At 44.0% G+C, this 139,528-nt stretch overlaps 8 protein-coding genes and 4 long non-coding RNA genes across 21 annotated transcripts in view; 5 read left to right on the forward strand and 7 right to left on the reverse strand.

Annotated features, from left to right (window-relative positions):
* Positions 1 to 297: 297 nt before the first annotated feature.
* LOC308597640 lies at positions 298 to 4,011 on the forward strand. Its single transcript, XR_014013092.1, has 3 exons — positions 298 to 437; positions 1,260 to 1,444; positions 3,761 to 4,011. It is a non-coding gene; the product is annotated as an uncharacterized lncRNA (long non-coding RNA).
* Positions 4,012 to 6,709: 2,698 nt separating this feature from the next.
* Positions 6,710 to 13,000, reverse strand: LOC308580408 (uncharacterized protein). Of its 2 annotated transcripts, none has more exons than XM_081181967.1 (5): positions 12,716 to 13,000; positions 10,371 to 10,491; positions 8,847 to 9,012; positions 7,481 to 7,674; positions 6,710 to 6,969 (listed from the first exon to the last, which is right to left on the reverse strand). In XM_081181967.1, the coding sequence occupies exons 3-5, from the start codon at positions 8,896 to 8,898 to the stop codon at positions 6,934 to 6,936; spliced, it is 282 nt and encodes a 93-aa protein (XP_081038093.1). In that variant the 5' UTR covers positions 8,899 to 9,012; positions 10,371 to 10,491; positions 12,716 to 13,000; the 3' UTR covers positions 6,710 to 6,933. The 2 variants fall into 2 exon arrangements, with proteins under 2 accessions (XP_081038093.1, XP_081038092.1); XM_081181966.1 differs by having other exon boundaries at positions 12,526 to 13,000.
* Positions 13,001 to 13,620: 620 nt separating this feature from the next.
* Positions 13,621 to 18,687, reverse strand: LOC308583245. The gene is made up of 3 exons (XR_014006141.1): positions 18,571 to 18,687; positions 16,552 to 16,739; positions 13,621 to 13,850 (listed from the first exon to the last, which is right to left on the reverse strand). It is a non-coding gene; the product is annotated as an uncharacterized lncRNA (long non-coding RNA).
* A 7,656-nt stretch (positions 18,688 to 26,343) lies between these two features.
* Positions 26,344 to 28,498, reverse strand: LOC308588324 (uteroglobin-like). Its single transcript, XM_081196803.1, has 3 exons — positions 28,363 to 28,498; positions 27,072 to 27,259; positions 26,344 to 26,611 (listed from the first exon to the last, which is right to left on the reverse strand). The coding sequence occupies exons 1-3, from the start codon at positions 28,415 to 28,417 to the stop codon at positions 26,567 to 26,569; spliced, it is 288 nt and encodes a 95-aa protein (XP_081052929.1). The 5' UTR covers positions 28,418 to 28,498; the 3' UTR covers positions 26,344 to 26,566.
* A 3,979-nt stretch (positions 28,499 to 32,477) lies between these two features.
* On the reverse strand, positions 32,478 to 37,053 carry LOC308593725 (secretoglobin family 1D member 2-like). The gene is made up of 3 exons (XM_081206311.1): positions 36,892 to 37,053; positions 33,971 to 34,161; positions 32,478 to 32,750 (listed from the first exon to the last, which is right to left on the reverse strand). Exons 1-3 carry the CDS (start codon positions 36,944 to 36,946, stop codon positions 32,703 to 32,705), a joined length of 294 nt encoding a protein of 97 aa, XP_081062437.1. The 5' UTR covers positions 36,947 to 37,053; the 3' UTR covers positions 32,478 to 32,702.
* On the forward strand, positions 34,168 to 53,917 carry NLRP6 (NLR family pyrin domain containing 6). 5 transcript variants are annotated; one of them, XM_081206271.1, is made up of 10 exons: positions 34,168 to 36,079; positions 40,623 to 40,738; positions 43,626 to 43,933; positions 44,408 to 44,449; positions 45,785 to 47,441; positions 48,229 to 48,315; positions 49,527 to 49,697; positions 50,201 to 50,371; positions 51,888 to 52,061; positions 53,385 to 53,917. In XM_081206271.1, exons 3-10 carry the CDS (start codon positions 43,648 to 43,650, stop codon positions 53,569 to 53,571), a joined length of 2,775 nt encoding a protein of 924 aa, XP_081062397.1. In that variant the 5' UTR covers positions 34,168 to 36,079; positions 40,623 to 40,738; positions 43,626 to 43,647; the 3' UTR covers positions 53,572 to 53,917. The 5 variants fall into 5 exon arrangements, 4 of the variants coding, with proteins under 4 accessions (XP_081062397.1, XP_081062398.1, XP_081062396.1 ...); XM_081206272.1 differs by having other exon boundaries at positions 40,634 to 40,738; XR_014011041.1 differs by lacking the exons at positions 34,168 to 36,079; positions 40,623 to 40,738 and adding an exon at positions 42,906 to 43,079 and having other exon boundaries at positions 50,305 to 50,371; positions 53,385 to 53,524.
* A 460-nt stretch (positions 53,918 to 54,377) lies between these two features.
* Positions 54,378 to 75,388, reverse strand: INCENP (inner centromere protein). The gene is made up of 17 exons (XM_081212191.1): positions 75,244 to 75,388; positions 72,771 to 72,878; positions 71,415 to 72,133; positions 70,225 to 70,261; positions 67,996 to 68,023; positions 67,353 to 67,443; positions 61,495 to 61,546; positions 60,911 to 61,022; positions 60,690 to 60,827; positions 58,687 to 58,796; positions 58,480 to 58,600; positions 58,022 to 58,144; positions 57,171 to 57,343; positions 56,570 to 56,684; positions 56,264 to 56,362; positions 55,144 to 55,294; positions 54,378 to 54,690 (listed from the first exon to the last, which is right to left on the reverse strand). The coding sequence occupies exons 1-17, from the start codon at positions 75,378 to 75,380 to the stop codon at positions 54,488 to 54,490; spliced, it is 2,517 nt and encodes an 838-aa protein (XP_081068317.1). The 5' UTR covers positions 75,381 to 75,388; the 3' UTR covers positions 54,378 to 54,487.
* Positions 75,389 to 78,770: 3,382 nt separating this feature from the next.
* Positions 78,771 to 99,401, forward strand: LOC308596870 (inner centromere protein B-like). Of its 2 annotated transcripts, XM_081212175.1 has the most exons (19): positions 78,771 to 79,353; positions 79,590 to 79,730; positions 80,794 to 80,907; positions 81,861 to 82,582; positions 83,155 to 83,203; positions 84,466 to 84,499; positions 85,482 to 85,599; positions 86,518 to 86,608; positions 87,696 to 87,822; positions 87,911 to 88,045; positions 88,728 to 88,739; positions 89,077 to 89,186; positions 89,566 to 89,686; positions 90,448 to 90,546; positions 91,438 to 91,523; positions 91,771 to 91,852; positions 92,473 to 92,577; positions 95,077 to 95,236; positions 99,074 to 99,401. In XM_081212175.1, the coding sequence occupies exons 1-19, from the start codon at positions 79,349 to 79,351 to the stop codon at positions 99,286 to 99,288; spliced, it is 2,526 nt and encodes an 841-aa protein (XP_081068301.1). In that variant the 5' UTR covers positions 78,771 to 79,348; the 3' UTR covers positions 99,289 to 99,401. The 2 variants fall into 2 exon arrangements, with proteins under 2 accessions (XP_081068301.1, XP_081068302.1); XM_081212176.1 differs by lacking the exon at positions 88,728 to 88,739.
* Positions 99,402 to 106,291: 6,890 nt separating this feature from the next.
* Positions 106,292 to 112,851, reverse strand: LOC308597150. The gene is made up of 2 exons (XR_014012854.1): positions 111,297 to 112,851; positions 106,292 to 106,917 (listed from the first exon to the last, which is right to left on the reverse strand). It is a non-coding gene; the product is annotated as an uncharacterized lncRNA (long non-coding RNA).
* A 121-nt stretch (positions 112,852 to 112,972) lies between these two features.
* Positions 112,973 to 119,269, forward strand: FTH1 (ferritin heavy chain 1). Its single transcript, XM_081212683.1, has 4 exons — positions 112,973 to 113,231; positions 116,461 to 116,607; positions 118,030 to 118,155; positions 118,939 to 119,269. The coding sequence occupies exons 1-4, from the start codon at positions 113,121 to 113,123 to the stop codon at positions 119,101 to 119,103; spliced, it is 549 nt and encodes a 182-aa protein (XP_081068809.1). The 5' UTR covers positions 112,973 to 113,120; the 3' UTR covers positions 119,104 to 119,269.
* A 128-nt stretch (positions 119,270 to 119,397) lies between these two features.
* BEST1 (bestrophin 1) overlaps positions 119,398 to 139,528 on the reverse strand; it is a 21,464-nt gene continuing 1,333 nt past the window's right edge. Inside the window, exons 1-10 of one of the 4 annotated variants that reach the window (XM_081212201.1) lie at positions 135,620 to 136,190; positions 135,313 to 135,475; positions 134,159 to 134,253; positions 132,989 to 133,222; positions 131,409 to 131,563; positions 130,071 to 130,148; positions 127,326 to 127,478; positions 126,252 to 126,332; positions 125,304 to 125,455; positions 119,398 to 123,740 (exon numbers count right to left, since the gene is read on the reverse strand). In XM_081212201.1, the coding sequence (XP_081068327.1) occupies positions 122,531 to 123,740; positions 125,304 to 125,455; positions 126,252 to 126,332; positions 127,326 to 127,478; positions 130,071 to 130,148; positions 131,409 to 131,563; positions 132,989 to 133,222; positions 134,159 to 134,253; positions 135,313 to 135,475; positions 135,620 to 135,635 (2,337 nt within the window). In that variant the 5' untranslated portion in view covers positions 135,636 to 136,190 and the 3' untranslated portion in view covers positions 119,398 to 122,530. The other 3 variants (XM_081212202.1, XM_081212203.1, XM_081212204.1) reach the window with 3 other exon arrangements.
* LOC308597165 lies at positions 135,337 to 139,068 on the forward strand. Its single transcript, XR_014012859.1, has 3 exons — positions 135,337 to 135,443; positions 137,166 to 137,389; positions 137,728 to 139,068. It is a non-coding gene; the product is annotated as an uncharacterized lncRNA (long non-coding RNA).

A 139,528-nucleotide genomic window follows, 5' to 3' on the forward strand; every position in this document is an offset into this window, starting at 1 on the left:
TGTTAAAATGGGCTTAGGAAAATTCCAACTTGTTCTATGCTGTGTGCAACTACATCTGGCCATGGCTGTTGCCAGTGCAAATGGCAGCCCTTGTGGCTGCTTGGTTTCCTCAAACTCTTCAACGTGCCATAGCTGCGGAGAACTGAACAGAGGCTTGCATATCTGAAACTGGCTGGAGGGCATATTTGCCTGTGCGTTCTTGCTAAGGAAATGCGCAAGGAAGACAAGCGCGAAGGAAGTCTGGTGACCTGCCATGCTCTGTTGAGGGAGGAGTCAGTCTTGTAGCCTCTTATATATCTCCTTCTTTCTCGGCTGTGCGCCTTAGGTTCCAAAGGAAGTCACAAAGCATTTCAGCTATTTCTAGGAAGCGGTCCTTGCTGCTATGAAGCCAACCCTTCTCTTTCTGCTCCTCATCCTGGCATGTAGCTGCAACTCTGGTAAGCATCCGTAATGCCATGTACGACTCTCTGCTTGAGAACACTGTTGAACAGGGTTTCTCAAGCCTTCGACCCCTCAAGTCCCACCTGACATGGCTGAAAATTACTGTCACAAAGTGGTGGTGCAGGGACAGAACCAGTCGCAAAACGGTGGCAGGGAGACGCAGAGCTTAGCATAACCGACTGGCAATCATGGACGCCATTCTCTACTGATATCTAATTGATCTTTGGACGTTGCTACATTTGCATTACACGCTGAAGGTCTCAGTTTCAGTCTCCAGCCCCTCTAGGCAGGGCTGGCAAAGACTCCTTGACTGAAATTCTGCAGAGCTACAGCCAGTCAGTGTAGACTGTGCTAAGTTAGTTAGTGGCTTGATTTGGTGTAACGCAGCTGCCTGTGTTCCTACTGAGATATTGCAACTCAGCCTCTGCCTTTTAGGCAGAATTTGCTGATTAGGAAGCTAGAAGCGGGAAAGGTTTTTTCTTTTATATTTCTCTCTTCTCATTCCCCGTTCCTGATAATATTCTACAGCCTTTTAAATGTGTTTGTGGGAGGTTTTGTTGTTTCTGTGTTAACTATTTATTTGTGCTTTTATCTAGTGTTTTTATCTTGTGAACTGCCCTGAGATCTTTTGAAGGACGGTATATAAATCTAACAAGGAATAAATAAAAATAATCAAGCCATACACTCTTCCCAGTTACTATTGTCATTATACATTTAAAACTCCAAAAATCTGAAATAAAATGTATGTGAAAAGTTATTTCTTAAATCGCCAGCTCTTTAGTGTTTTTGTTTTGTTTGTTTGTTTTGCTTTAATGCAGCTTTCTCCATCTGTGAGCCTGTCAAGTCTTTCGTAAAAACAGTGCTTTTTAAATCAGATGATGAAGTTGAGAAAGAAGTTTCTAAGCACACAGAGGACAGTGATGCCAAGAATGCTGTATTTAAATTGAAAGAATGTGTTGGCGAATTAAGCCTTTTGCAAAAAGCAACTCTGCTTCCTGTGGTGGTAATTATATTTTGCTACAACTATCTAGAAAATTAAGCTAAGTCATTTGTGGGGAGTGGGGGAGAAGGAGAAATAGTTTTGTTCCCACTCTCTACCATGGGAAGCTGAGATGGGGAGGGAGGCAGACAGACAGATGGAGGAGGAGGAGGAGGAGGAAGGGAGGCACAGCAGACACACCCTAACCTCGATGTTCATGGAGGAAGTCAGTGGTGGAGGGTGAAAGGCAACAAAAAGCAAATCTTTTGAGTTCGTGGTTCATTTTCTCTCCTGGCTTCAGAGGTGCTGATGCATCTCCTTGCCAAAGGTGGAAGGGATTTGGTGGTGGGGATGGGGAGTTACCGATATAGCTCCTTGCCAAGGGTGCAAGGGAGCCTAGGTACGCCTTTGCACGCATGCAAGCAATCCTTTAACTTTTAAAATCACATTTCTACCTTCATATTTCAGGTGGTGGACTACTTGTACAACATAATTGTGTATCTATGAGATAACTTGTTAAGCCAGAGGTTCCACTGTTGAATTAATTCAACTAAATAGTTTTAACTGGATTTCAGTAATAATAATAATAATAACAACAATAACAACAACAATAATATTTTTAATTTATATCCTACTCATCTGGCTGTAGGATACTCTGGGTGGCTTACAACATATAAAACACAACAAAATATCAAACATTAAAAAACAACTAAACATTTAACCAACAAAAATGAAGCAGAGCAACCAAAATTAGAACCATTTTAAACATTTTAGCCAGTTGCCCCAACCCAAGAGTTGTTCCAGCAGTGTCCCAGGGTGTTCAGGGTGAGTGTGGGCCCCACCCCCTAGGCCAGGTGAAAATGGGCCTTTCAGCAGGGAGCGGTCTGTTTTGAATAATTGTGCAATTAATTGTCACTGTTTTGAATTTTATTGCATTCTTATCTTCCTTAGTGGGCTGTGTGAACAACTATTCTGAATTATGCTTTTTATAGGGTAGGGGATGCTGGGAATGAGTTCATGGGACCTGGGTGGGTGTGTGACCCAAAAGTTTGATAACCACTGAGCTAAACAAAGATACCAATATTGAATTAATTATGACTGAAGGTTCTACCTCCGTCTAAGTCAATGGACAAAGTGTGCTCATGAGGTGTAACTAGAGTGGCCACCAGGTGAAAAACAGGGGAGTGGCTCCTGCTCCTGTAATAATTGTTTAGATGAAGGAATTCCAGCAGTTGTCACTTGCTACACCTGCAGAAATTCTACTACACAACTGTTAAAGGTACAGGAGTCCCGTCCTCTTTCCCAACTGACCAGCCTATTGACTCCCTTGTTTGGTAAAATGCCAGTGAATACCCACGAGTCTTTGGGTCATATCTAAGCTGCTGTTCAGCCCGTCCAGAAGACTTCCACTTGTGCAGCAAAACTTCCCCCTTCCCTCCTGTCCCCTGTAGTCCACCACGCACGTGAAAATCTTCTCCAGAGGATTGGAGGATCCTTCAGAAGAGATTTTGAGAGTGGGCTGGGAGGGGGAGGGGAAGCCCTGCTGCACAAACAGAATTCCATTGAAAAGTAACAGGTGGGTATCAGTGTGAGTAGTATTCTGGTTTCTAGTATATAAAGAAGAGGCACGGTGCTCCTATAACACTCAGATCATTTTTTAAAAAATGATATTTATTAAAATTTCAGAGAAAAGAATTACATAAAAACAAGAAATACAAAAATAAAAGACAAAAGTAAAAATACAAGAAAAATATAAAATACAAAATACAGAATAAAAAACTACAAACACTTAAAAAGGGAAAGAAAAAAGAAAAAAATGAATCAATCTTTCCATGCCTTACATTCATATCCTTGTTTCCCTGACCTCCTCATACCTCCCTTTTTTGTGTTCCACTTCAATTAGTTAATTCAGCAATTTCTTTCCCTCTTTATTTTCTCCTATTCCTTTAACTTAATATAATATAACTTTAAATTTTCACCTGTTATCAATCCATTTTTACATACACCTTTATAGCATTACTGCTTAAACCACTTAACTTCATTCTAACATCATTCTAACATTCATTAATTTTACAATATTTCTGTAGATAATCTTTAAATTTCTTCCAATCTTCTTTCACCAACTCTTCTCCCTGGTCTCGGATTCTGCCAGTCATTTCTGCCAATTCCATGTAGTCCATCACCTTCATCTGCCACTATACCACTCAGATCAAGGCTAGCACCAGTATAGTAAGGATGTAAAAACTTAATCATCTTTCCAGACAATATATAGCCCATATTGTTAGGTTGGGATGACACTGGCACTTTATGCTGACCTTTCATCTGTTCTTTCAATTTCAGAGGAAAGTGATGAAGAACTGCGACTCAATCCAGTAGCTTCAGTTTTCAAAAGAAATCTACAGCAACGCTACAGGTCAACAGCCAGACAAAGCCAATTGCAAGTCGCATCACTTCCTTCTCGCTGATCAAGAAGCCCCATCTTTCCTTTAGAGTGCATCCATCATGATCTACAAAACTTGAAGAAACCTCCTATAATATTTCTAAATCACTCAGACTCCCTGTTTCATTAAACTCATTGCCTTGCATTCAAACTCTGCTTTGTGTATTCTTGATGGCAAGTGCTCTTTGCTCACCAGCTGATCTGCTGGGAAGGGCACAAACATTTTGGTTGCAAAGCTGACTTCGTAGCAGTCACTTGGGTGTTTGTAATATGCCACACTACATGGCTGGTGATATTTGTAAAAGTTTCATCTTCAATCTGAAATAATTCTGCAGATCATTGGCCCAATGCAAGGGGTTATACTAACTAACCCAACACAAAGAAGTCAAAATAGAACAGAATAGTTGCTGGACTTCCCTAATTTCAGGGGCAAGATAAATTCACTTACCACCTGGTTTTGCAATATGTGAAACAGCTTCACTTCATGTGTTGTAAAATGTAGGAGTAATTAGAAACACGTGGAGATTATAATTTGTGATATGCTATAGTACAGAGTCAGAGGTGTCCTCGGGTTTCCGGTAAAAACAGACACTATTGCTAATGGAACTTAGCCACCTTATTTTGATATAAAATACTGTTACACACTACCCTAGTCTTCACAGATTCCAGGGTTCCAGGCACTTACCCAGGGCTGTGTTTGCACTGGGCAGATCAAGGCACAGAGACGGCAAGTGTCTTTAAGAAATATGGTTTAATGACACCTATTTACAACCTGAGCCTAGGATGGAGGAGTACACAGCATTACATCTCCAGAGTTTCTCTCCTTGCTTCTCTCACAGCTTCAGCCATCTTGAGTCCAGAGCAGCCAGCCATCTTCCTCAGCCTCTGGGATGCAGCCAAGGCAGTTCTGCCTTTCAGCTCCTACATGAAGTTCTGACCCCTCCTTTCTCACCCCCCCCCCATGTCCCTGGAAAACGCAGCACCTCCCCTTCTGCCTCAGGCATTCCAAGCCCAGTTTTTAAAACCTGCCAATTCTCCTGTCTCTATCCACTTCTCAGAGCCACATGGTTCCCCAGGTGATTCCTGGCCAGGAAGCTGGTTTAGCCTGCATTTTTACACTGCATTTATACTATTATTAAAAACCTTAAAATAAATCAGAAAGTAAAGAAGCCCAATAAAAAAATAACTAACTTCAGCATAGAACACAACAACTAAAACAATTAAACCCAGCAAATCCAATCGATCAGGAGTCGCCAGCATGGTGCCCTCCAGATGTGCCCTCCAAGACAATTTGCTGCTTGAGGTGAAGCAGAAAATAGCAGCTCCCTGGGAACTGTATTTTGTTAAGGGTGCATAGATAGGGAATATTGGGCTCTGGGGACCAGATACAGCCATCCAAGCCTCCCTGTCGGTGCTCAGATCACCCACCTCCAGTTTTGCTTTGCAGCCTCCTTGAGGTTTTTGTTTTTTTACTGACTGAATGTGTCTTTGGATGGTGAGAAGGCAGGGTGATGGTGGGAGAGTGTGCATCTCCCCCCCCCCCCAAACATGCTTCATCTTTGCATTCCACAGAGTGGGCTGAACTAGGTTGTTTGCTATGCTCCCACTTTCTGTGCCAACCATGAGCTGCGCTGTAGAGGGTGCTGTTGCTTATGTAAGCAAACCAGAATGAATGCTTGATAAGCAGCTCATTTGCAGGATGCATAAGTCTGAATATTGTTATTAACTGTATTAGAGTTGTGCACCACATTCAGACAGAATCCTTTGATACAGCAATGCTAGTCCTTTGCCATTTATTGTTTTTATTGTATTTTATCCTGTGAGGTCTTAGGAAAAGCCACAGAGGCCTGTTCTTGTCTGTTTTTTGGTTAGACTAACTGATGCCATTTTGCTTCTGTAAAGAAACTGCCTGCTTTATAATTTCGGAGGGTGAGCCACAAATATGTGAAGACCAGATAACATTGCTAGGCAATTTTCCAGAAAACTTCCCTCTGCCAGGAAGCTTTTCCCTTCAAGGTCTCCAGGCAGGGTGTCCTGTTTTGATCAGCGCTAGGAACCTCAAAAGGGGAAAGGCAGGGGGGATGCCTATAAAAAGTCTGAACAAAGGCTATTTAGGCATGGCTTCACCACCACACTGGTGAGTGTGGCTCACCCGCTCTGTTTTACTCAGCTGAATAAACGAGTAATTATGGGACTCTGTCTATGGCATTTATTGGCCTTTCAGTGACCAAGGCAGCTTGGGCCCGATTAGCGGACCCCAACAATCCTTTAGTGTCCTTTTATCATCTGACCCATCTACTGCAATTATTAAGTTTGCAGATGACACCACCATAATGGGTTTAATAAGAGGTGGAGACGAATCGGCGTATAGAGGGGAGGTCCAAAAAATATCTACATGGTGCCTAGGGAACCACTTGCACCTTAATATCAGCAAGAATATCAGGCAGAAGATATAGAAGCATGATTAGTCGCACCAACAGGATAAAGAACAGCTTCTATCCGTGGGCTGTTAGGCTGCTGAATGAAAAGATAACAACAGGGCAACTGACTTTTGGGTTTGGTGGGTGTGCGTTAGTAAACGAGGGGAATTAAGACTAAGAGAGCTGAGTGGGGGGTGCTCATGTAATCTCACTGTATACAAGTTGTACAAGTGACAATAAACAATTTCATTTCATTTTATCTTTTGTTCTACCCTGCTTTGAGTTGGCGGTATATAAATATTTTTATAAATAAATATCAACAAAAATTAAATTCCCTTTCTAGAATTGTTCTCTAGATCCTTCAAGTAGTCTCTGGATTAACTGTGACATTTATCATACACACTGAAAAATGAATCTTCAGCACAGAAATGCAAATCACGGGTTTTAATAATGATTCAAGTAGGAATGATTGAAGAACATGGCAGGAGATTTCTCTAGCTTTTCTGCAGCATATGATTATTGCTTCAAAGGGAGGCAGGAGCTCCGACGTCAATGACAGGATCAAAGAAATAGAAGAATGGATCAATATTTTCCAGCAACCAATATCAGTAGTCAGCATGTGGAATTTGATTGACTTCTTCCATAGATCAGAATTACTTGTCGCTGCTGCATTTGTCAACCATCTTTTTCTGAAATGAAATGAAACAAATGTAAGTACAGGCGATAAAGGAAATGAGGAAGGTTGGGACTAGCTGGTTCTTGGCAAGCATTACTCAACAGCCTGCTTCCTGAACAGTAGAAGATCATGCCATGGTGAAAATGACTGAAAGTCAATAAAAGGCAACTTTGCCTTAATTCACTTGGCTCAACCATCAGAACAATTGGGCAGGTTTAGGGTTGGAAAAGATGGGTCTTCCTTACGATGACACAGGCCTGCTGCATGCATATTAAACTAGAGATATTACTGTATGACCTGAATTAGTCTCTGACATATGGAGAAGGCTCTGGTAATAATAGATGGCAGGACAAAGAATTTAGATCCTTTTTAGATCATCAGATATTAACTTGTGGCCTTTGATATGCATGCTAAAATAATGTTTTTAAATAGCAGACTGCAAATACAGTTTGATGGGATGAAAGACAAGGTATAATAAATACCCCAAAAACATGCAAGGAAAAAATGGCAAAATAGATAATTACCACAAGATCATATAACCCCTCTTTTTCCTTTTCTGTAAATTCATCCTGGGTACAACTTTGCACCTTCTGTGCATTGTTTATCCCATACTTTGAACGAGATACGTGTTTTTTAAGCTCCTCTTTTAAGTCATCCGCTGTTCCAGAAAGGAATGCAGTCACTGAATTCTGGACAGAAGGACATAGCTCAGAATAAACTGGGGGGAGGAGGAAACAAAACAAAAACAAAAACTGAATTTAGAATACTTTATACATGTTTTATTTAAACTCTTTATTGTCATCTTAGAAAAAAAAGAAATAATCACCTGATAGCTGGATGGAAATAATATGATTCAGCTGAGAGGGCCCAGCTCAGCTCCAGCTTGGATGCCCATTTCTCTGCAAGAAATCTCCACGGAAAAAGCACTTTCTTGTGCTGACACCACATGAGGATGGTTTGAATGTTGTTTCCTTACCATGTTTGTATGTCAGGGACACACAGCCCTGACCAGAGGGTGCTATGTTTCCTGGGCTCTGTAGATGCGGGGGGGGGGGGGATACGATACTTCCTCTGTGTAGCACTAACCAAAACTGGCCTTTTCACAGCCGAGTAATTTCTAAATTGGAGGCCATAAATATGACATCTTAACTTACCATAAAATTCACATGTCACTAGATCAAACTGAGTCCTGTTGTAGCCCACTTAAACTCACTGACTATCATCTTTAGTGATTTTTAGGGTGCCCAGGTTCAAAAAAAGGGACAGGGCTCTTGCACCTTTTAACAGCTGTGTAAAAGAGGAGATTTCTGCAGATGCACCTCCCATGCCAAACTATACCTGCTGAAATTTTAAAAGCTACAGGAACCTTGTCCTTATTATTTATTTATTTTTTGCATCTGGTTGCCAAATGCGGGGCAAATGCGGGGGGGGGGGGGGATGACTCATCAATCATGTATCGTTTCCAGACTGAAAGTGACAACAGCTAATACCGATTGCATCCAAATGACTGATTTTCATTCCAGATGTGGAACGAATAAGTGAACAGTGGCGATTTCTGCTTCCATTTCCATCAGAATTCTCCAGTATCCCTAATTGTGGCCTGTGCAATCTTAAAGAAAGCATACTGGGGAGAAAGCCCCATTGGGCACAACAGGACTTACTTTTGAGAAAGCCTGCTTTGCATTGTGCTGCACTTGAGTGGAGGCCCTGCGGAGCTGGTCCAGGACGTTTCATTGCCTAAAACGTCCAGCTCTTGGAGTTCATTTCACTGAGATTCTACTGTATTTCATTTACAAATGGCATCTCTGGAAATGTTATGCCATACTACTAAATGTTTGCTTCTTGAGTCTATTGAAACCAAGAGCCAGAAGTCTCAGTAGTGATGCTTACCTGTAGAGCAGTAGCATGCTAGGGCGATGAGCAGGATGAGTGTCAGCTTCATGATGGAGAAGAATTCTCAGATGGGTTGCAGCACACAGCAAAACTATCTGGGATCCTGAGCTGCGCAGCACAGGCATCTATATATATAGCTCTATGTGCCCACGAGCTGCTCCGCCTACAACACAACACATGCCCTTATTCACATTGTTCTCCTCCTCATTTCTGATCAAATCCAAAGGAGATGGAGAGCTGCTGCGTGCATTTAAAATTCAGCATGCACTGGGTTGGTTACTGCGGTGTGCCCTATTAGAGAGTTCCTTGAGGGGACAAAATCAAATTTTTGACTATTTGTATGCACTGAAGATGGGGGAAAGAGCCAGTCTGTCAGCAAACTGATACAGAATATCATCTACCTGAATTTTTGTGGCAGCTTTTAAAAGAAGAAAAAAATGCTGTGGAAATGGGGTGAACTAAACTTAAGGTTGGCGAGATGAAGAGACCAAGATCAATTCCTACAGCACAAGGAGGGTCAGGTGTGGCTTCCTACTGACCTATATGCAGAATGTACGTAGGATATAAGAAGACAAGAGAGCCAAGAGAGAGTTATGGCTGTACTCTTGAGTTTCGATGCATCAAATCCCTGCTGCCATATGAAGCTCACTGGGTAGCCCTGGGAAATCACTCTTTCTTGGTATAGCGTACTTCAAAGGGGTATTGTGAGGCTCGAGTGCCACACTGAGTTTCTGGGGACGAGAACGTAACAAAACAAAATCTCTCTCTCTCATGTGTTATACTTAATAGTCCCTGTGTGCAGCTGCTAAATCAATTACAAATACGCTCAGATTTTCATTCTGTGTCTTTGATTTGATTCCCGCACCCCAACCACTTTATAAATATACAGTAACCTTCCAAATGTGCATTCAATTATATGCAAATGAAATTGCAGGACAAAAGATCAGTGGCTGTAAGATTTTCAAGGTTATAGAGAGCAAATGGTTGATGGAGGCAAAAAGGAAAGGGCAAGTTGTTCCATGGTAAGGTAAATGCAAATGATCCATATAGCCTGAGGTTTTATAAACAGTCCAAACTATCTTGACTTTGCCAAGTATTGCTAATATGAATGTTGCTTTTAAATTCTTTAGGTCATTATGGGATTACCTAAATTGAAGGATGTGTATATATTGACATTTCTCCTTTGCGTATTGATTTATGCCCAGGCCTGTGTGTTTCCTCTTATTCATGTCCTAATGGAACGGATTTAGGGGAATGGCAACACTGGGGACACCACAACTATGATTTAGAATGGAGCACAAAAGGCAGAGGGTGCTGAATTTTGAAGTTGCGCAGGGCTCCACTGAAATTTGAGACCCCAAGCTCTGCCACTGATGGAACTACTTCATTGGATACCACCTATTGTCTTTGGGCTAGGCTATGAATTCTGCTTTGAATTCATGCACTCCCCCTAATTTTCCAGATCATCTTCATTCATTCATTTCATAAGCAGACAGTATAGACAATAATATCTTTACTAACCAGCTAGGTTTCTTCTGATTTCCTTCTCCTTTTCTTTCCTTGTTATTTTTTCCTTGTGTGGAGGAATGTACTATAACTTTCTGTGGACGAAAGGTCTGACAGGGGCAGAAAGATTCCTTAGCTAAAAACAAAGTGAAAAGGGCCAAAGATTTTAAAAAATAATAATCACGAGACTTACCATGAGAAGAAATCTGACCCATTTTAAAAGTGCTGTATACTATTGCGAGAGATCAAGAGCAGCTCACCTGGTTGGGTGGAGCTGCAACAACAACATTTGACAGAGGTAGCATCACTTCCATGTACTGGAAGGGGAAGGTGGTGGTGAGGTCAGGGCTGTGCAGAGCCAATCTAGTGCTTACGCTAATACGTCTGTGTGGCCTAGATGGAAAATGATCTGAGCCTGTGCAAGGCAACTTTGTGTGTTTGTTATTGAGTGTCTGAGGCAAATTTCACACCTTCGTGTGCTGTAGAAGAGGCGTGCTCACAAGCATACTATCAGATGAATTAATGGATTGATCAACCCTTAAAACCTTTTCAGGAGATCTTGTCAAGGATAAGGAACTTATGGCTCTCCAGATGTTTCTGGAATACAACATTCCTATCCCCTGGCTGTTGGTCATGCTAACTGATTAGATCAGTAATATACGAGGTGGATACAGCCACTTTACCCCAATGCTGCTGCTTGGAGGGTATTCCGCCTCTCTGGGGGTAGGCACTGCCTTTTTTATGTACTCTTATGAGAGATAGGCAGGCTGTTTGTACATCATCAAGAAGCAGAGCCAGCATGGCTTCTGCATGGCTTTCTGACGAAGCTATTAGATTTATTTTGGAGTGTCAACAATCATATAGATAGAACTGATCCAGTGATGTAGTGTACCTGGGCTTTCAAAAACCTTTAAAAGGGTACCTCATGAAAGTTTAGTAAGGTTAGCAGTCATGGAATAAGAGGAGAAGTCTTCTTGTGGGTCAGATATTGGTTAAGAAAACAGAGAACAGGAATCAATGGACAGTCCTCCAAATGGAGACATGTGGAAAGTGGAATCCCACAAGGATTGGTATTGGGACTTGTGATCTTTGGCTTGTTCGAAAGTGATCTAGAGTTAGGGGTAAGCAGTGAGGTAGCCAAGTTTGTGGAAGATAATAGATTCTTCAGAGTCATTAGCATGAAAAGATTTTGCAAAGGGCTCCAAAAAGCCCTCTCCAAATTAAGGGAATGGGCAGTAAATGGGAAATGCAATTCGGGGTAAACAAGTGTAAAGTGATGCATATTGTGGTGAAAAATAATCTTAATTTTACATATACACTCATAGGGTCTGAACTGGCAGTGACTGATCAGGACTGAGACCTTGGGGTAGTAGCTGAAGGAATATTTGACCCAGGGTGTAGCAGCTGTGGAAAGGGCAAATCCCATGCTGAAGATGTAAGAAAAACACTAGGGCCTAATTTGAATAGTAGGGTGCCAGGTATCTGGTGGGAGGGGCTTGTGTGTTCTGCTCCAGAATCAGCCCCTCCCTTCAGTGTGTTCTGTTAAGTTTCAGTTAGGAGGGACCAACTGTCTCTTCTTGTTTCGTGCCTCAAACTTGCCTCATGTCGTCGTATTTAGTTTCTTTCATTATGTTATCTTGTTACAGTTTTCTTTATTATTAAAGCTGAGTTTACATATACGCGAGCTTTATTTTTCTCAGTGAACAAGAAACTCTGCTGAGGAAAGGTGTGGAATGTCCTAAACTGCGTGATTCCCAGATATTGCCAGGAGGATTGATTTTCTTAATCACCCCCCCACCTCCACAACAGAAGATCCCTAGAAAAGGAATTTAAAACACCATTAGACAAATCTATCAAGAAGGTGGAGTAATTTCTTTGTGAGGAAATGCTGCAGAATTTTTGACTTTTTAGTTCAGAGAAAAAAGGTGATGTGACAGAAATTATGCGTGACATGGAGAAAGTGTTTTTCTGCTTCTTTCATAACATTAGAACTCATGGGCATCCAATGAAGCAGAATGCTGGAAGATTCAGGGCAGATAGTTAAACTATGGAACTTGATCCCTCAAGAGGCTGTGATGGCCACCAACTTGAATGGCTTTCCAAAAGGATTAGACAAATTCATGGGGGATGAGACCATCAGTGGCTACTAGCATTGATACCCTTGTCCTACCTTGGCAGCCAACATACATCTGAATCCCAGTTGCTGGGAGTTTCAGGTGAGCAGAGTTCTATTGTCCAACTTGCAGGCTTCCCATAGGCACCTGGTTGACCCCTGTGGGAACAGCAAGCTGGACTAGATGGGCCATTGGTCGGATACAGCAGGATCATCTTATATTCTTACGTTATGTTAAGAGTCCTACCAGGTTCAGAGAAGTGCAAGATGCTGCAGTAAGACTTCTTAAACAAGAGTGCAAGCCTTGTGGGACTAAACTGACTCCATTTTCCTGCAATATCCAATTACAGTGGTTTGGCAAGAAAGAAGGTCTAGAGATGGGGGGCTGCTTGGAGGAAGGAGTGCCCAGCACCTTAATAAAGTATATTTCCCAGAATTCTTTGGGAGAAGCCAGAACGGTTAAAGTGTTATGATAGTGCTATAATTGTATTGTGCAGATGAGGCCACTGACTAGAGTCACATGGTGCATTTGGCAGTCTTTGTTCCTTATTGAAATGTTTTGTTCATCATCCCTGGGCTAATCATATTGCCTGCAGAAAGGTCTTGTCTATATTGAAAAAGTGGACAAATGAATGGTTTCCTCCAGCTTAACCTTGTAATATAAGCTCCTGACTGTCTAGCACATGTCAGTATCATGAGTGTGTGAGTGCATTTAACTCACATTTGTGGGGTGTGTGTGCGTGTGTAGACATTTATTCACAGGTGAGCATATCAATTCTATCAGCTGCATTCCTGTTCCTGGGATCAGAGTTGGGGCCCATGAACTCTACCACCTGCTTCCATGACTTTCTGGAATCCATGTATCTGACTGACCATTATGGCACTTTGTCCCTAGTACTAGCCACTCTCCCCACCCCCACAAAAAAGATTTGGAAGTTAGGGAAGCCCAACTGCCTGTCTCTCAAACTAGCAACACAAGGGCCCTCTCTCTAAGTTGTAGAGAAGGGCTGGGCCAGCAACTCGCTGTTCAGAATATTCCTTGTTCTGCTCTAACATAGTCTCTGGCTGGCTCTAGCAAATCTCAAGAGATCAGTGCAAATGGCACACATTTAACAGCCTACAGGAATGAAACTTGAGCAAAGGAATGCAAGGCAGTAAGTTTAATAACAATTTGAATATGACTGATTGCAGAATAGGTTTTCTGTCGCATAATGATTATTGCCCCACAGGGAGCTTCTTTGAACAAGGGCAGTACAAGTGAAATAGAAGAATGGATCAATCATATGATATTTCAGGAATTGGTAGTCAGTTTGTGGAATCAGCGTAGCATCATCCAAAGATCAGTTCTTCCAGTCTTTTTTGCATTTGTGCATTAAGTTTTTCTGAAATGAAATGAAATCCGGGTGAGTACAGAGTGCTGAATGACAAAGAAGAAAGAAATCACAGCTGTGCAATGTAGCTCCAGTAACTTTATGTACATATTTTCATATACTCTTGTTCAACACTTAGGTATTTTTTATTATACAGAAGGGAAAGAGAGAAAGAGAGAAAGAGAGAAAGAGAGAAAGAAAGAAAGAAAGAAAGAAAGAAAGAAAGAAAGAAAGAAAGAAAGAAAAGAGGGCTGAAACAGTAGTAGGGTTAATCTGAAGGACCACCAAGGGCCGTACCACTGCCTTTCTCCTTGTCAGCAGGGCCTGCTGGTGAAGAATGTCTGGGAGATTAGAAAGGTAAAGTAAAGCTGGGAGAGGCACAGCTATTGGCCATGAGGCTTCAGGGATCCTTATGAATGAGGAGGAAGGGAAGGAAGGGGTAAGGTAGACAGGGCTTGAGGGAGTTCTAGTTGAGCCAACTCAAGGGTGTTGGAAGAAAAAGTATTTGTGTCTTGGATTTAAGCATCAGCCTGCTTCTCAAACAGTAGGAGGTTGCCTCATGGGGTGGTATATTTGCCTCCTTTCTGTACCTCGGTTCGCATGTATGGCATAGGCAACCTGCGTAATGACCGCTCTCCCATCAACCGGAGGGCGCCCTTTGCGTGGCCGCACGAGGTACCCTGATCCCTGAGACAATGGCAGAAGTTCCTGGTCCACCTCCCCACGTCACAGCCCTTTGAGGTTCCCACCAAACCTCAGTTCTAATAAACCTATCGGGGGGGGGAGGCGGAGCTCTTTGTGTAGTTAAAAGGGGTGGAGCCTATCTGACAGCACACAGTTGGCTCCAGAGCTTCACCCTCCCCACCCTCCCTTTGTTTAATGCTCTTTTATTACAGGTTAACTTCTTTTACAGGTATTCAGGCGCTGCTATGGTCTTAGGATAGTTGCTGTTAAGGGGCCGGGAAGGAATTTCCCTGCATTGGCAAGTTTCGCCTTCCCTGTAGCAGATGTCACAACTTTGGTGGTTTTAGGCCTTCGGTGGAATCCTTTAGTCTATCTTCCCTATGTGGGGGGAGGGCTTGAAGTGGTGATGCTCTCCCCCTGCGGCGGCGATCCCAGGGTTCCCTGTTAAAGGGCCATAAGCTGAAAAGTTGTGAGTGCACTTGCCAGTGTTGCAGTGGAATGGCGGTGGACACTGCGTAAAAAAATGTCTTCCAGAGCCAACCCACTTCCCAGACAGACCTGATTACCCGGATGTGCCCCAGATCCCCAGCTGGGGACTGGGAGGGATACATGCCCAATGCCTAAGCTAAGGTCTTCCTACATCTGAAAGTTTAAATAAAGTTGTGGCCAATTTAATCCCATAACACGTTGTCATGAGTCATTCATGAGTCATTCATGGCTCTTGGGGTCGGGGGTCTCTGCCTGGGCACGGAAACATTTATCTGGGATGAAAAGTGAATACAGATACATGTGCTGTGGATGTAAATTAGTATGTGGAGAGTGCTGGGGTCAGGCAACGTATTTAAAACCATTTTAGAGCATCAGATTTTGTCATATGACTTTCAATCTGCAGGGTAAAACACTCTCTTAAAACCAAAAGACTGTAATTTGTGGGATAGGTGAGAACATATACATTCCTTGGACAGAAGCCATTTGTAGACTACCTAAAAAACCATTGTAAAAATGTTAGAACTTTGGAGTAAGCTCAGCAGTTATAGTTTATACCGGGAAGTATTTGAATGTTTAAATAGTTAGAAAAAATAGAATATGCAGCAGGAAAGGGAAACTTTAGGGAACCATGGAAAGATGGATGGGAAGTCGATGAAATGGAATTATGGATTGATGTAATGTATCTCTCCCCCCTTCCCCCCTTCCTTTTCTTTCACTTTTTCTTTTATTTTTCAGTTCTGTATTTTGTACTCTTATAAATTCATCAATAAAAATGAAATTAAAAAATTAGATGGGGGGAACATATACATCCTGGGTTGGATTCAATTAACCCAGTGTGCTAGCAGAAGTCAGTTCACAGGCTCCCACTAGTGCAATATGACTCCCCTTCTACCCCCCAATCCCTTCTGGGGCGCCAGGAGAACCCCCAGAACAGCATGCAGCAGGAGGAGAGAGGAGATCATTCTGTTTGGCAATCACAATATCATATTCCTCCAGCGGCGTAGCGTGAGTTGTCAGCACCCGGGGCAACGCAAGTAATTTGCGCCCCCTAACCCGGGGCAAGGCAAGTAATTTGCGCCCCCCCAACCCCTAACCTGCGAGTTGCCGCTGGCGCTGCCGCGCAAACAACGCTGCTTGCCCAGAGGAGGATGGAGGCAGAAGCAGCCGCCGCCTGTGGCTGGGCTGAGGGGATGGCAGCGGCGGCAGGGTGCGGAGGCTGCCCGTGCCCGGCCAGGCGTCGGTGGCGGCGTCGGCGCTGCTGCAGCGGCTGCTCCTCCTGCGAGCAGTGAGCGGAGCGCAGCCACAGCAACGGCGGGGGGCGCGCGCGCTAGGGCGCAAGGCTGGCGGTGGCGGCGGGGAGCCCGGCGGAGGAAGGAACTTGTCCCTTCCCTCTGGACTCGCGCCCCCCCAGATGTTGCGCCCGGTGCGGTCGGCACCCTTGGCACCCCCCACGCTACGCCACTGTATTCCTCCCCCTGTCTCTTGTTATGAGTTAGCAACACAAAAAGCCAGCAAGAAAAAGGACAATGCTTAAAATTACCAGAAGTTTCAAGTATTCCGAACGTTTCTCATCCGAAAATGTTTCAATAAGATCTTTTACTTCCATTGCAGCTTGGATGCCATCTTCATTGTCAGAATAACGTTCAAGTTCTTCCATATAATCAGAATCTGTTCCGGAAAACTTTGCACCTAAAAATTTCTCCATAGGTTTGCATGTTTTGTGGGAATCTAGGAAGAAGGAAAATGAAAACCCAAACAGGCTGTTAAAAACACTTTAAATCTACACACACATACTCTTCTTTAGTATCATCTTAAAAAAGTAAATAAAAACTAAGTGATAACTGGCTGCAACCATGATAGCCCACTTCAGTCTGCCCTGCCCAGGATCCAGCTGGGATGCCAGAGAAGAAGACTGTGAGACAGAGGCACTTACACCAGCAGATGCTATGAGCTTGTCCACACTGGAGCAAAGCATAGATTTGCACTTTCCTGTTTCTTCATTATTGCAAGGTTTTTCAATCCTGGCCTCTTTGGGCTTTCCAAGGATTGGAAAAAAAAAACCCCACATTAAAAGGAGGAAAGATGTGGGACAACCCTGAAATGGAGAGAGTGTAATGTGGACACTCCTACATTAATGGACAGGCAGGCAGGTGCAAATCTGTGAAATGAGAGACAGGAGGAAGTGTTTCCATCATCTCCCTCCAGCCCACCTGGGAACAGTGGAGAGGCATGCTGGTTTTCTCAGCCTCTGCACCTACCAGATGAATAGAGAAGGCAGGATGGAAGTGAGCATGTGCTTTCAGGCAGTGGCACCCAATGCTCATGTCCACCCAGGTCTTTCTTGGGGAGAAGACTGAGTGGCCTCCATATGAAATTCAGCTGTGGGCTGGATCTGACTTATGGACAGGGCTTCCTTATCCTTCCCTCGCCCCCTCTGGCAAAGGAGCACCCAAGATTTACCAAGGGGCAAGATAGGCTTGACCCCTATCTTATGCTCTCAGAAGAAAGTAAGCTAGCTAGGCAAATCTCTTTTGAGAAATTTCTTTCACCAAACTAGAAGCAAGTCCTCTAACTTGGCTACTTGTTTAAGAATCAGATGTCTTGTTAATTCTTGCAAAAAATGATGTTTTGCTTGAATTAAAAGAATAGGTTATCATTTCTGCTCTTAATTTTAATGACTGTAAAAATGTACAGCTATTCTGATGATTCGTAATTTCCTAGATTGGAAGGAACTGCTTCTGAGCTCTATTAAAGTAGGCTAGATAGATACATTCATGGATACCCATGAACATCACTAGGCTAGTGAGTCAATATTCATGGTTATTATTTATTTAATTTTATTAATTTAATGACCAGCATTAAATACTACATTTTAAAGTTTACAATGCAAATAGGTAAAGGTAAAGGGACCCCTGACCATTAAGTCCAGTTGCAAATGACTCTGGAGTTGCAATGCTCATCTCGCTTTACTGGCCGAGGGAGAAGATGTTTGTCCGCAGACAGCTTCCGGGTCATGTGGCCAGCATGACTAAGCCGCTTCTGGCGAACCAGAACAGCGCACGGAAATGCCGTTTATCTTCCCGCCGGAGTGGTACCTATTTATCTACTTGCACTTTGACATGCTTTCGAACTGCTGGGTTGGCAGGAGCAGGGACCGAGCGACAGGAGCTCACCCCGTTGCGGGGATTTGAACCGCCGACCTTCTGATCGGCAAGCCCTAGGCTCTGTGGTTTAGAAGACAGCACCACCCGCATCCCTGGTATTGTGCTGATATTTCATTTACCCAAATATACTATGTTCACTGCAGACAGCATTAGGGGAGGGGGTTGCATCGGTCGAGGGTCCCCAAAGACCATCTTTTATCGTGGGCCCCTGGTTGCCACTGCAGCTACCTCAGGAGAGTATGCCTGAAGTGTCAGGTACGGGCATTCATGATTTTGCTAAAGTTCTCCTGCATCTCATTTGTAGATGCCATATCTGAAGACATTAGACTGGATTATTTTTGTTTCTTAAGGCAAAGAGCCATCATAGTGATAGTTACCAGAGGAGTGATGCTTACCATGGTGATGCGCATCCAAGGAGCAGCATGCCAGAGCAAGGAGCAGAAGGACAAGTGTCAGCTTCATGGTGGAGAAGAAATCCCAGTATGGGTTCCAATACGCAGCAAAACTGTTTGGGGTGTGTGTTTATTTATACACACAGAGGAGGTAGCAAGAACCACTCCGCCCACAACATGACACAGGAGCACACATGACCTTATTTACATTTCTCCTGGTATTTACTTACTTAATATATTTACTGATGGGGCAACCTAACCATGTTCTCTCATAAGTAAGTCCTACTGAATTCAGTGGTGCTTACTCCCAAGTCCCAGGTAAGTGGAGTTGGCATTGCAGCCATCCTTGCACATTTCTATACATAGCTGTCAATGTTCCCCTTTTTTAAAGGGAAATTCCCTTATTCCGAATAGGATTCCTCACAAGAAAAGGGAAAAGTTGACAGCTATGTTTCTATACTGCCCAATAACCAAAGTTCTCTGAGCATTTTACATTAAAAACTATCTTCTGTGGGAGAGAAAATATAGACGAGAGAGGAATTCTCTTACTGATTAGTGTCTCTTGGAACATTTCAGTCCTAGAATCAGATCTGAAGGAGATGGAGAGTGGCTTCACATATTGCAAAATTAGTGGCCAGAGTATGGGCTGCTGTGATGTGCCCTATAAGGGACTTCCTTGCAAGAGAGAAGCAGGTTTTTGACCACTTCTTTGAACTGCAGGGGCCTAGCCCAGGTCAGCTCCTTGTAGGACTATATGCACACTGTATACAGACCCTCCAAGTGTCCCTACATTCCAGGGACGTCCCTGATTTAGAGAAACTGATGCAGTTTCTGATTTGATCCCAGAATGTCCCACTTTTCCTTAGGATGTCCTTATTTTCATTGGAGAAATGTTGGGGGGGTATGGAGTTATTTGACTCCCGAGTCATCTGAAGGCAATCCTGTATAGGGATTTTAAAAAAATGTTTAATGTTTTATTATGTTTTTATATGTGTTGGAAGCTATCCAGAGTGGCTGGGGCAACCCAGTAAGATGTGTGGGGTATAAAAAGTAAAATTATAATGGAATGGGACATCCCTATTTTCACCAGATAAAAGTTGGAGGGTATGCTGTACATAAGAATTTTGAAAAAGTAAGGCAGCTGGAATATTGAGATTGGATGTGCAAAAATGCTATTGACATATGAAGCTCGCAGGACAGTCCTGGGGAAATCACCCTTTTGGCATAGCTAACCTATTGTGAAGCTAGAAAGTGGCTCTGAGTTACTTGGATGAAGGACAGGAGGCAAATGTGAAAAAACCCCTCACAACAGATCCCTTTCTGAAGTACAGTAATTCTACAAGGTGTGTAGCTGCTACCTCTATTTCAGATGCCCTGAGACTTGCACTCAGTGCCTTTAAAAATATGTATTTATTTAAGGGACAAAATATAACACATTTCAATTTACCAGGAACCATAAATTGTATACTTTAGTCATCAGGAATCATCCATTCCAAAGAGTTCCTTGTTGAAATAATATGTAAAAGAGAAGGAGCTACCACATTTACAGTTCTCTATAGTTATCCTTGCCTCACATTTCTGCTTACATTCTCAACATGCAGTACCAGTATTATTGGATTGAGTTCACTGTTCCAGTATGAAACAAATTTATACCAGATTTTCAGTTGATCATATTTACTGTACCTTCCCACAATTATTCACAGGCTATTTTGTTCCCTAGTATCCTGTGCCAGATTGTGTGTGTGTGTGTTCCCACCTCCCATCCAGTGCTTTGCTATTTATAATTGGTAAACGTTCCACTATTTTATAGCACGTTGGTATTATTATTATTTATTAAATTTCTATACCACCCTTTATCCTAAGATCACAGGGCAGTTTACAATATGAAAACACAAAAATGCATACCAGAACAACAACAACAAAACAATTACCCTCGCATACACAGATTGTTTAATTAGCCAAAGGCCTGGGAAAAGAGGAATGTTTTTGCTTGGTGCCTAAAGACATGTAACAAAGCTGCCAGTTGAGTCTCCCTGAGGAGAGCATTCCACAAACGGGGAGCCAACACAGAAAAGGCCTGTTCTTGTGTTGCCGCTTTTGGGCCACTCATAGAGGAGGTATGCGAAGGGTCTCAGATAATGACTGCAGGGTCTGGTCAGTTCATAAGTGGAGAGGAGGTCCTTGAGGTGGTACTACTTCTATGAAATTTCCTTTAAAAATAACTATGGGATTCAGATTGAAATTGTGGTTTGAAATTTCATCAAGGTTTCTTTTAATGTCAATCCAGAACACCCGTATTTTTTTTTTCCACTCTCCCACCCTCTCTTGGGTTAGATTTTCTCCAAAACTTTCTCTAAAGATAGCAATGTTCCAAATGTATAATGGGTGATTGGGTCATATTGCAAATGAAATTTGAAGGCAATGGAATATGCTTGAAAATAAACAAGTGGTGTGAAAAATCCTGCTGGATCAGGGAGCATTTTTTGTTAAGAATTGCAGGACACAATCATGGAATCTGCAAATATTAGTGACCAAAATATTTTCAAGGCATCCAAATAGCAGATGGTTGTTGTGCGGCAAGGAGGGTTGTAGGAAGGAAAAAGCGGCCTATTCCATAGCAGGCTAAATTCCAAATGACCAGTATAGCCTTGGGCTTTATTAACGGTCAAAAATGTCTTTGGCAGAGATCACTAATATAAATGCTACATCTAAATAATTTAGGTCATTAAGGGATTACCTACCATATAGGATCTCTTTGTATCTATTGACTTTTCTCATTTTGGGATTGATTTGGATTCAGGCATGTTTTCCCTTCTTCATGCTTGGATGGCATGCTTTGAAAACTAGTTGGCGATATCTCTGTGTTATTAAGGTTGTCAGTTGAATGAAGTACCTGTATTAGGAGTGGGCGTGGGGGGGGAGATAAAGGGTTATATCCAACGCTGCATGCATGGAGTTCTACTAGGGCTGCCAAATGTCCGGATTTCCCCGGACCTTACTGGGATTTCAAAGGTGGAATTGACATCTGAAAGGTGGCACTTGGTCCTGGATCTTAGGCAAGTCAATTGAAAATTCGCGTTTTTTCAGTGTTTGTGTAAAAAAGAAGAAGAAGAAGAAGTTCCTGGTTTTTCCTTTTGAAATATGGCAACCCAGGTTCTACTCACAGAGCTGGACTTCCCTTTCATTAATCTGTGCACCTTCAATATCTGCTCTAAAGGATCTTCCAACCCTCTGGAGCAGCTTATGATGGCGGTGGGCTGCAGGGGAGAGGAAAGCTTTGCTGTGCTAGTGGAACAGCAGCATTGGATAGGGACCAAAGCCCCTTCCTCAGCCATCTAACAATATGGCACCCTCAAGTGACCATCCAGCGCCCTTTCTGCTTCTGAGGAGGCCTGTTGCCCAGAGATGGCATTTTTTACCAAGTGACACACCATTGTCCCCATGTCTGGCAGCACATTGTGTCTTTCTTCTTTCTTTATTAAATTTCTATACTACCCTTCAGTTGCCAGTTTACTAATTTCACTTAAGAATTGCTACCCATGAAACATAGCTAGTGATTTAACAATCAAAACATATAAGCTGTGGAAATCCCTGACCACAGAAGCGAGTTTGGCATCTTTGCTATACATGCAAAGGTTCTGCTATCCAAACAATTGTTATACAAAACATTATTCAAACATGAGTTATTAGTACCCAAACCTCGCTATAACACCACAGATTCAGATATCCCAACAGCCAGACCCTTGTGTAGTATTGTAAACAAAAAGAAGTCTTAAGTTTTTTGTATGTCACAACTGTTTTGCCATAAACCATGGGGCGAGGGGCAGAAATTGGACAAATAAGAGAGCATGTATTCTTTCCTTGTTTGTCTTGTTTGTCTGTATTGTTTATGTTTTGTTGATGATCTTCTGATGTTTTGGAAGAATCGGGCTTTGTACCAAAGCACCCTTGCTCAGCTGAAGGAGCACTTTGACATGAAGGATCTTGGTGAAGTATCCAACTATCTTTCTCTGCAGGTGGAGAGGGGCCAAGCAGGTAATTTTCTGGTACACCAAACACAGAAAATTGCTGATGTATTAACCAGGTTGAATTTGGTTGATGCAAACCCAGCAGACACACCGATGGTGCCAGGTTACCAGGTAGATAGTACTGCTGAAGCATTTTCTGATACAACGCTGTACAGATGCATTCTAGGCAAGTTGAATTTCATTGCTAGATGCTCAAGACCTGACATAGCTGTAAGCACTAACCTGCTTAGCGGACATGCTAACAATCCTACTGTTCAGGATTGGAAAGCTCTGAAGCGCATAGCCCGCTATTTGAAAGGGACTTTGCACTACAGGCTGAGGTTCACCAGTCAGAAGACTGGAGGTCTTGAAATCTTTGCAGATGCTAGTTTTGGAAGTGACACCATGGATGGTACAAGCACTTCTGGAGTATGCTACATGTACAACCACTGTCTGTTTGACTGGCTGTGCAAAAAGCAGATGCCAGTAAGCCTAAATTCCTGTGAAGCAGAACTCAATGCTCTGTCATTTTCACTCATGGATTGTGAGCGGTTGATGCAACGGTTTAAGGACATCAGAGTTTCTGTGAAATGTCCTATACAAGTGTATCAAGACAATAGATCCTGTTTGGCTTTGCTGAACTCAAGAGAGTTGCAAGCAAAGAACCAAGTACTTGCAGATTAAGCTACATCGTGCAAGAGAGTGTATTCAGAAAGGACTCATTCAGGTGTCCTACATGCCAGGAAATGAAATTCCTGCTGATCTGTTGTCTAAGGTTGTTAACAGAGAACAACTTAAGGTTTACGTACAGAGGTTGCAATTGGGTTGAACCACAGGTACTACAGGTTACACAGAATGGGGGAGGATGTTAGGATATTTCCGTTCCACCTTAAAAGGGAGCAGGCTTTGTGAGTCACAGAGTCTGCGCATTTCCTGTTCACAGGAAGTTTATGCTTTTGTATATGCTTTTGTTTTCTCTCTGTGTCTGAACATCAGAGCAGGCAGTCATGTTTTTTTCTTTGTTCTGACCAACGCTGAATAAAGTTGTAAATATGCTCTCCTGAGTGCATCTTTCGCTGTGCGAACTCTGCTGATAGAGCGTGCACCAGCTCTGGAATGTGGCAAGCTATTTCTGAAGCTCGTGTCACTAATTGACTGATACTGTATCTACGGGAGATCGATGGATCGTCCGGAATTGACGTGGGGTAGTGATGGCCTTTGTCTCCCTGGCAGTATCCCAACATTCTTTCCTTGTTTGTCCAGAGAGTTTTCTCATTTCCCCCCATCATTTTGGGGTCAAAATTCCATAGTCACAAATGCATTAGAAATTTTCCTGTAGGAATAATTGGAAATCATTGACTTTTTAAGTGAAAGCTCACATAACAAATGACTTCCTAAGAACACTTTGTGTTTGGATAGCGGGATCTGCATGTACAATTTTTGATGAATGCTAACAACACATCTCTTTACCCTTTTGACATTTGATATGTATGTTTTCTGGGCTCACCCTATTCCTGCGACTGTGGTTTGATTTTAACTGTTTTTAATTATGAATTCTTAATTGTTGTGATTTTCTTCCTGTAGATATGTGCCTAACACCTTTGTTGTGTAGTTTCAGTCATATGCTGAAGACACATCAGTTTTCCTGACCTTTGATACTACACACACACACAGCTTTTTTTCTTTTTTTCTTTTTGTATTCACTGATATGGAGTACTGTCCCCAATTTTTTGCTGTTCACGGCAGCCATTTTGTACTGCCACCCACAGCATCTCATTTGTTACAACACACACACACAAATTTATTTATTTCACATGATTTAAATACGACTTGATTGTCATAAAACCGGAAAGTGTTTTTGACCCACCCTATTGAAGCGAGATGAGCACCACACCCCATAGTCGCCTTTGACGGGACCTAATCATCCAGGGGTCTTTTATTTTTACTTTTATTCTTGTGACTATTTTTAAAAAAACTGTGTTTAACATTATGTTTTTAGATTGTATCCTGGGACATTGTGATGAAGGGCTGGTCAGAAATCAAATAAATATGAATAATTACTACTTACTACTACTACTACAACAACAAAAATTTCAAATCCAATACAGATACAGATTGGGATAAAAAAATCTACTTCAGAGATTTAGGCTGGAGCTACACTGATTTGTAAAAATGCTTTAAAAAACCCTCATAATATAGCTCTCAATGCAATTTTACATTGACAACAGATCAGTGCTCTATGGTGCCCTCTGATGTCTCATTTTTATAATGCATTTTTAATGTTTTAACTGACCAGTGTACAGTGGTGCCCCGCAAGACGAATGCCTCGCAAGACGAAAAACTCACTAGACGAAAGAGTTTTCCGTTTTTTGAGTCGTTCCGCAAGACGAATTTCCCTATGGGCTTGCTTCGCAAGACGAAACGTCTTGCGAGTTCTTGCGAGTTTGTTTCCTTTTTCTTAAAGCCGCTAATAGCCGCTAAGCCGCTAATAGCCGTGCTTCGCAAGACGGAAAAACCGCAAGACGAAGAGACTCGCGGAACGGATTAATTTCGTCTTGCGAGGCACCACTGTATATTGGTCCTTATTAGAAAAGGAGGATCTTCAATCATCGCCAAAAAGACAGTAACTTAAACCTAAATTGTGGTTTTTGTGTGTGCGTTTTTTTGTAATATTGAATTTATTCTGTGTTTGTTAAAAGGTTGGCTTCTGCCATTTTTGAATTTATGGACACGCTTGTACTTTAATGTCTGTGTGGCTTGCTGAAATGGCCTCATGGCTCAAATGGGGAGACCTGGTGGGTATGCAGAAGCATATTGCCTCTGGTACAGAAGGTTTTGTTCAGCCAACATTAGTCACTATTGATTGCCTGCTGTCTAAATTAGTAACCGTCACTGCTTCATTTTCATCAATGAATTCCATTCTGTGAAGCAGTAGTTCTTGTCTTTTCTGAATCTTCTACCATTCTGCTTCATCAGATGACCCTAGTTCTGAAGGTGGGGGCTCTTCTTGCAAAAGACAAAGCCAGAGTTTGGAGTAGAGTTTTCAGGGCTGTGTTGTGAGCAATGCAGCAAGCAGAGAGAGAGCGCCATGCCAGATCTCTGCTTCGATCCAAGGCTGTCGCTATGGGAGAAACAAGTCCCTTTTGGGGTATTGATGCTGCGAATGCCTCCATCATAGGATCAGGCTGTATGTATGTGTAAATAAACCTTATAGCCTAAAGACACCGCAGTCTCCACTGTGCCTCATTCCAAAAAGGAAACACAAACCCTGGGTAAGTGCTTGGAACCCCTGGAATCTTGTACCGCTTGGAGATTGGGGTGGTGTGCAACAATATTCTCCTTTAACTCCAGTTCCCTGAACTGGACACAGTATTCCAGGCTGAGGTCTGACCGAAGCAAAATGCAGTGGTACCATGATTTATTGCAATTGGACACTACACTTCTGTTGATGCAGCCTAGAAATTTCATTGGCTTTTTTTAGCTGCCATATCACACAGCTGACTCTTGTGGTCTGTTAAAACCCCAAAGTCCTTTTCATATGTGCCTGAATGTTGCAGCAGACCTGCTCTGAATATTCAGAGAGGTATAATACAACTCCCCCACCTCTAACCAACATGGTATTCGTTAATATAGCAATGTTGAATCTTTAGTGATCCTTTATTGACAAAAGTTATGTCACCCTTCTAGAATTCTGGATCCCCAATGAAGTCTCTGGATTAACTGTGACAAAAGTTAATACACACTCAAAAATTAATCTTGAGCACAGAAATGCAAGGCAGAGAGTTTATTGATTATGAATGATTCAAGAACAACAGGTGAGATTTCTCTAGGTTCTCGATAATATTTGTTGAATACTATCCAGATTGAGAGAGAAATCTCAGGATGGAATAGTGACAGTACAGAAGAAGTAGAAGAATGGATCAATGAGTGTTGCTTTGCAGCAACTGATGCTAGTAGTCAGCCTGTGGAATCAGCTTGGATTCATCCATGGATCAATCCTCCTTCCAGCTTTCTTTGCATTTGGCCATTACATTTTTCTGAAATGAAATGAAATCCAGGTCAATACAGAGTGTTGCAGGACAAAGAAGCAGGGGATTATGGGTACACAGTGCAGCTGTGGTTACTTTTGGGTGATTCAGGTGTACTGGGAGCAGATGGCATGTAAGCAATTGAACGGGAGAAAAGTGGCTCATAGTTTAATTTAGGTCAGCTGGCCTGACCTGACTGGCTTGCTTGCTTCAAATTTTATTTATATTGTAACCATATTCGGGTACAACACCATAACAATTGAGATACAGTTCTCTGTGAGGAAGAAGGCAGGACAAGGTTTATGAGTGCTTTTTGGACCAGGATATTATATCTTATGACCTTTGATCTGTGTGTTAATATAACTTTTTTAAACAGAGAGGAAAACAAAGATTGATTGCAAATCCTGAATCTGCTTGTTGGCTTGTGCTGCAAAAAGCAAGAAAAGAAAATGGCAAAACTGATAATTACCGCCACTTTAAAGTAAGCAGGATTTTCCTCGCTTGACAGTTTATCTGCACACTTTTTTAGCTTCATTGAGGCTTCTACCCCATCGTCGTCCTCGGCATACTTTTCAGCTACCTCCTTAAATTCTTCATCTGATTTATTCAGCATTGCTTGCAGAAACTCGTCAACAGGTTCACACATATCAGCAGAAACTAGAAAAAAGCAAAAAAAGAAAAAGAAAGGATTTTTCAATAAATTAAATGAATGTTTAAAAACTCTTTACATAAAAAAACCTTGTGTGATAGCTGGCTAGAAGGAAAAGGACTCACCTGAGAATGCACTAGCTCTGATCTAAACTGGATGCCATTTACTCAGACTATATAATCCTAAATATTTACAAGGCACCAGGCCCCACTTCCCAGTTGTGTGGAACTACCAATATTTACAAGGCACCAGGCCCCACTTCCCAGTTGTGTGGAACTACCACCACAGACTTGGTTTGTTGTTGTTCATAATTCAAAAATATTAATAGTAACAATTTTGAAAGTTCTTCCCTTGAGATATTGTTGGGTTGCTGTTGTTTTTTAACCTGAGTTGGAGTGGTAAATGATACCTTCACAGACTCAAGGGTGGATGTTGTTCAAGGTTTGTTACATTATTTTGACCCATGAAGCAGGAAATCCCACAAGCCCCTCTCCAGTGCTTCCTTGGAGCCTAACTGTTCTTCCAAGCAGCTAGCAAATACTGAGCAACCTTCGCAAGCTGTTGGGCATCAGCACTTTGACTTACTGAGACTTAGTCAACAAAAGTGGTGAGTTTGCATCTCTGGGGATCAGTTTTCACCAAACGTTTCCTTCAGTACAGAAGCAATCCCTCACATTGACATAGCAAGTGATGCCTACCTGAGGCTGGCAATGACGGAGCCAGGAATTTCCACAATCACAGTGGCTGGAAAATGTTCCACTGAAGTCACATTAACATCTGCCAGCGGTGTCCACAATTGCCCCCCCCCCGTATCCACAATTGCCCCCTTTCCACATATTACATTCAGAGTACACACCTAAGTCAGATGCCTAAAGCCCAGATTTTTTAGTTCTTTTCCCCTACTGTACTTCATTTGCAAATGCCATCTCTGAAAACACTGTGCTGAATGAGGTCATTTGTGCTTCTTCAGTGTGTTGAGGAAAAAAGAGCATTTTTTTTGTTTGTTTGTTTAAAAGCATTTCATACCGCTTTTCATTTAAAAACAAATCCCAAAGCAGTTTACGACAATAAAAGTGCAACAATAGCAACGCTAATCATGAGTGATGCTTACCAGAGGTGCAGCAACATGCCAGGGTGATGAAGAGGACGACAAGTGCCAGCTTCATGATTATGGAGAACGCTCTGTGTATGGATTGCTTTACCAGGGAAATCGTCTGTGATGGTGAGCTGCACAGCGCAGGTGTAGATATATATACAGGAGGTAGCAAGAGCAACACCACCCACAACAGGACATAGGAGGACACTTGGCCTTTGTCATGTTTGTTCTCTTCATTATACCCTGAGGGGGGAATTAGATGGATGAGAGAGGAATTGTCCCGTTGGTTTGTTTCTCTTCAAAAATTGAATCTGAGGGAGACAAAGAGATGCTTCAGACATTCTCAAATTAGTTGGCACCAGGTGGGTCACTTTGGTTAGCTCTGTTAGTGATAAGCTTGAATGAAAAACTTTTTAAACCAATTTTATTCAATGGTGATGCCTACCCATTAGAGCTGGTGAGGCAGAATAATGGAGAATTTGGTGGATGGGTGAGATTTCCCCCAGCCCACCAGCCATTTATGAGGGGGCAGACATTCTCCCCTCTTCCCCATGCAAGTTAATACAGTCTGTCACTTTGCCCCACAAAGACAGAGAAGGTGGACAGAGCCCTGTTCTCGTCCCTTCCACTACCACCTTTGCCTGCAACGTGACTTGGGCCCACGGCTGCTGCCATTGGTCACCCACCTCCGCAGCATCCTCACCAGAGGTGATGTCATTCCTCATGGTGCCTAACAGGCAGCAGGATTGACACCTGCTACATAGCTACTCTAAGGGACGTGGGTGGCGCTGTGGGTTAAACCACAAAGCCTATGACTTACTGATCAGAAGGTCGGCGGTTCGAATCCCCGCGAAGGGGTGAGCTCCCGTTGTTCGGTCCCTGCTCCTGCCAACCTAGCAGTTCAAAAGCACGTCAAAGTGCAAGTAGATAAATAGGTACCGCTCCGGCGGGAAGGTAAACAGCGTTTCCGTGCGCTGCTCTGGTTTCACCAGAAGTGGCTTAGTCCTGCTGGCCACATGACCCGGAAGCTGTACGCCGGCTCCCTCAGCCAATAAAGTGAGATGAGCGCCACAACCCCAGAGTCGGTCACGACTGGACCTAATGGTCAGGGATCCCTTTACCTCTACATAGCTACTCTACAATATGTGAAAGTTTACAATTGCTCCTATAGAAGGAACCTATATTCTCAAATGCATGTAGCTGCGATCAATATAAATTAGCTGGCACGTTTGAGAGGATGTTTTTAATTTCTGCATTCTCTGTGGTTTCTGTTCCTCTAACTTGGTTTTGGTTTTTTGGTTTTGCTTGGCAAGAAATCTTTATTTCTCTGTCTTAAATCTATAACTGAGGACCTATCTCCTCAGCCTCAAAGCATCTTGTGCATTCACCCACAGAGTCCCATACCGGCTCCCACAGACTCCTCTAACTCATCTCCTGTAACCCCTTCTCTCACCAGATCAGACTAACATCATCCCCCCCACACACAGCTGCCGCTCCCATGTGTGCATATCACACCCTGTGCATGAAGAAGCTGCGGCTAGCAGAGTCACTGATTGTGTGCAGCCTTACCCTTTGGTGCACAGGCAGAGGGGGTGCCAGCAGAAAGGTGCTACATCAGGATTACTTGGAGGGTGTCTAGGGATGGAAGGTTAGAATATGCATTAAAATGCATATTGCAAAAATAACATTAAAAATGCTCCAAAAACCATTTTACTGGGGTAGATCTACACACAGGAAAAAACCATGCTATAAATAAAAACCATGCTATAAATAAAGGTAAGAGAACAGATGGAATGCCATGACTTGAGGACTGAGTTTGGACATGTAGAATGAATCCCTGGTTCCGCCCATATTAAGCTCCCTAGGTATCTCTGGAGAAACTGCACTCAGCACAGACCATCTCACACGATTATTGTGAGGCTAGAGTGTCACTATCAGTTTCTTGGGGAAGTAAAAGACAGGATACAAAATGTACAAAAAATAATAATGAAATATATCCATGTCATATGTTGTACACAGTGTTTTTTTCTGGGGGGATGCAGGGGTACGTATACCCCTAAACATTTTGTGAATCTTTGTACTCTTGTCTGTTTACTGTATTTATTTTTCCCAATTTGTACTATAAAATGGTGATTTTCTTGAGTCAAAATGAGAGTGCCGCTAAACATTTTCTTAAAGGAAAAAAGCACTGGTTGTACTTAATGCACATGATTTGTAGCTGATAAATCTACTACAGACTTGTATTTGCAATGACCACTGGCCATAAGTTTTTCAAGGCTACAAAGAAGAAAGGGCAGGTAATTCTAGGGCAGGCTAAATTGCCTTCGTATCCAAATGATCAGTATGGCCGCAGGTTTTCTAAACAGAAAAAAATATCTGGCAAGAATAACTAATATGAATTCTGTTTCTAAGCCATTGTGGTTATTAAGGAATTGCCTAAATTAGGGGACTTGTTTTGTATATATTGACTTTTCTACTTTGGGTACTGATTCGGGCTCTGGCATGTTCATTATTTGATGGTGTGCTTTGAAAACTAATTAGTAATGTTTTATGTACACACTGCTTGTTATTAAGAGATCAAACTCCAGTGCTTTAAAACAAATATTTGCTTTTGAGCACTTTGATGAAGGGCTTGCATCTGAAGTGGGGGAGTGAAAATAGAGCCACCTTCCTCAGGCATTCTCTAGGGGATTATCCTGCCAAGGCAAACTCTCTGTGCTCTTCTGAGGACCGTTGCCCTGAGCTGCTATTTCCTATGAAGTGATGCCATGATCAGTGAGTCCAGCAGCACTTTGCCACTGGTGTGGAGGTGTGCATGCTGTCCAATAACATCTTCACATCTCAATGTATTTGTTTCTACAAATGAGTCCCAATCAATCTCCCATCAATACACTGAAAATTCCAAACCAAGTGCTTACTCATTACTCTTTTGTTTCCTAAAGCCTAGCCTAGAACTACCTCTGCTGTAGCTAAGGGGAATATGCAATAGTTGGCTCACCCATTAAGGCATCAGTGCCTGCATTCATTGGGGAAGGACCACAGCTCATCTACACTGCATGAAGAAGGTGTCAGGTTCAATCCCTGGTGTCTCCGGGTACAGCTGGGGAAAGCTCCTGCCTGAAACCATGGAGAGCAGTTTCGTATATTCATTGCCCCATCCCTCATGGTGCCACCTGAGGCAGGTCATCGGGCTACGAGGCAAGGCCAGGTCTGGCCAACCTGCTTAGCTTCAGCCAGGCACTGTCTCTGATTTAGACCATAGCTAAAATGAGAACTTTTCTGCCATTCTGTTATACTTCTGCCTGCTTTTCCCGCTTGTCTCATAAAATATCACATATTGCATATATTTTAACTATATTTTTGAAGGAAAGTAGAAAGAAAGGTGCTACTATTTCACTTGTGCCATCAAGGGTAATCCTTTGGCTCTGTCACAGAAACGAGCAAGTAAGCTGCTGGTCCAGGCAGTGTGGTGTTTTTGAATTATCTGCCCAAGTTTTACTCCATTTTTTCTGTTATCGTTTTGACAGTTTCACTCTCATGTCCCTTTTTCTCTCTGATAGCATTTTGGTGTTTTGTAACAATAAACCAGTTCAGCAATGCGTTGGTGACTGCCCTGGAGACTATAGCACAATGCAACATCCCTGTGCCATATCACAACTCTGGGCCCATGATCTTGAAAATAACATGCACCCATGGTAATGTGTATTCATAAAGATTTAATGTGCCTGTAAAGTTCAAGTGTGACTAATGCGTGATCTGGGCCATGTGTCGCCTTGGTAACAATGGCTTGCTGGGATTGGCTACACTTGGAAAGTGTGAGAGGGAAGGATGGGTAGACATGGCAGGTTGCTGAATGAAAGGAAGGTGGATGGGGAGTGGGGTTGGCTAAAGCCAAGTTGGAAAAAAATTCACAAAATGATTTTCAGGCAAGAAAGGCTTTGTCTATAGGGGGGGGGGGACACAAAGCACAACGTATGAACCTAAACCATAAATTAGAAAATCAAAGTTATTAAACTTAATGAATTGCTAGCGTGCACTATGGATACAGACTGGGGTAGAAACCCTGGAAGAGATGAGCTGTTATCAGTTGTTTCTTTTTTAAAAAAACAACAACCTCCAAACTACGCCACTGGTATGCTTTTTGTTTATTAAGGAAAGAAGTGACTAGAAAGAAGCCTGTGAAGATGCCCGATCTTGAAGAGCGGGATCATTTGAGAGAAGAACGGCTCTTGAAGCAAATATACGTTTCAGCAGGATGAAGATCGGTGAAAGGGAATCACAATCAACAGCTAGCATGATCATCCTGGGTTCCTGTCCTGGCTGGGGCTGGTGGACCAGGAGAATTCCTCAAAGCTTCAGTGTTGCAGCACTTGTGGATTTTCACATTCATGCAGGACATTTAACTGGAACAAAGATTGCCAATAGAAATGTATGCTGTGATTCACAAGGAGAATAGGATAAAACCTAATCATATAATCACATCTGTCTCTGATATGGTAGGTCGTGTCTAGGCTGTCCTAATCCAGGGTTAGCCAACATGGCGCTTGAGGGCACCAGTACCTCCTGTGGTGCCTGCAAAAGGTCTCAGTAAATAGCCCCTCAAAAATCTACAACGCATGAGAGACTGATTGCTTTTCCTGCACGGTTTGCACTTACTCAGCCTCTCCAAGATGGACCATGCGTGCCCCTTTAAACATGCTACATTTCAGTGAAGGCCAGGATTAGACACACACCCTCCCATCTGTGCTGAACAGGGGAGAGGTGCAAAGAGCTTCTCTCTGTGAGCGAGTGCAGTAGGGGCAAATATAGGTGATTCTTCCTCCTCCACTGATGGAGATGGCTGATGGGGAGGAATTCTGCACCATTTTGTGTCCTGTCTCTTTCTCTGCTCTTCTACATGTGGCAGCCATTTTATAACTAGAGCCCTGTGCTTTCTCAAAATTCTGAATGTGTCCTCTAGCCCAGAAAGGTTGACAACTCCTGCCCTGATCTCAGAGATTGAATGTGCTTCTTTAATGTGGGAGCTTTTGCCCTTCACTACCAATCCCCAGGGGCTGGAGGCCCTCATTGGCATAGCTGTCAACTTTTCCCTTTACCTATTTGGAATAAGGGAATTTCCCTTTAAAAAGGGGAAACATTGACAGCTATGCTCATTGGTTGTAAAATATTCTTTTCTAGCAGAGATACACTTTTGGTGCCAATTTTCTAATTTTTAGGCAACAGATGAAGACAGTTTGAATCTTCTGAACTTTTAATGGGTTGCTTTAATTCTTGGTGTTTATCTGCCTTTATTACAACCTTTTTGCTATCTAATTAAACTTTCTCTGTATGGTTCTTTTTTATTATCTGACTTTAGTATTTATTATTGAATGAAAAATAAACAATACAGTTAACTCATACAGACACCCAGCCAGCTTATGCTGGAGTCATGATGTGATAAACAGCCATATCTGAACAAGGCCTCAGAACCTACTTCCCCTGAAACATATTGTGTCTGTGGTGACTTGAGGCAATCTGTCATATCAGTTTTAGACCTTCAAGTCCTCAAATAATGAATGTGCATTTGTGAATTTGCCCCAAACTGTGATTTAAATGTTGGGTATATGTCTGTGAAAATAATTACCAGCACTTGGCTTTTTGCAATTAGAACGGATTCCGGAAGCCCAACTGCACATTGTTTAAGCACAGAAGCAGCTTTCTTCATTTCTTCGGTGGTGGCAAAGCGATCAATTGCTTTCATGTAGTCATCATGCGAGGCGAAAAGGAAGTTTGTGAGAGTATCAACAAGAACGGGGCAAGTTTTGATAGCAGTAGCTGGAAAGGAATGGAAAATGCTTGAAAATTAGATTTTGAGTGAGGAAATCTGAATTGTGATAAAAGTTACCAGGCTTTGAACCAGTTAAATATCACATGGCAAAAAGCAGGTAGTGTAGCTTTAACTAGAGTATTCAAGTTAAGCAGAAACTATGAGTGCATGATAAAAACCAAATATATAACAGATAAAAATATTTTTAATTAATCTGTTACTTTTGTGAATCTGTCTCAGCTTTCCACTTTCTCACCTGCTAACTGGCTTCCTAGGGTAGTAAATGAAACAGCATGCCAGATTCCATGACCCTGAATGACAAGGATTTTATTATTTCAGTCATGTCCATAAATTGGAACTTGGGGTGGGAGGCTGGGTGTCCAGGAGACATTTGATCTTCTATTCCAGAAATAGATCCAGGCACCAGTCTTCTTACCCTCCTCACCATACCACCAAAATCCTCTTGAGACTCTCACACAGAATCCGCCTATTCTTTTTTGGGAGTGCACACATGGCATGATTATGTACATTCAGTGCTGGATACAGGTGCCATGTCATCCCTGTCCCAAATTATTCATTGATCTAAAACACATTCTGCTGGAACAGTTATAATCCGTCCTGCACCGATAATGCACTTCTCAAGTGCTTGCTGCCTACATGCCTACACAGAGAGCACTTTCTCAGGTCTCCTCCTCCTATTGGGGAAGCCCTATGGACATTGCAGGGCTGTGCCAATAGCCCTCATCATATTTAACTTGTCTTTGAATGAAATAGGCAAAATAAGAAACAGCGCAGTTATTTAGCCTCCTCTGTATACTAGAATATATCCGCAGCATATCAACACACTGGTTTCCATCCCCTCTTTTGAAAGGCTATTATGTGTATACTGTATATACTCGAGTATAAGCCGACATTTTCAGCACATTTTTTATGCTGAAAAAGCCCCCCTCAGCTTATACTCGAGTGAGGGTCCTTTCGGGCTGCTCCTTCCTCCTCCGCCTTTGCCGCTGTTGGCGGCAGAGGAGGAGGAACGAGCAGCCCGAAAGCAGCCCTTTCAGGCTGCTTGTTTTTCCTCCGCCACTGCTGCCACCAGCCTCTGGTGTGGTGAAACGACTTATACTCGAATCAATACGTTTTCCCAGTTTTTTGTGGTAAAATTAGGTGCCTCGGCTTATATTCGGGTCTGCTTATACTCGAGTATATACTGTATATGGTCTGTTCCAACACAGAGCGAAATAGAGAATGTCATTGCACACAAGTTTGAAAACAAGCCCACCTGTGTGTACAGACAACAGGGGTAGTAGCTGCAGCTTTGTATCATGTTATTGCATTAAGGTATGTACAATTGGAAACTGCTGTGTACAAAAAAGCCAACCCCTGTGTGGTTTCAAAGACTACATGTGTGTGCATCCTTATTCTTTCCCAACCCTATCTTTTGGGGTCACCCTTGGGGTAGGAGACTTCTAGCTTTCTCTCTCTCAGTAGATTCACTGTAATGATAACAAAAGACTGGAGCTATTTACAGCTCTGCAAAACACTCTGTGTTGTGACCAAGTTGTCTTCTAAATAACTTCAGTACTAAGCAGCTGGTGCAGGCTAGCCTTTGCATATAAACATAACAGTTTTACCCAGAATACCTGCGGGGTGAAATACTTTCCCCCCCACATATGTCCAAAGAAAACTGTACGAGCAAAAATAAGCACATAAGCCCAGATCCATTTACTCACAACACCGGATGCTAATAAGCAATTGTGAATTGTGAGTGGGGCAGAGCCACCCTCCTAACACTGGTGTCACTGCAGTCTAGCTGGGCGAGTCTAGGATGAGGTAGAGTAGGGAGCGGCAAGGTCAGAGCCGCATGGGTATGCCAATGGAAGCTCTGGATTGGCTCTGCTGGTGCACCCATCCTGCCACAGAGCTATCAGGGTAAGCTGCAGCAAAGCTGACTTTGGAGGGTGGCTCCATCCAACCATACGGACATCACTCAGAGAGAGAGAGAGAGAGGGGGGGGGAGAGACTGGCCCATGAAATGCATTTGGGGGTAGTGTCAGGGACTGGACTGATGAGGAATGGTGGGGACCGCCCCACCCTCTTCCTGAACCTTCCCGAGAAGAGGAGGACAGTATAGATTTAGATAGTGGTTTGCAGAAGGTCATAGTTCAGAGGCTGGAGAGGGGAGAAGCTGGGAAATATTGGGAGAGAAGCAGGAAGAAGAAGCACCAGGGGAGAGACAGCTGACAGACTCAGTGTCTTTAGACAGCATTCCTGACCCCTCCTCTCCCAGGACCCGGCGTGCATTGAGAGTAGGAGAACAGAAAGCACAGAGGCAGAAAGCGCAGATCAGCCGGCACAGGGATGATGTATAATAGGAGAGACGGAAGGGGTGGGACTTTACTCGGAGCAACGCCATTAACTGAGAGGCAGCATCCTCCGTCTCTCTCTGTGAATATTGAATAAAATACCATGGTAAGAACTTCTTGTTTTCCCATTTCTGATTGTTAGCCAGGAGGGTGGGGGATTGGATTCCCTGAAGCCTGACAGCTAGGCAACTTTATACTGCTACTGAAAACTAATTTGAGCAGCAGGATAACAATGACTTACAAATTTTAGGTATTTAAGGAAAACTGTTTAGTATGAAATTGTCCAGTATGAAACTCTTTCCTATGGAAGCATCCATACTTACCCAAAAGGGTCCATTGAGACTAAAATGTCTTGTTATAATGGGCTAAGCAACTCACCCGAATAACAGCAAACCAACAGAGTGCCCAGGAGAAATACAGTTGTCAGCTTCATGGTGGAGATGGTTGTCTATTGCGTACCAGATGGCAACAGGCAATGGACTTCCTTTGGAAAGTTAAGGACCAAGCTTAAATATATATAGGAGACTGCTGGTTTTCCACCCAGCTGAATTTGTGCCAAATTACAGAAATAAATTCTTCAGAAATGTAATTCAAGCCATCTTTGTTCATGAAGTAGGTTTCCAGAGCAGGAGCGAGGGGAAAGTACAACTATAGCTCTTTGATCTTGTTCCCGTGAGAATGAAGTGGCCCATAGAAGCCACTTGTTCTTGCTATGCACAAATGCAAAACAATAAAGGATATTTTGCAAACTGGAGAAGTGAAGCATGTGGTTTCAAGAAGAATGAATTATGTAGGATCACATTAAAATGTAAAAGGAACTGAAAAGCTTATTAGTGCCAAAGAAGTTCATGTCCAGTTCAGGTATGACCAATAACACAGAAACAAGCTTTAATCTCTGTTTTAGATAAACTTTGTCAGTAGTGACAGCTGAAGAAGCTATAAAACAACAAAATTGGTTTGGGCAATTTTGGAGAAGCAGGTGTAAAAAGGTAAAGGGACCCCTGACCATTAGGTCCAATCGTGGCTGACTCTGGGGTTGCAGCACTCATCTCGCTTTACTGGCCGAGAGAGCTGGTTTACAGCTTCTGGGTCATGTGGCCAGCATGACTAAGCTGCTTCTGGTGAACCAGAGCAGCGCACGGAAACACTGTTTACCTTCCCGCCGGAGCGGTACCTGTTTATCTACTTGCACTTTGACGTGCTTTCAGACTGCTAGGTTGGCAGGAGCAGGGACCAAGCAACGGGAGCTCACCCCATCACGGGGATTCAAACCGCCGACCTTCTGATCGGCAAGTCCTAGGCTCTGTGGTTTAACCCACAGCGCCACCCGTGTCCCAAATACAAGCAGGTGACTTTCTATTAAATATATAAAAACCTTAAATTGTGGTTTTATCCATTAAAAGAATGACCTGGGGACAGACTCCAGCAGTCACTTTTGAATCAGCCAAAATGGTGAGCATTCCAGGGTACAATAAACACGGCTGTTATTAAAAAATTAGGCTAAGTTGTTAAAGTACTGACAGTTACTAGCCAGAAACATTATTACTATTGTTAGGTTAAGTGAACCTGGCAATAAACCTTTGGGGTTATAAATTGACATTTCTAGCTCTGTCAAACTCAAATTTCTTCATTTGAAAGGTTAAAGGTAAAGGTAAAGGTACCCCTGACCGCAAGGTGCAGTCGTGACTGACTCTGGGGTTGCGTGCTCATCTCGCTCAAGAGGCCCGGAGCCAGCACTTGTCCGCAAACAGCTTCCGAGTCACGTGGCCAGCATGACGAAGCCGCTTCTGGCGGACCAGAGCAGCACACGGAAACGCTGTTTACCTTCCTGCCGGAGAGCGGTCCCTATTTATCTACTTGCACTTTGAGGTGCTTTCGAACTGCTAGGTGGGCAGGAGCTGGGACCGAGCAACAGGAGCTCACCCCGTCAGGGGGATTCGAACCGCCGACCATCCGATCAGCAAGTCCTAGGCTCTGTGGTTTAACCCACAGCGCCACCCGCATCCTGATTTGAAAGGTTACATTGTTCTTAATAGGAATTTGACCAGTTCATTTCTAACCAATAACTCATGTTTTCAGTAATTATGAAATTATTAATACTGTTCTAGTGGACTACTCCCACCATTAAAGGGAAACTAAGATGACTTTAAACAAATAATTTAGTGGCACTTGTTCAGTGCTAATTCCTAACGGTATAAGAGATTAGCACTTAGTGACGGTGTTGGCAGCAAAATGACCTGACCTTTTAACATTAGGTTTTGACTTCCCGCCAAATCATAAACAGTCTTGGTTCAATAACTTTCTGCAACATTTATCTTCTTATTTTAACAAATATTGACAGGGAAATCTACTGAAATGAACAATGGAGTAAACCTTGCCCCCTATAATGCAACAGTATCCACCTGAGAATTAGGAAGTATGCAGAAAAGATTTTATGGTCTGGTTCATGTACTTACCCAACCCACTCTTCCCCCAAGCAAAGAGGACAGATAGGCTGAGTAAATATATGAACTGGCCTCAAATGAACTGACAGGAGTCACCCAATGCTGTGCCTGGGCACCCACAAAGGCCTTCATTGGTGCCCCCAAGCAGGGGCCTCAGACTCAGAGCTTTCAGTAAAAGTGTGTGGGGCAGCTTTACTTTTGCTGATAAGGTGCCAGAAGAGAACCAGCTGTTCTGGGCTGAAAATAACTGGCATGCCTTCTACAAGGCTTGCAATATTCCTCTGATTTCAGGCAAAACTGAAGGCATGACTGAATGGAAGAAGGAAATCCTGCTGAGGGGCTGTACTATTCCGCTGACTTCAGAGTTGTGAAACCTGAGAGGTCCCCTCTGCCCATTTTCTAGAAATCTCTTTCTTTGCTATTATTTAGGAGAGGAAAGGGGGTCACCAGTGACTAACCCAGGATGCTGCCTTGCCTTGGGTTTGCCATCAACCTCCCATGTGTGTGGAGGAGCTGAAATCCAGACTTCCACACATGGAGAGCCAGAGGGCTGTTTGGAGAAGAACATAAGCAGTAAAGGCAAGAGGCAGGCAGCAATTTGGGGTAAAGGATTTGGAAACACACTGTTTTCCTTCCCCCTTTCCTGCCTCGTAGCCCAACAAGGACCAATTTGAGCTCGACTTTTAATACATCTGTTTTGCGCAACATCAGTTTGAGCTGGTGGAAACAAGATGGCTTGGTTGTGCTGGGGTGACTAGCAAATAGAAGCACAGGTGTCACCCAGCAAAATGTCACTACACACATTAAAACAACCATCCCCCACCCGCAGTGTGTCCACACTTGAGTGGCATGTGGTTTTATGCTGTTCTTTTCCTCTTAAGGTGTACTCACATGGCAGTCTAAAGTGGATTTGATGCATTTTGTGTGTGCATGTTTGACATGTTCTAAACACAACATCCAGGTGGAAGTCTGAAATTTCTGCCTAATTAATTTGGATTTCCCGAATCCATGGATTATTTGATGGGGGGGGGGATCCCTGTGCTGCACACGTGGAGAGTGGAAAAAGAATCTCCCCATTTCTTTAGCCCCCCCCCCCGCTCCTTTTTTGCCTAGGAAAGCTCTCCGGGCACGAGCAGCAGGACTTGCCTGATGATGTAAACGGTGAAGCAGTTAACAGCAACCTGGCCAGAAAAGAACAGAGCTGGAAGAATTTAGTGGCTCTTGAAGCTTCTTTTTTATGCAAAAGTGGTAAATATATAAAGAATTATTATTTTTTAATGAACATTTGGCTCTTTATGGGACATTTTTGAAAGGTTTGCTTTGGTAAGATGTATTGCTGTGCAATTTCACAGACAAAACACATGCATCTGTGTGCATGCCCACAAAGGACCTCAGGTTTCAGAAGCCAAGAGAGTAATAATTGAGGAGACAACAGGCACCGTGGGAACACACTCCATTAAGCAATTGCTAAGTCGAAGAAGTAAAATTCACAGAATAGAGAAGTATTTTCTTTTTTCTGAAACTGAGCACACACTGAAACAATGCTAAACAAGACACACATTCCCTTTTATATCAGTCAGACGGCATTTAGGGCAGTTCAGAAAACAGGAAAGATTTGGGTTTGACAGTTTTGCAACAATCAAGTATGATGTAAATGTTTCCTAGTTCCTCTTCAGGGGGTCTAAGGTAGGAATCTCCTCTGAACACTCAGAAAGTGGATCCAAGTTAATCCAAGGCATAGCCAGATTTCTTACTCACAGCATTATCCTTGCTAACTAATGGTAAGTACATAATTTTCTTTATTATCTTCCAGTATTTGCCGGTTTTAATCATAGTGTTGATGAAAGGCCAACTGTCATCTATGAAGTTTGCTATTTGGAAACTTATTCACAAGCGCCTTAAGAATGAGCTGTACCTATAACTCAATTCCCATATCAATTTCAATGGGGCTTTTGCATATGAAGTCCTAACTCTGGTGAAAAGTTTTGCTGTTGTTTTGTTTTTAAATGGAACAGCTACTTTGGCAAAATATCCTGAATGGGATTGAACACTGATAAACGCCTATAGATTTAGATTTACAGATGTTCAAGGTTAAGTATTAAAGTTAAGTACAGTATCAATAAATATTCTATTGCCTCACATTGTCATTAGTTTTTGTCTAGGTGAGACAGTTTCTGGAAAAGTAAAGAACACAGATATAGTAGGTATAATGGAAACTTGGTGGAAGGAAGAGAACCAGTGGGACATGGTTATCTCTCTAAAGACAAACTCCACAGGAGGGACCAGAAAGGGCATACTGGGAGTGGTTTCACACTGTAGGTCAAAGACAACATAGAATCCACCATGTTAGAAATATCAAAAAGGGTAGATTCCCCCATGGAATCCTTGTGGGTGTTGATATCAGGCCACAAGAGTAATTTAGGACTAGGGGTGTACTATCCAAAATCCTGTCCAAAATCCCCAGGGTGATTGTGAGATGGAGAATGAAATTAGGGAGGCATCTAAAGGAGGAAGTGCTGTAGGCAGTGCTTTTTTCTGGGGGTACGCATATCCCTAAACATTTGGTGATGTTTGGCCCCATTGAGGGGCAGTATTTCAACATGAGTAGGAAAATGAGAGTACCCCTAAACATTTTTTGGGGGTGGGGGAGCACTGGCTGTAGGAATGGGTGACTTCAGTTATTCCCACACAGACTGGGTAGGTGTGAGTTCCAGTAATGACAAAGATATAACATTTCTAGATATCAGAAATGACTGTGCCTTAGACCAGTGGTTCCCAATTAGCTAAGTACTGTGCCCTCCCCACCCCCACCCCCATTTTTCAAAAGCCAAGCCATGGACGCCTTTTGAAAATGTTGATATCTCTATGGTACTTTTTGTTATGTGAATGGTGCCACAGAGCCCTTGGGTGGATTACGCAATTGGGAACCGCTGCCCTAGACAATTGGTCATGAAACTGGCCAGAGGGGCAATGACTCTGGGCCCCAGTGGGGTAACACCCAGGACCTGATGCAAGACATAAGTGTAACTGAACCAATTACTGGACAATTGCTGAGGAAGTTGAAAGGCAAAGTGGGTCAAATCTCTCCAGAATACTTGGGAGCAGTGCTTTTATTCTAGAAGAAAAGTTGCAGGTACTCATCATGTACAGTGGTACCTCGGGTTAAGAACTTAATTCATTCCAGAGGTCCGTTCTTAACCTGAGGTACCACTTTAGCTAATGGGGCCTCCTGCTGCCACCGCATGATTTCTGTTCTCATCTTGAAGCAAAGTTCTTAATCCGAGGTACTATTTCTGGGTTAACGGAGTCTGTAACCTGAAGTGTCTGTAACCTGGTACCACTGTAGCTGTTATAGTAAGTGCCACACTTTTAAACAAGCCCTGGACCTCTGTGCTGCCCTGAAAGTACCACTGTCAGATGCCCCATCTTGAGTGGGTGAGGGCGCAGCTCAGATATTGGGAAAGTAGGCACTGAGCACCTGAGTCATCTTAATGTCGTTTATAGTACCTAGCTCACTTTCCCATTGAGTTATGAGCCACCCTATAGTGTTCTACAATGTTCTCATTATGTTTCATATACTTAACAGTAGGGGGTTGTTGCTTGTCTCGTTTTGTCTCTGCGTTGCGGACACGTGTGCAGCAGGTTGGAGGCCACTGGGGAGTGAGGAGGGGGTGGGAAGTATAAATGCAGTAAAGAAAGACACTGAATTAGGATTGAAATTGGCGGGCAAGGAGCGCCTCTTGATTAATGCCAGTTGTCCTAATTATAGAGGAACCAACCACAAGCCATGCCGAAGACGGAGGTTCGTCCATGGCAGGGACACACTGCCAGGTCACACCTGCTCCGCCTTTCAAGTTGGCAGAAATGGGCTTACAGTGGGATGCAGTAAACTCCCCAGACCGCACTGGGGAACATTGCCAGCAGGGCTTATACCTCATAAATCCTGGTTTTCCCCTGCCTGAACCTCCTCGCAGCCCATGGAGGGCTACGAGGAGTGACCACCATTGACTCGTGATGTGAACTGAAACCTCTAAGGCCATTACTGACGTCAGCCAGCTGTGCAGCTGATCCTCAGCACCCTGGCACTCTGGTGGCCACAACTACCACTACTGCTTGAAGACTGTAAGCAGTTTTTCTTGCATCACTGTCCTGCTGATGTTCTTAGCTAAAACATCTTCCTTTAAATTTCCTGTTTCTATCCTATTTTTAAACATAAAAAAAAAATGCACTGTGTCAGAGTTGGGTAGAGCCTTCATAGTAGCCCCTTTCACTTCCTTGCAGTGTTTAACGCATTTTCAAACACCATAATCCTCATTAGTTGTAGTAGTAGCAGCAGCGTTCAAGGCATAGGTATGCAACTTTGGAGCAGTTTGTGAGCACTGCATTTTATAAACTGATTCATATTAAAATAAACATTCCAAAAAATAACTCTGATCTCTCAAAACTAACAGAGACAGTGCACACATACACAAGTATACATGCACACATTAGTATAGAGTGAGTTTCCCCAGTCTGAGAGTATAGCACTTGCCATAGTCAAGCAACCTGGATATGCAGCCATTTATTTTCCTTTCTGTAGGCAACTAATCGCATCCACCATTTTTATTTTAAATTTCCCTTTTAAATTATGTAATTAAAGTTGTACTTTGCTTCTTCTTTATATTTCAGTTTAGTTCTTTGATGCTTAACGATGGGAAACAAGAGCAGCCGAATCAGTGACCTGCTCTTACTTGTGCTCGATGACCTTTCTCAGGAAGACTTCAAAAGGTTTAAAGACAAGCTCTCCTATTCAGACCTCGAAGGAAAGCGTTTCATAATTCCCCGAAGTCGGCTAGAGAACGCGGACAGGGTAGATACCAAGAATCTCCTGCTCAAGTTTTATGGTGGAGATGATGCAATAGATGTAACCATACAAGTGCTCTCGGATATTAATCAGAAACAGTCTGCTGCTAAACTCAGAAAAGAGAAAGAGAAAGGTAAGAGACTCTGAGAAAACCTGCGACATGAACAAGCTGTGCTTAACACAGGTGATCCAACTAGCTCTACTTACCGCTTCTGTCCAGAGTGCAAGTGTCTTCTAGAAAAGAGTTATGGAATGATTATGTACAAAGAGTTTACACTTATCGAGTCTGGCAAACTTGCTCAGAATTATCTACTACAGCACACCACTGCAATGGTTGCAACATTGAATTTGTGTGTGAGAAACTCAGTTGGACTCAACTATTACATTTACCAGATAGCTTTGGGGAATACATTGTCTTTTAGCCTAAGCTAGGGGGCAGAGAAAGGAAGAAACTCCAGATGCTTGAAGAAAGATTTATTTCAAGCCCAATGCATTTTGAGATAATCCTTCTTTGGGCCACCAGGTGTCCCTCTGTGAATAATATACATGTGTCAGATTACACTAAACTAAACAGGTATTCTAAGAACAATTTCCATTCTCCTTTCAGGTTTAGTGTCCGGTCAGAAAGCACTGGAGATATCACCAAAAGGTACATAAAACCTACAGCAGGTCATTCCTCTTATCAAAGCCTTAGAAGTTTGGGTTTAACACCTTAGCAAATCTGATTCACTTGAAAGTATTTTGAGAGAGCTGCTGAATGCACATGATTTTGGGTGTTGGATCTGGGTGGTTGCTGTTATGTACTGATGTTCTCACCCTGGGCCAGCAGGGGGATACTGTAGATAGTTATGCAAATGAAGGATCGAAAGTAACGTTCTGTGATTGGATAGTTTGTATGCAAATGAAGGATCGAAAAGTGACGTTCTGTGATTGGATAGTTTTAGAAAGTTGCAACAGTTACAATTGTTCTGGAGCTCTATATAAGCAGGCTGACTGAGCTCCTCAGTTAGTTCTGTTCCAGCTTACAAATAAAGAGCTGCTTTGGAAGAATCGCTGTGTCATCTGATATGTTCGCCCACAACTTAACAGTTGCTATTCCATTAAAGTGGTGAACATGGTCTTGCACAATATATATATACAGGGCAGCAGCACTCCTTCCTATGGAAATGAACTAGAGTCCTGTTTGCATATGAAGGGTATAGTGCTGAGGCCTTCCTCCCTGTGTACAAGCAGACCATAGAAATATAAGGGCAGGGCAGGCCTTCTCTGAACCAAAGCAAAAGCCCACCTAGTCCAGCAGTCCATTTCAATAATGGGTCACACCCTGGCCACACCTACATGCAGCCTCTCAGGACCTGCCTGCCTGCCACTGCAATCCAGGTAAACAAGGCTTCTAACCCCACCTTCTAGGCATCTAACGCCACCTTCTAGCCCTGTACAGAGACTCCAGCCACAGTAAGGTATTAGGGCTGGAGTGGAGAATCTGTAGCCCTCCAGATGATGGATCACAATTCCCATCATCCCTGACAATTAACTGTGCTGGCAACAGCATCAGGAAGGTAATATGTTGGCAATTCCTTTGTTAGGGCTTGAGCGCACAAGCGTCTTGGATCTGAGTCCAGTATCTAGCCCAGCATCCACGAGCCTCAGTGGGGTCCCAATTTGTTTTCCATGTGATGTCAGGTGTGGGACAGGCACAGATGAATAATCAAGAACTTAATGTTCCTGAGTTGCTGACATTCCTGAGTAGCTGATCTGTGATTACAGGGAAGCTCTTCGAAATCTGTTTTAATTCAAACCACTTCATCCAAATGGAGCATTTTACCTCTGTGGATGTCTGTGTCTGCGGGGGTGGGGGGTGGGGAGTCCATTTGCGGGAAGCCCAAACCAAGATCAAAAGTCTACTCCTGAGAACTATATCATTAAACATTTCGTTTGCATTGTTTCATGTACTCTCCCCCAGTGCTTTCTTTCTTGTTATTAGATTACAGGATTAAATACAGAGAATATGTATGGGAGGAATATCAAGTAATTCAAGACAAAAATGCCCTCCTTGGTCAATGGGTGAACCTAAACAGAAGATACACCCAACTCTTGATCATTCAGAAACATTGCCTGCTGGAAGAGAAGCAGCATGAAATTATGTCCACAGGAAGGAAACATGCCAACATGATGGGAAAGCAAGCCAGTCCAGGTAGTATTGCGGCTTTATTTGATCCCGATGATAACAGAGTGAACCCTAGAACTGTTGTGCTCCAAGGGCCTGCTGGGATTGGAAAAACAATGACAGCGAGGAAGATTATGTTGGACTGGGCAGTTGGCAAACTCTACCAAGGCAAATTTGATTATGCATTCTACATAAACTGCAGAGAAATTAACTTGATGACTGAGCAGCAGAGTCTGATTGATTTAATCTTTTGGAACTGTCCTGAGAGAAATGCTCCCCTGGAAGATATTTTTGCAAACCCAGAGAGGCTCCTGTTCATAATCGACGGTCTTGATGAACTGAAATTTTCCTTAGAATCCAATGAGGAACATCTGTGTTTCGACCCTAGTCAAAAGAAGCCGGTGAAAGTTGTACTGAGAAGTTTAGTCAGGAAAAGCATTCTTCCCAAATCATATTTAATCATCACTACAAGGCCAATTGCTCTGGAGCAACTGCAGAAGTGTCTGAAGTATCCCCGCTACATAGAGATCCTGGGGTTTTCTGAGAAGGACAGGGAAGAGTATTTCCACAAGTATTTTGGGAATGAGAGGCAAGCGGTACAAGCTTTTGGGGTTGTGAAAGCAAATGAGATGCTCTTCACCATGTGCTTTGTCCCCATTGTGTGTTGGATCATCTGCACTGTGATGAAGCAGCAGATGGATAGAGGAGAAGATCTTGTGCAGACTTCAAAAACAACTACCTGTGTATACATGTTTTATTTAACTAGCTTACTCAGAGATCACAGTCCAGTGTTGGAAAGAGGTAAACAGAAACATTTCCAAAACCTTTGTCTCTTAGCCAGAGAAGGAGTCTTGACAAGGAAAATACTCTTTGAGGATGATGACCTCCAAAAACATGGCTTAAAGGAGGCTGACATCCGGTCACTCTTCCTTCACAAGAAACTCTTCCAGCAAGATATTGATTGCCAATCTGCCTACAGCTTCATCCATTTAAGTTTCCAAGAGTTTTTTGCAGCCTTGTCCTACGTGCTAGAGGAAATACCAGAAATGGCCGACAAATCAGATTGTAGTTATGAAGACGTGAGAAAGTTGCTAAAAGATTTTGGAGAGGGTGGAAATGAGTACTTAGTGTTGACAGTCCGCTTTCTGTTTGGTCTTTTAAATGAGAAAAGGAAGAAAACAATAGAGAAAAGTTTAGGCTGTAAAATTTGTTCAGAAACGAAACAAGTGCTTTTGGACTGGATCGAAGCTGAGGTGGCATCAAAGAGCTGTCAAAAGCAATCTGAGATATTCTGTTGCTTATATGAAATTCAAGAAGAAGAGTTTGTGGGAAGAGCAATGGATTGTATCCCTGAGATTAAGCTGTATGATAACTGCCTAGGGAACGCATTCAACTCTCTGGTTATTTCATTTTGCCTGAGACACTGTCGTAAAGAACAGTCCTTCCATCTTGGATATCTACTTTTTTTGTCAAGGTATGTGAACCCATCAGAAGATACTGTTCAGATCAGTTCAGGGTTTTTGTTTTTAGCTAAAGTGCAACCCAAAACTTTGGTCCATTTAATTATGCCCTTTCCTGGGATATTCTGACCACTATGGCCCATGCAATATTTATGATTAAATTTAATGATTTTTTAAAAAAAATTAAGAAAAGGTGTAATTCTCTGAAAGCCAAATAATGTTCCAGATCTAAGATTCTATGTTGTATGTAGGTATGTTCAAGGGTACTAGAGCATGGGTAGCAGTGAATCTAGGGCACAGATTTTTCCAAAGAGCCCATTTTGTTAAGCCAGAGCACATAAAATTTTAGTTGCTAAAGCTCAAACTGAATGTAACAAACACGTATTTGCAAACATTTATATTGTACATGTTCATTCATGGCCATCACTCCCTTTTGAGCATATACTTGGTGGCAAACCCAGCTTTGCTGGTGCATACTTCATGAAAGAGTCCTAGTTTTGGTTATCAAGGGAAAGTTTCGCTCAATGTGAATTTGACTTTTCATATTCGAAAATGTGCCTTTCTGTTGCTTATGGCTATGCCAACCTCTTTCAGAAGTGATTTCACCCAGAATGAGCACATATGTCAACATTTATCCTCTAGGGCTAAAAATTACTCTTGATCAACAATCTTGTCTCTGTGCCCTGGAGGACTTGTGTAAAACACACCCTACAACTTCACAGGTCATGATGCAACGTTGTCTGCTGCGGCTGTATGATCCAATTGCATAGCATATCCAACACAGTTTTCTATTTTGTTTAGCTTATATTTTAATGGAAGAGTGGATGAAAACCTGCCTCTCCTATTTGAAGGACTGAAGGATCCAAGGTGTAATGTAAGAGAGATCTGGTAGGTAGCTGGCAATGATACTTTTGTTCTTTCATGTCCTGTGCAACTCTGCCTTAGTTCATCTCACGCAGCTTTCCGTTGGCATGCCCAGGGCCCAGATGCCCTCAGCCCTGTCGGGGGCTCAGCCAAATGCCTGAGGGCACAAACTGGGTAGGGACTGGGAGGGCTGTGCACACTACTCCCACCCCAGCATCTCTCCACATGACTGTATGGAGATTCTAAGCCTGTTCAGCTGGAAGCCTCCTCAGGATCTGAAAGCTTGTATTACTAGGGTTCCCAGCTTTCAGTATGTTCTGCTGAATGCAATTGGAATGTTCCTTCAGCCCTTCATCTTCAACGGACAGAGTCTCAGAGTGGAGGGAAGCATTGAAGGTGGTGTACATGGCTCTCTATTTCACACCATTAAGGCAGGAAATAAATGCAATTTTAAAAATAATATATATGAGACCATATAGAATTCTAGGGTTGCTGTAGGCAACTGTTACCTTGGATAGGAATAGTTTTTCTTAGGTTTGCAGCTTTAGGTTATTTAAAGTAGCATCCATTGTAAAGGCCTTTTTATTGTTTGGAGATAGCAGCAGCCAACTTTTTGGACAAATGTGCAGCAAGTCAAATCTAGAGCACTGGAAGGTGTGACATTCTGGTATATGAAGGCAGTGGGAAGTTGGAGTAGAATAGTCTTTTGAGGAGGGAGGGGGGAAGCCAGCTCCCTGCAGCTGCCCCATCTCTGGCTAATGGATAGGGCTATGCAGCCTGGCCTCTTCCCTTGATGTGCAAGGAGATTCTGTTGATGATCACATGAATAGTTAAAGTCACTACTGAAATGAGTAGACTGCATTTCCAAAGCTGATTTAAAAAAGGAGAAGTCTGTTATCAGGGGCTGCCAATCCATGTCAAACTAGTTAAAAGTCAAAAGTATAGGCGTGGGCCTTAGTATGATTCACTTCCTGTTGGCACCCATCTGTCTCGGGAGACAATGGAGGAGTGTACTTTTGGGGGAGAGGTCAAGTTATTGGATGGTTGCAGTGCCTGCTGTGGAGAGACCAATGCAGAAGAGACATGCTTTGTTGCAGCAGATGAAGGCATCTGGTTGCGCTGCTGCAGATGCACCATGGTGTTTCTTCTCTTTGGCTCCTACAGTCTAAAAGCTTATCCTAAAGAAGTTGCAAAGAGTTGGGAAAGGGAAGACTGACTCCCTATTTCTTCCTCAGTTTTAAGCGATGTAATCTCAGAGCTGCTTCCTTTGAGATTCTTACCTCTGTCCTCACCATGAATCAACACATCAGAGAATTCAACTTACAGCAAAGTGACCTAGGAGAAGTGGGAGTGATCAATCTCTGTCAAGCACTCAAGCATCCCAACTGCAAACTGCAGACACTGAGGTGAGTGCTCATGGGTGCCTTTGATCAAAATCGTAAGGGCAGAACCTTGGGTTACACTTGCCAGGGTTGCTATCCAAAGTGGCCTTCTTGTGCCAAAGGATACCCAGCCTGGTTGGAAGACATACCGTAGTTGTAGTCTGTGATGCTCTGCTCCGAGTCCTGACACTGCAAATCTCCATGCCACTGATCTATATTTCTGAGTCACTGGAGGGTAAGTGGACAGTCAATGTGATGGCAAACTCAGTGGTTGGAATAAGAAATAAATTAAAACACATTAGTAACTATCTATACTGTTATATAAGTATTTGGCGTAGCAACCACATCTAGAATATTGTTCACTGTGCTAGTCAGCCCATCTCTAATGCACTTTCTGAGGACAAAGGAAACAAAGCACTACGGCTAAGGAAAATGCCAACGATAATGGGACTTCTACTTTTGAAACACAGTCAACTTACTGAATACATTGTCATCATTAATTCCTCTTGAACACTTAAACCTTTCAGATTACGTTGCTGTAACCTCAGCCCCAAGTCATGTGAGAAACTAGCCTCTATTGTTCCTAAAAACCAGAACCTGAGAATGCTTTATTTGGACTTTAACAATATAGGGGATGCTGGACTAATAGAGCTCTGCCAAATGTTAATGCATCCAGACTGCCAACTGCAGGTACTCAGGTAAGTGACCAATGGCTTATTGCAATCATAGGCAAATTGTGGCTCTCTATGTACTGTTGGACTTCAACTCCCATCAGCACTGGCTAGCATGGCCAATGCCCAGGGATGTGGGAGTTGTAGTCCAACAGCTTCTGGAGGCCACAGCCCCCCCACTGGCTTTTTAAAAAAAAACTTAGCATCATCTGAATTGCCTGGCTCAGTATAGATTTTCTCCTAAGCACAGTACACATTGCCCCAACTCAATTTTGACAAAAATAGCAAATATTACTAAAGAAACTATTGTTTGTTGCCTGAAATTAATGCTACTGAAGATTTTTGATGATACACTGTAAATGTATTGTCAAAAGAATTGGTCTTATATAGGATGGCAGAACGAAATAGTAATTGAAATTCAATAGAAAACAGCCCAACTCTTACACTGGACACTTGGTACTGCTCACTCTGGAATATAGCTGTAATGGAGAAAATCACACATCATTTGAGATTTTGTCAAAGACTAGGACCTCCAGACACTTGATTTGGCATTCCTAGGACATAATACACTACAGCAGAACCATATAGAGACTATCTTGGCTGTCTCTTAGTGCAGACCCAAGTCAGCAAGCCTGAGCTTCCACAGCCGCCGCCACCTGCCCTGGCAAGATTGGTAGCAACAATGCTTGAGATTTTATTCTCTTGTTAATTATGCTGTTTTAAATGTGCATTTTGTATTTGACTTCCTTTAGTTATGTTTTCTTTTGAAATGTTTAAGTTTTTGTTGGTTGTTTGTTACGTTAAATATGCATCCTGTTGTTGAACTTAATGCTTTATTTTGACATCTTTAGGTAATATTCTAGGATCCTGTTAATTATGTTGCTTTGAATGTATACTTTTTATTTGACTTTCTCCAGTAATGCTTTATCTGATGTTTTAATGTGTTGCAAACCAGATTGTTTTCTTTAAAATATAAAGTGGTATAGAAATGAAATGAATAATTAACTGTCAGAGACAACACCCCCCCCCATCAGCAGGCTCAAATTTTTAAGCAGACTCGCTTTGTAGATGGCATAAATGTCATATTCCTTTATAACAAAGAGACAGCACATTGGGGGCAAGATTCTGCTACATCTCCTCTTCCTAACAGGCTAGTTGAGAAGGTGCAGTAGTAGTTCTGTCACATGGGACCATTTAATCAGGTAGCCTAGCGTAATCATGACTGTGGCAAAACCAGGGAGAGGTGCACATCTTGCAAGCAGAGACATTTCCGTCATAAGCCACCACTGATAGGGAAAGTCAGCCAAACTAGTCAGATTGGGAAATGGATGCAAAGTGTCAAATCTTGGGGATGGGGGGTGGGGGTCCTCAATGAGTACATAAAGTGACCTTTCTTCTACAGGACTCATTTTATTTTCGTTGCAATAAGTTATAGACCCTGTAAAGGCAGATATTGTAAAAATATTCTGCCGCTGGACTTAAAGCCTGTTAAGCTACTTCCATGTAAATAACTTTGTAATGGATTTTTCATCTCTTTGAACAGCTTGCTTGGTTGCAATCTCACTGCTGCTTGCTGTGTGAATCTTGCTTCTGTTCTCTGTAAAAACCAGTCCCTGCTAGAGCTGTCTCTAGGCCATAATGAAGAAATGGGAGAGGCTGGCATGCAGCTCTTATGTGAAGGCCTTCGACATCCAAATTGCAAAATAGTTTCACTAAGGTAACTTGTTTCAAAGTATTTGAAAAATCATAGGGATGCTAAAAGCAAATTGAACAGTGATGGGAACCTTTGACAAAGTGGTTCATAACTACAGTGGTACTTCGGGTTACATACGCTTCAGGTTACAGACTCTGCTAAGCCAGAAATATTACCTCAAGTTAAGAACTTTGCTTCAGGATGAGAACAGAAATTGTGCTCTGGCGGCGCGGTGGCAGCAGGAGGCCCATTAGCTAAAGTGGTGCTTCAGGTTAAGAACAGTTTCAGGTTAAGAACAGACCTCCGGAATGAATTAAGTACTTAACCCGAGGTACCACTGTACATTGGGAATAAGATATTGATTTTCAAGCTGTACACCAAGTTTGGATGAGAATTGCTTCCAACAGATTTTGGAAGATGTGGGGCATGGTGCCATCAGTATGCTAAAGCACCCAGCTCTATTTGTCCATAGTATCAGGAGAACAATGCAGATCCTGGCCATGCTTAGACACTGTGGTGGTCTGAACGGGAGAAAAGAAACCAAGCTTGAATGGAGGGGCTGTGGGTGAATGGTTTGTCTGAAAAAGTAGACCAATTGCCTTGGACAAACTGCACTCTCCCTAAATGAGCAGATACAGTCTGGTGTACATCTGGATCAACATTTTTCACTAGAGGCCACATTGTTTCTGTGGCTCGGAGTGTCTTTCATCAAACTGCAGTTAGCAATCATGCTATTATGCTTTTATATGTGTTGGCAGCCTCCCAGGATGGCTGGGGCAACCCAGCCAGATGGGCAGGGTATAAATAATAAAATTACTCCTACAACTGCATTCTGCACTAACAAGAATGACACCCTGTCATCATATTACATCTCTGTTTGGAGTGCTACACTGGCTGCTACTTTATTACTGGGGCAGATTATAAGTATATGAAACCCTCAAGAGCTCGGAACAATTTTCTTGAAGGATTTTAACATGTATTTTTATTGTTATTCCTTAACTGATTCTGTTATTGCATTTTATGTTCATTTGTTTTTAACACTTGATTTTTAAGTGACTAGTTTCAAGGAAACCATTACAGTGGGAAGAGTGATCATCTTGGATATTTTTGCAGACATTTTGGGGGGAGGGGGAGGGTCTCACATTTAGATAGCAAAGGTGGACTAAAAACAATAGGCCAATAGCTTATGAGAAGCTTCCTTACAATAGAAGCAAATCAGTCAAAACTTCAGTTAGAAGAATGCAAAGTCATCTAGGACAACTGTCCTTCTGAGAGTTATTTGCAATAGATTTTGAACTTGGTGGTTTTCATTTACAAGCAACCATCTCCTTATGAACTTTTATCTAGGTTGGATTCATGTGGACTGACAGAGGCATGTTGGGAAGCCTTTTTGGCAGCTCTCAAAACAAACCAGTCTCTGCGAGAGCTTGATCTACAAAATAATGATGATTTGAAGAGGTACCTGGAAGCTGATAAACGAAGCAGGATTAGAAAATTGAAGCAGCATAACTTTAGAATACAAATAAGCTTATAGGCCTACAACATGGGGAAGGTGGGTTTGCTTTTTTCTAATAAAGTTAATTAGTGGTTGTCTAATCTGTTAAAATGGTAGTTTGATTATCTGCATTTGATTTAAATTTTGTTTAGAGATTTATGATTAGTATATGGGCACATGTTCACATTTCTTCAACCTTGTTCCCTAAAAGAAAAAAGCAGCTTTTTCATTGCTGCTGGTGACAAACAGAAATCTCCTTTCCAGTCTGTTGTCTTCTCCATCTTTAGCCTCATGCAGCAAGAAAATCTCAATTATCATTAAATACATAAGTGTGATCATATTTACAAAAAGGTGTAATTAAATTGTGAAACAGGAAACCTAAAAAGGAGTGCGTCTAGAATGCATGTCAATTCCACATCAGTTTCTTCTGATAAGATAACCTGTTCTTCATTCCACCTTTTCAATTTTTTACTTTTTCAGGTTCTTTAAAAATAGTAACAAGGCCTTGCACAGAATGCAATAATGACTGTCAAAATTTGTCAAGTGGAACTTATGTAGATAATAATCTCCTTTGGGAAATGCCTCAGAGCCTCATCTATCATGGTATCAGCAGCTTGATTCTATCTAGCTTGGGCCATTAGACTTAGGAGTTTCCTTTAAATTATAAACTGGCATTCAGAGATCTGAACCTGTAATTCCTCACTGACATATTAACTACTATACCACGTAGACTCTTCTTAGCAGTTCAGTAAGTTAAATATAGGCCAAATGATTTTCACTCATCCTTGCCAATTTCAGCTGGCAATCTGTACTCTCTTCTTCCCATCACAGAGACAAAAACTGCCTTGGAAGTGCAACATTTATTAATATAAACAAGAAAAAAGGGACTCAACATTTAAAACAGAAATACACTTCTTGAACAAAAACACCACACACCCATGAGATCTAGAAAACATCATATCTTTAAAGCATATGGTACATTTCTGCCACCTGGGAATGGTGGAGAGTTCCACACTGCAGAACTGGTGCGTTTGAAGTAACGCGGCTTGCTCTTCTTGAATATTTCTTCTAGTTTAGGGCTCTTCACAACTCCAAAGAGGGCAGTGGTGTCAACTGGTTTGTAATACTGATGTATGATTGCCTGGCTTAGTAGATTTCCTAAGGGAAAGAAGAACAGCGTACAGTCAGTTGAAGCCAATTAACCAAGTTTTATGTGTCATTAATAATGCTCATGAAGAACTCAACTCAAAGATAGTAGGTTGCATCCAATGAACCTAAGAGCCCGCTGGATCAGGCTAATGTTAATAAACACTCAAGTACTTGAGCATAAACATTAAGTAGACAGCATTGCAAGCTTGGTCAGACTAAAGGTTCGTCTATCCCAGCATCCAGTGGCCAGGTAAATGCCTCTTCCTCCTTTAAACCTAGTATTCAGGGGCATGCTGCTTCTGAACACACAAGTTCCATTCAGCTATCATGACTAATAGCAGCAGATAGACAAATTCATGGAGGAAAAGCTAGTGGTCTTCGCACCTTCACCATCACACCTTGAAGCAGCCCATTCCATACAGCAATATAAGGAAAGATCAACTATAAAGGATTCAAACAAACCAGTAGCCCAAGCAGGTATGGGCTTGCGGGGTTGACTCTCATCATCTGTTGAATCATCACTGTTCAAATCCATTCCATAATTATTCACATCAATCTTGGGCTGTTTAGGGCCTTGTGGTGTCATCGGGTAGGAATTACAGCTAGTAGAGTTCTGGAAAGAAGATGAGGGGAGAGCTAAGTCACTGGGTATAGAACGAGATTTTGCTGGCAAAGTTACAATCACGGAATTGTAGAGTTGGAAGGACCCACAAGGGTCATCTGGTCCAAACCTCTGCAATGCAGGAATCTTTTGCCCAACATGGAGCTTGAACCCACAACCTTGAGATTAAGAGTCTCATGCTTTACCAACTTAGTGTTGTTGTTCTGCTCTAGAATCTCAATACAGCCTTTTAGGAAAGAACTTATTCTATCAAAAGAGCATGATGAATCACCACCACCTGACAAACTACGAGTTAATATGGCTAACTTCACCCAGCAGCATGCCCCCCTCAATCAAAACACACTGCAACCAATCAACTGCAACCAATCATGCCCTAGGCCCTCTGATCTCTCTCTCTTGACCAGCAACAAATCTCTTTTCAAGTTAAAAAAGCACAACTTTTCTGACAATGGCCACATCATTATTTTTTAAAGGCCCCTTCTTTTATACAGTACAGCTTTCTCCGTTGAGATAACCAGCTGTCAACCAGCAAGAAGCTGACGGTCCAAAGCAAAAATTTCAAATTCCAGTTAGCGTTAACAGTTTATTTAAAAGTATATGATTTTGGCATGCTGCCCTTTTCAGGGTTTAAGATATATTGCTCCATTTAATGTAGCTGTTCACTTAAGAGCAGCCTTCCCCAATCTGTGCCCTCCAGGTGTTTGGACTACAACTCCTACCATGGGAGCTGCAGTCAATCTAGTGCTCCAGGTTGCAGAAGGCAGACTTGGAAATAACTGGGTCAGAACAACATGTGTGGGACTTTATGTTCAAAGCCTTTATTAAGTGGCCTCAAGGCACACTGAAGGTAATGTGCTTCTGTGGGCAAGCCTGTGCATTGCAGTACATGCTCTCTCATAGAGAAAGTCAATAGGGCCATCATTACTCCTTTCAACGCCTGATCTGTGGTTTGTAGCTCACCTCGATAACCACTGTTGTATTCAGTTGTTTGCTGGAAGCCTTGGCCTCAGCTTCAGAAGCAGCTTTCTCTCGCTTCTCTTCTTGTTGCCGCTGTTCCTGCTAAAACACAAAAAGGCCACATAGTGCTGTTGATAGGTCACTGCTCCCACCCTACACTTGATGACACAGTGCACTCCAGGAAGAAGCATACAGGGTCTGCCAATTTAAATTTCCCCTAAAGCAACCGGACCCAGATTTGGGGAGCTGAAAACATACCTTTTAGTATAAGGAATATATTCATGTGATAGAAACATGAGAGTCACTTACCAATTTCCTCTCCTTTTCCTCTAACTCTTTTCTGAGTCGCTCCTTCTCTTTGGCTGCTGCTAAAACCTCTTTATGCAGCCGAGCAGCCTTCTCCTTCTCTTTCTGTTCATGCTCCCTTGCAGACAAAAGACACTTCATTACCATCCAAAGAAAGAAGGGGATCATGACCTTAAGCATGACCTGTACACCCAGCATTAGCTTGAGCAGCACTCCCAACAGCCTGTGGCATACACCTTGGGGCTCACATCATTCCCCCCTCACAGCTTCATCCACAGCCATATTTTTTAGATTGGTGAAAAGAACACCTACCCTTTCCTGGGGTGGGCAACTGTTGCAGCCTGGCCCAGCTCCCTGGGGGTGGGAGAGCAGCCCCATCCTCCCTTTGGTGCTAGCTGCTGGCTTCAGCTATGACTGGCCGCGGGGGATGATGGGATCGTCTTCCATTTTTTAAAATTTAAACTGGCCAGTATTAGCCTTTGAAGGGGGCAGGGCATCAGCGGCAGACCAGGAGGAGCAAGTCTTCCCTCTGCCCTATATGGACTGGCTGTGCTGAGTGACTGGAAGCCTTCTCAAGTGGGTTGCTCAGTCATTCTGTTCTTACCGCTGTGCTTGGAGCCTCTCCTGTTCTCGCCTCTTCTCTAGTTCTCTCTCAGCACACAGCTTTTTCTCCCTTTCTAGTTCCAACTGATGCTGCTCTGCAATCTTTCTAGCCTTTTCTTGTTCCTCTTCTTCCTTTTTTTTCTGCATTTGCTCCTTGTGCCTTCGCTCTTCCTCCTGAAAAGATAAACGCAACAGGCTAGTGCTATTGCACTCATGCCCTGCTTTGGGACTAATAATAATATTTTTTTAAAAAATAAATTTATTATTTATACCCCGCCCATCTGGCTGGCCACTGGGACGAAAGGATACTGGATTAGACAGGCCTTTGATCTGACCCAGCAGAGCCCTCCTTATAAAACAAAAAACTTTTGCCAACTCATCTTAGTATAATGACCTAAAGAGCTGTAATGAAGTCATATAGATTATGCATAAACATCTGCATGGCATGAATCAAATCCTCAACTCCACCTGGGACAACTACCCTGAAGTATTCAGTTGCTATTCACCTATGTTTCATAGGTGAATAGCAACAGTGAATACTTCAGGCAAGACAAACTTATAAATTAGACTTAGATTTCTAGTAAAGTTTCCCCTTCAAGTTGTCGACCTCTGAAGCTTGATGAAGAGGCAGACATTATTATTTTTTTAAAAGATTCTTAACTGGAGCTATATACTATGCTAAAGTAGCAATTACCTTAAAAATCACTACAGATTCGGTGACCATGAAAGACATAGAAATACTTGAAAGCATAGCCTCTTCAAGTCCTGCAGCTACATGGCTTTGAATTTAGCCTTAACAGGGGTGTGCCTACTGTCCTACATGGCCAGCCACCCCCACACCCCTGCCCTTACCAGCTGCAGAGCTCTTCTTTTACGGGCATCTTCTTCTTGTTTCCGCCGGGCTTCAAGTTCTTCCAACTTCTTGGCAGCTACCTTCTTCTTAACTTTGTCCTCTGCCAGTTTTTCCTCACGCACCTACAATAGGTTGTGTATATCTTGCCATTATACGGGTCATGTTTCTTTTAAAAACAAGATAAGCCTAACACAGTAATGTAAGAGATATGTCCTTTATAACGTACCAAACACTCTAAACCCTTCACTGTTTTAACAAGACAAACACACGGAGGGAGGGACTTGTTGGGTTGATAAGACTATCAGCACAATCCTAACCAGGTCTACTCAGAAACTAAGTCCTACTGAATACAATGGGGCATATTCCCCTGATGAGAGTGGTTAGGATTTCCAAATAGATAATTAAACTCTGAAGAACACATGTTTCCAAAATGCTCTCTGGCCATATTCATGTTCACCTTCTCATTTTTCTCCTCATGCTGAGCAAGCTTTTGCTCAAGCCGCCTTCTCTTCTCTTCTTCCATCTGCTCTACCCGTTCCCGAGCCTGCAACACCTTGCGAAGGCGATCTTCGCGCTTCCTGATGGCACACAGGAGTTCAGTTAGAAAAAGCTCCAAGGCAAAACTAGGAAAGGAGTAACTGGAAGGATGTCTATGTATGCATACCGCTTTATCTCTTCCAGCCGCTGCTTTTTCCCCTCCTCCAGTTTCTGCCTCCTTAGTCGTTCTGCTTCCTCCCTCTTTCTTTGGGACTCTAACCGTTCTCTTTCCTTTTGCTAGGTAGGGAAGGAAGTTCATTAGCACACATGAACAGAATGATGTGTCTGTTAACAGTTACTGTAATATGGAAACCCACCCCCGGTAGAAGACAGGCAACAGAACTGGAAGGAACTATTCTCTCCACTGTGGCAAATGTTCCTAACAGTGAAAACATCCTTTGTAGTGAAAGTGTAGTAGCTACAAAAAGAGAGCACAAATTTAGCCACCAATTTTCCCCAAGAGCAAGATAGGCAAGAACTGCTCAATCCCTCACAATGCCTGTTCTACACTCCTTCCCTCCCCCCCCAGCTAAATCACAGCAAACAGTTAGTGATTAGACAACACTCTCTATAGTACTTGAATGCATTGTTAAACCTAGAGCATGCATCTTTTACTTATTTCAGAAAGGCTTTGATGCACCTTATGGTGGATTGGGTAGGAAGAATCACATAGCAACAACACGCTGGTAATTTCTGTCTACCTTCTTGAAGTATTGCACCTGATACACATGCAGTCTAGAAATGCCCAGACCTCAGACAAGCCATCAAGTGATTTGACAGGTAGATCCAGCACAAGACAGGGCTCCTTTGCCTTCAGTTACATAGAAGCAGATGCTATTTCCACTATCACCATCACACAATATTGACAGAAGCAACACACCTGCAAACAATCTTTCATTTTGGGTACTTCTGTCAATATCCATGCATGAAAAGAACTTGTAAGGAGTATAAAAATGCAGCAGCCAATATGGGCTAGCTCATGGTAAAAAAAAAAAAAAGTTTTATCTACTGCCTTAGATGAAAAAACGAAGCTGATAGATAACCTTAGCCTTTTAATCTGCCCAAATTAAGCTATGTAGTTACTTTCTAACAAACGTAAGGAAGGAGGAAAATAGGCATCCCTGTTTAGAAGGAAGTCTTCCTGAATTCAATGATCATACCATGTAAGTGTGCATAATGGAAGTGAAAAAGCTCTGGACCACCAGAGCCAAGGCCAAATCCACCAATGCAAACTGAACCAAGACCTTAAGAATGCATCTAGTTTCTTTTTTGCACTTTATTCTAAACTTAAAATAATTAAACAGAAAAAATGTTAAGACATTCAAGAGAAGAAATGGCAGTTATTGATTATTGTGTTTTGAAATGGTTGTGGCTTTCTTACTATAGGGAACAAAATAGCACAATGCTTACCCATTATCTACTTTTTAGTAAGATTACCCTAATAAGCACTAAATAAAATGCTAGAATTCCACCTTAAAAAGAGGAAGCAATGTTAAGTCACTATGCAGGTTAAGAATGCCATTAGATAACACACCATGTTAATGATATACAAATACAGCTACTGTGAGACCAAATGTTGTTACTTACAACAAACCCCCGCTGTACGAAGAGAAGATTGAGACATAATTAATGCCTTTGGAAGTTAGCACCCAAATTATCAGTATTTCATTGCCAACAATACAAAAGAACTAGACCACTAGTTGATATAGGATTTGCCCTATTCCACTCTCTTCACCAAATGACAGCAATCTGCCATGCTTCACCAGTCAAGCCCTGTTTAACCCAAGAAGAAGTAATGGATTTAACCAAATGGCATGCAATAAACTTATGCTAAAAGATCACTGAAAAGCTAAGCTATGGGGTGGGGATGGAGTAATTCACAACCTGAGGTCAAAGACATAAGCTGGTTAGCTCAACGCAAAGGAGAAATGTTGCTCTCATCCAATCCAATGTCAGTCCTTTCAGTCTCTTAAGCCCTCTTACTCTTACAGCTCCTCCTTTCCTTAAGCCCATGTTAAGTTTTTGTCCAATTTATTTCTTACATTTACATACATCCTTTCATCCTAGGAACTCAAGGTGGTATACATGGATTTAAAAACAAAAACAAAACAAAACAGGACTTCACTCTACCTGGGGAGTGGCTTGGATAGGAGTGTTTTGTTTGATGAATGATTTCATGGTTGCACTTCGACTCAAAGAGCCAGGGGTCATCATGAGCACTCGGTTCTTATGCACTGTATGCAAGAATGTCTTGAAAGGACGGACAACCTGAAAAATACAGGAAGTGATCAGGCCTTGGAAGGCAAATGATGGGACCTGGTTCGCTCCCAAAGATGGAATTCTCGACTTACTTTGCTGGCAGGGCACTGCGGAGATACAGCCCTTTTCCTTGCAGGGGAGAAGTCCTCCTCTGAGTGCTGTCCATCTTCCTCATAAACTGCTCTTTTATAGCTTGGCTTCCTCCTGTAAATATTAAGTATTAATACAGGGCTCATTTCATAGGATGCACCAGCAGAGAAGTCAACCACCTCCTTGTCTCAGAATCACCAGGGGAAGTACAGGACTCTGGCTCCATTCTCTGTTGCTTAGGATCCTTTGAGGCCAGAAGAAATATAGCTGCTCAGTTAAGTATTTTAATTAACTATCCTCTCACATAGGAGCTACCCATCAACCAGCCAATGGACCTGCTCTCCTATTCTCATGATGCTTGCAGTCTTCTCTGAAAATCCTCTCTCTCCGCACAGGAGAAAAAAACTGTAAGAATACCCATCTTGTATTTTCCCTTCACTTCCTCTCCTTCCATTCTTCCACTGTTTAGATCCTAGCACCTTCAACCTGCATACAGGTGTCAACCAAACAGAACAATTAAGCACTTAATCCTCAGATATCATCATCTTGTTTTGCTCCATGGAGGTTTTGTCCGAAGAAAACATACCTAGCACTCTGGGGCTGCTTTTGCACCTCATCAGTCTTTTCAGAACTTCCCCCTACATACAGAGAAAGAGAGCAATTAGTGATGGTGGAAGTGTTTCATGTAGCAAAGGCCTGAAGCCAAAGTTGTTTAGTCAACAAAGGGATGAATACTTATAGTTGTCAGGGCAGAGTTATTATTAATTATTATTATGATCATTAGACCTATACCATAGATCTCAGGGCAGTTCACACCATAAAGTTACAATATAAAAAAGGCAAAATACATAATAAAAATAAGAACAGAAACAAGCCAATACCCCCCCCCCCCCCCACAAAACATTTAAAAGGGAATTGGGTGGTAGTCAGCCAAAGGCCAGGTTAAGGAGAAACATTTTTCGCCTGGCACCTAAAGGTGTATAATGAAGGTGCCAGCTGTACCTCCTCGGGGAGAACATTTCACAAATGGGGAGTACAGTTCTGTAGAAAAGGACCATTCTCATGTTGTAACCTTCTGGACCTCTTGTGGAGGCACACAAAGAAGGGCCTCAGAGGATGAGGGTCTAGGTAGGTTCATATGGAGACAGGCGGTCCTTGAGGTATTGCTGTTCTGAGCTGCTGAAGGCTTTATAGGTCAAAACCAGCACTTTGAATGGGGCCCAGAAACTAAATGGCAGCCAATGCCGCTGAATTCTGCATTAGCTGAAGTTTCCGAACCATCTTCAGAGGCAGTCCAGCATTGCAATAATCTAATCTAGAGGTTTACCAGGGCATAGACAACAGTAGTTAGGCTGTCCCTGTCCAGATAGGGGCACAGCTGGGCCACCAGCAGAAGCTTATGGAAGGCACTCCGCATCACTAAGGCCAACTGAGTCTCAAGAGATAGCAATGGATCCAGAAGCACCCTCAAGAGCCATACCCACTCCTTCAAAGGAAGTGTAACCCCATCAAGAGCAGGCAACTTTCTAGTCATCTAGTCATCCTCACACAGGGCAACCAAAGCAGTTTCTGTGCCTAAAAAAACAGGCTTCCAGGTGGAAAAATCAAAATTAGAAACAGAACTGCTAGAACCTAAGACTAAGGTACTATCAAAAATGTATAACTTGCTGTTGAAATGGAATACGCAGGATGAAACTGTCAAATCAGCTATGATAAAATGGGCACAGGACATTGGGCATAATATTATGTTTGCTGACTGGGAAAAGTTATGGACCACTGGAGTGAGATTTACGGCATGTAATGCCCTGAAAGAAAATATTATGAAAATGATATACAGGTGGTACATGACCCCAGTCAGGCTGGCAAAAATATACCACTTGCCCGATAATAAATACTGGAAATTTAAGGAAGCTGAAGGAACACTTTTTCACCTCTGGTGGACGTGCCCAAGGATTAAGACTTTCTGGGAAATGATTTATAATGAATTAAAAAAGGTATTTAAGTATACCTTCCTTAAGAAACCAGAGGCCTTTCTCCTGGGCATTGTCGGCCAAGGGGTGTCAAAGAAGGATAGAACTTTCTTTATGTACGCAACAACGGCAGCAAGAATACTTATTGCAAAGCACTGGAAGACACAAGATTTGCCCACTCTGGAAGAATGGCAGACGCAACTGATAGACTACATGGAACTGGCTGAAATGACTGGCAGAATCCGAGACCTGGGAGAAGAGATGGTGGAAGAGGACTGGAAAAAATTTAAAGACTATTTACAGAAACGTTATAAATTGTATGAATGTTAGGAGTATGCACAAATGAGAGCAACATGGCAGAAGTAAACCTAATGTAAGACATATGAGAATAGGTAATGTTTAGAGAAATTGCGAAATCTGAAGAAACACCATGTTCAAACTCAGCAGGTTAATTTATGAACAAAATATTTAAAATTTGGAATTGAATACCTGAGAATTATAATATAAGAATGGAAGTAAGGTAACAAATTGCTGCATTTAACTATATGATGGAGAACGCAGGTGTCAGAGCTGCTTCCAGGTCCCAGCTCACAGAGGACCACGCTAGCCGGCAGTATTGTACCAACTTCTTTATTGAGTTACAGTTTCCATTTTCAAGCCGCAAGCGCGCAGCTCTACGTCTTAGAAGCTAGACCGGCGAAGCTCCGTCTGAGTCTCCGCCTCCTGTACACCAACTTAATACTCTAGCCTTGCTCCACCTCTTCCGTCTTTCCTTCCTCCTCTGGGTCCCTCTACCCCCCGTGGTCTCTTCCTTCCTGGACTCTTCTGACGCTGACCCCCCAGACTCTTCTCCCTCTTTGCGGCGGGCTTTAGGACCTGGCTCCCTATCCGGGCTGCTTACTGTGCCGCCTTCCTGTGCATTTGAACTTCGCGCGCGCGCGTAGCCTTCAACCTTCCTCTTGACCGTTTTCTCGCTCCCCGATGGAGGTGTGGCCAATCCTAACTCCTGCCCTCCCGCTTGCGGCGAGCCGCCAGATTCCAATACCTGGGACCCCTCCCCCCTACTGCGCTCTGGTGGGGAAGCTGGTCCCGATTTCCAACTGCTGCTCTCTGAGTCCCCTCTGGTCTCTTCTTCCTGGGGTGTCCCCCTAGGCGCCCCCCTTGCTCTGACCACTGGCGCCCCTTTCTGTGAATCTTCCGATTCACTGGAAAGACTCAGAGATCTCGGGCCGCTGTCATCACTCATATTTTCTTCGGATTCCTCCCCCTCGCTCTGTTTCCTCCCTCTCCTGTGCCTCTGCTCCTGAACCCCTGACAGCAGGGGAGGGCGATGCGAGGAAGTCCAAAGATTACGAAAGTATGATTTATGAACATTTGTAATCTTTTTTCTTATCTTTTATTCTTATTCTCTTCATTCTTACTTTTTTCTTATAACTTTACTTTGAACTTTTCTGTTTTTCTATATGTTTGATGTTATTTTTGTTGTTTAAAATTGCAATAAATATTCTTTAAAAAAAAAGCAGTTTCTGTGCCAAAATTGGGCCTAAACTCCCAATAGATATAGATATAGAAAAAAAGTTTCCTGCATAAGCACCTGGATCTGATCCAGGAAAGAGACACAAACAACTGGTTGGTAGTTACTTAGATTTTCCAAATCCAGGGAGGATTTGTTAAGGAGTGGTTTCATCACTGCCTCCTTCAAGTAGGCAGGGACTAGCCCCCTCTCGCAAGGGGGCATTAATCACCTCCCTGGCCCAGCCAGCTTTCCCCTCCCTACTAGTTTTTAACCAGCCAAGAGGGGCAAGAGTGAGAGCCCTAATGGTCACCCTAACCAATCCAAGCACCTTGTCCACATCCTCAAGCTTTACCAACTGAAACTCATACAACACAATAGGACTAGCCAGTGCTTTCCAAGTTTATACTGAACAAGAGGTGAAACCTCTTGGACGAGTGAAACCAACCACGTGTCTCCTGGATCCTTGCCCATCCTGGCTTATAAAAGCTAGCCGGGAAAGACTGGGCGATGGGCTTCGTGGGGTGGTGAATGCTTCCCTCCATGAGGGAGCCTTCCCAGACCCGCTGAAAGAGGCGGTTATTAAACCGCTTCTTAAAAAACCATCTTTAGATGCGGCCACGATGGCCAACTATCGCCCAGTCTCAAATCTTCCATTCCTGGGCAAGGTGATTTGAGCGAACGGTTGCCGAACAACTCCAGGAACGCCTGGAAGAAGCGGACCATTTGGATCCCTTCCAGTCGGGATTCAGGCCTCATCATGGGACTGAAACTGCCTTGGTCGCACTGGTTGATGATCTCCGGCGGGCTAGGGACAAAGGTGAGAGCTGTTTCCTAATTCTGTTGGATCTCTCAGCGGCGTTTGATACCATCGACCATAGCATCCTTCTGGACCATCTTGAGGGGCTGGGAGCTGGGGGCACTGTTATACAGTGGTTCCGCTCCTTCCTCCTGGGCCGTGTTCAGAAAGTGGTGGTGGGGGATGAGTGTTCAGACCCCTGGGCTCTCACTTGTGGGGTGCCTCAGGGTTCTGTCCTCTCCCCCATGCTTTTCAACATTTACATGCAGCCGCTGGGAGAGATCATCAGGAGGTTTGGGCTGGGTGTTCATCAGTATGCGGATGATACCCAGCTCTACCTCTCTTTTAAATCAGAACCAGTGAAGGCAGTGAAGGTCCTGCGTGAGTGTCTGGAGGCGGTTGGAAGATGGATGGCGGCTAACAGATTGAGGTTGAATTCTGACAAGACAGAAGTACTGTTTTGGGGGAACAGGAGGCGGGCAGGTGTGGACCCTGGTCCTGAATGGGGTAACTGTGCCCCTGAAGGACCAGGTGCGCAGCCTGGGAGTCATTTTGGACTCACAGCTGTCCATGGAGGCACAGGTTAAATCTGTGTCCAGGGCAGCTGTTTACCAGCTCCATCTGGTACGTAGGCTTAGACCCTATCTGCCTGCGGACTGTCTCGCCAGAGTGGTGCATGCTCTGGTTATCTCCCGCTTGGACTACTGCAATGCACTCTACGTGGGGCTACCTTTGAAGGTGACTCGGAAGCTACAACTAATCCAGAATGCGGCAGCTAGACTGGTGACTGGGGGCGGCCGCCGAGACCGTATAACACCGGTCTTGAAAGACCTACATTGGCTCCCAGTACGTTTCCGAGCACAATTCAAAGTGTTGGTGCTGACCTTTAAAGCCCTAAACGGCCTCGGTCCAGTATACCTGAAGGAGCGTCTCCACCCCCATCATTCTGCCCGGACGCTGAGGTCCAGCGCCGAGGGCCTTCTGGCGGTTCCCTCATTGCGAGAAGCAAAGCTACAGGGAACCAGGCAGAGGGCCTTCTCGGTAGTGGCGCCCGCCCTGTGGAACGCCCTTCCAGCAGATGTCAAAACGATAAACAAGTACCTGACATTCAGAAGACATCTTAAGGCAGCCCTGTTCAGGGAAGTTTTTAACGTGTGATATTTTACTGTATTTTTGGTTTTTATGGAAGCCGCCCAGAGTGGCTGGGGACACCCAGCCAGATGGGCGGGGTATAAATAATAAATTATTATTATTATTATTATTATTATTATTATTATTATTATTATTATTATTATTATTATTATTACCTACTTTAAACTAACCATATTGCCAATACATGATGAGATTTCATCTTTATTCAGCAAATATGCAGGAATACATTCTGTGAGTCTCTTGGGAACTGGCACCTGCCTAGCAGGCAGGCATCTTCCAACATACGCAAGACCCTTTTTCAGTTGGGCAGGAAGAGGTTGATCTGAAAGTTGGGCATATTGACATTAGTCCCTTGTCATGGTCAGATCACTTCCGGTTGAGATTTATGAGGATGGTTTGGCCTTGGAAGCTGATGGATCCAGTAGGTTTCCAGGTTGCTCCGAGGGATTTTCTGGCTGATATGATGTGTGCTCCTGTCAAAGCTCTGGCTGACCTCTGGAAATCTGAATGGCTCAGGCTGTTAACATGATCACCCCTGAGCGCCACTTCATGGAGCTCGTTTGGCTCCTTAGTATACTCCAGAGCTTAGGGCAAGGAAACAAGCTGGGGGACAACTCAAACGTAAGTGGAGGAAAGATCCAGCTGAATGGCTGTGTATGTGACATGGCCAAATTTGCTTTGAATTTTTATAGGACCCTTCCTTTCCAAGACCTCATGGCAGCATACAGTGCTTCCTCACAACAATTTTTCAATGTAGATTAGTTCAAGAGAAAACTGGCTGAAGCTCACCTCATTAACTTCATGGCCAAACTAGGATTTGAACCTGGACTTCTCAGTCAAACACTAATACACCATCTACTATACCACATTGGCCAGTCAAGTCATTATTTTTGCTTGAGCAACTGAGCATCTTGCAAATAATAGGCTTGTAAACTTGCCTTTCCTCAAAATACATTCTATCCAACTCACCGTTTACCTTCTACTGCTACTTAGCCAAGGAGTATACTGACCTTTGTCATCTCCATCTTGTTCCACAGGTTTGATAACTGCTTGCATACTGGCCTTGTGAGAACGAAGGGACATGCGAGGGTTCTCATCAACCTGCAGCAAAGGCAAATTCCTTCTCAGTACAAGCCCCTCCCATAGATGTGTAATCACTAGACAACTAAGTGGGCCCTTTAACGATTTAGCACAGATAATGTTAGGCAGACTAAGCCCCTTCGAGTATCTCTAAAAATGATGTTGGCACTTCAGTGAGAGCCACAGGAAAGAAGGCATTCTAGGACAGCACTCAGGTTCACTAATGTGGAATCCAACATGCACAGGCTCAAATGATTCAATCATGAACTTCAAAGGATTGACTGCAGATTAAGTCTGTGTGTGTTTAACTCTGAACATGCAGTTTCTGTCAAAACATCTCATCCAGCATGTCAGTGTTGAGCAGGTCTGGAGGCAGGACAGATGTACCCTGAAGATGCACCATGGAATGCCATCCAACTCTTCCATGCACATTACACTCCCCCCTGCTTGAGCCTGGATGGTTGCTAATCACACAGTTCTACCCAAAAATGAGTCACATAGAGTTGAGTGGGGCTTACTGCTGGGTAAATGGATTGTGGCCTTAAGCTTCTTTTAGTCTTCTTTAGAACTTACCTTCTGAGATGGTGGCTCTATCATCAGTCTAAGAGAGAAAAGGTATGCATATTTTTAATAGTAAAAACTTTGCAAATTCCTTTCATGCTCCTATCTTGCAGCATGAGTTTTAATTGGTCTTATCATTTCATTGTATCTTTAAATGCATTGAAGTAATGAAATGAAGTTATCAACCTATCAGCTGAACTCTAGCCTCAGCTCATACTAGACTACAGAAAGCCCATACAACACCTCACTGCTGCCATGCTTTCAAAAATAGATTCACCATTTCCTTTCTTTTCTGTCTGGGTACAAGTCTAGTTATTTAATACAATTTCCACAAAAAATACATTGTGTATGTGGTGTCACTGACAACTTGAAACCTGTGCAGAGGAGTGGCCAAGATGATAAATGGTCTGGAAACCAAGCCTTATGAGGAAGTTAAGAGAGATGGGTATGTTCTATTGAAGGCCTTAAAGGCATCCAGGGAAAGTAACAATACTGCCATTTCTTTAGATTGCAATTCATAAATTATATCAAGAACCCTTCTTACTGACCCTGCAATGCTTCAAAATGGCATGAAGCATGTCCGGTCAGGGGAGATGTAGGAGGTTATAAAAACATTCAAGTACTTCACTATAATGGCAGCGAAAAGCTTAGCACCCACATTTATAAGTGCTATTGGTCTGTACAAGTCCACTTTTGTGGAATCTTTACCCAGCTTCTGAGTTTCTTAAAGCATAATGTCCATTCCTTCCTTTTGCAAGATAGAGTCTACCTCTGCTCTTTTAACAGCAGCACCTGAACCCTTTACATTAAGCGATCGCGCTTTCACCAATCTATAAGTTTCTACCATAATGTGGAGGGAAGTTCAGCATATAGTAGGGGGGGGGGGGGGAGAAAAGAAAGGAAAAGACAGAACTACCATGAGGGGCTATTAATAGGGTCGAGAATAGCAAGACTTGTACTGTCAGAATAAGTACCTAGACTTTGACCAGATCTATAAATAAAACAGTGAACTCTGTAAACATAATTTGCCAAGAATACAGGCTTCAACCAGCAGGTAGTCATGGAGGCAGTGGAGAGCTGCTCCATGCAATCTGGGCTTAGGTGGGAGCAAAAGGAGGCTGTTACAATATCTCCAAGTCCTCCCTTCCTGCCACAGGACTGTCAGAATCATGGCTGTAGCAAAAAGACTTGAGTGGCCATTGAAAACTATAGTGCATGCAATGTATTGTTTGTTCTTCCCCCTTTAGTGAACCAGGGTATGTTTCATTCTCATTTGGGCAGTGTTTAGTGTTTTCTGGAAGTTGGAGCTGAAGCATTTTAAGCATATTATCAACCTGCTGTATGTGCTTACAATCCACGCTCTTCCTTTGTGAGGAACAATAAGCTTATGATATGCCTGCTGCTTTCAGAGCAGTTACATATACTGTACATGAAAGACTCTTCTGAGCATGGCAGAGCTAATCAGATTTTATTCGTGGAATCATTATATTTTATATTCCAGATATTCCCAATGACTTTGAAGACTATCCTTGAGCCTGTAGCGCTCAAACTGTCTCTTGGAGTTTCAACTGCTCAGGAGTCTATGAGCCCACTCTAAATCCACTGGAGACAGTGAGATTCATGGTCCTGTTGATTATAAATGCATCCATACCTCCCCCTCCCTCTTTTTCAGGTAAATAATGAAAGTTAAGGTTTTTCCACCTATTCTTCTAGCCTAAGTGCTGCATAATCAGTTGTCATTTGGAGCAATTGAATTTCAGACTGGTTTTCAAGGGCTGTATTCACAGCTTCATTAGCTGTTTTGGAAATTTCTTTACTGTTCCTGATAGTGTGTCAAACCATCTTTCAAAAGGGGCTAGAGTAGTTGCCCAGTCTGAAGCTAGCTCTTGCTGGATTTAGGTTATGTAAGCATATGACTCTCTATCATCCCACATTTAGAAAGCTGAGCTCCTGCCTTTTTGTTGATGTGCCATTTCAGAGTCTGAGGCCTTGTCCAAGTCCTCAGAACAGATGCTTCCTCCCTTAAATCAAGTTTTAGCATTTTGCTTTTTGGACTTTGTAGTCCCCGGAGCATTACCTTATTGGAGCTGTAAATTGCTGTATTTTAAATCGCTTTTTAAAGCCCACTTGATCTGTTTATCTTCTTGTGGTAGTTAAGCTACCATTTAGCTCCTCAGTTAGCCACGTCTCCTAAATTATCACTTTAAAAAATAATAATCTAAGATTCTAATTCCAACTCACCCAGATTCAGTAATTTCTTCAGCCACAGCAACATGACCTGAATGAGAAGAGACATGAGGTTACATCTCCAACAAAGTCAAACATCCGCAGAAGCATCCTGGCTCTTACACTGCACCTCACAATATATAACATCATCCTGGACCTCAAGCACCACTGGGGTCTACTATGGGCTAAGGGACAAGTGCTCAAATTTTAAAATCTTCAGTACTGGAAAAATAATTTGCTGTGACTGGAAAAGTTTTTGCTAATTCCGCCTGGTAAGGAGTCTGAAACACATTCTAAGACAGACACCTAACAATGGTTAATTTATACTCTAGGACTACTTTCTGTAGCATATACAGAATGCATTAGCTTCCCTACATCACAAAATTGTCGGCAAGCAATAAGCTGGATGCAGCTGCTCCTTTTGTAGCTGGAGGATGAGAGTAGGATGTTGTGATGTGCTTTGTGAGGCAGTGTATACAGATCTCCTGGTGGCCACTGTTTTTCTTTTATTTAAAATGTTTACTGCCCATTATTCACTGCACATGCCAATTCGAAAGCAGGTTACAAATGAACACAAATCTACACACATCACTGGCAGGCATCCCAAACATTTTATGACCATGCCTCTTCTCATTGGAGCCTCTGGCTATGAACACATTTATGTAAGCACCTGACAGTGACTGTTCCACAGCAGCTTCATGTCTCTGGATCACTTTCCTCTGAGATACAAAGTTGATGCATCGCTCAAAACTGGCAGAAGATCTACCTTCTCAGCTGGCAACTGATGGGCAGCAAGTATGGGACATTTTGGCAGCATCCACCTATCCCCAGAACCAACTATTGCTAAGTGCCCCCAAACTTAAATGATAGCAGTAGGTTTCCCCTAGATGTACTTAAGGCCTGCACCACATGACTTAGGATAGATTTAAAAAATAGGAAGCAGGTGTTTCAAGACAAAGTCTCACTGAGTATAGAGTAAAATTATTCCAATACATCACCTTTAATTTTAAACCTTACTTTTGCCTTGAGTTATTGGAAACTACAAAGGAAGTTATCAAGAGGGTGGAAAGAAGCCTAACCAAAATAATAAATAAATAAATCTTAAATATTGGAAGCATTTTGCAGTTCATATCAAGCTAGCCTGCTACAAGGTAAAAACAGCAACACTTTTTTTTGTACTCTTATCTCACATTACTGAAACTTACAACTTTCATGCCTAGCAGATAATGACCGCTGGGATGTTTTCCGCTTTGACAAAGACTTCCGACTAGATCTCCGGATCATTCTTTCCCTTTTAGTACTGAGTGAGTATCTCTCAGCCATAGAGGCTCTGGAGGACTTGGAGGTCCTGCTTAGGCGGACTGAGTGATGGTTTGCTTTTGAAGTAGTGGGTGCTTGTGAGCTCTGGTTTAACTTCTGAGCAGCCTCTGATTCAGAAGCCCAGCTGTCCTCTTGGTTCTGGGCACTTGGTTCTTGGTTCTGAGTGCTGGATTCTTTGTTTTCAGCGGCACCGGGTACTTCTGCTATTTTCATCTTGCATATTCCCCGTCCCTCTTTTATTTCAGCTTCAGGAGTTTCTTTCGCCACAAGGCAAGTTTTGGTCAAAGGTGATCTCTTTATAGGAGACCCCTCCTCAGATAATTTAAGAGTCAAATCAGCTGTATCTGTCTGCGGTAGCACTTTTTTTGCCTGCAGTTCTGCACTACGCCTCTCATTAGCACTGATTACTACTAGTGGTAACCGATCTTTGCCTAAATTGAAAGATAGTTTCTTAAGAGAAGCATCTGAGACTCTGGCAGATGAGGCAGCCCGAGATCTAGTAACACGATGACAAGGGGAGGCATTCTCTACATTAATTTCCAAGTTTTTCCGACTTCGGGTAATCCGTTTGGAAAATAACCGAGTACTCTCTCTTCTTGACAACCTGATAAAAGAAACACATTGTAAGGAAAGCAATGGGGACTAAGCTGACTGTGTGCCAAAGCTGGCAGAAATGGAGTTATAAAACCAATTTGGTGTTGCAAGGGACAATAGCGTAGCTGAACTGAAAAATCCTAGACAAACTGAGGGAGAAATGTTACATCAACAATTTACCACTTATATATCATTCAAACCTTGGGCTGATGAAATCAATATTTATTTTAAAGATTTATACCTTGTATTTTGATTCAGGGTAACTATGTTGCTTACAACAGACAACAGACTAAGAGACTGGCTGATGGACAGGGACAGAGAGAGGGATTCCTTTCAGATTTGCAGTCCTGGGACACCTGGTAGATGGAATTAGGAAAGTCCTATCCTTGTTGTGATGTGCTTTGTGAGGTAGTGTGTGGAGATCTCCTGGCGGTAATTATTTTTAATTTTAAAAAACATTTACAATCCATCCCTCATTACAAAAGCACAAAAGGACACATTTTAAAATCTTCAAAACATATTTAGCTAATCAAATACCGTCAACATTGCAACCCAATCTAGACATTTTCCTGAAGTAAGAACTAGGAATTTTAAACATTATCTTCCAGATTATTCCCTGCTACTTAGCCCACAAATACATTCCCTACCTCTTTGTAGCAAAGTGATCATTCTTAACAGAAGAAAAACGCTTCTTTTTCCTATGACTCTTCTGTGATGGTGTTTTTGGCATCAGCTCAGGTTCATCACTGGAGCCACTATTTTGAGATAAGAGCAGCAGTTTAAATTCTTTACCTAGGAATATTGCCAACTACTCACTGAATGGCAATTTCTTATTTCAGACCAATTCACACAATTCATGCTGTAGGATTGGAACAATCAAGGTATCGATTCGTACAGAGGTCAAGCTATTGGAGACCGAGAATGTCAACATTTCCCTCAGAAGCAATGGCTTGATGACAGGTTAAAATTGCAGATATCCCACTTTCATTCAAAGTTCATCTTTCAAGTTCTCATTTTGTTAAAGACTAGGAAAAAACATTGAAGTTCAGGATATTGTTTGCAGCTTGGGATTCTTTTACCAAAGCCAGTCTGGTTTCTGACCCTGGCACAGCATCAAACTTCCTGAAACCCAGAGACTAATGACACTGAATAAGATGGTAGCCTGAGACAATAAAATTCTGTACTGTACTACATCTGATGGAGTAATCACTTTGTTGTATACTCCCACATGAGAAAACACATTAATACTGTAACATATTCTCTAATAATATAGCATATGAGAATTATATGCCCTACAATTGTAGCTTTAGCTTCCAAGCATGTAATCTCGCTTTGGGGTAAAATCCCCCAAAAAGCTCAACAACTTCAATCCTAAAAAAGGTCAACAACTTTGCTCAGCCCTCACGGTGCTTCACTTCATCAAATCTTTTTGAAAAAAGTTTGTAACATCCAACCAGAAGCATTCTCTAGAGACTGTCTTGCCAGAGTAGCGTAGGCTCTGGTTATCTCCCGCTTGGACTACTGCAATGTGCTCTACATGGGGCTACCTTTGAAGGTGACTTGGAAACTACAACCAATCCAGAATGCGGCAGCTAGAATGGTGACTGGGAGTTGCTGCCGGGACCATATAACACTGGTCCTAAAGGATCTTCACTGGTTCCCAGTATGTTTCCAAGCACAATTCAAAGTGTTGGTGCTGACCTTTAAAGCCCTAAATGGCCTTGTCCCAGTATTAATAATAATAATAATAATATGAATATATATATACCGCCCTATACCCAAGAGTCTCAGGGTGGTTCAGTATACCTGAAACATTTCTACCCCCATTGCTCAGCCCAGACACCAAAGTCCTCCTCCGAGGGTCTGCTGCTGGTTCCTTCACTGCGAGAAGCGAAGTTACAGTGGTGCCTCGCAAGACGAAATTAATTCGTTCCGCAAGTTTTTTCTTCTTGCGAGTTTTTCGTCTTGCGAAGCACGGTTTCCCATAGGAATGCATTGAAAATCAATCAATGTGTTCCTATGGAAACCGCCTTCAGACCAGGTCCGGGGACAGTCTGTCCCCCGACCTCTTCTGAAGGCTGGGGGGGGGGGGGACAAGGGCTTTTCTTCCCACCGCCAGCCTTCAGAAGGCTGTTCTGAAGGCTGGCGGTGGGAAGAAAAGCCCTTCTCCCCACCTCCCACCCCGCAAGCTCCGGGGACAGGAGGGCTTTGCTGCCGACCGCCAGCATTTTAAAAGCCCCTGCTGTCCCAGGGCGATTTTAAAATGCTGGCGGGCGGCAGCGAAGCCTCCGCTGTCCCGGGGGGATTTTAAAATGCTGGCGGGCGGCAGCGAAGCCCTCCTGTTCCCGGAGCTTGCGGGGCGGGAGGTCCCCGCCCGCAAGAGGTGGGGCGGGAGGTCCCCGCCCGCCAGCATTTTAAGATCGCCCGGGACAGTGGAGAAGTCTCCGCTGTCCCGGGAAGGCAGGCGGGGGGAGCAAAGACTTTTGCCCCCCGCCGGCCTTCAGAAGAGGTCCAGGACCTCTTCTGAAGGCCGGCGGTGGGCAAAAGTCTTTGCTCCCGACTGCCAGCATTTTAAAAGAGGTCCCCGGAGATTTCCCTATGGGCTTTCTTCTTGCGAAGCAAGCCCATAGGGAAATTCGTCTTGCGGAACGACTCAAAAACGGAAAACTCTTTCGTCTTGCGAGTTTTTCGTTTTGCGAGGTGTTCGTCTTGCGGGGCACCACTGTACAGGGAAACAGGCAGAGGGCCTGCTTGGTAGTGGCACCGTCCCTGTGAAATGCCCTCCCTTCAGATGTAAAGATAAAAAACTACACAACTTTTAGAAGACATCTGAAGGCAGCACTGTATTGGGAAGTTTTTAATATGTTATGTTTTTTTATGTTTTTAGATATACTGTAAGACACCCAGATGGGTGGGCTGTAAAATAAATAAATAAATAAAGTAAATATCTTTTCCTTGCATATTTACCGTTGCCTTGATTTAAAATTAATCTAGCATGGGTGACAAACCTAGTCTTAACCTATGGTATATACACAGCTTATGGGCTGTTGTGATTTCAATGGATTCATAGAACAAAAAACTCATGCTTTGGGGCACCATTTCTAGATCTCTTGCTCATACCTCGTAAACATCTTTTTAGCCTCTTCAATAATCTCATCCATCCACACACAGTCATTGTTGTCAATATTTTGTAGAAATTCAGCAAGTTTCTTCCTTGCACGTTCTTCCGGCATCACTGGGTTCCCCATCTTCCACATGGCTTGGCCTGCAAAAATGAAAGAGACTTCTTGCTCAAGGCACAAAAAAACAAAAATCCATTGATCTCCCCACAAATGGTAGGAAGTATATTGCAACAATGTAAAACAGCATCATGTTGCAAAACTCAAATGGTTTTCTCAACCTTCTGCCTGCCTCCTGTACCTCAAGGCCACTCTACATCTTAAAAACAGAAGTGAGCAAAAGGCAGCAGGGTCTGTGGCTTTCACTACACATCTCTTGCAAAAACTTCTTTAAGTTCTCAAAGTTCTGAACCTAGCTCAAGTTTGTCATCTGAACTAGCCAGATGTTTCACTGATAATCACAGCCAGCCAATCCTTTGAAAGACTTTAGAGCTGTCTTACCCAAAATAGTAGTTGGACATTCCATTTTGGTGCCTGTAACTTTGGTTTAAAGAACCATTTGGTGCCTAGTATATATTTTTGAGTTTCTAACACTGTCTAAATCCACTTGCTTGAGTATTAAGGCCCTCACTGAACATAGAACTACTTCCGCATAAGGACACACACAATTGTAGTGCAAAGTTGTAAACTTACATACAAGATACATGCAGTAACAATCTCAGTTTTTGCCTAGCATTGGTTTGTGCAAATGTCTTTTTCATAAATAATGCTCCTCTTGATGTTAATATCCAGTGGATATTAAGCAAGCACTCAACCTATTTTTTGCACTACACTTTTACACCCCCTTCAACGCTAGCTTTTCCTCCCCTCCCTATGGCCATTTTGCATGCTTCACCTCCACCCACCTCCTTCCTACCATTTCCGCTTTCCCAAAGATTCAAAAAATCCCACACATACCCACAAATTTATATTTTAAATAGATAAAATCTATTCCACAGTTGAAATGGGAGCAGTTAATAGTAATCAAAGGAGAAATTCGGGTGCTACCATATTGAACTGGGGAACAGGTACCTCCCAATAAAAAAGGAGTCAGTCAGAAAAGACAGGAGTCCCCATTCTTCCTAGTCTGAATCTTATTTAGTATGCAAACTTTTTTAAAGAACAGTTTTTGAAAAGCACAATCACTCTGTATGCAAATCAAAGGAATGCAAGCCTTGGCATGAAGCTGAGTGCTAGAAATGACTTGAGAGACGTTTTCTTAACAGAAAGTATGTTAATCTTCACCAAGCCATAGGAAAATGCTACAGAATTGTTGCAAAACTACCTTACCTCAGCCTGGCAACCAACTGAGTATTCAGAATGAAGTATACTACAGGGCTTTTAAAATTCAATTCCCTCTCTCTCAGCAGCAGTCACAAACTCTTCCAAACTGCAATATGGGATGACAAACTACTTCACCTTGAATTTGCACTGACAAACTTAATAGGTTTTTTTAAAATGCAAAAACAAGCTATTTCACATTTCACAGCAAAGTAACAAGCAGCATTGACACCTGTCTTTGCTGCTACCTTTTGCTTGGAGCACACAACTTAAAATCTTAGCTTTCTCTATTTCTTTGGATGATTCCAATTTCCCCAGGAAAGGGAGACTTAATAATGGTTTATACTGAAGTGACTTTTTCTAACTTCAAATTCACTCTGCCTTTTTGATATCTCCATTTTTCTCCTCCCATTCCTCCTGTTCGGGCTTGCCCTGCTAAATTCAAACCTGGCAGCCGAATACGGAAACTAAGAGACACTCTTGTTACTGAGAACGAGCTGATGGAGAGTAAATACCCCTGAACTTGTGTCTGCTTACAATACCTCCCCGCAGCTTGGTCTGACCCTCAACCCACCAGCTCCCGAAGGAGTCGCCAGGCAGCCTGGCATCCCCTCGGAGTAGTTCCCAGGCTGCAGCCCTATAAAAGACCCGCTTACCCATAAGCACTGGGTGGAGCTTACTTCTGAGTAGACATATTTTTTATTATTATTATATTTCTATACCGCTTTATATATTTTTAGAAAATCTCAAAGCGGATAACCACTTGATGCTTCTGCCTTGCCAGCCCCCTCTGGGGAAACACCACGTCCTATAAAGAGGTTGCGGGGGGGGGGGGAAGCTTCTGAAGCCCAAGGAGAGCATCCTGCAGCGAGCAGAGGAAAAAGGAGGCGGAGCAGCAGCAGCAGCTGCGACCTCTTCGCGCACCAATTTGCATTCGAGCCATGCAAAAAGAATAGGTTTTGTAAGCTCCTGTCCATTCCGAAACACAAGCCCTGGTCAGTAGCACACTGGTGTTAGGCATAAAGGCCATGGAAGGGAGTTAGTGAGAGGGGCAGAATGGATGACGCCTGGAGGGCCGGGTAGATATGCCTGGAGGGCCGCATTTGAACACCCCCCCCCGCACGCGCAAAGCTCTGTAAGGCTCCTCAGGCGCCCCTCCGCTCCAGACACCCGCCACGCCCGCCCAGACGCCAACTACACCCTCTTCCCGGCTCTCTGCCGCAGCCGGCCGAGCAACGGCCGGTGTCCCCAGGAGACCGACCTCCGAAAGCCTCCCCTCGCGCCCGCTCCCCCCCCTCCACGGCTTGTAAACTCACTTGGGCTGGGCCCCGTCGCTCCGCCGCAAGTCCCGTTTGTCCGGCCGCCGCACGAGCCCCTCACGCCAAACGAGAAAAACCGCCCAGGGTTCTGTACGTCAGGCACGCCGCCCGCTCCTATTTTCAAAGAGCGTCACCGCCGCCGCGCTCCAATGGGAAGCGCGGTTTTTCAGAGCAGTGCCTGCTATTGGCTCAGACGCGACTGGGCGAGACAGAGGAGGGGAAGGGCTCGTAAGTCTTTCCGCCGGCTCACTGCCTGGCTTTGAGTTTCCGCTTCGCATTGGAGGGCGGGCGGGCGCGTGGAGGTGAATGGTGCGTTCAAACTTGGGGGTTTTAAACATCAGCGCGGGTAAACCGGAGGTAGCTGTTCGTGCTTGCTGCAACCTGAGGCTGTTGGCTTTGGGGGAGTTTTCAGCAGAAAATAACAAAAACTAGGACAGGTCTGGGAAGTAAACCACCACCGCTGCACTTTAAAAGGGCTTTAACAGCCCCGACATATTTAGGTTTGCACTGGTAGGACAACGTTCTCGTTTCCTTTCCATCGCGCACGGACATTAATGTGAGCTTACAAGAGCACGACCGCCTTTCTTTGGTGGTCCAGCTGCCCAGTCCCAGCTCCCATAAAGTCCCAGACTTCTCCTTTGTCTCCAATAATAGCTGTGCCCTCATTCCTCCCCCGCCCCCCGCATCAAAATTCAAAAATAAGCAAATGGTCCCGTCATCGAACAAAGGAATGGTCAGTCTGTACTATTTTTAAAAATCTGAGTTCGGGGCTTGACAGACTAGGAAAGAGCCCGTCTCCCTGTTCATCTCGGTCCGGCTGATGTTCAAAGGGGTGGGGATGCAACGTCCTCTTTAAGATTTAACTTACAAAGGCTGCAGCCAATAGGCGTCGTCTATCCGTATAACCCGCCCTCTCTGCGCGTGAGCCGCGATGTAGCTGCGCGGCAGAAGGGGTGAGAAGGCGCGCGAGGGGGCGGGCGCTCGCTTCGAACGCTGAGGCGCGCGCGGGCGGAGGGCGTTCTGCTGTGTTTTTAAGAATTCAGGCACTTAACCGTGCAAGTTTTAGGTGTGATCCTTGCAGGGTGCAGGGTTTGCAGTTTGCCTCTTTCTGGGCAACCGACGGAGAACTTAAGTTAAAGGAGAACTTAAGTTTGTTTCCTTGGATTTGCTATTAACTAGCAGGTTTTGAGCATTTTCCTCTAGCTTTGCTCGACTCCTTTATCTTGGTAGGGAAGGAGCGGCTTGCGCTCATCCTCTTTTCCCTTCCTTAATTAACCAGGAAGCTCTCTCCCCATTCAGCCCCTGGCAAGCAGCAAAGGAGTTAAACAATTTGCAAACGTAATGGCGCTTAATCTAACTATTCTAAAAACAAAACCTAATCAGGCTAGTTGAAAGTAACCGTTCCTAACCGTATTGAATTACCTGGGCAGCGTAGGCTTCCTAGTTTCTCCCTGTTACAGATTTTGCATGATGTAAGTTGTTTAACATTACATATGTATAAGTTGATGCTTACTCTTCATTTGTCTTGCTGGTTTGTTAGCTTTCTCGCTCAACTTCAGTTTCCGTAGTAGACTCAGACAAGCACATTTGTAAGAAAATTGTAAGAAAATTGGTTGGCTGTCAATATTATCTGCTGCTAGGAGGAAATCACTATGCAATCAAATGCAGAATGCAATGATTAATGTATTTTTCTCCTGTTTTTAACCAGTGCCATGGCAGAGGCAGGAGGCCCCACTCATCTTCTAGATGTTTGTAGTCGGAAGTTCACAGAATTCTTGTTCAATGCTGAACATAAATGCTTGGTGTGGTTGCGGGAAATCGAGGACGAAGCCCTGAAGATGTTTGATAGGTAGGCTTAGGGTTTGACCCTTGAATCCCAGGCATCTTATAAAAGAGGAATATGACTTTTTCCACCAGTGCCATAATTTCTGCACAATTCTTAAGAGATTTAAAAAATGCAGAGTACCAGTCTGATGGAAATCAAGGCTGTCTCTCTGGCATGTGGGTTTTGTTTTTGTTTTTGCTTTATTCTGCTCCTGGCATAAGTTGGGTATTTGCATCAGAAGTTTAGGACTGACTGACTGAGGGGCTTTTCTGCATGTGGATTCAGTGACTGTCGCTGTGATAAATACCGTATTTTTCGCTCTATAAGACACACTTTTTCCCTCCTAAAAAGTAAAGGGAAATGTGTGTGCGTCTTATGGAGCGAATGCAGGCTGCGCACCTATCCCAGAAGCCAGAACAGCAAGAGGGATCGCTGTGCTCCCTCTCGCTGTTCTAGCTTCTGGCTTAGCCACGCTCTGTCCCTTCCCCCACCCTCCGGAAAAGCCCGCAAGAGCCACGCTCCCTTTAAAGAGCCGCACAGAGCGTGTGTGCGTCTCTTGGGGGCTTTTCCCCAAGGAGGGAGAAGGGCAACCCGTCAGTGACGGGCTACCCTTGTCCCTCCTCGGGGAAAAGCCCACAAGCGCCACACACACGCTCCACACGGCTCGGGAAAGGGAGTGCTGAGCAAAGCCTGGGGTGCATTCAGACTCTGCTCAGCGTTCCCTTTAAAGAATATTTTTTTCTTGCATTCCCCCTCTAAAAACTAGGTGCGTCTTATGGAGCGAAAAATACGGTACATATGAATATATTGTTCTTTTGCTATCAACTGGCTGGTATTGCAACATGTTGTGGCCTGCTAGAATGGCAGTATAATAGTTAAGATTTTCTTCTGAAACAGGGACCAGCGTATGGTATTGAATCCAACTATACTTTGCCGAGGCTAGATTAGACCTATTGGGAGCAATGGATTAGTAATGTCCATTAATTTCAGTGGGTTTCCTCTGAATATGCCAAACATTGAATGCAACTTGCAATCTTTATTTTTGATTTTGGTTCAGTTCAATTATTCAGTAGATTGTTTTTAATAGCAACTTCAGTGCTGAGCCTGAGCTGATGCCCAGAACGCCTTCTCAAAAGAAGTATCGGAAGAAGAAACGATCTTCAACTTTTAAGGATGAATATAAGGAACTAACTAGAAAAAGGTATTGCAGTCAGAGGTCACAGAGATATAATATTTTTAGATGTTCATCTATGTGTATTTAAAAGAGCTATATCAATTCTGTACTTGCCTAGGATTGAATTATAACTTGCTAAATTGGTTGTTCCCAGGTTTTGCTGATATCATGTTCCTCTCTCTGTTTCTAGATTATACTTGTCAGCCAGCACCATACAGTGCTTAAATCAAGCCTTAGTTTTACCCTGCGCTGGGCACCTAATAAGGACAATGACTATTCAGTGGAGTAACCTATTGTTACAAAAGCCCAGTGCCTGCCCCTCTCTCTGCCAAGCAGTGGCAAGAGCGCATGGGGGCACAGGCACACATGCAAGGTCTGTGTCCCTTTGGAGAATGGAAGACATGGCAGACACTGACATGCTTTAAGAAATAGGGTTTATTTGCCTATTTACACCTTCAGCCTGCATAGAGGGAATCTAGATCGTACAGCATGGCCCACGGCATTGCAGGCGACCTTTTGTCCCCTTCTCTAAGATGGACCTCAGCCTTACTTCCTCCTCCTTCTGCCCAGAAGCCCCTGTTTCAAAACTCCCCTTTCCTGGCCCCTCAAACACACAGTTACCCTGGCAACCATTGTGACATCTGACTCCCCAGACCAAAGGATCCTTCTGTGGCCCCTCAACACCTTTTTGTAATGCTAGCAGGTCTCCTCTTCTCCCAGCCAGCATTCTCCCTTCATACCACAAATAACCAAAATCCTAGCATTCATTCATTTCTAGGTTTATCCTGTCTATAACACTACAAAGAAAATGGAGGGATTTGGTGTGGTCACACTCAATTTTAGTGGAAAAAAGCTCTGTGGAATATCTGAAATTTGTATCCCAGTATCTGGTGCCACCCTGTGGCTTAACACAGAATAAACATTTTTTTTAGATTTAATTTTTTTTAACAACAAGTTTATTTGCTTGTTTCTCTTTTAAGACTGTCTAGAAGACGAAGCAGTGTAAAGATAGTACCTTCTCAGTGTCTGTCCCCATGTGAAGAGAAACTGAAAAAAATTGATGTGGGGATGGCAAGATCCATGTCTGGTTTTGCGGCCTGCTCTGTTGCTAAACCAACTTCAGAAGTACAGTGTGACAAGTTGACTATGTATCCAGCAGGCGGTGGAGCACTTGGTACTGACTGTAGCCAAAATAGTGAATTATCAGGAAAACTGAATGAGGAGATGAATGGAGACCCTGAAATCATCACTGTGGGTTCTAGTGGCTGTTCAGTTGCTAGGCCTGGGGCTACAGAGGCTGCAGGTGTAGCAAATAGCTCTGCGCTGGTGCTGACAGACACAACTGATCCGGGAAACGCAGAAAAAGATGCAGTCGGATCAATGCGTACATCCACTCCAAACACATCTTTGAATGAAAAAGCAATGTGTGAAAGTGAAGACTTTCCTGCCCAAGAACTAGTCACTAATATGGTGCCCGAGGGAGAGTTTTCCCGAGGGTTTAAGAACAACACTGGAACTTCTGCAGACTCTCAGTCAGGCCACCCCCCTCCAAATAGACCTCGCAAGAGCAGGCGGGTGTCACTCGCGGAGAAATACTCACTAGCCAACAAAAGGAAAAGCATGATTCGGAAATCCATCCACAAGAGTGTTGCTCAGAAGAAAGCAGTTTGGGACTTCTCATCTACCTCTAGCCAAGTAAGCTGTAAGTAAAGACAATTCTGTTCACTTCTGGGATGTAAGGCTCTACAAGCTGTCAATATGTAGCCTTAAGTTTGTGTCATATGGGAAAGAAATTGGCATCTCCAATATGCTGCTTATATAGAAAGTGCGGGGTCACTTCCTAATTGGAGGGCCTTCAAAACTTGATATCTAACCCTGGTACACGCAGTGTATTTGCCTTCTTTTTGCAGGCTAGGAACTACTCTGAAAGTACACTGGTATTCCTTAACAGTTCACGCCTCACATCTCCCCTTAACTAACACTGATTTAATAAAACCTGTGGCATACTATGCTCTTTGTCATGCACAGTGAAAGTGCTGAATGAAGACAAGTAGCAAATGGGCTGGTATGTTAATTCTGTCCATGTGTACGTGCATACACCAGAGAGACATACACACACATACACCCTTCACTGTAGCAGAACTTGTTGATATGTTTAAAGTTCTGCCTCTTAGACTGACAGAGTTGCTAGTGGGAGGGAGAGAAGCAAACCACACTTTTACCCTTCAAGCATTTGTTCAACTAATGGTTTTCTTTAACCTTTTTATTCTCCAGGCCACAATTCCATTGATATATTCATGGATGATGAAACCAGCAAACCTAGGTGAGCAAGCTTTAGCAAACAGACAGAAATCAAAGCCCTTTGGAAGATTCTGCTATAACTTTAACTTTAAATTTGAGGAAAAAAGTATTTTTTAAAAAATTCTGACCAGTGCCATTATAAAGGTTGCTAAAATGGAAATAAGAGAAATATGTTTTCCTTTTAATTCATTTTAAATGTTAACATTATAGCATAGTGATGCGTTAGCACTATATCTCTTTCATTATAAAAAAATACCAAACCCAAAATCACCCCTACCTGGAAAATTGTCTTAGTGGCAGTTAAAACAAAACAAACAAACAAACAGGGTCATAAAATGGCACCTATTACAAGTGTTTTGCTAATGTGTGTTGAGCATCAAACACCCTACCCACAGCATCTATGTCATGCCCTCTTGTGTGGATGGATCTAGTAGAATGTACACTGAAGAAAAATACTCATAATGTGGAAAATGAGCTGCGGTTCTGTCTGTAGTTTACAGTGGAAGAGCAAAGACTGGGAGTAGCCTCAGTCTCAAGGCTCTGTTGCACTTTGGTTCTTGACTAAGGTCACAAGTGGCAGAGGGAGCATTTGGCCCTTATTGACAAGAAAGTCCTAGTTGTCTGGCCTATACTCCTTGCCTTCCCAGATTTATGTGGCGATCTGCTCCTTAGCTCTGGAATATACTGGTAAAATGTCCCCAGGGTATAAAGAGGTTCATTGCATACATATGTGTTGTGATATATGCTTAAATGGTGCTTATTTAACACTTTGGATATCTTTCTGGCACACTTGACTAAAGGATTGGTCATTGCTCCCTTGGCAGATATGAGGCTCCTAATAAACCTATAGCTTAAAGACATTTTATGTCAGGACTGGGGAACCTGTGGGCCTCCTAATGTCATTGCAACATCAATTGCAACCAGCATTGCCAGTGGTCAAGGATGATGGGAGACAGAGTCCAAGAACATGTGGAGGTCTACAAGCTCTCCATTCCTGTTTTCTACTGTCCACTTTAAGACCAGTGGCTCTGCAAAAAGTCTTTACCTTTCCTTGGAGCCTTATGTTCAGTTTAAACTTCTGAAGTTGCACCCTGAAGGGCATAAAAAAGTAACCTGCTAGACCTGGGGACACAATATGCTGTTCTTTCAGCTTTGTTTTATCAGAAGATTCAACTTCTGTTCAATTGTTCTTTGGAAGTGCCTTAAGGTTTTAATCTGCTCATGCAGCCATTGTTTTGATCTCTGTTGGGATGGGTAACGCTTTGTCAAAATGCCTCTCCGTAGGCCTTTTTTGGCACAGAATGCTGAAACCAGTGAGGTAAGGTATTGATAAGCTATCCACTGGGTTACACTTGGTGAATTGCCTGCTCTTTCCTTGCACCTGCTTTAGTTCAGATCACTTTGCCTCATAATCTTGTACAAACCTGTCGGTTGGATCAGAGGACCAGTCAGTTAGTTCTGTCAGGATGGCTAGTGATAGATGCTCTGTGTTAAAGGGCATCCAAACAAAACTTGGAGACTTGTGCAAAATGCAGAGGAAAACTAAGTGTTGTATCTGTTGAGTAGAGAAGTAAATTAGGGCCTTAGACATGAGCCTCTTAGAGGTTCCGAGTCTTAACACATGTGTGTGGTCTTGGGAAGAAGTTTTTATTTGCCACCAGCCACTTTTCTAAGCCAGGTAGTCCCAACCTACATGATCACACTGAACGCTTTGCCCAGATATTTTAGCTTTTATGTGGAGGAAGGCTTTGTTTAGGAGAGCAATTGAATAAGCATGCCTTCTCTCCTTACTCCCCCGTGACACCACTGCCTGTAGTGCTAGTCTAAGAAAGTTTTATTTGATCTTCTAATAGTATAAACTGATCCCAAGACTCCTGCTTCTGGTGTTTGAATATTTCCTTGACTTTGGTTGGGTTCCCTCACTGGGTGCTATATAGCTGCTTTCTTGGAAATAGTCTTTTAATATTTCTCTCTCTTTCATCTTTCTTCGTGAAAAATGGCACGTGCTTATTTTACTGTTTGTGTAAGTTGCTCCGGCTTCAGTGTTCCATTGCGCCAGAAGCGGCTTAGTCATGCTGGCCACATGACCTGGAAAAAACTGTCTGCGGACAAACGCCAGCTCCCTTGGGCTTTAAAGCGTGATGAGCCCCACAACCCAGAGTCGTTCGCGACTGGACTTAACTGTCAGGGGTCCTTTACCTTTTAATAAAAGTTATGCATGTGCTTCATCTAGGATTCAGCTTGCTCAGCCTTGTGGAAGGACTGTCACTCTAGTGTTAAAACATTATTTTTTCCTTTAGGCTTTGAACACACTACAAAATATGACTTGTGCTCTGGGTGCACCTAGTCTGAATATTTGTTGCACTGTGCAAAGTCCAGTTCTGCTTGAGATGCAGCAAGGGGAATCATGCAGTAAAGGTAAACAGCTTCATGCAATCAAAGCTGCCTGCACAGCATAGGACTTTGTGAAACAAATGAAAGTAGAAGTTGCCATCAACCCACTATAGCATTGTTTGAATCATTTTCTTTTTATTTTAAAAATCTATTTTTGTTTCTTTAGAATTTTAATTATATGGGTTGTGTTTCCAAGTTTAGAATAAAGGGGAACTGTCATATAAGTTAACCTGCATAAATGCTTAGCATCTTGTCCTTCCAATGGAAAGGATTGAGGCACAAGAGACCTGAATCCTGGCATACTGTTACTATGCCTAGGTTAGCATTGTCTAGAGCAGTGTTTCCCAACCACTGTTCCGCGGCACACTAGTGTGCCGCGAGATGTTGCCTGGTGTGCCGCGAGATGTTGCCTGGAGGGAGGCGGGCGAGTCAGGCGGCGAGAGGCGGAGCGACGGCGGCGAGGAGAGGCCGCCCAGCGCGGGGCTCTCGCCGTCTGGCTGCCTGCGAGCTCGGCGGGCAGCGCCTCCGTCCGCAGCGCCCGCCTCGCGGCTCTCATTCCCTGCCCCTGCCAAAGCTCACCCAGCCAAGCCGCGCTCTCCTTCCTGCCTCGCTTTGCTGCCTCCTCCCCCCCCCACCCCCAAAGCTTGGAGGTTCCCCGGCAAGGGGGAGGGAAAAAATTTGAAACTTACACTTTCGTGCGTCCCTCCCGGCGTGACGCTGCGCGCTGACGTCACGGGGCTGTAATGGTGGTGTGCCTCGAGATTTTTTTCATCAAACAAGTGTGCCTTTGCCCAAAAAAGGTTGGGAAACACTGGTCTAGAGTACACGTTGTGCCCATGGTACGATTTCCACCTAACCTTAGCTGCCGTCAGTTGAAGGTGGCTTTTGTGATACTGTTTCAGGACAATACCCTTCATTGAACTAATTGTGCCTTCTCCACAGAAACAGCTGAAACTAAAATTACTGACACCCAGGTCTGTGGAGCTGACTATTCAGCCCAGAACTGTCCCCGTGAGCAATTGCAGAATATACGGTATGTTTTCTTTTGGGAGCATAATCTGGTGTGGCCTCTCTTTTTTCTTTTCAACTTTGATATAATCCACCTCAGTTTCCAGTCAATGCAGTTACCAAAAGTTGTTTCAGGTAGAAAGAGTTCTCCTGGAAAGTATCATGACGCCTTGTGTTAGGGATTGGTTACACAAGTATATCTGATGAAAGCTTATCTTTGTTCTGGGAGATGAGTTCTTCCAGGATGGGTCCAGCCAGTGAGCCAGATTCTTCTCTCTTTTCTTATCCCCCCCACCCCATCCCTCCACTCAGTGAGTCACCGTTGGCAGGTGGGTGGACTTAGAAATAGTATGCAGTCCATTATCTTTACTGGTAAAAGCTCCATAATGAACATCTTCTAGTATAACAGATCAGAGGAAATTTGGATATCTGGGTAAGCTTAATACATGTACATGTACATTGACTCAGAATTGGAAGTGTCAGGCAAAATTGGCTATCATGAAACCATGTGGCATAACAGTATACAGTCGTACCTTGGATCCCGAATGCCTTGGTACTTGGATGTTTTGGCTCCTGAACACCGAAAATCCAGAAGTGAGTGTTCCAGTTTGCGAATGTTCTTTGGAACCCAAACGCCTGAGGGGCTTCCGCAGCTTCCAGTTGGCTGCAGGAGCTTCCTGCAGCCAATCAGAAGCCATGCTTTGGTGTCCGAACGTTTTGGAAGTTGGAACGGATTTCTGGAACGGATTCTGTTTTACTTCCAAGAACAACTGTATATTCTTGAACATGTTACTATATCAAGGTGTTATTTTACCCTAATCTGAAGAGTCCGAAATTTTGGATTCAAAAATATATAGAAGGTTTTTTGTTTCTTGTGCTTGCTAGGTTTTTGTTTTGTTTTTGTGGTTTCCTCTGTAATCCCTCTCCCCCTCCCCTGTTTTTTTTGAGCGTCACTGGAGAGCTTATAGGGCACCTTGACCTCTAAAAGGACATTGAGTAAGAGGCCCCAAACCTTTTGATCGTGCTGAATCGTTGGGAGTCTTCAGACCTCTGACAGCAAGGATCATTTATGTAATTGGGATTGCTATGTATACAGTTCATGCTCTTTTCAGGAGCCAGAGTTATAAACAAGCAATGGATGAACTACCTGCTGGCCAGCACACACAGGATGGAGGCATTTCTCTTCCTAGTCACAAACCCACATCTCCTGCAAACAAGCCCTTATCTGGCCCAGGCAAGGTAAATAAATGCCAAGGACAACATAATGGCCCTTTTCTGATGCCACATCACTGGCCAGCCACTAAGAACATCCATACTCTTCCGACAGATCGCACGGCCTTTCAAAAACTTCTTCCAGACAATACAGAAGAGCCAGCTACTCAAATCCCCAGGGTCTGCAGGCCACAATAGTGTCATGAAAAATCTCATCAAACGTGGCACCCCCAGTAAACCTACCTCCAAGGTAAGGGTCAAGGATGCTGCTCAAGTTAAAAGTCTGCTAGACACTGAGCTCCTGGCAGCTGCAGTTGCCTTGTGTAGCAGGGCTAAGGCAGAGGCATGAGACCTTGCAGAACTGCTGCCAGCTGGATTGGGTTTGGTGCATCCTTTTATCACACTGAGAGATGTGAGGTTGGGGCTAGGACTGTCATTTTGTAAGTGGCCTCGTGGGAAATTTCCAGCACATACCAGCAAGAGAAGTTTCTTCCTCCACTTGTGCATGTGGGTTCAATCAGTCTGCCTTACTCTTGAGGAAACCAATTTGGGAGGTCATCGGTTAGACAGAGCCATCATCTTCTGCCTTTTGAAGCATGGCTGAAGTCTCTTCAAAATTAAGCTTGTTGGACTTTCCAGCTTTGGTTTGGTTTAATTTAATTCCCAGTCCTGCTGTGGAACTTGGGATCTTTTTGATAGCCTTAAGGCAGCAAATTGGGATTTATTTGCCTCATCTCCTTTGTTATAACTGATAAGGTAAAGAAGTTACTTGCTGGGCCCTGGTGCCACTTTGCATCTTCTCACAAGCCTTTCCTTTACTAAGGCAGAAGGAACTGCTATTGAATCACTCTAATGAACTGGTTAGTTAGCATTTAGACTTGGAAACTAAGTAACGTGTCTTTCCTTTCCTTTTCATATTCATCCTGCCAAAGGGAGAGTTTGTTGTAAGTAACTATTTTTCTCATTTTGTGGCCTGGGAATTGTTTTTTAAAAAAAGACTTAACTGCCCTAAATGCACTACCCATTTTAGCTGCATATGGATCTTTTCGGGAGGTGTTGGTGTTTCACGTACCTAAGTACTGCTACGCATACTGATCTGGCTTTAACTCGTGGTAGTGAGGTTGGAGAAAACATTGCTTTTGTTGGCTAGTGGGTCAATAATAAATAATAATAATAGTAAATAATAATAATAATAATAATAATAATAATAATAATAATAATAATAATAATAATAAATGGTTGCCACAACTGGAAGTAGCCCAAACTTTCTACACATCATAGGAAAAGGAGCGACAGCGTCTTGAGAGTTTGCGGAAAAAGCAAGAAGCTGAGCAGCAGAGGAAGCAGAAAGTTGAGGAAGAAAAAAAGCGGCGACTAGAAGAGATAAGGCTGTAGGTAGCTGTTCACCCTCAGTCCTGTTTGGATAACTGTGGGCCAGTCACCTAGATAGGTCCAGCCTGCAGTCTAAACTAGGCATGGCAGGCCATTTATACAAATTACACCCATGGGGAGCTCTGTACTGCAGCCACTTCCAGCAGGCTGATTGGCCATGATAGCAAGCCTTCCTTGCTAATGAACAATTGGGAGTGCATGTTAAGGTTCCCTATGGCGTGTTCCCTGCCTGCCCCATACCTGATACCACATGTCAGGTATGGGCCTGGTGGACATGGTTTGGGGGAAGCAGCATTGCTTGCCAAATTGGGGCTTTTTGCCAGGCCTAAGGTTCTCCAGCCTCTACTATAAACACACCTGCTTCTCTGTATCTCACAGAAAGCGGGAAGAACGTCTAAGAAAGACACTGCAAGCTCGAGAACGGGTGGAGCAGATGGGGGAAGAAAAGAGAAGGAGAATGGAGCAGAAGTTATCTCAACATGAAGAAAGGAGCGAGAAGGTGGGAGATGGTCCCATTTTCTTCCTAGCCTTTTAATGACAGTGGTCAGAGCATGTAAGCGGATTCCTATTGGTATATTGTGTCATCCATTCTGAGAGATGTGGTTTTATGTTTTATTAAATAGGCTACCAACGTTAATTCTTTGTATACAGTATATGTAATCCAGGGGTCACTAATGTGGTATCCTCCAGATGTTGCTGGAAAACAGCTCCCATTATCTCTGACTGTTGGCCATGCTGACTGAGGCTGATGGGAGTTGTAGTCCAGCAATCTCCGGAAAGCACCACATTGGCTACTTTTGGTTTGGCCTTTTAACAAGAGCTGAAGAACTTTCGCTCAGATGTTTCTGGACTCTGACTCACATCAGCCCCAGCCTGTGTGACCCAAGGTAATGATGATGGGAGTTGCAGTCCAAGAACATATGGAGGGCACTTGGTTCCCGAGCCTTGATCCTGGCAATCCTGTGAGGCCAGGGAGGCTGAGGGGCTACAACTAGCTCAAGGTCACCTCATGAGATACACCCAGTGGGGATCTGAACCTGGGTCTCTTCAGTTCTGGTCTGGCACTGACTACAGGATCGCACTTGGTACTCGGCACTGAGATCATAAACTCAAATCAGTACTTCACAGGCATGTAGGGTTGATAATTCCTAACAGGATTCTGTTCTCCCCCCCCCCCCCAGATACTATATGAATTGTTATTCAGTATGGTCTTGGGGTCTGAAATATGAAAACTAAAATATAAAAGGATCTTTCACACAGGTGCGGGAAGAGAAAGTAGCAGAGGAAAAGACCAAGAAAAGAATATCTACTAAGAAAATGGGGGAAGCAGAAGCGCGAAAACAGAAGGTGCTTCAGATGGTGAGCACTGTATTGAATGTCAAGTGAAAGGGTGTACAGAAGAGAATGAAACTGAGGCAGAGGATTAAGCCCTGCATGCTGGAGACTGAAATAGTCAAACTCCTGAGCAACGTCTTATTGTAATCCTGAAAAGTGCATTTGCTGTTGCCTGAAGTATCAAACCCTGGAGGTCTCCTTGGAAAGAGGAAGATGCATTTAAATCTCCGCTGACCTGTTGGTTCCTACTAACAAAGCCAGGCCATAAGGAGTTGTCAGAAGGGGTGAGGAGTGAGCAAAATATGGAGGGACTCTTGGTGGTGAGAATATGTAGGTTTTCAAAACCTACCCCAATGTCTTTGCATCTAGCTTCCTAGCATTCATGTGAATAAGAGGTAATACCATTGCCACACTCCCTCAGAGATATTAAATGCAAAATCCTCCAGCTCAGGCATTACCTTCTGTATCTCCTGGGGAGCCATGAAAAAAGCACCCGTCCCACTGTGGTTTTTGTTGCACGTATGGGTGAGAATTGAGAAGTATTGTCTGAAGTGCTTGGTTTGTTTCTAAAGCATTCTGCTTGGCTATTTAGTTTTTTAATAAACATTGTTGTTACAATAAAACCTCTCTTAATACAATTCCTGTTGTGTACATAAGGAGCAGTTAAATATAATGGGGCAGAGTTCTCTTCGTTGTACTACAGCAGCCTTTCTCAACCTTGGGTCCCCAGATGTTGTTGAACTACAACTCCCATCATCCCTAGCTAGCAAGGCCAGAGCTCAGGGATGATGGGAGTTGTAGTCCAACAACATCTGGGGACCCAAGGTTGAGAAACACTGCAGTACAGGGATTTGGCATTTCCCCACCTGCTCTTCGTGTTTATGGTGGGTACTGATTCTGTACTCCTTGTTTCAGGAAGAAGGGCACAAAAATCGAGAGTGGAAGACCGTTGGAGAAATTAAGAAAATGCTGGAGCACAATTGCACAAAACAGGGGAAAGGGTGAGGACTTTGCTTTCTCGGTTACAAGGTTGGATGACCCTAGGACACTTGTTGGAATGGTGTACATGCAATTCTGACGACTTCCCAAAATTGTGTGTAAAAGGGCCAGTTCTAAAACCATATGGCTTTCTACAATATGCATTTTGTAATTAAGGTAAACTGCTTAAAGCTGCAGTCCTAACACACACTTGCTAGTAATCCTGTCACAAGTAAACATGTTTATGTATGCTCTCCTTTCACTTTTTAGACAGCATGGACAGCATGATAAAGAGAAATTGGTGAGACCCCAGGAGCTAGCAGTAGTTACAGAAGAGGAAGAAAATCTGAAGGTATGCCAAGGAATTGGAAAGCCAGGATTTGAAGTGGGGGTGGGCATAAAGCCACACTTGCCAGCAGCTATGTAAACAAATCCCTCTAATTTTAGCAGATGCATTTTCAAAATGCAGGATATCAACTTGTCCCTTGTGCTGCTGATGGGAACTGCTTGAATTGAGTATTTGCTTGTCTGACACCATTTAAATTCTGTAAAGTGCTGTGTTAATCTTGTGCAGCTATGTTCCCACCATACTGAACCAGACTGTAAGTTTGTGCACATTTTTTGCACGATATGCTGTACAAGAGAACTGAGTTTACACTTATATTTGTTCTTCAGGGAATGGGATGGGTGTCTGGGAAATCACCCGGGGAAAGGTAGCGATCACAATTATGCTTCACTGATGATGGGGGAGCAGGCAGGAAGAGTTAACGGACTTATTAGTGGAGCATCTTAATGGATTTTTCTGAAAAGAAACTTGTTTTTTGAAGACCCTCTGCATCTTTACAAAAAATAGCTGCTGGTGCCTTCTAGTGAAGAGGCTACCCTACTAAATTTCAATACAGTCTGGGTGAAGTGGATGGAATCAAAGACCATTGTAGAATGGTCAGCTAATAAATCTGATCTTGCCAATAGGATGAACAGAATTCTACCCGTCTAGACGAGCTGCAGCAAGAAAAGAAAGCTATGCAGGTGGACACAGTTCCTGCTGCTAATAAATGGTTGAATATAACTGCCCAGGTAAGCAATACATAGTTGAGGCCTGTGGTCAGATACCTGGGCTTTGAATTGAAAAGTGACTTGGATGTCCATTGGTATCTCACAAACTTGTGACACCTTTTCAGTAACTGAAATTAAAAGCAGTCCTCCGTTTTATGCTCGGAGATATATTCACTCTGCCTATGCCCTGAGCGGTGGGCAGACGCAGTCCAAAATTGCTTTCTGCTGCCCCTCCGTTCCCTTTGCTTGTTAAGTAAGCACTTGGGGATGGGGCAGTGTCTGTTTCTGCGGTTCCCCTCACTTGTTGGCTATAGAGCAAGCAGTTGTCCTGCAGTGTATCCTTGCTGTGTAGTGTCCTTCAAAGCATCACTGTGATTAAAGCAGATCAGGAACAGCTAGGTGGTATATTGCTGAATGTTAAATGCCTCCAACTTGGAGACCTTTTATTTCTCTTCTCCCCTCACCCTACCAACACCTTCTAGCACAGCCGCTTGGCTGTCACTGGCATAGGGTTTTGAGACCCAGATGCTGCATTAAGCATTTCCTGAGGCTGTACACTTCCTTCCTCTTTGAAGGAGACAAGGCATCAAAAATAACACACTTTTGAATACATATTGGAAGAAACCTACAGCTGTTTATGCTGCAATAAGTGGTCATGAATTCTAAAGGTGCTGCAGTTCTAACAAATGAGCACAAGGGGGCATGAGAATATGCTAAACTAAGCTGTTTGACTGCTGTTATCAAAGAAGACTGGGAATATTTGTAAAGGGCAGCCCTTCCATGGCTGTTGCCAGTGCCTTTTTTCTGGGGGGACGGATACCTTTAAACCTTTTGTGAATCTTTGTACTTTTGTCCATTTACTGTATTTATTTTTCCCAATTTGAATTATAAAATGGTGATTTTCTTGAATCAAAATGACAGATCTCCTAAACCTTTTTAAAGAAAAAAAGTACTGGCTGTAGCACCACCATAGGAAGGACTTAGAAGAAGCAGTACTTCCTAATACTGAGGGGGTTACTTTGGAGCAATGGTGTCTCGCACCCTACACACACACTTACTGGTATGCTATTCCATTTAGCCTGGCAGAAACCAGAATGAGGGAGGTGAAGCTTCATAATCCCCCATGTTGCCTTGTGAGTATCTGGTGTGCAGCTCCAATAACTCACAAAAGCGCAGGAGAAGGATTGATTACTAGAAGCCAGCAAAAATGCAGTTCAGCATTGTTCTGGTTAGACCTGGAGTTATTTTCTCTCAGCCAGTTAAGGAGGAAGCTGTGAGTGCTATATATAGCAATGCCCTTGTGTGTCTATGAAGTCCTAGACTTCGTGGTGTTTCAAAGTGTCAGCATGTTGGAACAAGCTCAGTTCCAACGTATAATGTAACTGGCCACTTTTGCATTATGTATATTCATGTATTCATTCTTGAAGTAGCCAGTCCCTGGTGGCATATTCTGATAGACAAACTGGAACTACCAATCTCAAGCCTTAATTTTCAGGAACTTGCATAGCTGGTGCCTTTTAGTACTGTGGCGCAGTCACCAGCATCTCCCTAGCTATTTATCTTTTGGACTGTACCACCAATGGCTCAGGCCCACAATAGCTCAAGGACCGCCTCTCCCTTTATAGACCAACCTGGCCTCTGCAATCATCATCTGAGGCCCAGTGTGGTGTAGTGGATAAGGGTGGTAGACTCGTAATCTGGTGAACCGGGTTCGCGTCTCCGCTCCTCCACATGCAGCTGCTGATTGGGCTAGTCCCACTTCTCTGAAGTCTCTCAGCCTCACTCACCTCACAGAGTGTTTGTTGTGGGGGAAGAAGGGAAAGGAGATTGTTAGCCGCTTTGAGACTCCTTCGGGTAGTGATAAAGCGGGATACCAAATCCCAAACTCTTCTTCTCTTCTCTTTTTCGTGTGCCTCCTCTGCAGGAGGTCTGGAGGGTGGCAACACAAGGACAGGCCTTTTCTGTAGTGGCTCCCTGCTTGTGGAATGCTTCCTCCAGGGAAGCTCACCTGGCTCTGTCATTATATATCTTTAGGTTCCAGACAAAAATGTTTCTCTTCAACCAGGCCTTGGGCTGGTTAATATTCTATGGCCTTTTAAATGTATTTGGGGTGGGTGGTTTTGTTTTGTTTTGCTTTGCTTCTAACTATTTATTTGTGATTGTATTCTGTCTTTTTATCTTGTGAACCCCCTTGAGATCTTTGGATGAAGGGCAGTATATAAATTTAATAAACAATAATAATATACACACATTACAGAAAATAAAAAAAAACTTCAGCACATTAGAGCATCCATATTCCATATTAAATATTCTAGGTATGGTAATCATAAGCTTTCCATAGTGATTAATGATCCCAGAGGAAATACCCACAGTGTCATTTGAGGTGCTTGCATAATAAGAACCTTTAAAAGGCACAGGTCGAAACATTGGAACTGGAAGATGTATAGCCACAGAGCCCTGTTGGCAAATTGCTGCACCTGTAACATTAACCAATCCATTCAGGTCTCGTCTTTATTACAGAAATCTCCTGCTGCCCGCTCTAGTCAAATGAGCCCCCAAGGTCTGAAAGGTACCAAGTCCCTCAAAGTCAACCACAATGACTATGGAATGGACTTGAATAGCGATGACTCCACGGATGACGAAAGCGAGCCCAGGAAACCCATCCCTGCATGGGCCACTGGTAAGAGTGAGTTTTCAGTGGCTGCAAAATGGTATCACTGAAATTACAGGGTTCTTGCTTCAGATTCTGACGGTCCTCTAGGTTTTTGCTGGATCTGTCCTAATACATAAATACATAAACAAATCTCTCAGAGCTCAGTTCTGCTACAAGACCCTGACGGTAACACAAGAGCCTTTACACAACCTCACGGAGAGAGCAAATAATAATAATAATAATAATAATTTATTATTTATACCCCGCCCATCTGGCTGGGTTTCCCCAGCCACTCTGGGCGGCTTCCAAAAGAATATTAAAATACTATGGTACATCAAACATTAAAAGCTTCCCTAAACAGGGCTGCCTTCAGATGTCTTCTAAAAGTCTGGTAGTTGTTGTTCTCTTTGACATCTGGTGGGAGGGCATTCCACAGGGAGGGCGCCACTACCGAGAAGGCCCTCTGCCTGGTTCCCTGTAACTTGGCTTCTCGCAATGAGGGAACCGCCAGAAGGCCCTCGGTGCTGGACCTCAGTGTCCGGGTAGAACGATGGAGGTGGAGACGCTCCTTCAGGTATACTGGACCGAGGCCGTTTAGGGCTTTAAAGGTCAGAACCAACACTTCGAATTGTGCTCGGAAACGTACTGGGAGCCAATGTAAGTCTTTCAAGACCGGTGTTATATGGTCTCGGCGGCCGCTCCCAGTCACCAGTCTGGCTGCTGCATTCTGGATTAGTTGTAGTTTCCGGGTCACCTTCAAAGGTAGCCCCACATAGAGCGCATTGCAGTAGTCCAAGCGGGAGATAACCAGAGCATGCACCACTCTGGCGAGGCAGTCCGCGGGCAGATAGGGTCTCAGCCTACGTACCAGATGGAGCTGATACACAGCTGCCCTGGACACGGATTTAACCTGTGCCTCCATGGACAGCTGTGAGTCCAAAATGACTCCCAGGCTGCGCACCTGGTCCTTCAGGGGCACAGTTACCCCATTCAGGACCAGGGAATCCCCCACACCTGCCCGCCTCCTGTCCCCCAGAAACAGTACTTCTGTCTTGTCAGGATTCAATCTCAATCTGTTTGCCGCCATCCATCCTCCAACCGCCTCCAGACACTGACACAGGACTGTCACCGCCTTCACTGGTTCTGATTTGAAGGAAAGGTAGAGCTGGGTATCATCTGCATACTGATGAGCACCCAGCCCAAACCCCCTGATGATCTCTCCCAGCGGCTGCATGTAGATGTTGAAAAGCATGGGGGAGAGGACAGAACCCTGAGGCACCCCACAAGTGAGAGCCCAGGGGTCTGAACACTCATCCCCCACCACCACTTTCTGAACACGGCCCAGGAGGAAGGAGCGGAACCACTGTATGACAGTGCCCCCAGCTCCCAGCCCCTCAAGACGGTCCAGAAGGATGTTATGGTCGATGGTATCAAACGCCGCTGAGAGATCCAGCAGAACTAGGAAACAGCTCTCACCTTTGTCCCTAGCCCGCCGGAGATCATCAACCAGTGCGACCAAGGCAGTTTCAGTCCCGTGATGAGGCCTGAATCCCGATTGGAAGGGATCCAAATGGTCCGCTTCTTCCAGGCGTGCCTGGAGTTGTTCAGCAACCACTCGCTCAATCACCTTGCCCAAGAATGGAAGATTTGAGACTGGGCGATAGTTGGCCATCGTGGCCGCATCTAAAGATGGTTTTTTAAGAAGCGGTTTAATAACCGCCTCTTTCAGCGGGTCTGGGAAGGCTCCCTCACGGAGGGAAGCATTCACCACCCCACGAAGCCCATCGCCCAGCCCTTCCCGGCTAGCTTTTATAAGCCAGGATGGGCAAGGATCAAGGAGACAGGTGGTTGGTTTCACTCGTCCAAGCAGCCTGTCCACATCCTCGGAGGTAACAGATTGGAATTGATCCCACTCAACTTGACTAGACAAAACTCTAGCACTCTCCCGCCCCGGCCCTGCTCCCACGGTGGCGTCTACCTCTTCCCGAATCTGAGCGACTTTATCTGCAAAAAACTTTGCAAAATCATTGCAGGAGATCATGTGGCCCGTACTGGGCCCCGATGTAGCAGGTGGTTCCGCTAAATTGCGGACCACCTGAAAAAGTCTCCTGCTGCTGTTTTCTGCAGATGCAATAGAGGCGGCGAAGAAAGCCTTCTTCGCCGTCGCTACCGCCACTTGGTAGGCTCGACACTGAGCTCTAACCTGTGTCCGGTCAGCTTCAGAATGGGTCGTCCGCCACCGGCGCTCTAGCCGTCTCAACGATTGTTTCATTGCCCTCAGATCCGTGGAAAACCACGGGGCTGTCCGGGCTCCATGCAATCGGAGAGGGCGCTTCGGAGCCAAACAGTCAATAGCCCTGGTTAACTCCACATTCCAGCGGGCCACCAGGGAATCAGCTGAAAGGCCATCAACATGGGATAAAGCATCCCCTACCACTCTCTGGAAACCATTTGGATCCATTAAGTGGCGGGGGCGGACCATCCGAATCGGTCCCACCTCCCTGCAGAGGGGAAGGGTCGCGGAGAAGTCAAGTTGCACCAGGAAGTGGTCTGACCATGGCACTTCTTTTGTTTCGCTTTTACTTAGTGTCAGAACACCAACATCCATGGAGGTAAACACCAGGTCCAAGGCATGTCCGCGGCTATGGGTTGGGCCAAACTTATTCAGGGACAGCCCCATGGAGGCCATGCTTTCCACGAAGTCCCGAGCGGCCCCTTGTAAGGTCGTGTCGGCATGGATATTAAAATCCCCTAGGACAACCAAACTAGGTGTCTCCAGGAGAACATCCGCCACGACCTGAAGCAGCTCGGGCAGGGAATCCTTGGTGCAGCGGGGAGGTCGGTACACCAAAAGGAATCCTGTACTGCCCCTATTGCCCAACTTCCAGAACATGCACTCAGAAAACTGGGTCTTCCCAATAGGACGCCTGGTGCAAACTAATGACTCCCTAAAAATCACTGCAACCCCCCCTCCCCGCCCACAAGGCCTGGGTTGCTGTGCGTAAGAGAAACCTGGTGGACAAGCAGCGGCAAGAACAGGCCCATCTGCTTCATCCAACCAAGTCTCTGTTACACAAGCCAGGTCAAATCCTTCATCCATGATCAAGTCATGGATGGCAGTGGTCTTACGAATCATTGACCTGGCATTGCACAGCAGCACCTTCAGGCTATGTGGGTATCCCTTGCTGATTCTAGTATCCGTCCGGACAAGACCAGTCAATGTAGGCTTCATTGCTCTCTATGAGATGCTCTTTCTGGATGGTGGATGGTTGGTTGAAGGACCCTGAGTGAGATGCAAGGAAGGGAAGATCTCCCGGGGTGAGAGACTGGGAGAAGAAAGGCAAGCCCCCAGGTGAGAGCTGGGAGGGTCCCCCGCTTTCTGTGTGTGGCAAGGGTTAAGAACTACCTCTGAGAGAAGACTCTGCACTTTCTTCTTTCTTCCTCTGTTTTTGTTTTTATTTAGTTTCTTGTAGTGTGAAAAAGCTTTAATAAAATCTTACGGGGGGGGGGGGGAGGGAATTCATCGTGTAGCCAACTTGCCCAGCTTGAAATATAATTTCTGTTCTACAGGCCTGCCTCTATTTGGTCATCTGACAAACTTGCTTTTTAATTCCTTTGGGTTTTTTGAATCAAAATGATAAGTCTGCTTGTGTGGTGGAGACTATTGGATAATTACAGTGAGGTATTCCGTATGTAGGCCGAGCCATACCTAGATCCGGTGAGTGTTGCAGCTGAATTGAGCTGCTGGCTAGAGTCCACTCATAGATTGGGTTTCACATTTTTCCCCCCTACGTAGAAGTGCTTGAAGTGGAGATGTGTTGCTACTTGAAGGATTACTCACAGAATAACTGCTTGTTTCCTCAGGTCTTCAGCTTAATGAAGCTGTTACATACCAATATTACAACCCTCCAGACATCAACAAGTTCTTTGGAGTAATCTTAAGTCCTAAACTAGAAGCTATCTTCTACAAAAGTAAGCCAAGGTATTTCAAGCGCACAAGTTCAGCTGTTTGGCAGTCTCCACCTCTTCCAGGTACCAAAGCAGCATTGCGTGCCTCTAACAGTATGAAGAAGCACTGAAGCTGTGTAGAACCACTTATGGCGCTCAGCTGTTTTTTGTCTGTCATGTCTATGTAAATTGCATCTGTAAGGTATTTTAATGTTTTATATCTTGTGCAATAAAGGTTTAAATGCTAAAACTGTCAAGAACGTGTTTTTTTTAAAAAACCAAATAACCAGGGCAAATTTGCTTTGCTTATTTTGGATATAATAATAATAATAATAATAATAATAATAATAATAATAATAATAATAATAATAATAATAATAATAAATTTATTATTTGTACCCCACCCATCTGGCTGGGTTTTCCCAGCCACTCTGGGCGGCTTCCACAAAGACCAAAAATACACAAAGATGTCACACATTAAAAACTTCCCTGAACAGGGCTGCCTTAAGATGTCTTCTGAATGTCAGGTAGTTGTTTATCTCTTTGACATCTGATGGGAGGGCGTTCTACAGGGCGGGCGCCACTGCCAAGAAGGCCCTCTGCCTGGTTCCCTGTAGGTGCAGGTGTTTACCGAATCTTCCAACTAAGATGAAGAAAGAGGTTGTAGTAGACTTCAATACTGCTAGGTTTATCTCTTCCCATTGTGCCTTCAGGTCATAATAGACTGTTTATAACTGTTTCTTACTTCACACCAGCACAAATGGTTCTTCCAAGCTAATGTTGAGAGAGAAAGAGGGCAGTTGAAAAAACAAACTGACAGTAGTTGGAATAACTGAACAAGTAAACAAATGGGCAAGAATGATGTGAACTAAATTCTTGCTCAGTATGACCCAAAGGGATCATTGCCAAAGGGACTAAACTATATTAATACTTTATGGGACTTCCTCTGCCTTTCTAAAAAAAAGTAGGTTTGGTCTTATGTAAGTACTACCAGCCTTTAGTTTTAGCACACAGTTCCCAAATGTTATCCTCTCAGATTTTCAGTAGCTTGGGGACAAGCCTTTTTTACCTGCCCAGATCAGAACGCAGATTCACTTCTTCAGAAAGTTAGATTTCAGTGTGACATACAAAGGTTACATGCATTTGCAGTCAAGTAAATAAAAATATTTTGATGACTTTCCAAGAAAGGCAGTAAAACCAAGGGATGTTACAGCTTACATGGTTATTTCTGAAATTTTGAGGAGGATGAAATCTGTCATCTTGACAAAGGCAGTACATAAACTCACTTTTCATGGCTCCGTCTAATGGGAGTATTGCAGTGACCTTGGCTTTATTTACATGGAGGTAGCTAGCTTTAGGGTTTTAGAGTGATAATTTCAACAAATGTGTTTTTTCTTATTTGAAACTGCCTCTGGGGACTGCTGTATCAAAGGACAAGAAGTAATGCCCTTGTCTTGGTAGCAAAGATTATCCGACATGAGGATGCCAAGGCTGTTTCCTTGGAAGAGACAAGCCCATATCTGTCCTAGCAGGCGTGTTCAGTTTCAATGTCCAAAACAGCAATTGGGCACAGAAGGTAGCTAAACACAATTTGTGTTGCTAGGCAAACCTTGATGAAAAGTTGTGAATCCAGACTAATATCATATTACTGGTCATGCTATAAAAGAGAGCCTTGGGATTAATCAATCAGTTGGTAGCTACTGTATTTTTTGCTCCATAAGATGCACCTAGTTTTTAGAGGGGGAATGCAATAAAAAAAATATTCTTCAAAGGGGGTGCTGAGCAGAGCTGCCCTTCTCCCTCCTCAGGGAAAAGCCCCCAAGAGCCGTAAAACATGCTCCACACGGCTCTTTAAAGGGAGCGCTGAGCAGAGCCTCCCGCCTGCATTCGCTCCATAAGATGCACACACATTTCCCCTTACTTTTTAGGAGGGAAAAAGTGTGTCTTGTGGAGCAAAAAATACGGTAATTTCCTTGATTTATTTGTTTTGGAAGTAGGAGAGTCTATTGGAATTGTAAGTTCTCCAGCATTCTCTATTATGCATGCCTCACCTCTGCCTAAAAAACCAGTATCCTACTGTGCAGATTGTGGTTGCTGCTTGTCACAGACTCCTCTTGCACTAGCAACTGTGTGATACTAGTAGGCAAAAGGAGCCAGGTGGTTCTTGTGTTTCATTGGCAAACATACTTCTATCCCCCTCCGAGGCAAATGCTTGCAAGCCACCCTATGCTACCAGGGATATCTGCTGGCATAGGGAAATGTACACATGTACATCCCTGTCCTGGAGCAGATTTTTGGTGTTTTGAAGAGCAGGTGGTCTCAACCCAAAGAAGAGATCTTCCTTTTTACAGCTCCTCAATTTGCTACACTCTGTATCTGCATGTGGACTTAGAAAATTGAAGGTATGGCTATCAAATTGGCCTTGGAGCAACAACCCACTCATTCATAACAATTCCTTCTTTGTCAAAGTAATGTTCATGTCTTGTGTCAGAGGAATCTTGTCCCGTCAGCTGAAACCTGAATTGGCGTAATGACGTAGCCAGAAGAGCAGGAAGGAAAAAGATGAATGAGTCGCTATGGATTTTGAAAGAACGGCCCTTTGTCAGATGACTGGAAACATATTTTTGTACAATGTGGTTTTTTTAATCCCATGAATCTCCTTTAACACCAGCAAAACAAAACAAAACAAAACAAAAACCTTTCATTCCTTTTGTCTGTATAAATTGGACCACAGAGGCTCCCATGTAATTTGTACTTAATCTGCATTAAAACTGCAGATGTTGAGTCAAGGCTGTTGATGGAATGTGTTTCCTTATTCTCTACTACTTACACAATTTTGGGTGAATAACAAGTGCTCAGTTGTAATGCAATTGAAATACTGGCTCTTTTGGAAGTCATTGGTAATGGCACAAGATTGAAGGTGCTTTGCTTTTCCCCCTAGAGCTGCTCTGAAAGGATGTGCACAGCAATTCTCTACAGGAGCACTGCTTCCTGAGCACTGAGTGTCCTTTTGCCAACCTTTGTATTTCCAAAGAACTCTGTAATGATTCTGCTGTTTACCCCCTAGACTGGTGTATGTGTGCCTTGCACCAACCCAGTCATGAAGGATCTGCCACTCACTCAAATGAGTTTCTGAAGAGTGAGATGTAGCTCTTTCCATCAGCAACCGCTTGCTAAACTGTGATGACTGAATTTGCAGCTCTTGTGCTCCCAAGCTGTGCTCCTTTGTGATTCTGTCTCCTAGTGATAATTACAGAGGGTTAGTATTGCTTCTGTGCACATGACTTGAGGAAGGGCTACAGCATGCATGCCTGCCAGCCTAAGAGGGCCTTGGCAAGATGGTAATTACTGTATGTCTGTCGGCTCCATAATATGATGAATGACTAATATCACCTGATAAAAATGATTTTATACCTAGCTAAAGTTTGTAATATATGCTGACATGTTCAGAAATGCATATGAAGATGCACACAGATGGAACAGTCAGTCCCTAAGGGGCCTAGTGCAACTACCCAGAAGCTCTCTCATTACAAACTGGCCAAGTGTGCAATAAGTCAGATTTGAATTCCTTACTGTATCCTCCTATGAAAGCTAGTAAAACTACACATTTATTCGGAATATACCTAAGAGTGGAATAATGATTTTTGGTGAAAGATAGAGAGTAGTGGCTTTCTAACTCTATTCCTAGGTCTCTTGACATTTTTCTGAAGCTTATTGCTTTTGCTTGAAATAGTTTTATTTGGATTTTATAATATATAAACTATTTTACTTGTTTGCATGAATGTACTGCTTGTTACCCACCCTGGAACCATACAGTGAAGAGCAAATAAAAAATCTAATTAAAAAAACTTTTTTTGGGGGGGGATCTCTGACCATCAGCTGATTTGTGGGGCTTGTATAGCTCTATGTGCAAAACACTCAAACCCAAGTATCAGTTGATCCTTGGGGCTTGCATTGTGCTGTGAATGGAGGTTCCCCATCCCTGGTGTTGGTAGTCCTTCAGCTGACCTGGTCCCACACCATTCAGGGCTTTAGAGGCCAGTACCAGTCCTTTTGATTGAGCCTGGGAATGAGTAACTGAAGTGTCTGATGCAAAATTGGTGTAATATGATCAAACTGCGTGGCACCGGTTGAAGTTCCATGCTATAGTTCCACTCTGTTGAACCCTCTATAACTGGAGTCTTCAATCCTCCCAGTTATTTATGAACAGCATTGTGTCTGTTTTTGTTTGGGGAGGTTACATGTTTGTTGGGGGGTTCTCTCTCTCTCTCTTGTCTCTTACTTGCTTTGGATGTGTAGGTGTTTTGTCTGCTAAATAGGAGTTCTGAACATCACCAGTTTTTCTTCTGCAAAGTGGGTATCTTCTTGTGCCCTCGACAGTTTATTAGATTTCCAAATTGCCCCCCGACTCCAAAAGTTAGGGGACTCGACAATATGTAAGGGCTTTAAGGACAAAGCACCCAAGTCTCTCAGCGGATAGACTGAGGAAGAAAGGGTGCTGCAAATGCAGTAGATTGCCTGCCGTAAGTCTAGTACTTTTTGTTCTTCTCATCTCCCACCCCTGCTTTTGTGTATCATCTAGCTTAACAAAGTGTTCCAAGCTAGGGGACTCGAAAGCTTGTTCAAGCCTTGGCCCTGTATACCTGAAGGAGCGTTTCCATTCCCATAGTTCAGCCAGGACACTGATGTCCAGTTCCAAGGGCCTTCTGGCAATTGTATGTGGTTTGGGTATATTATGTGGAACGGTGTTTTCAAAATGGTGAAACAAGATTCATCAATAGACTCTATTCTGACAGAGTTAGTGTTATGATGATGATGATGATGATGATGATGATGATAATAATAATAATAATAATAATAATAATAATAATAATAATAATAATAATAATAATTTATTATTTGTACCCCGCCCATCTGGCTGGGTTTCCCCAGCCACTCTGGGCGGCTTCCATAGAAACCAAAAATACACTAAAATATCACACGTTAAAAACTTCCCTGAACAGGGCCGCCTTAAGATGTCTTCTGAATGTCAGGTAGTTGTCCATCACCTTGACATCCGATGGGAGGGCATTCCACAGGGCGGGCGCCACCACCGAAAAGGCCCTCTGCCTGGTTCCCTGTAGCTTCGCTTCTCGCAATGAGGGAACCGCCAGAAGGCCCTCGGCGCTGGACCTCAGTGTCCTGGCAGAACGATAAGATGAGATAATCCAGCGCAAAGAGCCCTACCACCAGGGGAGTTCTTTTTTTTAATATAATTTTTATTATTCCTTTTTTTAATATAATTTTTATTATCCACCAGGGGAGTTCTAAAATGTTTTAGCATAAAGGCTTTTCGTGAGAGTAAATCTTTGTCTTGTTAAGTATGTCAAACCTAGAGCAAACTGAATAAATAGGTCTTGCTAGAATGTCCTGTAGTCTGGGCCCCTAACAATCAGCTACTAAAGAAATGTCCTTTAATTCCTTACTAGAAATCTGAGATTAGTTGTCTTTAGTCAGTACACCAAAAATTAACTGGGATTTAGCACACCACTTGACATTTCAGTGAGGAGTGATGATGTCTCTTTTCTCCCCCTCACTTTGCCCACCCCTTCCCAAAGAGGACTGCTGGCAACCTTCCCATAAACATTAGCCAAAGCAAAACAAAAAATGGCTCCTGCTCTCCAGATGTTGCTGAACTTACAACTCTCCTTATCCCTGAGCATTGTCCACATGGTTGAGAGCTGTGGCTCAGCAACATCTGAAGGGCACGCCGTTGGTGATTCCTGCATGACAGCTTATGCCAAAATAAAGGGACAAAGAACTCAGTTACTTTTTTGCATGTGAGACCCAGACTTTTTAAAATACAGTAGATTTGAGCTCTGTTAACCAAATTGTGCTCTTTGGTGTGACAAAGCTATCTAGACTCTGCCTTGTGAAGAGTGTGTAATAAAATTTAAGGTCTTATACATATAATAAATGTTCATAAATGTACCAACCAAGCACTTACATAGATCAGCACAGGAAGACTGACCTGAAACCATTTTGACTCCCAAACTGACCAAATGTTTTCTCTGCAAGGAGGGAGGAGGTCAGGGAGCCTTCTCATTGTCTCAGGAATTGGGAAATCACCACCTCAAAGGAATGGGCAGACTACCAGGAAAGGCATTATCAGATAACCTGACAGACAGGAAAAACAACAACATTCAAATTTCTGTTGTAGACCACCTTTTATGTGATGTAGGTATGATGTTTGTGGGGGGTGGTCTTGGGTTACACCCCTTCTGTGATGTATGTATGATGTATGGAGAGGTGGTCTTGAGCTCCAGGGCAGGGAATTTAAAATGTCTATATAAGGGCAGGCACACTTTGGTTCTGGGTCCTCCTCCTTTCCTGCCTGTGAGGGGAGCACTCTGTTGCAACAGATTAATAAAGATCAAGCTTACTAGCTGCTTTGCTTCTCAATATTCTCTGGTTGGCCTCTGTTATTTTCTCCTACCAATAGGGAACCCACGTAAGGACTCTCTCCAGGCTCTTGGATAAGGAGAAAAGGGCAGATTTTGTTTACAAGAAGTGTGTTTCTTTTTTCTACTGATATGTGGGGGCTTTTCCTGCTCAGCTGATGCTGGTTTCCCCCCCCCTTGCATATTCTACAGCTGTTTCGGTCCCATTTGTGTAACTTTTTTTTAAAAAAAAAATCCCACATGCCCAAGTTGCAACATGCTGGCTTTCCCCTCATCACATGAAGACCATAAGTGTGGATTCCTGAACGAGCAGAATGTGGAATGGCCACTGTGAGCTCAGCTTTTGGGCATGGTTGTAGGACAAAATAGGGACTGACAGCACACATGAGGGATTGGGGGCAGGAGAAGGGACATGGATGGGGATTAGGAAATGACTGAGTAGGAGGAGGACTCCCGGCTGTTTTTATTGTCTCTGCTTGTCTTTTGGAACTGCTGATATTTAACTAGACCTGAGGTTACATGCCCCTGCTTCTGGCGCCAAAGGAGGGGGGTGTTTTCCTCCCTATGCAAATAGCTTCAAAGGACTTCAGCAAGGGAGGGGGAAAACTCCCTACTTCTGCCTTCTGTAATCTGGACAATTCCCCAGCCCTGCTGCAGCTTACATTTAAAAATCATAATAAATTACACAGGAAGGGCAGAGACATACGGTATTTAATGACACTGCCTAGTTCGGCCCCTGTTTAAAAACAAGCAGCGCTCTCTCACTAACTTGGAGCGAAGGGCAGGGCTACATTTCCACAGCCATCAGACCTACCAGTCAGCCTCATTGTTTACCAGTTGTGTTTGCACAGAAGCTGGAAGGGGGCTGAAGTGGTTATAGGGAGTGGAAAGTCTCCGTAATGGCATTTCAACAGAGATATCTTTCCCCCTCATTTGCCTTCTTGTGTTTAGCTTCTGGAATTTTTTCCTCTGACACCTCAGCTCAGTGCCTGAGGGACATCTGCTTCTCGTCTTGGGACTGAACCCTCAACAATGTTCTCTCTGTTGTGTAGGGTGGTCTGGTCCTTGTGAGGTGGTGCCTACATATGTTGAAATACTTTTGAGGCAGCAAATCAGCACCAAGGTGACTGCTTTCCAATCTCCCTGCCTGCAGACAGCCCAAGAGGCTAAGGGAACTGATAGAACAACAAAAGGAGGCAGTGGCTCAAGCTGGCTGGTGTGAGAACAGCATTCTGGACTAGATGGGCCTTTGGCCTGACCCAGCAAGGCTCTTGCACTCTGGCAAATAAGAGTGTCAGCATTTCCAGCGGCATCTGTGGCCTGGAGAACAAAAATCGGATCGGCAAATCAATACAGGTTTTGGACATTATAGACACTTCCAACAAGTGGCCCAATACTTCTCAGCAGTACAGTACCTTGACCACTGTATACAGCATCTTATGTATTAGGCTTTATGGAGTAGCAGCAATAGCTTCTCATTCACAGTACATGGCAGTGGCAGGCATTACCTTTCCTAATTCTGACCTATGTCAAAGGGACTGGTGCAAGGAAATGTACAAATTATTACCAGCACCCCTGTGAGTCATGTAAGATGAGTAATTGACCAACGCTACTTGGTTCATCTTCCAGTGGGGTTCTGTGGCACTTCCCACTGTGGTTTGAATTCTGCATTGTGTAGCTCTGCTTTCTTAATATTTAATACTCTGATTGGCTTTAACATGACATAGCATTTTACTGTGATTTGGCTTTCTTAAAGGCGTTTTCAAAACCCAGCTAATGCTCTCCTAATCTCTTAAGTACTTTGTAGACTCACCACAAGGTGATATTTCTGTAGTTTGTTTTTCCTCATTGTTGCACAAAGTTCCTTACAGGGCATTGCATAGTTTGCCTGACGTAATTGGGTTTCTACAAGTGACAGCCCGGGTAGTTACCCAATGGAACTTTTACACTCATTTCCTGTCTGGGTGACATGTCAGATTCAAAACAAACAGTTAAATAAACTTAAAAAAAGTTACTCTGCCTAAAAGCTTCTTCTCAAAACACACTGTAAGGTCAGATCCATAAAGTGCTCTGCTGGATCAAAGCTAGTCTGTGAGAACTGCAGACAAACGTATGGGTGGCTAATTCAAACAATTACTCTGGCATCTCTTACCACAGCCCCTTAGCATCCAAAGCTCTTTTGCTTACTTATCCCTTCCTGCCATCCATTGGCCTCTCCTTTTAGAAGAATTCTTACAAACACCCTTCCCACATGTTGAGCAGGAGGCCAGGGTGTCACCAGGTAAGCAGGGCCATCTGCTGCTGACAGATGCCCGGACTTCATCGCTTGCCAGCTGTACATTTGGTGCATATAAGGAGAGCTCCTACAAGTGTACAAAATGTCTAGAACTCCCACTTGTCAGGAGGGCAGACAAAGTGATATACTAGTGCAGTGTTTCCCAACCGGTGTTCCGCGGCACACTAGTGTGCCGCGAGACGTTGCCTGGTGTGCCGTGGGAGGGAGGCGGGCGAGTCGGGCGGCGAGAGGCGGGGTGGCGGCGGTGAGGAGAGGCCGCCCAGCGCGGGGCTCTCGCCGTCTGCCTGCCTGGCTGCCTGCGTGGCGCTGACGTCACGGGGCTGTAACGTGCCGCACATAGGCACACGCGGGGCGGCGAGCGAGCGAGCTCCCACATCCCATCGCCGCTCGCTTCAGCCGGCCTACTGGGCTGTCGCAGGCGGAAGGCCTGCGCATGCGCGAGGTTTTCGTGCCTTCGGGATTCCCTTCACGCCTTCCTCCTCCCGGGTCCTTGAGAGCGCGGGAAGCGGCAGCGCGAGACCGGCGTTGAGCCTGGTAGGTATTGCGCTTGCCAAGGCAGTCATTTGGGAAATGAAAACTTGCAAAGCAAGCAACCAGTTCAATCTGAAGTACGTGTATGCTTAATATCCTGTATCTGAAACCTGTTCTGCCCCCTCCCCCACACTTGGTGACATTTTCATCTACACATGCAGCAGAGTAAGTTGACCCAGAATAGTACCAATTCAGATGGCAGATGGGAGAATGACAGTGCTGAATGCTTTCCCATGTAGAACAGTCCCTGCAAATAAAAACCTAGCATATTTGGAAGAGGGATGCTGGCCTAACCATTACCTTCTATGCTGTTACTATTTTTTTTATTTTTTTTTACATAAGTAAAAAGTGACCTTTCCCCATCTGGCATGGTGGTGTGCCTCGAGATTTTTTTCATGAAACAAGTGTGCCTTTGCCCAAAAAAGGTTGGGAAACACTGTACTAGTGAATTGTATGGATGGCAGATACTACAGCAAGGGGGCATGGCTTTAAAGTTGTTGTTGTTGCTGTTGTATTTATACCTCACCTTTTCCCCTGATGCAACTCAAAGTGGATTACAATTAAAAATAATAATGGCTAAAAAGACAGAAAAAACAAAACTATATACATATATAAAATCCATTAAAAACAAACAGGTGATTACAATAAAAACAGCATAGCACCAGCCCTTTCATTAAAAGCAATCAATTCCTCAAAGCCTGTTGGAACAAGAACTTCTTCAACTGCCTGCGGAAGGGCAACAAGGAGAGAGAGCCAGTCTAGCTTCTCTAGGGAAGGAGTTCCAAAACCTGGGGACAGCCACCGAGAAGACTCTGTCCACAAGTGATCCTGTGAGGGTGGCGAGATCAATAGAAGGGCCTTCCCTGAAGATCTCAAATGCTGGGGAGTGTGGCGATCACACAGGGCCCCCGGATGTTTCACAGTCTATTGACCCTGTGCCACCATTGCGGTTGCTTTCTTCGCTGCCACCACCCCGCTTCTCACGGGGACACATGGAGTCCAGACAGTTGTTAACATAAACAAATAATCAAGTTTATTTTTACGTGCAGGAATAAGCGTATGGTTTCAGTTTATTTTTCTCTTGTCAGTTTCTTAAATCTTAGTTCCTACAACCTCAAACTGAATTATTCCCAACTATCTAACTAACTCCCTAACAATTCCTCTCACTCTCTCACAATACAACTCTAGCCAACCCACACCTAAGCCTCCCTCTTCCTTCTCCAACACCCAAGCCTCAACTCCCAACTCCCAAACCTCAACTGTCAACTCTATCTTTTACTCCCCCCTTGCATTATCACTGGCCAATCACATCACACCCATTTTTAACTCTTTCCTTGACGCATCCTAGGAGCAAAAGCCACAGGGAGCTTCGTATGAGGGAATAAGACTTTCAAATACATGGCGCTGTGGGTTAAACCACAGAGCCTAGGGCTTGCAGATCAGAAGGTCAGCTGTTCGAATCCCCGCGACAGGGTGAGCTCCCGTTGCTTGGTCCCTGCTCCTGCCAACCTAGCAGTTCGAAAGCACGAAGTGCAAGTAGATAAATAGGTACCACTCTGGCGGGAAAGTAAACAGCGTTTCCGTGCGCTGCTCTGGATCGCCAGAAGCGGCTTAGTCATGCTGGCCACATGACCCGGAAGCTGTACACTGGCTCCCTCGGCCAGTAAAGCGAGATGAGCGCCGCAACCCCAGAGTCATCCGTGACTGGACCTAATGGTCAGGGGTCCCTTTACCTTTACCCTTTTAAGTCATGTAGGGCTTTATAGGTCATAACCAGCACTTTGAATTGAGCCTGGAAATAGCTAGCCAGTAGAGCTGTTGTAGACGGGGGTCCCATGTGGGACTAGTCTGTGTGTCACATATTCAAAAGGCGTAAGAGGACCATGCGGCTGCACAGACTAGTTTGTTGCATTTGCTATGCCTGTAGCCGCTCCTCCCCATATGTGAGAAGGAGCCCTTCGTGCAAACTGATGAATACATATAGAGCTTCTCAGTGAATGGAAGCCCATGAGGGATTTTGTCTCTTATTTGCCTTTCTTTGAGGTCTCTGCCTCCTTTACCTAATCTCTCCATTGTTGTTGTTTTGTCTCTTAACCCACTGCGGACACTGTCCTATAAAGTTCCTTCCACTATCTCCCCTCCTTTCCTGGCTCTCTTAGCTTGGCTGCCTATTGGTTCTACTTTGTTCTTTTTTTGATGGGCTATCTTTGAGGATGGAGGAATCTCCTGAGATATATTATTTGGCCATATTTATATATTACTTACGTAACTAACAAAAACCTCTGAGCAGTTTACAATGTAAAATAATTGATTTAGAATCAAGTGCTAAACACAAATATAAAATTTATCAACAGACAAATAAAACCAGCAGCTATAAACCAAATATACATAATAGTGTTGCATGTTGAAAGTGCATGCTAATTATTGCCCCCAAGGAAGAGCTGTAGCTTGAAACATGTTAGATGCCACGACATTTCTAAACAATCAATCAATATTTAACTGTCCTGTGATCTTCAGATGGTGGTACAGTATACAAATTTTAATCATCATCATCATTTGTACTCAGCATGTTGCGAGTTGCTTCCCTTTTTGGAATATCAAATCACATCACCCTGACCAAGTGGCTATAGAAATCCTTTAGTTATCCTGTTACTCTCTTTGACAAGAATAAACCTTCTTAATTTGTACCAGTTTGAAGTCTGCTGCTTCTTTCTGGCTTTCAGTCTACAAGTTATGAGCTGAAACAATAGACCTTTGACAATGCTCCCTGGTAATACAAGAGTTTAAAGGAAATCCACAGCCACTAAGGGCATCTATTTTATAATTACTGCACAGTGTTTTTCTACTCTCCGAATTGCCTCTGAATTCATACCTGATTCTGCAGCTTCCCCTCCAACTAGTATGTTACTGGGGCTGATTCAGGACTTTCTCACTTGGGAACTAAATTTCACAATTCTGCCAGTGTTTTGAAATTCTGAAAATGTGAAGGATGCTGAAGATGACGTGACGATAAAAAAGAAGAAGTAGTACAGTGATATAGTGCATCATTGTGAAAAGGTGTTTCCTGGCGCATTCAAGAAAATGTATACTTGGAGGTTTGTTTGTTAAAAAATCATTTGGCAGAACATATCACCAGACCTCACAGAAGAGCCTTATTGATTTTGGCTTGACGCCTATTTTATGTACAATGAGCACTGTGTATGTACACAGCTATATTTTCTCCTGTCAAGGAGTGAAGGATGTGTGCAATGTATACAGTGCTATAAAGCAGTTTTTTCCAACTCTCTTTTGGATTGAGGAACCCCTTAAAGGCACTGCTGTAAAAGAAGGTGCTACATTTAAAGGAACTGTGAACGCACATTAAAACAGAAGAATAAGTGTTTTCTCTCTCTGGAAGCTGCGACCTGGCCATCAGCTGCTCTGAGAGACCAGTTGTCTCTGGGCTCTCTCTGAACAGCATCCTAGCCTTGCTTGTTCCATCAGGTTACAGTAGTGAGAAAGAAAAGGCAACAGGGCTATTTCAGCCGCTCTGCTGGGAGACCAGCTACCTTTGGCTAGTCTTCTCCCTCATGGGTCACCTAGCAATAGCCATTCCTTATTGCTACCAGACCTGTTATAATTGACCTGTTAAAAGAACTGTAACTTTAAGAACTGATATCTTGAGTTTCCTTTTCCCCCTTCTCCCACTCTTCTTCTTCTGAAGAGTAGGATTAAAAACAGTTTAAATAAATTTAAAAAAAAAAATTGCAAAAAGGCAGCTGCCCCTCTACCTCCCCTTGCATTAAAATAACACACTGATTCAACAGCTAGTTGCTTGGGTACTCTGCTTTCAAGCTGGTAAGATGCCCACCACCCAGAGAAGGTTGGAGATGATCTTTGCACTGCCAACACTGGCTTGCAACCCACTTTTAGAACCATTGCACTACATCACAATGATTCTTCTCTCAGAAGAGATGAAGTTTTTGTGTCATTATTTTTCCACTCTCTGGGTAGCAGTTCATCACTTGATGTTACTGGGGATGGCAACTTTGAATAAAATATTAAGGGGAGGCAAGTAAGCCCCGCCCCGCATAATCCATCACATGATGCGGTGCACGCGCATATCTGAATGGTCCCCTCAAAATTTTTGTTGGGGGGTGGGCCCCCTATAAATTGGCTCCTATGGATGTTACACTCCCAGAAGTATGTGCGCGCGCTCACGTACACACTGTTTCGGGTTATGCGTTAACTGGCTTCCTTCTCTACAGGGTACCACTGCCTTCGGGTCTTTCATTCCCATATTTCAGCATGCAACTTTTATTTGAATTTCGAATAACACCACGAATCAGCCATTTCTCCCCGGAGCTGGAGCGCTCTTCTCGTTCCCGCCGCCTGCCCCCTCGCCGCCCGAGAAACTGCTGCGTCACGCTTACTCTTCAGGCGCGAGATCGGAGCGCAGCTCCCCTTCCTTCCCTCCGCCCCCCTCCTCGCGCGGCAGTGGGCGTGGCAGTTCCCGCCTCGGATTGTGACGCAGCCTCGGGGTCCGGGTATATACGGCAGCTACGTAAGGCGCAGGGCTTTAGAACGTTCCACCAGACCCGGCCGAGGAGGTTCCTGCTTCAACAGTGATTGGACGGAACCCACCCCTGCTCGGGCCCACCCGACCTCCGCGCCTCCGCCTGCCCGACCCAGCTGCACCACCTCCAGCCGCGCTGCCATGGCTTCGTCTCCCTCCCAGGTGCGCCAGAACTACCACCAGGACTGCGAAGCCGCCATCAACCGGCAGATCAACCTGGAGCTCTACGCCTCCTACGTGTATCTCAGCATGGTGAGCTCCGACCTGGGCAGGCGGGCGAGGGGGGGGGGTCCTGAACTGGAGCAGAGAATGGTACCTTGCTGGAGGCGGGGGCGAAGGAAATGCAAGCGGCGGCGGCGGCTGGAGCTCCATCCCCTCCCTCCCTGGGGGCGCCGCCTCCGTCTCTGTTTACTAGCCGTGCATTGGCTTGTCCTTGGAGGGCGAGCGAGGCCTGCGTGCTCCTGCAGGCGGATCCCTTCGGGATTCCTCGCTGTAAACAACCGAGCGGTTTCCTTTCCCGAGGAGATCGCGGCGCCCTTCGAGCCGCTCCGCTGCCCTTCTGCAGACGGTGCAGAGAGGCTTGCCCTCTGCCCGTTGGAGCATAAAACGGCAACGTCTTGTGACGCCTTAAAAGGCCCAACAGGTTTTTTTCAGCCGCGGGCTACTTCGCTACTCATGTCGTAATAAATCTGGTGGTTTGTTTTTTTCTGAGCCGCAAGGCGCTCCGTTCCTCCTCCTTTTTTCCTCCCCCTGGAGCAGCCAGTCTCTTGCGCAAGCGTTCCGAGCGTGAGTCGGCTCGGGAGACGAAGAACCGCCATAAAAAAAAAAAAAATCCTAGAAGCTTGCATTTCTATGCTGTTTTGTTTGGCCGCTGCTGGGAGCCCAGTGCTGAGACGGGAGGCTTGATCCGCTCTCGCTGCGCTGTAGCGGTTTTCTTGGTTCTCCGTTCCGGCCGAGCGGCAGTTTTGCTGCGCGCACCTGCGGCGGGAGCGAGAAGCGCATCGCGGTGCGCCCTGCCTCGCGCCCAGCGGGGCCTTCCGTGATGCTCCGTGCTCGGCTGAAAGGTCAATGCAGCTTCTGCGCCACTGGCTGGAGGGGGGGCGGCACTGTTGGCAGGCCGGGACCGCTGGGGGTTGGCAAACATTTGGGCGCTGCGCTGCCGGGACCGGCGAGGAGGGCAGAAAGCAGCTTTGGGGGGCACCTTTTGACACAGCCCTGGTAGGAGGCAACCTGGGGTGGACTCACAAATAAGCAGTTGGTTGTATGCTTGCCTCTGAATAAAAGGTTGCATTTTAAAAGTTAATCTTTAACCAGTCCTTCCGCATACACGTTTGGTATAAACAGGCTTCCACCGTAATGTTTGTACTAGCCTATGTGAATGTGGAGAACAGTAGGACTTCAAGATGGCTATCTTAAACTTGCCAGGAGGAGGGCGGGTAGGTGGGTGGGACTCCTGGGCTTGTTAATGCCAAGAATCTTCAATAAAGCTTCAAACAGTCTGTCATTTGGGGTGTAGGTGTAGTTACAAGCCATTTCTCTGACCATAGCTTGAAAATGTTTGCCTTTCACTTGGTGCTCACTGTTTTGAGTGCTAGAATGTACTGTAATGTGCTGAGAACTTGGATAAGTGGACCACGTGTGAGCAATCTACTGCTCGTTGCTTGGTATAGTAAAACAAACTTTATTTGTCTGGCAACATCTAATAAGCAAATAACAGATTGGCCTGCCTATTTCAACATGCATTAACAGTTCAATTTGCATTAATTAAAGCAGGCTGCCATATTACAAACTCTGCTAAAGGACTAGGATGACTCCTTCAACCCTAGAGCTTTTATCAGCGTTAGTTGGAAAGTAGAACGGAACATACAACTAGCTTGTAAGCAAATGAATGCTTTAAACAAGCAAATTACACAATCGAGTAAGTTAGAACCTATAAAGTTGCTGTTGGAGCTTCCGCAGTCCTGTTAAAACTAATTTGTTCACCTGGCCTATGTTTTACAAGTGTATTAGAGGGATTAGATTTGGACTGTCAAAACTGACTATAAATGGCTGGATTCTTGAGACAACATGGTCTCAAAGAAGCCACAGGTTTCCGATCCTGCTTTGGAGTGTCATGATTTATTTCATAACTAGTCATGTCAATAATTGTCACTTTGATAGTTATTTTCCTACTCCTAGACCACAAGTTAATAATTTTAAGTGTTCACCAAGCACCATTGCACTGTTAAGGGCCAGGTTTTCACCATTACTGCTAAATAATAAAGTCAACTAGAATTTCACATTGAGGTCACTTTAGTTTGTTGTGGCTTGACTGAGGCTGGAGCTCCAGTGCTTCTAGACCCTTGAGCCTATGTGTGGTATACCAGAAACAAGTACCGTATTTTTTGCACCATAACACTCACTTTTTTCCTCCTAGAAAGTAAGGGGAAATGTCTGTGCGTGTTATGGAGGGAATGCCTACGGGGGGGGGGGGAGAGAGATCTGGTGAGCAGGGGATCCATGGTTCCCCTTCCTTCCCTCCTCCGTGGCTCGCTTTGAAACAGCAAAGCGGGAGAAGAGCCGCTGAGTGGAGAGGAGAGAGGGACAGAGAGCCTGCTTCTTTAAAGGAGCAAAGCGGAAGAGGAGAGGAGCCGCTTACACGAGTGTAAGTGGCTCCTGTCCGGTTGGTTCCTTTAAAGCAAGCAGGCTCTCTGTCCCTCTCTCCTCCCCACTCAGCTTGCTACATAGCAGCAAAGTTTTTCAGCTCGCTAAGCCGGGGAGGAGCGGGGAGGAGGAAGAAAAGCAGAGCCTGCTTGCTTTAAAGGAGCAAAGCGGGAGAGGAGAGGAGCCTTCTCCCCTTATACCCCTCTTCTTCATTATTAGCAGCACCTTCTCCACCCACCCCACACATGCTTCTTCTCCCCTTAAACCCCTCTTCTTCATTATTAGCAGCACCTTCTCCACCCACCCCACGCATGCTTCTTCTCCCCTTAAACCCCTCTTCTTCATTATTAGCAGCATCCTTCTCCACCCACCCCACGCATGCTCCTTGTCCCTTGAGTGCTTTTCCTTTCCTCCCCACTTAAAACGTGGTTACAAAGCACGGATCCACATGGATCCTCAGGATTTTTGCACTGGGTCACCCCAAATTCACCATCAGATCACATGTCTGTGGCCACAGCATGAACCACAAAAATCATACATCCACTGTTTTGTTTAGAATATTTTTTTTCTTGTTTTCCTCCTCTAAAAACTACGTGTGTGTTATGGTCGGGTGTGTGTTATAGAGCGAAAAATACGGTAATACAGTAATGGCAACCTTTAATGTGGCCAAGTTTGATAGATTTGATGATCAATAGTTTCAAGAACAGCAATGTAAGAAAATAAATTTGCCAACGAGGAGCAGCAAGTTCCCACCTGCATATGTCAAGTGATATAAACACTGATGGCTTAAATACATGGTTTCCTGATTCTAATTAATGAATCTGAACTTTATTTTCAGTCCTACTATTTTGACCGTGATGATGTGGCCCTGAAGAACTTTGCCAAGTACTTCCTTCACCAGTCCCACGAGGAGCGTGAGCATGCAGAGAAACTTATGAAGTTGCAGAACCAGAGAGGCGGCCGCATCTTCTTGCAGGACATCAAAGTGAGTTGTAAAAGTGTGGTAAATACAGCGCTGTTGCTTCCTGGACTGGGATCCAGATTAAAATTATGAAAAGAGCTAAAATGTGCTTTCCAAAGACTGAATGTATCATTAAATGCAAAATCCACAGCTAGTCTAGAGGTTACAGAAGAAGAGTTCGTGAATGACGGACCTCATAGGATGTAGCATTGCTAGATTATACCTGTACACCAGGGTGGGGTTGAGGGAGGGGAAATATCCCTTTGTGTAAACAAATTCCTTGCTGCCTGTACAAAACTACTTGGAGGTAATTTGAAACTAAACACCCTCACCAACATTCACATTTTAATTATGCATGGAGTTATGAGGGCGATTCAAAACTGGATTCCCTCCCCATGACCAATCTGAAGTGGTACAGTCCAGTAGTAGATAAACTGCAGCACTACGTGTAGTTGCTGATCATGTCTTGCTTTGTAGTAGTGGTTTTCAGACTGTGTGGCAAGGAGCCATAGGGGAGTTATTGTGGTGGCTTCTCTGCTAAATTCTAACTGTAGGGCCAGCTTTTCTGAAATACAGCTTTACCACCTCTGCATGAAAAAGGAAAGTTAGGGTCAGTTCACACAGGCCAAAAGTGGATCCCACCAGGCCTAGCCTGTACACTATGAAGTGTTAGCTACCTAGGATTTCCTAAAGTCCTTTTCAACTTGCAGGTGGTCTTGCTGGCCAAGCTGACCAGGAAAAAGTTCCTTCAAGCTTAAAGTGGCTTGAGGTGGCTTGAGTTACCAGTGCTTGGCTAAAAGATATGTGCAAAATGGAACATGCCCTTCATTCTGCAGTGAAAATGCAGCTTGAGAATTTAGTTGCCATGGGAACTGCAACATCAACCAATCTTCTGGTGATTATGTAATAAACAGGGAACAGCTCTAATCTGCAGATAAATACATGGTGTTCCATATAACTTCAGTATTCGGTGATAAAGCAAGTGACTTGTGTCAAAGGAAAAAGTATTGACCGGGGGGCAGGGGAAGTAAGGGGAAAGTCTGATCACAAGAAACTTGAGGTGTGACCAAGAGCAGTTTAAATCAGCGCTTGGCTCTTTCAGAGCATTTGGGTGTTTATGGGCATGCTTAGCTAGCTGCTGTAGTTTTTGTTGCTCTTTCCTTCCTATTAGGGATGAGAGGAGAGGTAGATGGAATCTGGCAGTGCCTGGAACCGGGTTAGAAGCAGCCAGTTAGTTTCAGGAGCTGGAGGACATTGCAATAGACACATTTTGCGTTGGAACATGCCCTGTAATGAAGTATTTAATCTAAAGTGTATTCATATATAAAGGGCCCTAAATTTGTCGTGTAAATACCTGCTAGTTATTCTGTTAGGCGTATGTTGTACTAATAATCCTTGTTATTCCAGTGGTTCAGCTTTGAGAGTGGTTTCCTTTGCTTTTATTAGAAACCAGATCGTGATGACTGGGAGAGTGGATTGACAGCAATGGAGTGTGCTTTGCACTTGGAAAAGAATGTGAACCAGTCACTTTTGGAACTGCACAAGCTGGCAACTGACAAAAATGACCCCCATGTAAGTTGGAAATTAATGGAAATAGCATGTTTGTCTGTGTAAATGATATGCTCAAATACTTGCTGCGATTGATTGAAAGAAAGCAAGAAGTAAATGAAATTTGAAACAGTAAAAGAACTGGGCTGTATTGGAATTCCATGCTGGTAGGTGGAACTGTGTGTTCAGAGAAGCTGTGGGACTACAGAATGTGTTCGTGTTGGTAGAGAACTCGACACGATGAGATTTTTTGCCATTTTTATTTAAAGAGACTGTTTCTAGCTTTTATGCCTGCCCACACATTTCCAGGTAAATTTTTGCACTGCATACTAAGATTACAGAAGTGAGAAGCTTTCAGATATTTTTGTTTTAGAGGCTGGGGTGGGGCTTCAGAGTCCTTACTTCTTTAGTACCTAGCAAAAACTGCAGGACAGATTGCAAAATCTGCATAGTCTATACATGCAACTGAATTTGGTCTTCATTGATACAGATTTTTCATTTTTAGCATGGAGTGCATCAAGTAGTAGATCGTGTTCTAATTCTTGAGCTGCTCTCCTTTAATGGGAGTTCGTAAAAACAAAAACCCCACATGCTACTTGTGTGCTACATCTGTTCAAAGAGAATCTGAAGGCAGAGCTGCATTTTAAGGTCAAACCAGGCTTAAACTACTGGCAGTACCTTGACTGCTGACTTTGCTCATGGTTTCATCAGGAAACCTTGACTTCTTGATGATAGTTTTGAGGACTGCTTTGCTTTGCTGGCAGGATCAATCGTGTGGTGTGCCTAATACATTGTTTTATTTTCCAGCTATGTGACTTCATTGAGACCCACTACTTGGATGAGCAAGTCAAATCCATCAAAGAACTGGGTGACCATGTGACCAACTTGCGCAAGATGGGGGCACCAAAATCTGGAATGGCAGAGTATCTCTTTGACAAGCACACCCTGGGAGAAAGTGACAGTGAAAACTAAACCTCCCGTGAATGCTTCAGCAGGGACTCTTACCTTCTTACTCAGCTGTGCATGTTTGTTTGTTTTTTGTTTATCCATACTATTGTCCATAACTGTATAAAACCATCTATTGTTCTTTTTGTGTTGTAACTCAAATGCCCAATAAAAGTGATTTGGTTCCACTAAATTTCAGTTGTCCTATAGTATGTATATAGATCAAGTGTTGGCAAAGTAGTGAAAGCAGAGTTTCTTCCAAACTTAATAAATCTTTTATACCTTCTTTTTTAGGAATACCACCCAGTTCTCGCCCCCAAGCTCCACCACAAGGCCTTCACATTTATCCCACTGGCCTTTTAAGTGAGGCAGGGGGGCTTAAACTTCTAAAAATCGCTCCATTGCCCACACTGGGACTTGTACAACCCTGCAATCCTATATGCTCTCATAAAATTGTAAAGTTTGAAAACCCCAAGGGTCATCTAGCCCAACCTCCTGGGATACAAAAATATGTGAAGAGTATGCTCCATTTAACTCAGTGGTACTTCTGAGTAGACATGCTGTGCATGTTTTCAGACTTCTTGAACGTTCTGTTCTCTGCTGGACTCTCATCCTGTGTCTTCCATAGAAAAGCACTTAACTGTGACCTCTACATCAGAGAAATTAAATTATACATGTAGCTTAAATCTTTCAAAGTCATGCCATTGTGGAAATGAGCTACGTTTTCATAAGGGCAGGGTCAGTTTTAACAAGTGGGATGTTTGTTTGTTTTTAAAGTTCATGGAGGAGTGTTGAACTATGAACCTGGCGACATGTCTGGGTAAATTATTTTCTAAAAATTGATTCTTCAGTGAGGCTTGGCAAGTTAATCACTACATGAAATGCTACTCTGCCACCTTATAATGAAGATGGTTGGGAATGCTAAGGAAGGGTGGGATAAGACCCCACTGTGGATATTGTTAGTATGGTATTTCTGGGCCTTCGCCCTCAAAATAAGCATATGCATACATACATGAATGTCTCTGGTACAAAATTGCCACACAACTCCCAATTGTATGTGAGCTACTGCTGCCAGCCGTTTTCAAGCCCATTCCTTTTCCAGTAAGTTCAGTGAAGGATGTGAACTCATGCTTTAGGAACTATAAACTGTTTAAAGCACTCCAATAAACTATATAGAGATACACAAGATCTGCTCTAGCCACTGTCCTAAGATCCTTTGAAATCATGTCACAGCTAATGAATTAGTTTGGATCTTAACTTTCTCTTTGGAGCAGTTCTGGATAAAGGATTGATAGCTGCCATAAAATGTACCTTTCCACAATGAATTTTTGAAACAATGGTTCATTCCAGAGTAATTTTCCCGTTTGTTTCATGAGGGGCAGCTCTGAGTTGTTAAATTCTAGACTCATGTCAAAGGTTAAGAATGATGCAGGTGTAGTTAAGCATATCTGGAGGGAAACGGTTAACAACCATTGGATTTGTGCTAGTTATGGGGGAAGTTTGAGGAACTTGATTCATGTCCACGACAGAACCTTGCTTGGGATTTTCTGTCTTAATCTTGTGTCCTCAGTACAATATTTGGGAGAGGTTCCTATCCAAAAGGTTTAGAAACTTGGTTTTTTCCTCTTTCCTTTAATGATAGCTGATGTCAGGTTATGTTGAAATCTTTCTTGTGTGGAATATAGGCAGCCTTGCTTATACCTAAAGCATGCCTGAAGCCTCTCCACCCTTAATGGAAAGAAATTACACTCTTTGAAGTCTGTTGCTTTACTAATAACTGCTTTACAGTTGGTATGTTTCTGACCCATCTTAATCCCTCCTGTAAACTGGAAAAAAGGTTAATCTTCCTCAGAGAACAGATTAAATCAGGGATGAGGAACCTGGGGCCCTCCAGATGTTGGGCTGCAGTCATGTCTGACCACTGGCCATCTTGGCTGTGACTCATACAAGCAGTCGGTACAGCGCGAGACTCTTAATCTGGAAAACCACAGTTTCCCTATCTGTGGATTAGATTGTGTGTCTACGAGAGGATGAAAGACTGCTGGGAGAAGTGCAGAAAGAAACCCCATGGTGCACCTGTAAGTAACTAAACAGGATGCCTTCATCTGCCCCAGCTGCAACAAAACATGTCCCTTCCATTATCAGTCTCTGCAACCACAGCAGGTGATGCAACTCCAACCGTTTGACTTCACCCTCGAAGGCGCACTCTCCTACTGTCTACCAAGACAGACGGATGCCAAAACCAATGGATTAGATCCAATGAAGGGATTTCTTCCTTTGAACTTTCAGTAATGGCCCCAAATGGGTTTCCTGTGTTTTGTGGTGCGCTAGGCCACAACAGCAGAGCAGTAGCAGAAAATAAAAAGTGGAGGTGGTTCTCATTTGATACCCTGAGAAGTGGAGGTGTTTTTCAAGGTTTCCAGTTTAGTGAGCATGAGATTCTGCAAATGCTGACACCCAAAATTGTAAGTGATTCTCTTCCTGCCCCCGTGAATGTTGCTACAGCAATTGCTATATCCTGACAGGAGCCGTTTGTTGGGCCTGTAAATGGCTCAAGATCCTGTGTTAAAACATAGCCAGATCAAAACATCCAACTCTCTGTAATTTAACAGGGGCATTGTCTAGCTGTGCTTTCTGTTCGTGCTATTTAAAGCTACAAGGAACCGAAACTTTTTCTTCAGTTGACTTGTCACCTGCTTTTTAGAAATAGATTGTAGGCAAATAAAAGCTGTGATGCTGTCTATTGCTAATGTGTGTTTAGTAAAGGGATATAGCGCAAAAGACAGTGCCTGGTATATAGTGTAATCAAGCTATGGCCACTCAGCGAAACTGCTTCTTCATTATCTGTCCTACAGTTGACTTAGGCAGCCAGCAAAAAACTCTTAATGGTTATCAAGCAAGTAGTTTTTAACCACAGCCTTAATCTTTCTATCCATAAGTGCTGTTGTGTGTGCGCTCCCCAAATTTTTGAGACCTGACACCTTTTTTTCCTGCAGTGTTAGAAGTGGAAGCAAACTTCACTCTCATTCTCAAAAAGATTATATCAGTCTATATTGTCTCAGAACATTGGGCGGGCCTCTTCCTTGCAATGGTGGGACTGACCAATTAGTACTGCTGTCTGATGCTTGCTGATCCTCCGCTCAAGGATGGGATTGTGCTTTGGGAGCAACTGGGATATTTCTGGGACTCCCACACTCTCCTTGGCTTGCTGGAATGAGAACTGGTTTCATAATCGTGTGGTGCTCAAGTGCCCTGAATGACTCTTAACCAGCATGTAAGCAAAAGCCTATGCATTATCTATGGTGTGATCTGTTCAACCCAATGTTTTTGCCTTCTCAGCTGTTCTGTAGCTCATTGTATGTGATTCCAGTGTCTCTTAAGAGGCTGCGCACCCATGAAGCTTCATTTTTAAAAAATCATGCCATCCTAGTTGAAACGCATCTGTGAGCCCATTTCATTTAGTTATCTCTGCCTCCTTCCCTTCATCAGCTGTGCTCTCGCTGGTTTCCATGATCACTTCCATTAGCCCGACAAAGTCTCCTTCTGCTAGGGAGATGCCCGAGTCATTGGGAGAAGAGCTGGCTGCCTTTCTCTGATCCTTGGTATGATAAGTGTTGGTGACTCCACTTCCTGCATCTCTGGCAGCCCCCAGTGCTGTTGGCGAATCCTGCTCCATGCCTCCAGGAGAAGCCTCCGAGGCAGAGCCAACAGCAGCGCTTGCTTTGCCCAGACGGGATCTCTCAAGCACTGGGGATGTCAAGGGTGTGAAGGGAAAGCAGGTGGGAGGGCCATTGCTGCTAGGGGTCTTGATACCGTAGGAGTGGAGGTAGGTGGGGTAGTCTGGGTTTGGAGTTGCTGAGCGGTCTGGTGTGAACCAGGGCTGCCGGTGGCCTTTCAGACCCTTGACGTTTGCCTGCATCTCAGGATCTGGGGACTCCGCAAAGAAAGGAAACTTGGGACTTGCCGAGCTCGCTGAGGACAGAGGCCCTCCTGGGCTTCCCAAGGGGGCAATCTCCTTCGATCCATTGGTCAAGTTTTTTGCCACCTCTTCAATGGTCACTGCCAAGGAGTCTGAAGCCTGGCCTTTCTCCGTTGGCCAAACAAAAGTTTCTCTAGTTCCCGATCCAAGAGAGTTCTCACTTCTGTCCATGTCACTGGCTCTGCCAGGAGATTGGTTGGTGGAGTTGTCCCTCAAAGAAGCAGAGCAGGCGGCGATGCTGGAGAGAGCAGGCGGCTTCTTGCGGCCTTGACGTCTGGATGGGAAGATCATGGGGATGGAGCTGATGGGCGTCTGTGGGGCGCTGTAGAAGCCAGGCCTCTCGTAGAACGGAGTGGACATGAAGGCGTCAATTTCTCTCAGCTTGCTGGCCGCCTTGTCCCATTGGTCCTGGGAGCTGAAGCTTGCCGGGGAGCAGTCTCCCCTTTGCTGGTTGATACTGGTTGGGCTGCCGGGTTTGCCCACATCTGGGTAGGCGTAATAAGGGGAAGAAGGCACACTGTCATTCCTCCGGCGCATCAGGTTCATTCTGGACGACCTGGGGAAAGTGGGGGACTGGACGTTCAGGAAGCGGCTGATGTGGCCCAGCAATGGGGTGGAGTGGTTTGCTTCCTCGTTCTCTTTAATCTGTTCCAGGGGTTGGAATTCCATCTCTTCTTTCTGCATGCTGGAGAAGGGAAACAGGCAGTTGCACACAATGACTGGAGAGATTAGAACATGTAGGGTGGCTCTAAACTCCTATGTTGGGTGCACTCTGAACAGGGGCATCTCCATGTTCTGGAGAGCCCTTGGAGAGAAAACATCCTCAGTGCCCCTTTAAAACCTCTCTCCAACTTACGTCAGGGGTCCCACTTCCAGCGCCTGTTGCTGCTGCTTCCCCTGACTATTGCTGTCACCTGTTCAGTGTTCACCAGGCAGAGAAGAACCAATGAGCAAGCAAATGTGGCACAGATTGCTGCTCCTCACTAACATGGCTCCTCACTTGCTCACCCCCTTTGTGGGCCAAAGAGAGAGAGAGAAAGAGAGAGAGAAGAGGTGAGCAAGTGGGCAGCAACAGCAAGGAAGAGGAGAAGGGGTGGGACCAGGGGGCTCTCAACTATTGACGTATGGGACTTGGTAGGTGCTTGACCATGCCAGTCAATGATTCTTGTGCCCAGTAGGAATACTTCTGTGTTTGTTCTAGCATGTCTACTCATGGTTGTTTGTTACTTCCAGGTTTGGCCCAAGACATTTTGCTGCAAAATTCCTCCTCATCAAGGGGTGCAATATCCAAGGCTGATCAAGTTAGTTTGGCACCTGAGGCAAAAAAAAAATCAAATCCACAAGCAGCTCTCCCCACTCCTTGGCAGTAAAAAAAATCAATATTAAATCACTAACAATTTGCTGCCTTCTTATGATATCTAAAATCAGCTGCCTGGGGTGGCTGCCTCACTCTGCCCAATGATAGGGCCGGCTCTATGTGTACTTGCAAAACAAAAGTATGAAAATCCTGCACCAGGATAAGCTGACCTATGAGACAAGTTGCTCAGACATGACATATAGCACAGTCCTATTTATTCAAACACCTCAGAGGAGGAAGATGTTCATAAACAGCTTATTTGGCAGTCTGCACCTTGATTACTTTGGCCAGTGGTATTCACTTGATTACCTGCAGGCCACAAGGTGAGGTGTGGCAGAGCTAAAGAGGTGAGTCTTGGCAACATATCACAAAGAATTTGGCTATTTGTGGTTTGGGTGACTGAGGTTCTGCTGGGAGCCATAGCAACAGCAAAAACAAGTTCCACAGCACCTCAAAACAGCCAAATGACACGTTCTGGTAGATGCTGATGTAAAAAGAGTGGTGTGAGCATTGGAGGAATATCAAATTATATTCTAACTGCAAACTCATTCTCCTTACATAGCCCAAATGGCATCATCCATGCACAAGAGCAGGCTTGCGGAAGTACAAAATGTTTTAAGGTTTTTTTTAATATGTTCTGTTGAACACTGTCCTCTTCTTGTTTATTACTTTGTGTGCAGGAAGAGGGCATGGCTGGCTGGAACCCTGAACAGGAGCACTCCCCACTGCAACATGTTATTTTATCTCCTCCTTCGGTTTTCTGCTAGTAATTCTCAAAACTCTTGTGGAACTATAATGACAAACGTGTGTATAATGTCATGAGCTTCCATAGGCAAACGCCTACTTCATCTCCTGTGTCGGGAAAGGGTTGCTTTAGGTAGCTTCACTTGCCTGATGTCAAAGGTCGAGCCCAGGAAAGATGTCCGCTTATAATCCGCAGTTGCTGCTGTGTAGGGTGGCTGTGGGTCTGGTTCGTTCCAATATGGGTCCTTCTGCAGCGTGGGCAGGTCCTGGTGCATTTCATCCACTGCCATAAGGGAGACCTACGTAGACAAGACATACATGTCAGGCACAATGGGGTCAAAACTCAATGGCACTGTGAATGTGTTTGCTCTTATTCTTCCATTTCTGAGAAAACATCCATTTCTAATAATTTGGGGGCGGTTGCAATTTAAGGATGGCTGAGGCGATGACTGTGTTCAGTTGAGAGTGCTGGAGAGCTTATGATAATAGAGCAGCTCACTAAGATAACTATGTTATTGTGGCTTGCTGGAGTCTTGATAACCCTCTCCTTTTTTGAGTGGGCGAGTCCCAGGCAGACAAAAAAAAAAAAGCTGGAGGTTTATGGCGTCTGTAGTAGGCTCAGCTCATGGCTGAGTGGGGCTATGCTCAGCTTGGTGGACCACAAGTTGTGCAAGCCTGCCTAGGAGGAGAGGTTGATTATGAGGTGCCTTTGATGTACAGGAAGCAGCATGAGATCATGAGTAGCAGGCAAATGATCAAAGTGCAGTAAAGAGTGAAAGCTCAAGGAGGGGCGAGTATGGGAAGCCTCCTTCCAAATTTTGATACAGAAACATCTTGAAATGTCATACGTTAAGTTAGAAGCACACTAGGCCTTGTGATAACAAAGCCACACACCAAGAAAGTCATGCTTGGCTCAGAGACCTGCTAAGGCTATATGAAGCTTTTTCTCAGAGCCATGATTTCATCTTACTGAATGCTGGGTGTGTAATGAATCGCTGAGAAGGAATGTTGAGCCTCAAAGAGGAAAGAGCTGCCCTGTGGGAAGCATAAAAAAGGCCTTCTCTGAGTTCTGTAATAGCCAGGCCTCAAACTCACCTGGAGATTCCTATCAATGAGCCAGTTGGTTTCAAAGTCGTCATCATCCTCCCCAAATGGATTAATGAGCTGTTCAGCTACCTGTGAAATGTGTGCAATGAAAGCATTGCTGATCAGCACTGGACATGAAATTTCATCCATCAGTTGTTTCGGATGTCTTGTGAAGACATAGGTTGGTAGTTAACGAAGCTTTACTCAGAGTACACCCACGGAAGTTAATGGACATGACTAAGTCAAGTAAAACTTAGTTGAATACCACCCATACCTGTTAGCCTAGGCTTTCCTTGACTCAGAAGGTTGGTCGGTTTTTGCTGAAATCCTGTTTATGTTTTCATAATGCTGTTTTACTGGTTTTTATGTTGTATTTTTAGCTTTACGATAATGTTTCATTGCTTTTGTTTTGTACTCTTACATACTGGTTAGAGATGGTTACATATTATGCGGTTTAGAAATGCTTTTAAATTAAATGAAAATAGCTCCTTAGTTGTGGAACTAAGGATGGTCCAGACTGCTTTTAAAAATGGGCTTCACTATTGTATTTAAGACAATTTTATCTTGTCCAGTCAGCAGGATTAAAAGGCAAGGTTAACAGACCAAAAGGATCTGGCACTTTGTAAAAAAAAAAGACAAAAAGAAAGTGAGATGTTGATGTATTTGCTTGTTATGCACTGCCATACCAATACAATTTGCATTTGAAGAAGACCTTGCCAGCTCCAGCAGCTTAATAATATATTTTTTAAGCTAGCTCACTAGAAAGAAAACCTCTTGATGGGATGGCCTGCAGAGGTAAGAGTGGTGGCTGGAACAGAAGGCACAGCACCTCGCACTTGCATGCTCCTTTGGTCCTTTAAATCTCCCACCATCTTCCAGTTACCCATGGATGGGCAGACCTATGTTTGAAGATCTAGGTCTGCCGCCATCACGTAGACTTTGGGCCACTCTATAAATCCTGGATTTACCTCTGTCTAAAGTGGCTTCAGGGTGTGTTTTGGCTACCCAAAAAAGAACTTCGGAAGTTCTATCCTGATGGGCAGAAGTTTCTGGGGGAATCCACGCCCTCTCCTTTGAACTGACCTTTAGCCAGCCAGCATAGAAGAAAAACTGCAGGAAGGTGAAGATGGGCACAAAGAGATCCATCTCATGGCCAGGATATGCCTTTGCCGGGTCCAGGAACTGTCGACCAATTAAACAAGCCAGGAAAAAGCTGTAAACCGCCACTGTGACCACCTTGGAGAAAGAGACAGTGTGTGTTAGGGCCTTTTAAGACGCCGTGGCTTGTTGGGGTAGGGGGTTGCACAGCCATTACTGAGCTATGGTTCACAAAAGGAAGTGCTTCTGCAGGGGTAGTATCATTATGACCTAGACTAAGTCATTATCCCAAGAAAGCAAGCTTCTCGCCCTCAAGAAGTACAACTGTGTTCTGTCTCTTTTGCTGTGGTTTCACTGATGCCACATGTAGCCATGGGGTCTGAAATGCCTATGAGACTGCTGCAAGACACATCATCTGCCCCTCACCCACCTGCCTACCACATGGGTAAGCACCACTGTTCTAAACCCCTTCCATTGGTTCTTTTCATTCCTTTTTTTCTATCTTCCAGAAACTTCAGACACATCTTCCAGTACTTGAGTGAATCCCTGGTACAGTTTCAATACAAAAAAACAACAAACCATGTTATCTTCTTGCAGCAAGTTCAGGCCCATTTGCTTCCACACTGGGAAGATCTATGGGGATTTTTAAAATGTGGCTAGTATTAGAAAAGCCCTAGGTGAAAGCATGGTTATATTTCCATGAAAAAGGACCTTTGTCTGGAAAGCCCCAAAGATTTTGAAGAACTCAGTTATTGTCTCACTTCCTCATCCCTTTTGCCTCAAAAGAACTACTCTGGCTCTAAATTCTCTACTAATTCTTTAGCTTTTTTGAGTTTTACAATTCACTATTTGATCTTTCCAATATACAGGACCGCTAAAGGCACCATGGTTAATATCCCATATCATTTCTACATCATTTGCAATCCAAAATCTGGCTCAGAATGCCACCTGTCATTATTTAAGTCCCTATGGCTATGCAGAAAACAAATTCATGGAAACAGACTGTGCATGTACAGCCTTGATCTGCCTTGATCTGCCTTTCATCCTGGCTTGCAGGGTTCGATATATACCTTCCATTAACCTGAAATCCTTTTTCTCGGCACAACAGAGTCTGGCAGAGTGCACTATTTAAGCAACAGGGTTGCATAAGACATGCGAGGAAGCTGGCACCATAACGTCTACCCCGAGGCTGCAGTTTGGGCGGTGGTGAGCAGTTAACATGCCTGGTGTCTAATGTAGATAACAGCCTTCCTTTCGCACAGAGGGTAGTAACAGCATGCCAAGAGCTGTGAAGCTGTGTTTGTAGGGCTCAGGCAAAAACATGATTCAGTGGATGGGAGTGAGCTAGTAGGGCAAGTTTTGATATGCTCAAGGAGAAAAAGAACATGTACGCAGAGAAAATAAGGACCCAAACTCATTAGCCATGAAAATTCCCTGTCATTGTATGGGGAGTTATTATGTGCTATGTGTTTGACTGCAACCGCATAAGACATTGTGACTTGAGCATACAATGTCTGGCACACTAGAGTTGTGTGTATGGGATTCATAACAAAGGTTACATGAGAAGGTGATGCAAGGAATGGGTGTGAAGGCTACAGAAGATCATGAATGCAGTATGCATATCTGTGGTTGTGGTGGGGAAAGCTAACAATTTTATTTATTTCTTAAATTTGTATACCAGCCCTCATCTGTAGATTCTAGGGCGGTTCACAACATAAAGAATACAAGATAAAAACACAAAACACACAATAAAAATGAGAGCAAAGGAAACAACCACAAACCAATAACCTCCCCTCCCACTTGGAGATTCAAGTGGAAGGGGTTTAAGGGCAGGTACTTATTTGTACATGAGGACTTTGGATGTATTCTGAGGCTAATAATAGAAGAGCCCGGTTGGGTCAGACCAAAGGCTGATCTAGCCCAGCGCTGCATTTCCCACAGTGGTGAACCAGATGCCTATGCTCACAAGCAGGGCAGGTGGAAACAGCCTTCTACTGCAGCCACTGCCAAGTGACTGGTATTCTGAAGCATGCTGTCTCTGCTTCTGGAAGTAGCAACAGCCACCATGACCAGCAGCAGCCACTGACAGCCTTATCCTACATGAATTTTTCATATCCCACTTTACGTCAGTGGCCTTCACCACATCTGGTGGGAGCAAATTCCATAGTGCACTGTGTGAAGAAATATATCTGAAACTCCAATCATCTAGCTTTTTCGCATAACCCCAGATATTCTAATATTAGGAGAAAAAAGTGGGGGGCCCCCACTCTATTCATGTCCCCTCTCCCACTGGCGGAGGAAGAGGAGTATGGGGGGAGCGCACCACCCCTGGCAGTGCGATCCCAGTGGGGTGCCATCACGGCTGCCATGCCCCCGCAGGCAGAGTGCCACACCTCCAGGACATGTGCCACACCCCTGCGGGCGGCGCGCCACACCCTGGGGACGCACACCAGCCCTGCCCCCACCTGCTCTCCACCCCGCCCCCATGCCGGAGCATGAAGCTCCATCACTGCCCTCTCCTCAACTCACCCCTTTTTTTCTAAACTAAAAAGCCCCAAATGTTGTTACGCTTCCTTGTACAGGACTTGCTCCAGCTTGCTTTGCATTTTGATAGCAAGTTTGATTATTTTAAATCCCATTGAAATAAATGAGTGTTAAGTGAGCTAGCTTGATTTTAAGTGGGACCAAGACTCATTTAATTTTGTCTGGAGAATATATACCAGTTCTCACCTGTGTGTAGACCAATGGAATGCTGATCCAATCATACCCATAGAGTCTCCCACACTGACTGCGCAAAGTGTTCATTTCCTGTTGGAGGGAAGGACAAGTACTGATAAAAGTACAGATGATCCACCAGAGAGGTCCCCTCCCCATTTTTCCTTTATTATTTGTTTCTTTGCAAATATTTGTATACTGCCAAACATTTAAAACATATTGAGGCGGTGAACAACATAAAATGATAAATAAAATCAAATTACAAATAATGCATCAATGAATCAGATTAATAACTCAGCTTAACTGGATTGCCTCTCATGGAAAGCCTGGATGAACAAATGCGTTTTAAGGAGATGCTTAAATGCTAGTACTATATGCACCTGTCTGATGATTACTGGGAGCACATTCCAGAGGGCAGATGCCGCAACACGAAAAGTCCTGTTTTTGTAGACATAAGAGGAAACTTGGGAGAATGCAAAAATATTAAGAGTGTCTCTCTCACAATGTCCTCATCAAATTGCCATCCCACTGTATTTTCCCATTTAATCAGGATTTATTGGGAAACCCATTAAGTTAAAAATAAATAAATCCAGAACTGGTAAATCCAGATTAAATGGGGAGGCTGGGATGGTGTTTTAATGAGGATGAAATTGTGTGGACACTGTGAAAAACTTGCGTTCATGAGCAGCACTGAGTCACAATCGGCTGCTGTGTGGAAGCACCCAGGGAAGCAGTTCTCCCTCCTTTTCTCATCCTTCCGCTCTTTGCGAGGGGTTCCTCCTTGTGGTCCTTGAAGCACAGCACGGACTCACAGGACCCTGCTTGATCTTTTCCATTGACTTGCCTTCTCTGAGCCCAAAGTGAGCACTGCCAATTGCAATATTATTATTATTATTTTGTCAGTAGGGACACAGAAGGTTTTGGGTCCGCAGCTCCCTGCATACCACTGTCCTGTCTGGTCTTAAGCTGCCTATCATCATATCCCATCCTTGATGGCCTGCAGCAATTACAGTGGTACCTCGGGTTACATACACTTCAGGTTACATACGCTTCAGGTTACAGACTCCACTAACCCAAAAATAGTGCTTCAGGTTAAGAACTTTGCTTCAGGGTGAGAACAGAAATCGTGCTCCGGCGGCGCAGCAGCAGCAGCAGGAGACCCCATTAGCTAAAGTGGTGCTTCAGGTTAAGAACAGTTTCAGGTTAAGTACGGACCTCCGGAACGAATTAAGTACTTAACCCGAGGTACCACTGTATTCTGCCTCTGCTCCTTCCTGGAGAGAAACCTGATGTTCTCTGTTCAGGAAACTACAGCATGGTTGGCTGACACCCACTTGCATATCATGAACTCACATTCAAGATGCCTTGCAGGAGCACACTGTCACGGATCCTTCCATCATTACGTGCCTTCACTGCCAGGTTCGAGAACCACACGCAGGGGATCCAGAACTTGTTATGGGGTGAGTTTAAACTGTCAAACTTCTTGTGTTCTTCTGGAGTCATCAGGCCTATGCAGACAAGAAGATGGAGGAGTGAAGGAGGACAGTTTACACAAATCCCATCACGCAGGTTGTATTTTGGAGAGGAAATAAACCTGTTGATCTCAAAAACAATTTTTGGGACCTCAAAATATTGAAGCGCCTTAAAACTAATCAGCAAAAATTAATAACACAATAAGGTAAAGGTAAAGGGACCCCTGACCATTAGGTCCAGTCGTGGCCGACTCTGGGGTTGCGGCACTCATTTCGCTTTATTGGCCGAGGGAGCCGGCGTACAGCTTCCAGGTCATGTGGCCAGCATGACTAAGCCGCTTCTGGTGAACCAGAGAAGCGCACGGAAACGCCGTTTACCTTCCCGCCAGAGCAGTACCTATTTATCTGCTTGCACTTTGACGTGCTTTCGAACTGCTTGGTGGGCAGGAGCAGGGACCGAGCAATGGGAGCTCACCCCGTCACGGGGATTCGAACCGCCAACCTTCTGATCAGCAAGTCCTAGGCTCTGTGGTTTAACCCACAGCGCCACCCGCATCCCTAATAACACAATAGACAGCACAAATTCAAATATATATTTGTAAATAAACACAGATATTACCATATGGGCCCAAATATAAGACGTACCCGAATATAAGCCGCACCTTTAAAATTCAAGGGGAAAAAGGAAAAAAAGACAATATTGTACTCGAATATGTCACTCCCTTAAAATTCCACAGGCACTCACACCTGTTCCATTTTACCGTATGTCTGTTTCAGCAGCGATATCGTAAAACCCAATTTTTGTAAGGTCACAAATTTAAGCTGCAGTTTAACTTTTCATGGTCAGAATTTGGGGGGAAAATGTGGCATATATTTGGGCCAATACCGTACAAAACACCAAAAGCTTCCAATGACCACCTTCCAAAGGAAACCAAACTTGGATATGTACTGTACCCCTAGAACTGCTAACCACTTGGAGATGTGGGAAGAGCTTAACGGTAGCTTCAGAATGGGTCCCATAACAATTATAACTTGCCCAGTTGTTCTGAACCCTTAGATTTGATAGGCTGAAGGCATCAAAGACTGAGGGCCAGTGTAGCGTGGGAGATTAAATCTCAGGCTAGAAAAGGGGAGACCCAAGTTCAAATCAATGCTCAGTCCTAAAGCTCACTGAGTCATCATGGGCCAGTCACTATCTCTCAATCCAACCTACCTCACATGACTGTTGTAGGAATAAAAAGCAACAGAGATAACCCTGTACGCTGCCTATTAGTTTCCTTGGAGGAAAAAAAAAGCAGGATATAAATGTAATTAACAAGCAAGATTGCCTCCCTCCCTCCTCTAACCAACTCTTGGCATCTCAAAAAGGGTCCCCCTGGATGTCTTCATTTGTGGCCCGGAGGATGGGAATCACTTTAAGCACATTTTGTCTTAGTTGGTCATCACTGCGATGGGTAGTACCTGCTGTCACAATATGTTCGATGCTGGGAAATCGCTTGAAGACAGCAGTGCTGACCGAGCGCAAGATCAGCACACCCAGCAGATTGATGTAGCGCATGAGCGTGCGCCGAAGGAGGCGGCCGTACTCGTCCTTCCCATCCACGCTACTTGAGACCAGGTTCATAATGCGGTCAGGCCATGGGATGCTCTCGTACTGTCCCCACCATCGAGACACCACTAGGGTGACATAAAAGCCTAGAGTGAAAACAAAGAGATGGTTAGTGAGGATGATAGGAACGAAAAGGAAAGGGCTGCAGGAACAGATCCAATTTGAGCAAAATTGGGACACACACACAAGCTCTGAGCCACAAACCTTTTCCATTTTGAGCTTTCACAAGACATCACTTGTGCATGTTCAATTTTTTGTCTCACAAAACTGAAGAAAGCTGAAAATTTTTGGAATCCAAATTATGTTTGCTTGACTCTGGGTGGCCTCATTATATGCTCAGCACCCTGGCTGTAGTGCCTGAGCTTGAGAGATCTTTGCCTGCAGTATATGCAGTTGATCCTGTGAGAAAGATCCCTCAGCCCTGCTCTTCTCTCATTTAGCAATACCCTGTCAGAATGGGCACTACCACACTGTTCCTCATAGTCTTATGAGCCCAGAGTAGGGAGAATGCTTTGTCAAAGCCTGACATGAAACTGTCAGTAAGAATGGTACTCTTGGCAGAGAGCCATCTTGCCTCTCAGAGAAGATATATTTATGCGAACTTCTGTCTGGTGTTTCTTAAGGGGTGTGAGAAATTCTCCAGCAGCCTTCAGATTTCATGCCAGGCAGGAACAGCTGTCATAGCCTAATTATGTCCTCCTTTGTGAAGAAGTACTTTATTTTGTGTGTTCCAAATTTTCCAACATTCAGCTTCGAAAGGATGTTATAAGAGAGGGAGAAAAATATTTCCCTATTGTTATAATTGAGAAACAACAGAGTCTGTGATTCTCAGCTCAAGTGCTTTGCTACTGATCATTCTAGGTACAGATAGAGAGCTATTAGGGGTGGGTGGGGCGCCATTTTGGATTTTCTGCCTCAAGCACCAAAATGTTTTTGCTGGCCCTGGCTATACATGTTACAAATAAGCAAATAAATAATGTAAGGGTTTCACACCATTCTTTCCCCATTTTTACATGCCTTACCTAGTACAAAGGACACCGGGATCAGTTCGGCATAGCTATTGCAGTACATAGCCAACTTCTCAAACATCAGCCTTTGGCTCTCATTCAGAACTAGCCTGTAATGGAAACACAGGGGAATATTTCCAGTTTCAAAACTACAAAGGGGATTTCTCAGTAATGGGTACTGAGAAAAGCAAAAAGGAAGAAAAAGAGCTTCCTGTAGAATCATGGGCTCTTGTTGCTATTTGGACAATACCGTACAACAAATTCACTTTTGTTTTCATTTGTTGTGTGCAGTAAGATGCTGTCTCTCAATGTTGCAATGTAATGCTTTGCTTATATAAGAACCTCATGTTTCTCTGAGCATTCAAAACACTCAAATCTAGGGGAAATATAATCTTTAGAATAATTTTTTCTTTGTGGTTCCGTGTTTCCTCATTGCACAGCTCTGGAACAAGACTGAACACAATCCCCCCACCGTTGGGTCTGTTTTTTTTTTAAGTATTCAGATTTTATAAATAAAAATTTAGGTGCTATGTATCCGCCCCCCTGTGGATCACATGGAAAAACACCCTCCCCGCTGACTTCTGAGGGTGCTGCCTCCTTGGTTGAGTCGGGCAACTGTGCCCGGCCTCAGGCCTCCTCTCTGGAGAGCTGCCTCCTTCCTACAGCTCAACAGACTCCTGTTTGTTGGTTTTGGAGTTTGGGGAGAGGAGGAGGGAAACATTCTTTCCTTAAAAGCACCCACTGCCTTTCCAAAGAATGAGCTCAAAACGAAGGCCAAAATCTACTGTGGTTTGTTTTTTTTTACAATTAGTTTGCTGTGGTTCATATTAAGCTGTGTTGTTTTTCTGTCTTAAGTGGGAGCAGAAAGCGTAGCGGGAAGCATTTTTGACGGGGCACCCACTATCCCCTTTCTTACCCTCTGGAGTTATTCCTGGATGGAATGCAGATTAAAAGGAGGAGGAGGAGGCAGACCCTGAAGTACAGGCTCCTCCTTCCCTGTCTCTCAAAAGGAAGACTGATCGGCTACAAGTGAATGAGATATTGAGCCGTCCTCTACCAATTGTTCCCCTGCAGAGAAGTCTTATGCCAAATCTAAAATGTGCTTGCATGATGCATGCAGAAGGACCCTAAAGAAACCAACCGGGCTTAAAAGAAATGCCGGTGCTCACCTGTAGATGAGGCTGATGCCGAAGTAGAAAGAGATGAAGATTAAGAACTCGCAATAGAGGAGTTTGTAGATGCTCCCTTTCCATCGGAGCAGGAGCTGTGAGAAGGTGCCCAGGCGTGCATCAGCTACACGGTATGTGTATGTCACTGTCATCACAAGGCCTGCTAAGAAACAAACAGCAACATGATGGGGGTTGAGGCCCTTTGCGGGAGAGCGGGTCCTGTAGAAAGACAAAACCAGCTTTGGCAGATTGGAGAATTGGAGAACCTGGATAAAATCAGTGCTTTTTTGTGGGTGAAGGTTCTTACCAGGGCAGGGAACCATCACCTGTTTTTTTGCTGCCCAAGGCAGCCATTTTGTTCTGACACCCACAGCACTTTTATTGAGAGGAATACTGGCACCTCATTTTTTACACACCCACACCCACTGAAGCAAGCAAGCACTGGGCAAAATTGTATGCAATTTCATTGTGTTTGTGTGAGAGAGGGGGAAGGTAACCTTGCAGTAACCCAGAGCAGAGCTTTTTGAGTGGCTGCCCCTGTTCCGTGCAATACAGTGGTACCTCTGGTTACATACTTACGGTAATTCGTTCTGGAGGTCTGTTCTTAACCTGAAACTGTTCTTAACCTGAAGACCACTTTAGCTAATGGGGCCTCGGCCGCCCCTGCCCAATTTCTGTTCTCATCCTGAAGCAAAGTTCTTAACCCAAGGTAATATTTCTGGGTTAGCGGAGTCTGTAACCTGAAGCGTATGTAACTTGAAGTGTATGTAACCCGAGGTACCACTGTAATAGCTTTCATATCGAGATATGACAGACACCCACTTTTTGGAAACAAAGGAAGACATTTTTGTTCCGACAGGCTTTCCCAGCCGGATAAATGGGCCCTTCTGTTTGGTTTTGGTTTTGTTTGGAATGTATTGGCTTTTTTAGTATTTTTAACTGTTTTTAATGTACACAGTCTTGAGACTATTGTGTAGAAACCTATTAGTAAATCGATGATAATTATTAGAATAATAGCCCCAATGAATCAATCTCAAATTGACAACAAATGCTGATGGAAATATACTGTGAAAACCATATATAGATTGCTATGGCTAGTGGCTAATGCAAATAAAGTTTCTATCTATCTAACCATATATCGATGATCGGATATACAGGTCAGCAGAATAAATGTCCATCATCGTACATGATGAGCTGCTTTTGTTGCATGCTTTTTTCTTGCATGGACATATTTTCCATGTTGGAAGAAGAAGAAGAAGAAGAGTTTGGATTTGATATCCCGCCTTTCACTCCCTTTAAGGAGTCTCAAAGCGGCTAACATTCTCCTTTCCCTTCTTCCCCCACAACAAACACTCTGTGAGGTGAGTGGGGCTGAGAGACTTCAAAGAAGTGTGACTGGCCCAAGGTCACCCAGCAGCTGCATGTGGAGGAGCGGAGACGCGAACCCGGTTCCCCAGATTACGAGACTACCGCTCTTAACCACTACACCACACTGGAAAAAGTATGTTTGATGGGATCTCAGTCCTTGGTGTCACAAACACGATTTGTTCCAGAAAGTAAAGATGTCAGATTATATCGGATACACATATACAAGGCATTTTAAGGCAACCACAGCCAAACACTTTAAGTAGTGTCCCGAGGCTCCCCCAACCATCATGCGCAAATATTGAGGGTGCACAGGGGGCTACAGGGGAGAGGAGAGAAGCAGGAAGGTCCATTGTGCAATTTGGAAAGAAACAGAATGCATCTTCCCATGATGGAGAAGGCTGGGGCCAGATGTCCTCTGTGCCTGCTCTGTCTGCTGCCCAGGTGCTAAGGTGGGCAACTTCAAGACCCCTGCTCTCTCTTCTTAGGATTATTTGTCTTTACATCGGACTTGGATTGGATGGTTCGTTGAATAAAGGATGCCTTGAAACAGAAGACTTTCCTCTCTGATAGTCCTTCAAAGAGAAAACTTTTCCTCCTGAGGCAAGAAGTGAGCAGGAATAAAGAAGCAACACTGGAAAATAAGGAAAAGGCAATTGGGGGACATCTAGAGGAACCGAGAGTTGGAGTATGGGAAAAGAAAAGGCGAGATGTAAGAAAAAGTTTATTCAGTAGTACTAACAACTCGGGTTTGGACTGCTGCCCAGGAGATAGTTTACACATTAAAGAGAGCACCGAAGTTCCCCACAAAGCATCAATAACAACATTTGTTTGGACTGTTGTGTTTGGATAGGGGTGAGCAGGAGGGATGATTGTATAGTATGGTGCAGAAATAAGGTATAGTAAAAGGTGGGAGAGGCTTTCTGCACGTTCTATTCATGTTCCACAGAAATGCACAAACTTATCCTCTAGACGAGTTTGTCCAAGCAGGCAGAAACACAACGAAATGTTTTCTATGGAATATTCCCCCCCCTGACCATGTCCATGTAGGTTTAACAGTATCTTGATGATGTGGATTTCCTGGCTCAGTCATGTCATCGCCTGGAGTTGCTCAATGTGATGGATGAACCTTTCACAAGGTCCCAGTGTTTATATTATTGTGTTCCTAGCCACGTGTTTTCCAGAGGCAGCTTGAAGATTATTCCAATATGTAATGCCAAATACATAACACAGAAATGTTGTATGGTAGCCAGTCTATCTGTAAGAATAGCTCAGCCCCCAAATAAGCATATTGTCTGCTGAATTGTCCATCTCACTGTGCCTCTTTCTCTCTCTCAAACCCTCCCCCCCCCCAAGATGATTATGCACCTGACTGCATTGGTAGCAAGAAAATGCCAGGGCTTATCCACACTTACCTTTCCTCAATGCTTTCCAGGCACGGTCTGTGCCTTAAAACTCCATGTCCAAATGCCTTTTCCCCCATTGCTCCGGAGTTTCTCTGTGTAAACCCACTCTTTATAGTTCAGTTGGAGCAAACAGCAATCTGTGGGAAACCCAAATTGATGTTTGCTCCAACTGAGTCTTAAAGAGCGGGTTCTCGTAGGGAAAGCTCAGCCCCCCCCCAAAAAAAACCCCACACTCAACAAAAAGTGAGTGTAGATAAACCCCCAGTCTAGTCTGGGGCTGCTATTTGGTAATTTTACAGCTAGATACTTTTGTTTTAAAAATTGTCAGCAACGCTGCTGAAGACCTTTTAAAATTGTGTATATTAGAATAACCACATAAACAATGCCCCCTTCACCTCTTTCCTAGATGGGTGGTAAACATGCCAGTCAGATAATGTTCACCAATGCTAATTTCATTTTGTAATCTACAGTCATCTGCATTCTCCCATAACCACATTAGATTCCAGCAGAAATCAAGCATGGCTGTGTCCAGGCAGCTGTCCAGCCTGCTTCTAGCCTCTAGCTCTCACACAACTCTGGCCTTTGTCCTTCACACTAACAGCCAGGTGGGGGTGGGGGCCCCATCCCTTTCCTCTCTGGCACAGAGCCACTTCCTTCGTTACCCTAAGTACCCATACTTAGGTGCCATTACCAAGAAACTTGCCTGGCTATTCCAACAATTGAATCTTCATTGGATCCTGGAATTAGAAGGGATTTAGGCATACAGCTTACCCCACCCCCACCTCACCCTCCAAAACTCACAACACAACAAATCCACAAATGTGGAAAAGATAAAGGAAATGACCACACACACACACACACTTGAACCACTTGAAGATATTCCTTGATTGTGTGTGTTTTGTTATGGCAACTTCCTTTGCTCCTCCACCGCACCCAGGTAGAATTTTTCTCATGCAATTCAAATGCGGAGTGCATTTTTACCAAAGATGGAAAACTCCAAGCCTTGCCTGTGTAAATAATGCCCGTGAATTCTTCAGCAGTATATAGAAAGTCTTGTGCCTTTCCCTTTCCCCCCTAGTCTAGAATACCCCCCTGCCCTGCTATATTGCTTACTGTGGAAGGAAACTGGAAGGTTAACCATGCCAAATCAAATTTCTAGAAGCAGAGGAGAGAATGCACTGATCGCCAAAGAAGAAGAGAAGAAAGTTGTAATGCTTCCTCTTGTGGATTCGGTGGAGCGAAAGAGCATATTCTATATTATATGATGCCAGGGTGCTTTGAATTAGGTGTTGGGTGGGCTCTTCTTCGCTAGAGATATTAAAAAAGAGCCTGGATGGCTGCTTTTCAGAGATGCTATAGCACCAGGTTTTCTGCCTTAGCAGTGGGGTTGGAAAAAATGGTGTTTTAGGTCCCTTACAATACTATGATTCGATATATCCTTGTAC

Source organism: Podarcis bocagei (genome assembly GCF_964188305.1).
Source record: "Podarcis bocagei genome assembly, chromosome: 1".
Classification (NCBI taxonomy): Eukaryota; Metazoa; Chordata; class Lepidosauria; order Squamata; family Lacertidae; genus Podarcis; species Podarcis bocagei.

Excerpts from the sequence above, each read along its gene's own strand:
- LOC308580408 (XM_081181967.1), bottom strand. The coding sequence starts at position 8,898 with ATGAAGCTGACACTCATCCTGCTCATCGCCCTAGCATGCTACTGCTCT. Across the intron at positions 7,675-8,846 it reads AGCATGCTACTGCTCTACAG|TTTATTCTGAGCTATGTCCT; the intron begins GTAAGCATCACT and ends TCCTCCCCCCAG. Across the intron at positions 6,970-7,480 it reads AGGGGTTATATGATCTTGTG|AAAAAGATGGTTGACAAATG; the intron begins GTAATTATCTAT and ends ATTTCATTTCAG.
- LOC308588324 (XM_081196803.1), bottom strand. The coding sequence starts at position 28,417 with ATGAAGCTGGCACTTGTCGTCCTCTTCATCACCCTGGCATGTTGCTGC. Across the intron at positions 27,260-28,362 it reads GGCATGTTGCTGCACCTCTG|TTTCTGCTGATATGTGTGAA; the intron begins GTAAGCATCACT and ends GCTTTTTTCTAG. Across the intron at positions 26,612-27,071 it reads CTGCTTACTTTAAAGTGGCG|AAAAATGTAATGGCCAAATG; the intron begins GTAATTATCAGT and ends ATTTCATTTCAG.
- LOC308593725 (XM_081206311.1), bottom strand. The coding sequence starts at position 36,946 with ATGAAGCTGACAACTGTATTTCTCCTGGGCACTCTGTTGGTTTGCTGT. Across the intron at positions 34,162-36,891 it reads GTTGGTTTGCTGTTATTCGG|CTACTGCTATCAAAACTTGC; the intron begins GTGAGTTGCTTA and ends ATTCCTTTCCAG. Across the intron at positions 32,751-33,970 it reads TTGCAAAAAGCCAAGTGCTG|TTAAATGTCCTGCATGAATG; the intron begins GTAATTATTTTC and ends TCTTTGTTCCAG.
- NLRP6 (XM_081206271.1), top strand. The coding sequence starts at position 43,648 with ATGGGAAACAAGAGCAGCCGAATCAGTGACCTGCTCTTACTTGTGCTC. Across the intron at positions 43,934-44,407 it reads CAGAAAAGAGAAAGAGAAAG|GTTTAGTGTCCGGTCAGAAA; the intron begins GTAAGAGACTCT and ends TTCTCCTTTCAG. Across the intron at positions 47,442-48,228 it reads TATCTACTTTTTTTGTCAAG|CTTATATTTTAATGGAAGAG; the intron begins GTATGTGAACCC and ends TATTTTGTTTAG.
- INCENP (XM_081212191.1), bottom strand. The coding sequence starts at position 75,380 with ATGTGGAAGATGGGGAACCCAGTGATGCCGGAAGAACGTGCAAGGAAG. Across the intron at positions 72,134-72,770 it reads GATCACTTTGCTACAAAGAG|GTTGTCAAGAAGAGAGAGTA; the intron begins GTAGGGAATGTA and ends TTCTTTTATCAG. Across the intron at positions 54,691-55,143 it reads CATACCTGCTTGGGCTACTG|GAAATCTACTAAGCCAGGCA; the intron begins GTTTGTTTGAAT and ends TCTTTCCCTTAG.
- LOC308596870 (XM_081212175.1), top strand. Across the intron at positions 89,687-90,447 it reads ATGAAGAAAGGAGCGAGAAG|GTGCGGGAAGAGAAAGTAGC; the intron begins GTGGGAGATGGT and ends TCTTTCACACAG. Across the intron at positions 95,237-99,073 it reads CATCCCTGCATGGGCCACTG|GTCTTCAGCTTAATGAAGCT; the intron begins GTAAGAGTGAGT and ends TTGTTTCCTCAG.
- FTH1 (XM_081212683.1), top strand. The coding sequence starts at position 113,121 with ATGGCTTCGTCTCCCTCCCAGGTGCGCCAGAACTACCACCAGGACTGC. Across the intron at positions 113,232-116,460 it reads CCTACGTGTATCTCAGCATG|TCCTACTATTTTGACCGTGA; the intron begins GTGAGCTCCGAC and ends CTTTATTTTCAG. Across the intron at positions 116,608-118,029 it reads TCTTCTTGCAGGACATCAAA|AAACCAGATCGTGATGACTG; the intron begins GTGAGTTGTAAA and ends TGCTTTTATTAG.